General features: G+C 35.0%; 2 protein-coding genes across 17 annotated transcripts; one reads left to right on the forward strand and one right to left on the reverse strand.

The window, feature by feature from the left end:
* Positions 1-464: 464 nt before the first annotated feature.
* CCDC18 (coiled-coil domain containing 18) lies at positions 465-102,181 on the reverse strand. 15 transcript variants are annotated; one of them, XM_038541327.1, is made up of 30 exons: positions 102,024-102,179; positions 101,759-101,815; positions 99,874-100,009; positions 98,961-99,135; positions 96,265-96,423; positions 91,511-91,617; positions 90,266-90,394; positions 78,540-78,636; positions 76,596-76,717; positions 75,093-75,384; positions 72,083-72,201; positions 71,114-71,274; positions 66,483-66,703; positions 65,213-65,323; positions 63,997-64,128; positions 59,664-59,798; positions 59,417-59,494; positions 54,210-54,326; positions 51,729-51,896; positions 48,879-49,021; positions 43,417-43,580; positions 42,938-43,151; positions 38,064-38,163; positions 34,061-34,177; positions 32,773-32,916; positions 30,628-30,831; positions 27,615-27,752; positions 24,880-25,080; positions 15,124-15,591; positions 465-598 (listed from the first exon to the last, which is right to left on the reverse strand). In XM_038541327.1, the coding sequence occupies exons 3-30, from the start codon at positions 100,005-100,007 to the stop codon at positions 584-586; spliced, it is 4,365 nt and encodes a 1,454-aa protein (XP_038397255.1). In that variant the 5' UTR covers positions 100,008-100,009; positions 101,759-101,815; positions 102,024-102,179; the 3' UTR covers positions 465-583. The 15 variants fall into 15 exon arrangements, with proteins under 15 accessions (XP_038397255.1, XP_038397252.1, XP_038397249.1 ...); XM_038541324.1 differs by having other exon boundaries at positions 100,870-101,815; XM_038541321.1 differs by lacking the exon at positions 102,024-102,179 and adding an exon at positions 2,231-2,265 and having other exon boundaries at positions 101,759-101,997.
* A 300-nt stretch (positions 102,182-102,481) lies between these two features.
* On the forward strand, positions 102,482-119,282 carry TMED5 (transmembrane p24 trafficking protein 5). 2 transcript variants are annotated; one of them, XM_038541343.1, is made up of 6 exons: positions 102,514-102,837; positions 108,504-108,601; positions 113,161-113,344; positions 115,430-115,476; positions 116,179-116,186; positions 116,334-116,544. In XM_038541343.1, the coding sequence occupies exons 1-6, from the start codon at positions 102,649-102,651 to the stop codon at positions 116,393-116,395; spliced, it is 588 nt and encodes a 195-aa protein (XP_038397271.1). In that variant the 5' UTR covers positions 102,514-102,648; the 3' UTR covers positions 116,396-116,544. The 2 variants fall into 2 exon arrangements, with proteins under 2 accessions (XP_038397270.1, XP_038397271.1); XM_038541342.1 differs by lacking the exons at positions 115,430-115,476; positions 116,179-116,186 and having other exon boundaries at positions 102,482-102,837; positions 116,334-119,282.
* Positions 119,283-121,124: the final 1,842 nt, after the last annotated feature.

Below are 121,124 nucleotides of genomic sequence, written 5' to 3' on the forward strand. Positions count from 1 at the left end.
ATCTTAGATCCTAGGACAGAGCCCCAGCATCAGGCTTCCTGCTTGGTGGGGAGTTGGCTTCTCCTTCTCTTTGCCCCTTCCCCATCTCATGCTTTTTTTTCCTCTCATATAAATAAAATAAAATAGATTATGTAAATTTAATGAGCTAACAAATATAAAGTACCCAGAATAGTGACTGAAAAATGAATGGTAAACACTCAACAAATGCTAGCCATTATTAGTACAATTATGAACCTGTGGCAGAATGACTTCTAAATTCATATTACTTATTTTAAAAATAAAGTATTACTAGGAAAGTAAGCAAAAAATGTTAGTCTAATTGAAAATACAAGTTAGTAAATGTACTTATTATGCATTTTAAAAATGATTTTTATATAAAAAAGAAAGACAAGGTAGGTGGCAAGTTTTAAACCAAAAATGAACTTTCACAAAAAGAATAAGCTTTAGAAAACTTTTTAAAAATATACTGAAATAAAAATTTATTCAAAAGCAATAAAGTAACAGCTTCTATGAAGTATGAGCTACATGTAATAAACACAGTACCAAAAATCTCATTTTTCATCACATCAATATCTTCATTTAATTACAAATTTTCTCCCTGGAATAATGCAAAAAAAAAAAAAGATTAGCTTTTGAAATATCCTTGTATTAACTTAGCATTAATGTCTACTATAATAATCAGGAGCATAAATAAAGCAAGAATGGGAAATATTTACTCAATTAAGAAATATGAATCAGGGAAAGTCAATAATGGACCACATGGATTATAAAAAGCAAGTAATTCTGGTTGAGGGGCATTGGGAGGGAGTGCAAAGTTAAACTAAATTTATTTATAAAACAAAAACAGGGGGCAGCCTGGGTGGCTCATTGGTTTAACGCCACCTTTGGCCCAGGGTGTGATCCTGGGGACCTGGAATCAAGTCCCGCGTTGGGCTCCCTGCATGGAGTCTGCTTCTCCCTCTGCCTGTGTCTCTGCCTCTCTCTCTCTCTCTCTCTCTATCTCTCATGAATAAATAAATAAAATCTTTTTTTAAAAAAGGCAAAACAAAAACAGAAGACGTTAAGTAAGATATTTAGACACTGGTGTCACATTATGGTTTTGACTGAGGGCACATTAAGGAAGGGAGATGAAGGGCTACATGAAAAAAAGTGAAAAAGAAAAGGAAAAAAAGCAGGAAAGGGAAATAATGATAGAAATGTTTGCACAAAGAAACAGCACAACATAGAGAAGTAGAAAAATACAGGGAAAAGGCCCAGGAGTTGTTGTTGTTGTTGGTTTTTTTTGTTTGTTTGTTTTGTTTTTTTTTTAAAGAGAGAAAAGGAGAGCAAGGGGAGGGGCAGAGGGAGAAAGAGAATCTTAAGCAGGCTCTACACCCAGCACAGAGCCTGACTCTGGGCTTGATCTCATGACCCTGAGATCATGACCTGAGCTGAAATCAAAGAGCCACCCAGGACCCGAGGCCCAGGAGATACTAAAAATACAGGTCAAATACTCTTGTCGTATCCTGGTCTTTACTTATTAGGCCAGGGATTTGAAAATGTTACCATGTCCTTAGGTATTACCTTTAATCCTACTTCACCTTCTTTCCATCTCTGTTTTCCCTACAGCTGACTTTCTCAATTCTTATTTTTCATCTTATTGCATGGCATATGGACCACATTCGTAAAATGGTCCTACTACTTTTCCTTTTTGGAAATAAGATAGATATAAACAATACTTCTTATAACTTCGTATTAAACTGTGAATTAGCTAATTAATCAGTAATCACAGCACAGTATTCCACCATTCAAATCTCAAACAAGAGTTTTTAACTTGATGTCTGTGAACTCCTTGATAATGTGTCCAAAATTTTGTGCATATGCAATTTTTTGTGATTTCTGAAGCTTTTGTCCGTAGCTTTATTGTGAATGGAACTGGCAACATAGTTAACTTTTAGAAAAATCATTATTTGGGTTACAACAGTAAAAGAGCTAACACTTATTAAATACTTCTCACACAGTAATTTCTAGGTTTTTTTCTGCTGTATCAGTGGACTTTAAAATTGCACACTTTGGAGCAGGGCTGGATTAAGACCAACTAATGCCCTCAACACAGCCCAACAGTGATGCCCCCTAACCCATCCATTGCTTAAAATAAAGAGCTTCAGGGTTCTTTACACAAATCAGTACATGACATAAATGCCAATTGGTTAAGTGGAACTCACACCATAGTCAGAAAAAAATGTAATACCTTCATATCAAACTTAGCCCCGAGTCAGTCACTCACTATACCAAAGAAAAAAGATACATTAACAGTGCACATTAAATTGCAACATAGCAGATAAAGACAATTACAAAACAATTTCCTACACTTAAGTGTGGCAGTGAAAGAGTAAAGGGCATGATAGCCAGGGCCAAAAACTGTGGTGTTCCCCTTCTCTTGGTGCCCTGAACTCAAGCTTATTTTCCTCAAAGGTTAATCCAGGGCTGCTTTGGAGTCTTTGCATAAGCAGACATGTAAAGAGGTGAACAAGTAAGTAACTGGTTAAAGGTCAGACACAATCCACCTTTTTTTAAAATTTTTATTTATTTATGATAGTCACAGAGAGAGAGAGAGGCAGAGACACAGGCAGAGGGAGAAGCAGGCTCCATGCACCGGGAGCCCGACGTGGGATTTGATCCCGGGTCTCCAGGATCGCGCGCGCCCTGGGCCAAAGGCAGGCGCTAAACCGCTGTGCCACCCAGGAATCCCCACAATCCACCTTTAATCAGATAAATTCTCTTTATACCTGACTGACATATTTGGGTTTCTTTATAACATTATATTTAAATAATAGGTTCCTTGGCTTAAAAAAAAAGTTTAAAATTTCTACTTTTAAAACACCAAGGAACACCTGGGTGGTTCAGCAGTTGAACATCTGCCTTTGGCCCAGGGTGTGATCCTGGAGTCCCAGAACTGGGTCCCACCATCGGGCTCCCTGCATGGAGCCTGCTTCTCCCTCTGCCTGTGTCTCCACCTCTCTTTCTCTCTCTCTCTCTTTCTCTCCCTCTCTGTCTCTCATATAATAAATAAAAAAATCTTAAAAAACAAAACAAAACAATGGAATGTCATACTTTAGTGTGGGTGAAATGAGCTAAGGGCTGGAAATGGCCAATAGATCAAGGTTCTACAACCCAATTTAAAATATGTCAAGTTTTATATTTATTAATGCAATATACATGTAAATGACCATGAAGTTAGTCTGTCAAATCATAGCAAGTCAGAGTTTCTTTCAATGATAGTAGTCTTGCTCTGAATTTTCTCACCTTATGTTAAAACAAACACTCCCAAAAAAACACTGGGGGGAAACAAAGGAGTCCCTACAGAGGAAGTATTGAGATGTTTTCAGTTATCTCTCTCTTAAGAGTAAAGTTAAAATGCAAGTAATGATCATCCAAAAATTGAATAAAACCCACAGATGAGCATTTGTCAAGCATCAGTCCAGTATGGGTTCCAAAGGTGTACAGAACGGAGTTCTGAGCAACCCAAAGAACCAGCCGCTTTTGTCGAAGACAAAATTAAACCAAGACAGGTAATGCAATTGAGGCTCATGAGCTATGAAGCCCACGTGAGATTAACATTGAGTACTGACTGTGGTTAGTACATTTAAAACTCAGTAGAGCATTAAAACTAGATGTGAACAGAATTTAGCTTTGGCTGGAATTTCTAAAAAACTGGATTTAGAATTTTGCATATTTTAATTTCGCTCTGAGCTTCCATTACAACATAATAAGTATAATGACTTGAATTATTTAAATGCATCTGTTTATTCCAATAACCTACACAGTGAGAAATCATCCCACCAATCAGTTATGTAGTAACTTTTAAGTCCTAAACTCTTAATCTCTAATTGATTAAGCAGGTACAAGACCAAACTATGTAAACAGTGCTGAAGAAACTATAGACACAACTATGTAATCAGTATAACAAAAGTAGTTCAGAACATTCCGATCAACAGGAGTCCAGGGCTGGAAGTCTTCCCAGAGAATTCTACCCACACATTTAAGAAGAACGAATACCCATTCTTCTGAAGCAGTTTCAAAAATAGAAGTGGAAGGAAAACTTCCAAACTCTTTCTATGAGGCCAGCATTACCGTGATCCCAAAACCAGACTAAGATTCTACCAAAAAGGAAAATTACAGAGCAATATCCTCGATGAACATGGATGCCAAAGTATTCACCAAGATACTAGCCAACAGGATCCAACAGTACATTATTAGAAGGATTATTCACCACTACCAGGTGGAATTTATTCCTGGGCTGCAGGGGTGGTTCAACACCTGCAAATCAACGTGATACATCACATTAATAAAAGAAAGGACAAGAACCATATGATCCTCTCAATAGATGCAGAAAACGCATTTGACAAAATAAGCCTCCTTTCTTGATTAAAACTCTGAAGAGTATATGGAAAGAAGGAACACCTCAATATCATAAAAGCCATTATCAAAAACCCACAGCAAATATCCTTCTCAATGGGGAAAAATTGAGAGCTTTTCCCCTAAGGTCAGGAACATGATAGGGATGCTCACTCTTACCACTGTTGTTCAACATAGTGCTAGAAGTCTTAGCCTCAGCAATCAGACAACAAAAAGAAAAAAAAGGCATCTGAATTGGCAAAGAAGTCAAACTCACTCTTTGCAGATGACATGACACTCTTAGGTGGAAAATCTAAAGACTCCACCCAAAATTGCTAGAACTCATACAAGATTTCAGCAATGTGGCAGGATATAAAATCAATGCACAGAAATAAGTTGCATTTCTATATACTAACAATAAGATAGAAGAAGAGGAATTAAGGAAGCAATCCCATTTACAATAGCACCAAAAACCGTAAGATACCTAGGAATAAACCTAACCAAAGAGCCAAAGGGTTTATACTCTGAAAACAATAGAACATTCATGAAATAAATTGATAAAGACACAAAGAAATGGAAAAATGTTCCATGCTCATGGATTGGAAGAACAGACATATATATTTTTAATTTTATTTATTTATTCATAGAGACACAGAGAGAGGCAGAGACAAAGGCAGAGGGAGAAGCAGGCTCCATGCGGGGAACCCGACATGGGACTCGATCCTGGGTCTCCAGGATCACACCCCGGGCTGCAGGCGGCACTAAACCGCTGCGCCACCGGGGCTGCCCAGAACAGATACTGTTAAAATGTCTATGCTATCCAAAGCAATCTATACATTCAATGTAATCCATATCAAAATACCATCAACTTTTATCACAGAGCTGGAACAAATAATCCTAAATATTGTATGGAACCAGAATAGACCCCAAATAGCCAAAGGAATGTTGAAAAAGAAAACCAAAGCTGGGGGCAACACAATTCTGGACTTCAAACTATATTACAAAGCTGTAATCATCAAGACAGTATGGTACTGGCACAAAAACACATAGATCAATGGAACAGAATAGAGAACCGAGAACTCTACAGTCAACTAATCTTCAACAAAGCAGGAAAGAATATCCAATGGAAAAAGTCTCTTCAACAAATGGTTTTGGGATAGTTGGACAGCCACATGCAGAAGAATGAAACTGGACCATTTTCTTACACCATACCCAAAAAGAGACTCAAAATGGATTAAAGACCTAAATGTGATAAAGGAATCCATCAAAATCCTAGAGGAGAACACAGGCAGCAACCTCTGTGACCTCAGCCACAGCAACTTCTTACTAGACACATCTCCAAAGCCAAGGGAGACAAAGGCAAAAGTGAACTACTGGGACTTCATCAAGATAAAAAGCTTTTGTGCAGCAAAAGAAACAGCTGACAAAATCAAAAGACAGCTAAAAGACTGGGAGAAGACATTTGTAAACTTCTTATCAGATAGAGGGCTAGTATCCGAAATCTATAAAGAATTTATCAAACTCCACACCGAAAGAACAAATAATCCAATCAAGAAATGGGCAGAAGACATGAACAGACCTTTCTCCAAAGAAGACATACAAATGACCAACAGACGCATGAAAAAATGCTCAACATCACTTGGCATCAGGGAAATACAAATCAAAACCACAATAAGATTCTACCTCACACCAGTCAGAATGGCTAAAATTAACAGGTCAGGAAACAAAAGATGTTGGCGAGGATGCAGAGAAAGGGGAACCCTCATACACTATTGGTGGGAAGGCAAGCTGGTGCAGCCACTCTGAAAAACATATGGAGGTTCCTCAAAAAGTTGAAAATAGAGCTACCCTATGACCCAGCAATTGCACTACGAGGTATCTACCACAAAGATAGAAATATAGCGATCAGGACATCTGCACCCCAATGTTTATAACAATGTACATCAACAGATGATGGATAAGGAAGATGGGGTACACACACACAAACACACACTGGAATACTATTCAGCCATCAACAAAATGAAATCTTGTCATTTGCAAAGACATGGATGGAACTAGAGGGTATCATGCTAAGTATAAGAAGTCAGTCAGAGAGAGACAATTATATGATCTCACTCATGTGGAATTTAAGAAAGAACACAGAGGATCATAGGGGAAGGGAGGGAAAATTAAGACAAACCATAAGAGACTCTTAATCATAGGAAACACACTGATGGTTGCTGGAGGGAAGGGAGGTGGGGGGATGGGGTAACTAGGTGGTAGGCATTAAGGAGGGCACATGATGTAATGAGCAGGTGTTATAGAAGACTGATGAATCACTGACCTCTACCTCTGAAACTAATAATACACTATATGTTAATTGAACTTAAATTTTAAAAAAAGTAGTTAAGAACAAAGACTCATCTACATAATGAGGAGAATAATAGTACCCACTACAATAGAACTATTTGGTACTATTAAAGTAATAATACCAATCAATAAAAATTAAATGAGTCAATGTAAAGCATTTATTTTTATTTTTTAAAGATTTTACTCACTTGAGAGAGCACACAAGGAGAGGGAGAAGCAGACCCCCTGCAGAATGGGGAGCCCAATGCAGGCCTTGATCCCAGGACTCCAAGATCATGACCTGAGCTGAAGTCTGACACCAAACTGACTGAGCCACCTAGGCAGGTGTCCCTTATGCAAGCATTTAAAATAGTGCCTGGCATATAGTAAATGCAATATATTACCATGATTACAATCTGTCACTGTACTAATCAAGTTTATCCTATATAAAAATAAGTTCTATTTATCAGAAATACTGTTGCACATCTAAGATACTAGGGCCATTAGAATATTCTCAAAGAAAGCAGTACTTCCCCCTGAGGAACATTCTGAAAACTTGTGATAGTTCTTTTTGGTTGTCACTGTGATGGGGAGATCCTTTTGCTGGCATATAACCAAAAGGACAAAACATGCCAGATATATCTTTAGGGCCATTTTACCAAACAAAACATCCTACTAGACTTCCCTAGTCCATTTATATTTTCTCATTTTCCAAGATAACTATTTAATATACCTTTCCAGTCCTTAATCCTCTAGCACCTTACCCTGCCATAGCTCATAGTCTTACTAAGAAAACCTTCACTAAGAAAATAAAGGCAATCAATAAAAAATTGCTCCTTTCTCACCAAATCTACACCATGTGTTTCTGCACCCATATATTGTACTTTATCACTACAGTGGATTAACTCTTCTTTTATCCAAGGCCAAATCTACTCCTCTGCTGGATTTTATCTCCTTCAGCCTACCTTAAGAATTTTACTCTTACTCTGTGATTATCAGTTTTCCTTTCTATCAGATCATTCCCACCAATCAAATGTTGTTTTATCTCTTATGCTAAAAAAAAAAAAAAAGAAGTAAACAAAACCAAAAAACTCTCTTGACATTACATCTCCCTCATTTCTTTACATCAAAAGAGTTGCCTGTTTTTGGTGTTTTCATTTCTTCTCCTCCTATTCTCTGCTGATCACACTCTAACCAGGCTTTATTCTATTACCCTGAAGCCATTCTCATAAATGTCATCAACAGCTTGCATATTACCAAATACAAAAATTATTAATCCTCACTTTATTTAGCAACATTTGATCTCTTTTCTGAAACATGTGATATGTTTCCTTATTTCTTCCTCCTGTTTAAATCTCAGTTAGCTTTATTGGATCCTCAACTTCTTGAATGTTAAAAGTAATTTTTAAAAAAGATTTTATTTATTTATTCATGAGAGACACACACAGAGACAGAGACATAGGCAGAGAGAGAAGCAGGCTCCCTGCAGGGAGACCAATGTGAGACTTGATCCTGGGACTCCAGGATCACGACCTGAGCCAAAGGTAGATGCTCCACTGCTGAGCCACCCAGGCATCCTGCTAAAAGTAATTTAGCCTTACTAAATTAAGCTTAATTTGGGGGCAGCTTTTTTCTACTTCCACTAATTCCCTTGACTTAATCCAGCATTATGGTTTTAGCAATCATCTATATGCTGATACCTAAATTTGTAACTTCAGCCTCTTTAACTCAATCATTTGTTTGGCATCTTCATTTGGATATCTAACAGAAATCTCTAATATATCAAATGTTAATTTTTTGAACTTTCCATGCTTTCAAATCTGCTCATCTCATAGTATTCCCCAACTGAATAAAAGCTCAGTTACTCTTGCCAAAATCTTTGGAGTCTTCCTTGACTACTATTTCGCTCAAGACCTACATAAAACCTCCAGCTTCAAAATATATTCAGAAATGGAACTATTCTCAACACTTCCACATCTATCCTTTTGCCTACTCCAAATCATCTCTTGCCTAGGTTATTATACATAGCCTCCTAAATGGGTCTGCTCTTATTCCTTTATCATCCATTCTTTCTAAAACAGCCAGACTGATCCTTTAAACACATAAATCAGATAAGTGTCACTTCCCTAAGGAGAACCCTCCAATGGCTTCCCATCACACTTCAAATAAAATTGAAAGTTCTTGTAGGAGGTACAAGACTGCTAGAGTACCCCCACCCCCCACCATCATCTCTTATCTCCTACTATTTTCCCTCTTGTTTATACCAAACCAGCAAGACACCTGCTAGCTGGTTTTTGTACATGTCAGGCAGGCTACTACCACAGAACTTTAGTACTTGTTGTTCCCTTTCTTCCAATGCTCTTCCTTCAGATACTGAGATAGCTTACTTCCTTACTTCCTACAGGTCTCTGATCAAATGTCACCTTCTTGAGACACCTTCCCTGACTACCCTATTTAAACAGTACCCCCGTCACACTGCATGCTCTTATTTCCACCTAGCATTAGAGCATATGTCTATTTACTTGTTTACTGATGGTCTCCCCACTGAAATGTAAGCTCTATTTGGACAGGGTCTTAGTCATTTTTGTTTATTTCTATAACCCTAGTGCCTGGTGTATAGTAGATACTCAATTAATAATGAAATGGCTGAATAAATGATAAAAAATAAACACAATTATAGTTTTAAAGGCTAGATGAAAACTAATTCTATCAGGCATTATACATGATTGCCTTATACCATCTAACTTGCTTACTATACACTTGAGATTTCGTGTGTAAATTTTATTTTACCAATACAAATATTATTTTTTTAGTTTTCTGTGTATAAGCAGTAAATTAAGCTCTTTTTAATGTGGAGAAATAAAAAGGTCTAACAGTCTTTGTCTTGGATCCATGCTAAAAACGCTTGTTAAATTTTTTAGGCCACCAATGCTAGTTTGATGTGTTTGAAAATGAAACAAGCATTTGAGAAAAGCTGGATTTCCCTGAAGAGATTATTTCTATATGCAAATTATAGACTAAATGTTTATAAAAATGTTGAGGGGCACGTGGGTGGTCAGTGGGGCACTTGGTGGCTCAGCTGGTTAAGGGTCTGCCCTTTGGCTCAGGTCATGATCTTGGAGTCCTAGGATCAAGTTCTAAATAGGGCTCAGCAGGGAGTCTGCTGGTCCCTCTCCCTGTGCCCCTCCCCCCTGTTCGTGTGCACACACACTCTGTCTCTGTCTCTCTCCTCTCAAATAAATAAATCTTTTAAAAAATGTTTAGTGTCTGTAATGTATGTGTAATAGGGACAGAACTGCCAATTCAGTATGATACGCTCAAGGAATAATGGGAGTAGATAAATCATGTAAATGAGATACTCTGCTACTGTGGAAGTCTGTGAGCAAAGCAAAGGTCACCTTACTAGTTTTTTACTAGAACGGTTTCCAGGAAGTCTAGAAACAACTAATTTTGGAGATCCAAAAACATTTTCCAATGCAGCTAGCTCCTGAATAACATGGGTTGACTTTTGACTAACAGGTTTGAACTGCACAGGTCCCTTTTTTTTTTTTCTTTTTTTTTTAGATTTATTCATGAGAGACACAGAGAGACAGAGAGAGAGGCAGAGACACAGGCAGAGGGAGAAGCAGGCTCCATGCAGGGAGCCTGATGTGGGACTTGATCCCGAGGCCTCCAGTATCCGGCCCTGGGCTGAAGGCGGCACTAAACCGCTGAGCCACCAGGGCTGCCCCCAGGTCCACTTTTATGCTAATTTTTTCAATGTATTTGTTTTCTTGGAGAATTGCAACAATTAAAAAAAGTCACAGAAGAACCTCACAGCCTAGAAATATCAAAAAATTAAGAAAAGGTATGTCATACATACATAAAATACACATAAGTCTATTATAAAAAAGTTAAGATTCATCAAAATTTACACACATACAGACTGCATATGGCATCATCTGCAGTTGAAATATAAACAAATGTAAATATACAGTATTAAATAACTGCATAAAATTAAATGTAGTACTACTGTAATAATCTTGCAGGCACCACCTGTTGCTATTGTGGTAAGCTCAAGTGTTGTATTGCTTAGAACACTATATGATGTTAATCACCTCCATCTCTCCAGCAAATTACATACTGCAATAAAAAAGTGACTTCTTGCAGTTCTCACATGTTTTTTCTGGTGTTTAGTACAATACCATAAACTTTTTTTTTTTAAAGATTTTATTTATTCATGAGACCTACAGAAAGAGAGAGAGGCAGAGACACAGGCAGAGGGAGAAGCAGGCTCCCCCCTGGGAGCCTGATGTTGGACCCAATCCCAGGACCCCAGGATCACAACCTGAGCCAAAGGTAGACACTCGACCACTGAGCCACCCAGGTGTTCCCATAAACTTTTAAAAAATATCCAGGGACCCATACAAAGTGCTGCTAGTGATGTTGGAAGTACTCTCAAGAAGCAGAAAAGAGTCATGGCATTACAAGAAAAAATTGAATTGCTTGGTATGTATTGTAGACTGAGGTTTGCAGCTGTGCTTACCCACCATTTCAAGATAAGTGAATCCAGTATAAGGACCATCGTAAAAAAAGAAAAAGAAATTGGTGAAGCCATCACTGCAATTACGCTAGCAGATATGAAAACCTTGCACCTTTTATCTTGTGTTAAAAATGCAACTTTATGTGATTATAAGACCTGTTGTAAGAAAGGCATGCCTGGAGGCTTTAATACAATTCAAGGAAAAGCAAAGTCATTATATGACAACTTAGAGCAAAGGAAAGGTGAAGGATCTAAAGCTGTAGAATTTAAAGCCAACAAAGTATGGTTTGATAATTTTAGAAATAGGTTTGGCCAAAAAATGTCAAGGTAAAGCAAACCAGCTTCTGCTGACCAAGAAGCAGCTGACAGTTCCTGGATATCATCAAGAAAATTACTGAGGAGAAAGGATATCTGTCTGAATAGGTTTTTAATACAGTCAAAAATTTCCTGTTCTGGACAAAAATGCCTCAAAGGACATTTATTTTTATGACATGGACCCTTCTATGATATGGGCACGGAACCACAGGCAAATGGTAGAAGAAGGATTGGTAATGTATAAAAACATTTTTAAAGAAATGCAAAAGCAAAAAAAAAAAAAATCACAGAGAAACTCTAATGTATTTTCATAAAGTTACACCAAATGTGTCTGCTTCTCCTGCCTCTTCTTCCACCTCCTCTACCCCTTCAGCCTCTGCTACCCTTTAAGACAGCAAGACCAACCCCTCCTTTTTCTCAGCCTACTCAATGTGAAGACAAGGATGAAGATCTTTATAATTCTCTCCACTTAACAAATAATAACCATGCCATACTATTAATAAACTTATCTGTTGTGTGTTTTCATGTGAAAATCTAATAATGTAGAACAAGAACTGTATGAGACATTTCTGTGTCATCATCATCATCATATGCAAGACCTGTATGGAAGTGGACAGACTATCCTTACATAGATGTAAGGTGAATAATATTTAATATAAACTTAATAATGTGTTAGCTTTCAGAGGAGGGGCAAGATGGCGGAAGAGTAGGGTTCCCAAATCACCTGTCCCCACCAAATTACCTAGATAACCTTCAAATCATCCTGAAAATCTACAAATTCGGCCTGAGATTTAAAGAGAGAACAGCTGAAACGCTACAGTGAGAAGAGTTTGTGCTTCTATCAAGGTAGGAAGACGGGGGGGGGGGGGGGGGGGGGGGGGGAAGAAATAAAGAAACAAAAGGCATCCAAGGGGGAGGGGTCCCACGAGGAGCCGGGCTAAGGCCAGGGCGAGTGTCCCCAGGACAGGAGAGCCCCGTCCCGGAGAAGCAGGAGCTGCACCAACCTTCCCGGGCGGAAAGGCGCCCGCAGGGAGTTAGAGCAGGACCCCAGGAGGGCGGGGATGCCCTCAGGCTCCCTGGGACATTAACAGACACCTGCCCGTCCAGGAGAGTGCGCACCTGGGCTAAGGGCTGCAGCGCGCACACATTGACCCGGGAGCAGATTGGAGGGGCTCGGGTGGCGGCTCCGCGGAGGGGGCTGTGCGGCCGGGGAGCAGCTCGGTGGGGCTCCGGCGGTGGCTCCGCGGAGGGGGCTGTGCCACCGGGAGCGTGAATCCAACAGCGCAGGCTCGGGAGCACAGGGCGCCGGGACACAGCCCAAGATCCGGCCTCCCCCCAGGACAGGCAGAGGCCGGGAGGGCACAGGACAGCAAGGACACTCCTACCTGGGGCTGAGCAGATCAGCGGCCCCGCCCCGGAGCCTCCAGGCCCCTGCAGACGGAGAGCTCCGGAGTTACTGCGGGGGCTGAATCCAGGTTTCCAGAGCTGCCGCAGCCACTGGGGTTGTTCCTCCAGGGGCCTCACGGGGTAAACAACCCCCACTGAGCCCTGCACCAGGCAGGGGGCAGAGCAGCTCCCCCAAGTGCTAACACCTGAAAATCAGCACAACAGGCCCCTCCCCCAGAAGACCAGCTAGACGGACAAGTTCCAGGGGAAGTCAAGGGACTTAAAGTATACAGAATCAGAAGATACTCCCCCGTGTTTTTTTTTTTTTTTCTCTTTTTGATTTCTGATTGCTTCCCCCACGCTTTTTTCCCCCTTTTTCTTTTTCTTTTTCTTCTCTTTTTTCCTTTTTTCTTCCTTTTTTTCTTTTTTCTCTTTCTCTTTTCTTTCCTTCTTTCTCTCTCTTTTTCTCCTTTTCCCAATACAACTTGTTTTTGGCCACTCTGCACTAAGCAAAATGACTAGAAGGAAAACCTCACCTCAAAAGAAAGAATCAGAAACAGTCCTCTCTCCCACAGAGTTACAAAATCTGGATTACAATTCAATGTCAGAAAGCCAATTCAGAAGCACTATTATACAGCTACTGGTGGCTCTAGAAAAAAGCATAAAGGACTCAAGAGACTTCATGACTGCAGAATTTAGATCCATCCAATCAGGCAGAAATTAAAAATCAATTGAATGAGATGCAATCCAAACTAGAAGTCTTAACGAGGGTTAACGGGATGGAAGAACGAGTGAGTGACACAGAAGACAAGTTGATGGCAAAGAGGGAAACTGAGGAAAAAAGAGACAGACAATTAAAAGACCATGAAGACAGATTAAGGGAAATAAACGACAGCCTGAGGAAGAAAAACCTACGTTTAATTGGGGTTCCCGAGGGCGCCGAAAGGGCCAGAGGGCCAGAATATGTATTTGAACAAATCATAGTTGAAAACTTTCCTAATCTGGGAAGGGAAACAGGCATTCAGATCCAGGAAATAGAGAGATCCCCCCCTAAAATCAATAATGTGTTAGCTTTCTTACTGTTTTTATAACTTTGCTTTCAAAGAGTAACATTACCATAGAGTGTGCCCTTCTCTCTAGTCAATGAGGAAGGTGCATAGCAGCCCATCATTACAGATAAGTGGTTTTTAAAAAAAAGTAACACTTTTTTCAATACTGTTATGAATATGATTAGAATATTGTTTGCCATAAAAATTTTATGATTCATTATTTGTGTATAGGTTAGACTACCATAAAGCATTCATATTGCTACTGCTTCCTTATCAATACATATTATATCTGTAAATAAATACAAATTTTTCATATTATCTTTTCATTTTTGATATCTAATGTTAGTTACACATAACATCTACAGTGTTTTGTATAAGACAATATTGATGTAGGTACTGACAATCTTATAAACAGATGATACAAACTTATGATATCAATAAATAAAATACAGTACTGTAAATGTACTTTTTCTTATGATTTTTTTTCTAACTTTATTGTATGAATACAGTATATAATATATATAACATACAAAATGAATTAAATTGTTCAGGTTATTAGTAAGCTTCTAGTCAACAGGCTATTGCCAGTTAAGTTTTGGGAAAGTCAAAAGTTACACATGAATTTTCAGCTGCGCTGCAGGGCAGGATGAAAGAGTCAGTGGCCCTAAACCCTGCACTATTCAAGGAACAATGTTATTCTAGAGTTCAAAATACTTTTCTAATATGAAGCAGACTTAGTTCTTTAATCAAATATAAAGATTATATATTTAATCAAATGTATAGGCTATTTTAATCAAAGCTAAATTTTCAACCCTACTTACAATGGATTTTTTTTGAACTTCCAATATTTGTATATCACTCAATGGCATGCTTTATTTTTTTTAATATTTTATTTATTTATTAGAGACACACACAGAAAGAGAGAGAGAGAGATAGGCAGAGGGAGAAGCAGGCTCCATGCAGGGAGCCCGACATGGGACTAGACCCCGGGTCTCTAGAATCATGCCCTGGGTTGAAGGCGGGCGCTACACCGCTAAGCCATTGGGGCTGCCCGGCATGCTTCATTTAAATATATTTTTCTACAAATAACAAAATTATATTCATTGGAGACAAATTATTATAACTTTGAATATATGACATACATACCTGAGGTAAACCAGCACCTGTTTGCATAGAGGACTTTTTCAATAGTCTCACTTCTTTGTTTATGTATCTTAGCATTCCACTGAGAGTACTGAAGTCATTATTCTCAGAACTATCATCTTCTAGGTCATATGTGAGAGGTTTAAATGAGTCTGACTGGGTATAAGTCAGATCCTTCTGGCTTTCTTCTAATGTTGAAGGCTGTTCTAACTGCATTTTTTTTAAGTCCTGCAGTAATTCTTCGGAAAGATCTTCATCACTATGAGTCTTGAAATTAAGGTCACTGGCACTAATAGAGCGACGCAGTTTTCTACACTTGAAAAAGGCTGTGTGAGAATGTTTAGCAAATTTTGGATCTTGAATGTCAGGCATAATTTCTGTTGCAGATGCAAGCAGGGCTGGTAGAAACTTAATGTCTTCTGCCCTTTCACGTCCAGAAATTTTGGCTTGTAATCTGGTTAATTCTGATTCCTGTAGAAAAATATATAGGTGTTCAATACATTTTTGTTAAATGAATAAGTTACTTAAATGTCTTCTAAGAGTCCATCCATGATTTCTTAAGTCAACCTTCTGCCCAGAACACAAATTTCTTTTATAGCAGCAACCCAAGAGATATTTCAAAGCTCTGTTTAAACCCTTCATTTTGGGACAAATATGTTCACTTGAAATATGTTAAAACTATACTAAGGAATTCCCTGATAACTAGATTTTCCTTATACCAGTTTTTCTTTTTAAACTGCTAATGACAGTATCAGTTTCTATTTAAGGCTGAAATGTTACATCTAAAAATTTCTTTTCCTAAGTATAATGATACACTATATTTTGCTCACCTAAAATATATATACATATGAAAAACTTCTCCCTTCAGAATTCCTTATAGGAAATAAATCTATATTAACTACTCTGCTTCACATATTCTCATTATACAAAAGCTTCATTACACCAGAAATTTTTCAAAGAAAAGCCTTTTAGTAAGGACTGATTAAATATTAAGCTTTTCATTCTTATTATTTTTCCATGTCCTTCATTTGGGTCCTCTGACCCAACTTTGGAATCCTAAGAATGAGACTACATGTACTGAAAAATCATAAAGCCTAAAAAAATGAAGAGAAGACACAAATAATGTGTAGTAGTCTTCTGTTCAAATACATTTTTCCTTTTCTTATAGGTATTAGTGACTTTTAATCTGATAGTTTCTTTTTTTTAATTTTTTTTAATTTTTATTTATTTATGATAGTCACAGAGAGAGAGAGAAAGAGGCAGAGACACAGGGCAGAGGGAGAAGCAGGCTCCATGCACTGGGAGCCCGATGTGGGACTCGATCCCGGGTCTCCAGGATCGCGCCCTGGGCCAAAGGCAGGCACCAAACTGCTGCGCCACCCAGGGATCCCCCTGATAGTTTCTATTCTTTCTAAAAATACTATACTTACTAAAACTCATAATCACAGAATACATTACAAAATGAAAGTTTAACATGATTATTTCAGTTCTTTGATATCTGTTACTTCATCTGGTAAAAGTTATTTACAAGTGGCCAAAAACAAAACAAAACAAAACAAACCCCCCAAAAACCCCAAGTGGCCAGAGTGCCAATTTTTGTAGTAAATCTTGTATTTACATTCTTATAATCACAATTAATAAAGTAGCTATAGAATTGACACCCACAGCTTGGGTGCAGTTGATATTTTTTAACTCTAGCTACAGAGTTATTTAGCCATAATTGAGGATTGTGGTATCTCAGATAAGTAGGAATCCATGTAGCTTTCAGTTTAATATTTAGTTCTTATAATGAAATGTAGTATACCTTTAAACCTAATTCAACTTTTTCTTAAGACTCAAAGAAGATCACTGTTGTGGTCACTGTTACAGCATGCCATAATATAGTAAGGCTGTTAGCACTCTCAGAAAATGGTCTAAGCTTTGCCCTTGTTCCAGTTAACCTCATAATAGGGTATTTATGAGGGTACTAAGTGAGCTGGAAAGATCAGTTGCCTCCAACATTCTTCCTTCTCCCTCACTTCTGTTTCTGTTCTGTCATTTACTGCTGCTGTCAGTGGAACTGCTATTATTTATAGCTACTTCTAATTGTTATAGTTATGCCAGCTTCTGCTCGTCTATTAGCTTTTTTTTTATTCTGTCCTTTTTTTTAAAAAAAAATTATTTATTTATTCATGACAGAGAGAGAAAGAGAGAGAAAGATAGAGAGAAAAGCAGGCTCCATGCAGGGAGCCCAATGCAGGACTCGATCTCAGGACTCCAGGATCACACCCTGGGCCAAAGGCAGACGCTAAACTGCTGAGCCACCCAGGGATCCCCTATTCTGTCCTCCTTAACTCTTCTTCAGTCTAGACTTTAGAGCCAGTTAACAGTGACTTTGAGAGTTACAAAGTTTATTTAAAGAGTAATGGACAAAAGCTTCTTTAACTTAAGAAAAGAAATAGACCTCCAGATCCAGGAAGCACAGAGAATTCCAGATATGATGAATCCAGAGACCCAAACTGAAACACATTATAATTAAATTGTCAAAAATCAAAGACAATGAGAGAATCTGAAAAGCAGTAAGAGAAAAACTACTTCTTATATATAAGGAAACTCCTGTGAAACAGTCAAAAGAAAAATCATAGGCAAGAAGAGAGTGGCATGATATATTAAAAGTGGTGAAAGAAAAAAACCTGCCAACCAATAATACTCTTCCTGGCAAAGCTGTCCTTCAGAATTAAAAGTTAAAGCATTTTCCAAACAAGGAAAAGCTAAAGGAATTCATCTCTACTGGACTCACACTAAATTTTAAAGGGAATTCTTCAAGCTGAAAAAAAAAAAAATCTAAATAGTACCAGGAAAACACTAAAGTTTCAGTCTCATTGGTAAAAGTAAATATACAGTTAAATTCAGAACACTCTAATGTTCTGATGGTAGGTAACTCTAATATAAACAATTAAAAGACATAGAGAGGGGGGATCCCTGGGTGGTTCAGCGGTTTAGCACCTGCCTTCACCCCAGGGCATGGTCCTGGAGTCCCGGGATCCAGTCCCACGTCAGGCTCCCTGCGGGGAGCCTGCTTCTCCTTCTGCCTGTGTCTCTGCCTTTCTCTCTGTCTCTCTCTCTGTGTCTCTCACAAATAAATAAATAAAATCTTAAAAAAAAAAAAAAAGACATAGGGAGGAGTTCCTGGAAAGACCGAGTAGGAGGATCCTAAGCTCACTTCATCCCACGGATGCAACTAGATAACACACACATCAGGGTAACTAATCCAGAAAATGACCCAAAGACTAGCAGAACAGATTCTCTACTGCTAACTGTAGAGAAGAGGCCACAAAGAAGAGGGTAGGAAGGAAGGAGACTTGGTTGGGAGCCAAACTGACCAGTGGGACTGTCTGGAGGGAATGATACTGTGGGCATGGAGAGGAACACACTCTATGCCAGAACCCCAGGGGACCTGCCCTGGTATACCAGATGAATCCCTGTAACATTTGGCTTTGAAAACTTTAGGGGCTCAACTCTGTGAGTTCTTACCATCAGTGGAACTTTAAAAATCAGCAGGCTGGACTCTGGGAGAGGAGCTGGAAGGGTAGAGCCCCACCCTTAGAGAGACAGAGCAGCAAACAGTCCCATAAAGATATAGCATAGAAGCAGCAGTTTGAAAAACTGCCTGGGGTAAATGAGAGGGAGATCAGTTTACTAATCTCAGGGTGTGTGTATTGGAGGGGGCAGGAATCTTTGGAAGGCTCTAAGAACACAAGAGCTGCTGGAAGCCACTTCCCTCCCTTGCCCCCCAGCCTAGATAAATAAGACACTTGTGGGAACCAGTGCAGCTCAAACACTTTCCACCTAGTTTGCTAACAGTGTGCCCTATCCCTATGTCCTGCGGATTTGCCCTATGCAACCTAGCCTGGGCAAGTTTTCAAAAGTGGCTCCAAGTCCCCTCCCATAGACTAGCAAATACTGTGCATCCCACCCCTGTATTCTCCTGCAGACCTGCCCTTGACAGGAATCTATCTAAAGTGGTGGTACAAGTTAGCAGTGTGAAAGCAGCCCTGACAGGGGCCACCACCACTCCAAAGTGCCTCTTGCTCCAGGAAGAGGGGAAGATAACCACACATATCAGTACAACTGTGGCCCCAGAGGTGGGCTGGGGGCAGACATCTGGTCTGACTGCAGGCCTTGCCCACCAACAAAAGCTTCTTGGGGACAACACACGGAGGGTATCCTGCAGATCAGTGCTACTGTAGCTCTAGCAAATGCCTGGTCTGACCCAACCCAAGCCCGAGGCAGCCCCAGACTGGCCAACTAATAACACAGGGACCAAACCCTGTCCACAACAGGCAAAGACAGCCATTGCAGATGAATAGACTGAAGGCAAATGCAGCTCAGCCACAACCGTAGAACACACATAAAAGACACTTCTGGAGCATGAAATTCTGGTGAATAGGGAATAGTGCAGTGTGGGGTCAGATACAGGACCTCTTCTTCATAAGGCTGTGACTTTCAAGATCAGAAGACATAGCTGACTTTCCAAACACAGAAACAGACACAGAAGGACAAAATGAGGAGGCAGAGGAATCCATCTCAAATGAAAGAGGACAAAATCACAGCAAGAGAGCTAATGAAACAAAGATAATATGCCTGATGGAGAATTTAAACTAATAGTCATAAAGATCCTCACTGGACTTGAGAAAAGAGTGGAGGACCTCAGTGACACCCTCAATAGAGACAGAATACATTTAAAAAAATCTATCAGAGATGCAGAAATCCTCAACAAAATATTAGCAAACTTAATCCAACAATACATTAAAAAAGTTCATTCACCACCATCAAGTGAGATTTATTCTGGGGTTGCAAGGGTGGTTTGCTATTCATAAATCAATGTAATACATCATATCAACACTAGAAATGATAAGAACCACAAGATCATTTCAATAGGCAAAGAAAAAGCATTGACAAAGTACAACATCCATTCATCCACTCATGATAAAATCACTTAACAAAGTAGGTTTATTTTTTTCCCAAAGTAGTGTTTTTTAAATTTTTTAAATTTAAATTCAATTAGTCAACATATAGTTGTTTCAGATGTAGTGCTCTGAAACAACTAATATATCAGCTCATCATTAGTTTCAGATGTAGTGTTCAATAATACATCAGTTGTCAACAAAGGTTTAGAGGGAACATACCTCAACATAATAAAGGCCGTATGTCAAAAACTCATAGCTAACATCATACTCAATGGTGAAAAACTGAGATCTTTTCCCCTACAACCAGGAATATGACAAGGATGTCTACTCTCACCACTTTAATTCAACACAGTATTGGAAATCCTAGCCATAGTTATCAGACAAGGAAAAAAGGCAGCCAAATTAGTAAGAAGTAAAATTTTCACTATTTGCAGATGACATGATACTATGTATAGAAAACCCGAAAGACTCTACCAAAAAAACTACTGGAAAATAAATGAATTCAATAAGGTTGCAGAATATAAAAATCAATATTCAGAAACCCATCATATTTCTATATACTACTAATGAAGTAATAGAAAGAGAAAATTAAGAAAACAGATGAGTAAAACAGGTGATGGGGATTAAGGAGTACACTTGTTTTTATGAGCACAGGGTAATGTATGGAAATGTTGAATAATTCTATTGTACAACTGAAACCAATATAACATTGTATGCTAACTGTACTGAAATTCAAAATAAAATAAAATTGGGATGCCTGGGTGGCTCAGCGGTTGAGCATCCTTTGGCTTAGGGCATGATCCCACGGTCCCAGCATCAAGTCCCACATTGGGGGCTCCCTGCATGGAGCCTGCTTCTCCCTCTGCCTCTGTTTCTGCCTCTCTTTCTCTCTTTCTCATGAATAAATAAGTAAAATCTTTTTAAAAATTAAATAAAAAATTTTAAAAATTTAATAATAAAAGAGATAAATATATATTTCATGTGAATGGAAATCAAAAGGATACTGGAGTAGCTATACTTACATCAGAAAAAATTATCTTTAAGCCAAAACAGTAGGAAGAGACAAACAATATCATTATGTAATGATAAAAGGATCAATCTAATAAGTATATTATGTAAATATAATTTTATGGACATGCATTTTTATGGACCAAAAAAACATAGAAGCACCTAAATATATAAAGCAAATATTAACAGACCTGAAGGGAGAAAAATACAGAAATATAATAATGGGAGAGGACTTGAATATCCCATTTTCATCAAAGGATAAATCAAGGCAGAAAACTCAATAAGGAAAAACTAGACTTGAACTGCACATAAGATCAAATGGACTTAATAAGCATTTGTAGAACATTCCATACAGCACAAAGCCTGTATACATTCTTCTCAAGCATACAAGGAACATTCTGCAAAGTAAACCATGTGTTAGGCCACAAAACAAGTCTTAGTAAATTTTAGAAGACTGAAATATTAATATATTCCAAACACAATAGTATAAAACTAGAAATAAATTACAAGAAAATTGACAATTCACAATTATGTGGGGATTAAAAAATATGCTACCAAACAATAGGCTAAAGAAATTTTTAAAAAATTATCTTGAAATAAATGAGAATTGGAAATACAACATACCAAAAATTATGAGATACAGCAAAAACATTTTTAAAAGAGAAGTTCATAGTGCTAAACACCTACATTAGAAAATAAGATCGCAAATAAGCTAACTTCACACTTTTAGAAACTAGAAAAAAAAAAAAAATAAACTAAGCCCAAAGTTAGGTGAAGGGAAAATAACAGATCAGAGAGACTAAAAAGACAACAGGAAAGATCAATGAAACTGATAAAAAAGCTTTTAAAAAGATAAGCAAAATACAAATATTTAGCTAGATTTTCCAAGAAAAAAAAAAGGGCTTTAATAAATAAAATCAGAAATGAGAGACATTTCAACTGCTACCAAACAAATACAAAGAATCATTAGAGACTGATATGAAGACTTATATGCCAACAAATGGACAACCTGGAAGAAACTTGTAAGTTCTAAGAAACATAAAATTTACCAAGACAATCATGAAGAAATAGAGTATGTGAAAAAACTGATTAATAGTAAGGAAATTGGGTAAGTAATTAATTTTTCCAAACTTCCAAAGAAACAAAAGCCCAGGATCAGATGACATCCGCCATAAATTCTACCAAACATTTAAGGAAGAATATCAACCCTTCTCAAACTCTTCCAAAAAACAAACAAACAAACAAACAAAAAACAGAAAAGAAGGGAATCCTTCCAAACTCATTTTATAAGGCCAGTGTCATCCTGATATCAAACTAGACAGGGAAGCTATAAGAAAAGCAGAGACCAATATCCTTGATGAATATAGATACAAAATTCCTCATCAAAATAGCAGAAAATTTGAATTTAACAATGCAAGGATGGTTAGATTATCTGCAAAAAAAAAAATCAGTGTGATGCACTGCATTAACAAAATGAAGGATAAAAATCTTAAGATCATCTCAATAGATGCAGAAAAAACATTTGAAAAAATTCAACATCCGGTAAGACCAAGGACACTCTTTGCCACTTTTATTCAACATAATCCTGGAAATCCTACCCAGAGCAATTAGGAAAAAGAAAGATAAGGGGTACTTGGGTGGCTCAGTCAGTTAAGCATCTGACTCTTAATTTTGGCTCAGGTCATGATCTCAGGGTTGTGAGATCAAGCCTCATGTCAGGCTCTGTGCTGGGCAAGGAGCCTGCTTAGGATTCTTTCTCTCCCTTTCTTTCTGCCCTTTCCACTCCCTCTTAAAAAAAAAAAAGTATTCAAATTGGAAAGAAGCTGTCTCTGTTTGCAAATGACATGATATTATATATAGAAAACACTAAAAACTCCATAAAAAATGGTTAGAATAAATTAATTCAATAAAATTGTAGGGTACATATTAATATACTATCCAAAGCAATCTACAGATTCACTTTAATCCCCATTGGAATCCAAATTCCAATGGCATTTTTCAAAGAAATAGAACAATCCTAAAGTCTGTATGGAACCAGAAAAGACCCCATCTATCTATAGTAATTTTAAGAAAAAAGAAGAAAGCTGGAGGCATCACATTTCTTCATTTCATTCTATATTACAAAGCTATAGTAATAAAAAAAGAGTATGGTACTGACATAGAAATGGAAACACAGATCAACAGAACAGTCCAGGAAAGAGCTCATGCGTATATAGCAAGTTAATTTGTGACAAAGGAGCCAAGAATACACAATGGGAAAAGGATAGTATCAGTATAAATAGTGCTGGGAAAACTGATAGATGCAGAAAGGATGAAACTGTATCACTGTCTTATACTGAACACAAAAATCAACTCCTAATGGACGAAAGATTTAAATTTAAGTTCAGAAAGCATAAATCTCCTAGAAGAAAAAATAGGGGTTACGCTACTTGACATCAAGTCTGGCAATAGTTTTTTGGATTTGACACAAAAGCAAAGGTAATGAAAGCAAATATAAACAAATGGGACTTTATCCAACTAAAAAGCTTCTGCACAGCAGTGTAAACTATCAATAAAATGAAAAGGCAAAAAAAATAAAATAAAATAAATAAAATGAAAAGGCAACCTACAGAATAGGAGAAAATCTCTGCAAATCATATATTTGATAAGGGGTGAATATCTGAAATCTATAAAAAATTCATACAACTCAAAAGCCAAACAATCCAATTAAAAATCGGCAGAGGAACTGAACAGATACTTTTCCAAGACATACAGATGGGCAACATGCACGTGAAAAGGTGCTCAACATCACTCATTATCAGGGAAATGCAAATCAAAACCACAATAAGATATTACCTCACCTCTGTCAGAATGGCTAGTATTAAAACAACAGAAAACAAAAAAACCATCAAAACCCAGAGATAACAAGCGTTGATGTGGGTGTGGAGACAAGGGAATCCCTGTGCACTGTTTGTGGGAATGCAAATTAGGACAGCCACTGTGGAAAACAGTATGGAGATTCCACAAAAAATTAAAGTTAGAACTACAAATATGATCCTACTACACCAATTTTGTGTATATACACAAAGGGAAATAATACAGGATATCAAAAAGATAGATACACTCCTAAGTTCATTCACAGAACCCTTTAGTCAAGATAGGCAAACAACCAGTGTTCATCAAAAGATGAATGGATAAAGATATAGTGTGTACATAAACACAATGAAATATTATTCAGCCATGAGAAAGAAGGACATTTTGCCATTTGTAACAACATGGATGGACCTTGAGGGCATTATGCTAAATAAAACAAAATAGAGAAAGACAAATAGTTCACGGTTATCATTGATATGTGGAATCTTAAAAAAAAGAATCAAACTCAGGAACAGCAGGTAGGAAAGGGGTTGCTGGGTGGTGGGGGAAATAGTAAGAGGTTAGTATAAAACAGTACAACCTTTTAGCTAAAAGATGAATAAGGTCTGAGGATCTAAAGTACAACATGGTGACTATAGTTGGTAATACTGTATTGTACTTGTGAAATTTGTTAAGAAAATAGGACTTAAATGTTCTTACAAAAAAAAAAAGAAATCTAAAAAATGAGAAGTTTGTGTTTGAACATTTATAAATTATTTCTCCTGTGGTAATATGATATACATCATATTCATAATTCCCACATCCAATGTCTTCTTAATAAAATGTTTTTTTATTAAAACTGGTCAACATTTGGTCATATTTTCCTCTATAAACTACAAGGACAGGGAAAATAAGTCATAAATGTACTTTTTCACTGATGTGTCTTATGTACTTTTATATGTTTACTTACTTTAATAAGTAATGCTTCATTTGTAGCTTCAATTACTTCATTCCTGTCTTGGACTTGCTGATGCAAATTGCTTACGGTGTCCTGAGCTTCTTCTAATTCCAGTTTTGCCTTCTCTAACTGTTCATTTAGTTGCTGAACAGAAGTCTTTTGAGAATCAGCAGAAATCTTCCACTTTGCATGGTTCTCTTGATGTGAAATCATCTATACAGCCCCAAAATTGACAAAGAAAAAAAACTGAGTGGAGTTGGTTTCAAAAACATTCTAATACTTTTCACTTCCATTTATACTAAAGTAAGTTTTGTTTTTTTTTTTAAGATTTATTTATTCATGAGAGACACAGAAAGAGAGGCAGAGACACAGGCAGAGAGAGAAGCAGGCTCCCTGCAGGGAGCTGGATGCGGGACTCAATCCCAGGACTCTGGGATCACAATGTGAGCCAAAGGCAGACGCTCAACCACTGAGCCACCCAGATGCCTCTATACTAAAGTAAATTCTGTTTATAGGTATACACATCTGACGTCTCAACAAATAACCAATTAGAGGATAAAAAGGGAAGAAGAAACCAATAGTCTTAAATTTACCGAGTAACAGTTAACCAAAAATATAATGGGCTGTTTTTTGATCCTGATTTGAACCACTTAATTGTACAGATATTTTTGTGACATTTGGGAATATGTGAACAAATAATGGGTATTTGATAATATTAAGGAATTACTGTCAAATTTTAAGTGTGATAATAATGTGGTTATGTTTTTAAAAAATAGCCCTTATCTTTTAGAGATACTTATTGAACTGTTTACTGATAAAATAATGATGTCTGGGATTTGCTTCAAAATAGAATGAGGGCACCTGGGTGGCTCAGTTGGTTAAGTGTCTGCCTTTGGCTCAGGTCATGATCTCTGGGTCCTGGGATCAACTCCCACATCAAGCTCCCTGCTCAGCGGAGAGTCTGCTTCTCCCTCTGCCCCTCCCCCTGCTGTGTTCTCTCTTTATCTTTCTCAAATAAATAAAATCTTTAAAGAAACCCCACACAAAATAGAATGAGGTATGTGGGGGAAGGGAAGTGAGTGAGGTTAAAGATATGGTGATCATACTTCCCAGTTTGCTTAAGATGGATCAGGTTTTATGCCTGGTGTTCTGGTGTAGTTACAAACAGCCCTCCTTTTTCATTCTAAAAAGTATTCTCTTTTAAAAAGAAACAGTCAACATACTTATAGTGAAATCACATTAGTTGACAATTACTAAAGTTGAATAATATAGGAGGATTTATACCATTCTTTCAAAATTTTCCATAATGAAAACTTAAAAAAAATCTAATTCTTATTAAAAATATCAATGGTTTTGCAATTACTATTAAGTTATTTTTCTGACAATTCTGAAACCTGTAATTTTTAAAATGCTGTTAAAAATTATTGAACAAAAAAAAAAAAAAAAAAAAATTATTGAACATTTTCTTACTAACTCTGTTGCTTTAATGCCATATTCCTTCATTTTTATATTCAAACATATGCTTTAAAAATAAATTTTTGTCAAGCACCAAAGAGGATAAAAACATTACAAATTTTTATATCATACGTATATAAGACATTTGTAACAAATATTAAACAGCAGTAGTAAAACCTATTTTTACAATTCATTTCATGTACTACCTGCTTATGAATCATTTCAGAGGGCTTATAAAACTTAAAGTAAAAAATTGAGTCAGAACAGTCTACATAATAAAACTCCAAAGAATACTTGCTGATAAACAGTTGAGCTGGACTAGTTATTACTGATGGTCACTTGATTGAGTAGCTAATATTTATTAAATAATTATGTTGAATCCAATAGCATTCCACTTGTCTCTAAAGACCAAGGATTGAAATCGCTTAGCCTACTATTTGGATTCAGCTTGCGAATGTGTGTTATTTGGCAGACACAACATTTTCAAAGCTATCTGAATCTAAATGCATTTAAGCAAGACAAGATGGACTACAAGCCCTACCAATCCCTCACAAAAATAGTCCCAAACTCCTTTGAAAGGAGTTCAATATAAATGTATTTGTAATCCTTGAAACAGAAAAATGCTTTATTAGAACTCCATAAGTAATTGATTTAGGTTTAATACATACATTTTAGATATCTTTAAATGTAGTTTTTTAAAAAGACAAGAAATGCTATTCTAATTGCTAAAACTGCTCATTTCTATAAAGGCTCAGGAGATACTAGTAGATAAAAAGCACCAAGTTCTAATATTGCCTATCTAATTCACTATCAGAACAAATGTTGGAAATTGCAAAGCATTATAGATTCATGTCACATGAAACTGCTTATGCTGTTTACTGAGTATCTCCAGTTTTGTCAGGTGCTATTTTATAACTGATGATGGTGATGGATGATGATGATGAGCCAGCCTCTTGTCTAAGAACTTTAAACTCTATTCATTTAATCCTCAACACAGTTCTATGAGGTACATATGATTATTACACCCATTTTAGAGATGTTAATTGTTCAAGGTCACATAAGTGCTAAATGATAAGGTGAAATTTAGACTGCCTGCCTCAAGAATTTAAGCTCTTAACCCCACAGTATGTTATCTCACTGGATATGAAGTGAAAGTTATATTAAGCTACCAGAAATGAGGACCACAATGAGTTATTCTATAACGAACATTTAGAAGCTAGATTTATACTTTTGTCCAGATAGGTCAATCCTCTTTAGCAGGGAATACTAGAACAAATTACATCTTTCTTTACCTCCAGATGATAAGCTTCTTTGAGAGATTCTACTTCTGCTGACAATTTCTTGATTTCTGCTTGCATTCTTGCTTCTAAATGAGCTTCACGTACTTGAGAAGCCCCCAACTCTTCAGCTAAATGGTGTCCATGAGCTTCCTTAAAAATAACATATTAAGGAAAGGTTATTTATTTGGTTACCATAGCTAAACCAATCATGTGCATTTATGGAAGTACTTTAATCTTTTATAATACTATATAAGCACTCATACACAAAGTTAACTTATTAAATGATGTACTTTAAAATCTAGACATTGAAGAAACCATGAATGGGATTGTATTGTAATAGTATATTGTTTATAAAATAATGGAAGTTCACTAACCAATGCATTCTGTAAAACAAATGAATAACCAAAGCATGTTGAACTTTGGCAGGTAAGTCTACTCTAAGGTTTCCCTGTGCATTTTGTTCACCAGATGCACTGTTTGCTTATCAAGGGTCAGTTGTGGGGCATCTGGGTGGCTCAGTCAGTTAAGCATCGGCCTTTCACTTGGGTTGTGATCAGTGAGGAGTCAGCTTCTCCCTATGTCCCTTCCCCCCACTGGTGTGCTCTCTCTCAAATAAAAAAAGTATTTTTAAAAAGTCAGTTGTGTATTTACCCAAACCTATTTATACTAGTTGTGCTTGTGATTGTAAGTGTGCAATTCTAATATACATTATGTATGAACATTGAGGAAATACACATGCAAAAAAGAAAGTTTTTATATGAAAAGAAAGTTATATGCTTTGAAGCAGCTCAATGAATGAGTCATAAACATTTTTTACCCAATTAAAGCAGTGAAAATAGTTGTAAAATGCTGTGAGAAACCCCATGTAAAACAAAAGACGTTATATTCTGACTGATTTACAAATGTCTTTTTAATCCTCCTTTTACTTTAAAATGAAAATTGGAAACAGATGATGGAATAGGAGTATGGAATGCAAAAAGTGGGTGCAATTCTAATCAAAGGCCCTACCCATACACACAAAAAATAAGGTTTAGTCCTAAATTAAAAGATTTACATATGAACATATAACTCTGAGTTTTGAGTTGAAATATTTTATCTTAAACTGTCCTTCTAACAGATCAAAACTACAATGAAATATCATCTCAAAATGGCCAAAAACAACAACACAAACAACAGGTGTTGGCAAGGATGCAAAGAAAGGGGAACCTTCTTACACTGTCAGTTGGAATGCAAACTGATGCAGCTACTCTGGAAAACAGTATGGAGGTTCCTCAAAAAGGTCAAAATAGAACTACCTTAGTATCTAGCAATGCATTACTAGGCATTTATCTATCCAAAGGATACAAAAACACTGATTTGAAGGGATACGTGCACCCTGATATTTATAGCATCAACAATAGCTAAATTATGGAAAAAGCCCAAATATCCATCAATTGATGAATGGATAAAGAAGAGGTGGTATAGGGTCACCTGGGTGGCTCAGTGGTTGAGCGTCTGCCTTTGGCTCAGGTTGTGATCCCGGAGTCCTGGGATCAAGTCCTGCATCAGGGTCCCAAGAGGGAACCTGTTTCTCCCTCTGCATATGCCTCTGTCTCTCTCTCTCTCTCTGTTTCTCATGAATAAATAAATAGGATCGTTAAAAAAAAAAAAAAGAAGAAGAAGAGGTGGTACACACACACACACACACACACAATGGAATGTTACTCAACCATACAAAAAAGAATGAAATCTTGCCATTTGTAATGACATGGATAGAGCTAGAGAGAATTATGCTAAGTGAAGTAAATCAGAGAAAGACAAAATACCATATGATTTCACACATATGTGGAATTTAAGAAACAAAATAAACATTCAGGGATGAGGGAGAAGAGAGGCAAATCAAGAAACAGACTCTTAACTATAGAGAACAAACTGATGGTCACAAGGGGGGAGGTAGATAGGAGGAAGGGTTAAATAGGTGATGGAGATTAAGGAGGGCACTTGTGATGAGCACCGGATGTTGTATGTAAGTGCTGAATCACTAAATTCTACACCTGAAACTAGTTTGAATTTAAATAAAACTTGAAAAAAAATAAACTCACTTTAAATAAGTCCCTACTTGCACTCACTTTTTGATTAATTAAGCTTACCTTATCCACATAAAATCAATTGTATTATACTTAGATACTACTGATAAGGACAGAGATGAAAGTAGATAGCTTCTCAGGAGCTTTTCCTAGGAGACTTCCAAATGCCTAATATATTCTAATAAAAATTCCTTATATATTCCTTATTAGTCTAACTAATCAGAAATGTGAATAAAAAAAAAAAAAAGAAATGTGAATAAAAAGCATTAAGTTTACCAAAATTAAAAGTTACTTTAACACATTCTTATACTATATCAGTAACCATAATAAAAAGCAGAAATCCACAGGCACTTTCCTGAAACACCAATAAATACATTTTTCTCAAAGTCTAGGTAATTAACTTAACCATATCAATCCAAGCATTTTTTAAGCAGAGTTGTTAATCTTCTAACAAATACTGAGGGAAAATAATTTATATTATTGTTCTTGCAAAAGAGAAATAAAAGCAATTTCTCTTCCTAAGGGTTCTGGACTACAGGCTTCATAACAGCTATAACTTTAGATTATCAGTTTCACTTATAACAGTAGCTACAAATGTAAAAATTTTACTCAAAAAAGATTAACTTTTTTTCCCTCAAATGATAGGTTAAATTCATTTCAAAGTCTAAAAGTACTTTATAATGCAATTTACTAAAGACTAATTAGTTTGGCTAAAGCTCAGTTCTGCAGGATTTCTTAGTTGTATTACTAAGCTATGCTAAATATAACATTTTTCTTCTTAAAATTTCAATAAAATATCTGTAACATAAAGTTTACCACTTTAACCAGTTTTAAGTGTAAATTCAGTGGCATTACATAAATTTAGTGTAACACAGTTAATACAATCTACAATTTAAAAACGTAAATGCTAAAATTTTAAAGATTTTTAGTAAGGTAAAATTATTTAGAATAGGGATTACTTTTTCTTTAGAGAGTTGCCTTATTTCCTCCAGTTCACTAGAGAGCCTTTCTATTTCTCTCTGTGCTTGAACTTGTTGACAACGAGCTTCCATCAGTTCTGTATGAGAGTTCTGCATCTGCTCCCGAGTCAGCCTCAATTCTTGATCCATATCTATGGCTTCCTTGTACTGAGTTGCAATGTACTGTTCCTGTTCTTTCATAACCTGAGATACACAAAATATTTGTAGGTTTCAAAATTAAATAATATAGATAACTTATTTCTTATTCTGATTTCTCTTTTAATAAGTGATTTCCCCCATCCCAACTCGGTCTCTATAAAATTGAACATACAATGCATATCATCCACACTGTGAAACTGATACTTAGAAAATGCTTTTTTCCTTTTTAATGATAAGAAAATGTACTATAATAAATCTGGGACTAACTGATATATTTTGCATGACTAATATGCAAGTTGTATAATCCTTTATCATTGTGAATATAACATGGCAGAAAACATAATAATATAGAGAGAAAAAAGAAGCTAATATCTGATTATTCATTTTACAAATAGAGAATGTATTGGCATGAATACCTGAAACTAACCATTAATCCACATGTTTGTGTTAAGGTCATGACCTTATTCTCTGTAAAAGTAAAATTTGTCACTGGGACTGATACTCCTTCCTAAACACTTCCACATTACTAAGCTAAATCCCTAGTATTATCTTCTTAGAGGAAAAAAAATCAGTGAAAAGTAAGTTAGTTCTAAATTAGCTTAGTGAGGGAGATTAGAAGGTAGGTAATGACACTTGACTTTAGGGCTGATAAGAAGGAAAGAAATGAGTACAAATCATTAGGATCCTGATGTATGGAATGGAACCTTGGGTCTAACTGTATTACATATCAATATAAATTTCATGTAACTATTTTTAGCCAGCTTTTGTTAAGAAACATGAAATGATTGGGCCAATAATTATTTTGTTTTCCCTGGGGTCCAAACTTGTTCTCACAGATCCTGCTTAATTTGTGTATAGTATATAATTCAACAAATATTGGGACGCCTGGGTGGCTCAGTGGTTGAGAGTCTGCCTTTGGCTCAGGGTATGATCCCAGGTCCGGGGATCGAGTGCCACATTGGGCTCCCTGCGAGGAGCCTGCTTCTCCCTCTGCCTATATCTCTGCCTCTCTTTCTGTGTCTCTCATGAATAAATAAATAAAATCTTAAAAAAAAAAAGAATTTAACAAATATTTATTCATGCTTACTTACTATGTAATATGTGCTGTTTTAGGTACTGAGGACTTATAAGTGAAAAGAGACAAAAATGGCTAACCTTATGGATTCTACATTCTACTGGAGCAATCAGATAATCAAACAATAAAGAGCTTATATGAAGTTTTAAAGTTGAGTACAGTATTTAAAAACAAAAAGAAATTACATCTATGAGAGCTCTTAGAAGCAAATTCACTTTTTAAAAAGGCAAGTGGGGGCAGCCCGGGTGGCTCAGCAGTTTAGTGCTGCCTTCAGCCTGGGTTGTGATCCTGGAGACCCAGGATCGAGTCCCACATCAGGCTCCCTATGGGGAGCCTGCTTCTCCCTCTGCCTGTGTCTCTGCCTCTCTCTCTCATGCTCTGTGTCTCTCATGAATAAATAAATAAATAATATTAAAAAAAAATAAAAATAAAAAGGCAAGTCGGTAGAATGGGTTCACCAGTCAACACAGACAAACTGATGATACGAAGTCATCAAACTTCATGTACAATTGTCATCTGTTCATTTATTCTCTGGATGGAGTTCCTCAAGGACAAATGAGTATATCTTATCAATATCTGTATCTCCAGCTCTATCACACAGTACGTTCTCAATAAATATTTGTTGACCAAGTGAGCACATATTGTGCATTTACTATGTGAGAGATATCATGTCGATGCCTGCAGGCAATATAAAGAGAAGTACGATGATGCCCTTGCCTATGACTGGAACATCAGAGTAAAATACTTAAAAAGATCAAAGAAACTAATAATTATCTGACACAAATAATTAGCCTAAAAATATTTATGGCACAGTTTCTATATATTGAAACCAACTGGTTTAAAACATAAAGATTTATATCACTTTTTATATAATTTTACTTTGTTCCTTAGGCAGAAAATAATTTGCTTACACTTTCCATTTCTTTCATCTTTTGTTGTGTTCGTTCATTTTCCTTTCTCAGTTGGCTTATCTCCTGTTCATTTTGTAGTGTTACAAATTCTTTTTCTCGAAGCTGTTCTTTGGAATGTTGCAATTTTTCATTCAAACTTTCTATCTGAAATTTAAACAGAGCAATATTAATGTAGCTAAGGAAAAATTCTCTCTCTCTTTTTTTAAAGATTCTATTTATTCATTCATGAGAGACACAGACAGAGGGAGAAGCAGGCTCCATGCAGGGAGCCCAACGTGGGACTCGATCTTGGGTCTCCAGGATCACGCCCTGGGCCAAAGGTGGTGCTACACCGTTGAGCCACCAGGGCTGCCCGGAAAAATTCTTTAATCATAACTGCAGTCCAAGTAAGTCAAGTGTCAAATACATATATATCAAGTAGTAAAATATAAAAATGTGTTTTTAAGATCACCATAACTTAGACATTAACATCAGAATTCTTGTATACCTACAATATACCAAAAGAAATGAAAGTCTCAATCACATTTGTATAAGAAAGGAAAATTGGGGTCAAGAAAACAAATGTTACATGGCCTTACAAGTTGTTTTATAGGTAATATGTGCAAGAGGAGACAAATATAGTTAGTGAAAACAAAGTTCCCTTTCCATTGTGTTCTTTCCTTAGTGGCAACCACATTAGTTAAGAGAATTAGAAATCCTTCCAGAGATATTTTATACATATTCAAACATGTACACATGATGGTAAATAGGTAGACACACTGAGACAAGAAAAACTACATTTAAAATAACATTAAGAGGGTAATTACCAGGGGCTGAGGAGTGAGGAAAATGAGGAAATGTTGGTTAAGGTATGTAAGGTTTCAGTTGAAAAAGATAAGTAAATTCTGGAAATTCAATGTATGGCACATAACTATAGTTAGTAATAAATGTATGCTTGAAATTTGCTAAGAAAATAGATCTTAAGCATCCTCAGCAAAAATAAATAATTAAAATAACTGAGGTGGATATGTTAATTAGCTTGATTGTGATAATTATTTCAGTGTATATCAAAACATTGTACACCTCAAATATATGCAATTTCTGTCATTATAGGTCAATAAACCTGGGGAAAAAGTTAAGAGAAAAATGAATTTAAAGTAGCATGCACAAGGGGATTAAAATTATGTAGTATTTTTATTGTATGTATTTTATAAAAAAGCCACATTATGTGAATGTCATTTTAAAAATAACAAATTTTTAAATGTTGTTTTTAAAAACAATATAAAACATGTAATTTAAAATAATTTACCTGTTTGTTGCATTCTTTAAGTTCCAATTCTGATTTCTCCAGAGTACCCTCTAATTTAATTATTTTCTGTTCCATTTCTCCCCTGTGCTCACGAATAGTCATATCCAAATGTGTAACCTCAATACAAAAGTAACATTAAACTATTACTCAACTTTATTATAACATAAAAAATTGCATGCTTGGAATGTGTTTTAAAATTGTTTACAGTAGATAATACTGAAACATAAACTCACCTCAAATTATTTTAAAAAGTCAGAAAAATATTAATTGCTTATTAATACTAAATCTTAAGCCTTGTATTATAGAATCTTAAAGCTACAACTATGTTCATAAATGACAAATAAATGATTTCTCATTTTATGCTAGGTAAAAGCTGCTAAATACAATGTAGCATAGCAAAAATTGTGGAATGTAGCAAAAGCAGTGTTTGGAGGAAAATGTACAGCATTAAATGCATATATTAGAAAAGAAGAAAAGATCTGAAATCAATCATTTAAGCTTCCACTTTCGGAAGCTAGAAAAAGAAGATGAAATTAAATCTAAAGTAAACAAAAAAGAAAAAAATAAAACAGCACAAATCAGTTAAACTAAAATTAGGAAATAAAGAGAGAAAATCAACAAAACCCAAAAGCTGATTCTTGAAAAGATCAATAAAATCAATATGCCCCTACCTAGGCTAAGAAAAACGGAGTGGACATGAATTAGTAATCAGAAATGAAAGAGAAGATATTAATAAAACTCTCAAAGACATTAAAAGGATAAGGAATACTATAACAACTTTCTGATTACAAATTTAATAAAATTAGGTGAAATACACAAATTACTTGAAAGACAGAATCTGCCAAAACTCCCAAGAAAAGACAACCTAAATAAGCTTATATTTATTAAAGAAATTAATGATTTTAATTAATTAAATTCCCAAATAGATTTTAATTAATTCCCAAATAGAAAGCAGCAGGTCCAAATGGCTTCACTGAGAGAAATTATACCAATTCTCTACAATCCAATTCAGAAGACAAAAGCAGAGGAAATACTTTCTAATTCATTCTATGAGGCCAGTACTATCCTAATACCCAAACCAAAAACATTTCAACACCCATTCACGATAAAAACTCTCAGTAGATGAGGAATAGAGTGGAACTTCTCCAACTCTATAAAGAATATCTACAGAAAAACAACAGCTAGTTTCATACTTAATGGTGAGAAACTCAAAGCATTCCCACTAAGATCAGATACAAGGCAAGGATATTCTTTCTCACTATTGTTTTTCAACACTGTCCTAGCAGTCCTAGCTACTGCAGTAGGACAAGTAAAAGAAATAAAAGATATACGTATTAGGAAGGAATACAAAACTATGTTTACAGATGACATAATCATTTAGGGAGAAAATCCAAAAAATTTGCCAAAATAATTCCTAGAGCTAGTAAGTGATTATAGCAGGGTTGTAAGATACAAGGAATACACATAAGTCACTTTCCTGGGTACCAGCAATGAACAAGAATTTGAAATTAAAAACATAATATGACTTACATTAGCACTTCCCAAAACAAAATACTTAGTTATAACTCTAACCAAATATATATAAGATCTATAAAGAGAAACTATAAAACTCCAATGAAAGAAATTAAAGAAAACAAATAGAGTCCATGTTCATGGAAGACTCAGAAAGACTCAGTATCATCAAGATTCAAGATGTCAGTTCTTCCTAACTAAATCTATACATTCAAGGCAATTCCAATCAAAATTCCAGCAAGTTAATTTGTGGATATTGACAAACTGATTCTGAAGCTTACATGGAGAGTAAAACATCCAGAATATCCAACATGATACTAAAGAATTACAAAGTTGGAAAAGTGACATTATCTGACTTCAAGACACTAAACAGCTACAGTAAACAGACTGTGGTACTGGCAAAAAACAAAACAAAACAAAAAAAAACAAAACCCAAACCAAAACAGGTGAATAAATAATTGTACAGAATAGAATCTAGAAACTATGTTAACTAACCTTTGACAGAGGAACAAAGGCAATACAATGGAGAAATAAGTCTTTTCAACAAATGGTGCTAGAATAAGTGGACAACATGCAAAAAAATAAATCTAGACCACATCCTTTTGCAAAAATTAACTCAAAGTGGATCATAGACCTAGATATAGCTTGCAAAACTATAAAACTTCTAGAAGATAACAGAGGAATATCTTGGATGACCATGGGTGGACTCTTTAGATACAAAGTCAAAGGTACAATTCACGAAAGGAATACTTAATAAGCTGGACATCATTAAAATTAAAAACTTCTGCTCTGTAAAAGCTAGTGTCAAAAGACTATGAATAAAAGCCACAAACTGGAAGAAAATATTTGTAAAAAACACCTCTGAAAAAGCACTTGTATCCAAAATATACAAAGAACTCTTAAAATCCAACAATAAGAAAACAAACAACTCAATTAAAAAATGAGCCAAACACAGTAACACACCTCAACAAAGAAGATATGCAGATAGAAAAATAAGCAGAGGAAAATACCCCCTATGTCATATGTCATCTGAGAAGTGCAAATTAACAAGGAGATACCACTATACCCCTATTAGAACGGCCAAAATCCAAAACACTGACAACATCAAATGCTACCCAGAACGTGGAGCAACAGGAATTCAAATTCATTGCTGGTAAGAATGCAAAAATGGTACAAGCCACTTGGGAACACAATTTGGAAGTGTTTTTAAAAACTAAACATAATCTTACCATATGATCCAGCAACCTTGGCCCTTGGTAATTAAAAGGAGTTGAACACTTATATCTACACAAAAACCTGTACACAGATGTTGACAGCAGCTTTATTTATAATTGTCAAACTTAGAAGCAACCAAGATGTCCTTCAGTAGGTAAGTAAACTGTAGTACACCTAGACAATGGAATATTATTCAGTGCTAAAAGAAATAAGGTATCAAGCAATGAAAAGATGTAGAGAAAACTTAAATGAATATTACTGAGATAACTCAATATGAAAAGACTATGTACTATATGATTTCAACTATATGACATTCTGGAAAAGGGAAAATGAGACAATAAAAAAATCAGTGGTTATTAGGATTGGGGAAGAGGAAGAAGGATGACTAGGTGGAGCATTGTGGATTTTTAGGGCAGTGAAAATACCCTGGATGATACCATAATGATGGATACATGTCATTAAACATTTGTCCAAACTCAGAGAATGTATACACCAAGAGTGAACTGTAATGTAAATTATGGGGTTTGGGTGATTATGTTTGTGCTCATCAACTATTAACAAATGTACCACTCATGTGGGGAATGTTGATAATGGGGAAGGCTGAGTGTTTATGGCAACAAGGAGTATATGGGAAATCTCTGTACCTTCTGCTCTATGTCACTGTGAACCTAAAATTGGTCTAAGAAATAAAGACTTTAAAAAAGATGCTGCTAAATAATACCTTTTGAATATTTTTGTTCCTCCAACAAACACACTATTTAAAGGAGTTAGAGTAACTCTTCTAATCCCATTGTCTCCTGATGTGCAGTAATATAAGAGATCAAAAGGTTCAAACACTAAGCTAACCTTCATTCTCAAAAATCCACTTGCTATAAAAATAGCAAGATGAAGATATATTTCTAATTTTTAAAATATTAATGTGCGGGATCCCTGGGTGGCTCAGCGGTTAGTGCCTGCCTTTGGCCCAGGGCGTGATCCTGGAGTCCCGGGATCGAGTTCCGGGTCGGGCTCCCAGCATGGAGCCTGCTTCTCCCTCCTCCTGTGTCTCTGCCTCTCTCTCTGTGTGTCTATCATAAATAAATAAATAAATAAATAAATAAATAAATAAATAAATAAACAAACAAACAAACAAATCTTTAAAAAAATATATTAATGTGCACAGAAAAACATATATGCTTTAAAAATGTCCATTTTGCCAAAAAGTGGTGACCTCTGAAACCCTGTGTGACTGCACTGTAACAGAAAATTTCATTAAATTATAAGTAAGAAAACTAACTTGAGCTGCTCTTTGCTTTAGTTCCCAATTTCTCTCCTTAAGTGCCTGATCCATTTCAAGGAGTTCTTGCTTCTTATCTTCATTCTCCATTTTGCATTCTCTGTAATTCACCAAAAGAAAAAGAACAAAGCAAATAGTAGGAATATTACGTTTTTTAAAAATTAATCAATTGGGTTACCTTCCTTTAAGTGATAAGACATATCCAATTATTTCTGGTTGAAAGGGCTCAAATTAAAGAAATAATGTATAATGAAAATGATTGATATTAATACAGTTACTTTAATAGAGTATTCTCAAAAGGCAAAAGTTAACTCTAACACTACTACTATAGACAATTTAAGCTAAATGTTAAAGCACTCCCAAGGTATAAGGCTGAATTAGTGTAAGAGTTTTAAAAATATGTCCAAATTTTTCATTTACAGGTCAAGGAAGCATTTGAAAGTCTTTTCTGTATCATCGCTGTAAGTTTATTGCAAATGAATGAGGCATTTATTTCATGGTTGGTATCTCTGATATCCATAGCTCAGTAAATGACCACTGTGTTTCTCATGGGAATTTTACTCAAATGACACCTTACATATAGTGAAGTATTGGAGTCTAATACAGAAATTTTTAAAATAAATTCTAGCTCTCCTAAATCCTTTATTTATAATTTTATACTATAAAAATGCTTAATACTGACACAACTTTATGACTACTACCACGCAGATCAGAAAATGCAATAAAAGAATTTTAATTTGGAACTCTATGTTCTGATACGACAAAGGCTAAAAATGTTGTTGGGACACCTGGGTGGCTCAGCGGTTGAGCAGGGAATGATCCTAGAGTCCTGGGATTGAGTCCCATATCGGGCTCCTTGCATGGAGCCAGCTTCTCCTGTCTCTGCCTCTCTCTCTGCCTCTCTCTGTGTCTCTCATGAATAAGTAAATAAAATATTTAAAAAGATAAAAAATAAATAAAAATGTTGACCTTTAAAATCTTCATGTGGTTTTCCAGTCTTAAATATGAACAATACTGAACAAAGGTACTGGTTTTAAAAAGCAGATTCTGAAATTCTTTTATAAACTATTTACTATTCTCTTAAGAGTCTTAACAATTAGGGGCGCTTGGGTGGCTAAGTCAGTTGAGTGACCAACTCTTGATTTCAGCTCAGGTCATGATCTCTGGGTCATGGGATCAAGCCCCACATCAGGCTCTATAATCAGCGCAGAGTCTGTCTGTCCCTTTCCCTCTGCTCCTTCCCTCACTCATATGCTGCTCTTCTCTCTCTCTCTCTCTCTCAAATCAGTCAGTCAAATCTTTTTAAAAAGATAATTCTTTTTTTAAAAATCTTTTTTTAAAGATTCCTTTCTAAAAAACCTTTTTTAAAAAGATTCTTTTTTAAAAAATCTTTTTAAAAAAGCTTTTTAAAAAAAATTTTTTTTAAAGGTTCTTTTTCAAAAAATCTTTTAAAAAAAGATTTTCAGCACTTATAAAAAGATCTCAGCAGTTGGGACGCCTGGGTGGCTTAGTGGCTAAGTGTCTGTCTTTGGCTCAGGTCACAATCTTGGGGTCCTGGGATGGAGTCCCACATTGGTCTCCCCTCAGGGAGCCTGCTTCTCCCATTGCCTATGTCTCTGCCTCTCTGTGTCTCTCATGAATAAACAAAATCTTAAAAAAAAAAAAAGATCTCAGCGGTTATAAAATACAAGGCTACACTAACAAGTTATTATTAAATGAATTCTAAAGATAATCGTTGTATAAGTGAATAGCTGAGCTTCCAAAAATTTAGCCATTAGCTAGAATTTAAGATTTCATTTTTACTTCTTTCATCCATTCATTCACTTAACCATTTAGCAAATATTTACTGGATGCTTCCTATATATCAGGATTCTATGTACTTTGAATTTAATAGTCAACAAAACAGATGTCCTTCATCATATGGAGCATACATATGAATAGGTCCAGTAAAGAAGACAGACTATAAATAATAAACAAGAAAAATATAAAGTGCTATGTTAGAGCATTAAATACAGTGATGAGATAGTGCCTGGGTAGCTACTTGAGAGTAGGTGGTCAGAAAAGGGCCCTCTGAAGTAACATGAAGGGCAAGAAGTTGGCCATTGAACCATTATTTCAGGCCAAAGAAACAGCTACCGCAAAGTCAAAAGGTAGGAAAAATTTATCAAGTTTTAAGTACCAACAAAAAGGTCAGGAGAAAGGGGAACAGTATGAAATAAGGCCAGAGAAACAGGCAGGAATCCTATCATGTAGGGCTTTATATTCTATGCTAAGGAGCTTGGCTTTTTTTTTTTTTTTTTAATTGTGGTAACATACATACAAGATTTACCATTTTAACCATTTACCATTTTGATCACTTTAAAAGTGTATATACAATTCAGTTACATTAAGTAAATTCACAATGTTGTGTAACCATCACCACTATTTCCAGTACTTGTTCATCACTCCAAATGAAAATTTCATATCCATCTGCAATTATTTTCCATTGTCCCAGCCTGGTTCCCAGCAACCATTAAGATGCTTTCTATCTTTATGGATTTGCTAATTCTGAATATTTCGCATAAATGGAATTATACACACGTACCTGGTTTATTTTATTTAGCTTAATGTTTTCAAGGTTCATCTATGTTACAGCAGATGTTAGTACTTTATTCCTTTTCATGACTGAATAATATTCCCTGTATGCATATATCACATTGTATTTATCAACTACTGATAGATATTTGGGTTATTTCTGCTTAGTGACTATTGTTAATAGAGCTGCTATGATCATTTGTGCACAATTTTTTTTGAACATCTGTTTTTAACTCTTTTGGGTAAATAACTTATGAGTTACATGGTAATTCTATGTTTAACTTATTGAGGAACTGCCAAACACTTTTCCATAGTCAACTGTATCATTTTAGTTTCTCAACGTCAATGTATGAGGGTTACAATTTCTCTACATACTTGCTAACACTTGTCATTTTCAGTTTTGGGTTTTTTTATTTTTATCATGGTCATCCGAGTGGGTGTGAAGCAGTATCTTATTATAGTTTTGATTTACATTTCCCAAGGAGCTTGGATTTTATTCTGAATATTTTGGGAAGCAATTGGAAGGCTTAAGCAGGGATGAAAATATAATCTAATTTATGTTTTAAATAATAAACTTAAATCCATTTCTGTTTTAAATCATAAACTTAACTCCATAAACTGAAATGGACTGTGGAGAGGGTCAGGAATTTAACTGGAGAGACCGTTAGGGAAACCACAGCAACAGGCCAGGTAAGAGATGATGATGGCTTATGCTAAAGTGGTAAGAGAAAAGAGGTCAAGAAATCAACAGATTTCAGAATATGTTTGGAAACAGAGTTCACATGAATTCCTTAATGACTGGATGAAAAAAAAAAGAGAGAGGAAAAGAGATACAACAGATTTCTGGTTTGAGCAATTGCCTGATTCTGAGATGGATGAAGGGTAGAGTTATAAAGAAAAAAAAAAGAGTTCTGTTTTGGCCAAGTTTAAGATGCCTCTTAAAAATACCTGAGTGAGGAAAAAAAAAAAAAAAAACTTGAGTGAGGGATGCCTGGGTGGCTCAGCAGTTGAGCATCTGCCTTTGGCTCAGGATGTGATCCTGGGGTTCCAGGATCAAGTCCCACATAGGGCTCCCTTGAGGCACCCTGCTTCTCCTTCTGCCTAGGTCTCTGCCTCTCTCTCTCATGAATAAATAAATAAAATCTTAAAAAGAATACCTGAGTGAAGGTAACAAGTAAATCATTAGATATTTGAGTCTGCAGTTTGGGGAAGAGATCATTACTAGAGATGTGAGTGGAAGTCTGACACACAGTATGTATGTACGTATGTATGTATGTATGTATGTATTTTTAAAGATGTTATTTATTTATTTATTCATGAGAGACAGACAGAGAGAGAGAGAGAGAGAGAGAGGCAGAGACACAGGTAGAGGGAGAAGCAGGCTCCATGCAGTTAGCCCAACATGGGACTCAATCCCAGGACACCAGGATCATGTCCTGGACTGAAGGCGGCGCTAAACCGCTGAGCCACCTGGGCTGCCCCTGACACACGGTATTTAAAGCTATATGAAATTTACTATGAATGAGTTTGTGGGTAGAAAAGAGATGGAGGTCCTTCACTGAGTCATGGGATGATATCTAAGTTCCTGGATCTTCTTGCTGCTCTCTCTCCTGTCATCCCACATTTCACATTCTGGTTTGTAATTCTGCTTTCCTTCTCAGAATCTATTTCCTACATCTTAGTTCTGGTCTGGCTCTCTACCCGCACTGACCAAAGATGTGTGCTGGAACAGCATTTTATGTTATCACTGGTAATCTAAGTACCCAGATTTTAGAGTTGGTCAGACTTGTGTTTAACTCCCTTCTCTGGACCTTATTATCTAAGTTTGAGTATTTTACTTAATTTTCTCAAGTCCCAGTTTTCTCAAGTGTAAAAAGGCGCTGATATGTATACGATAGGTTTATTGTAAAGAAATGAGTAAGATCATATAGGGAGCCCCTGGCATAATCCTGGCACAAAATAAAGGCTTAATATAAAGAAAACATGTTATTATTAATATCATTTTGCTATTAACCACTGCTGTATACTGCCCTAATTATTCTTTACCACTATATAATATAGGAGAGGGTCAGAATAAAATGGTCTAAAGACCAAGGATAGAAATATTAGTCACAAGGAATGGCTGAACTACTTAGATGGAGTATAAAGACAGGCTGACTGGGATGAACAGTGAGCCAAAGGCAGTTGAGAAATTTAGACATCCAGAATTAAGCAAAAAACTTTACTATATGACCCAAGGAGTCAGAGTAATAAAGTGAAATATCTGTAATTGTGATATCATTTCTTATTATTTAACGCACCTAAGTTCAGCTGTAAGATCCTTTATAGTAGAGTATTTTTCCTCTAATGATAATTGAGCCTTCTGTAGTACATCTCTCAATTCCTGAAGTTGTCTTAAAGTACTTTTTAATTCTCCATGAGCATTCTGGAGTTCAGATTCTAATGCTTCCCGTTTCTGCAAAGCTTCTGTTAGTTCAGTTTCAGTGTGGTGCTGTAATTTTTCTAATTCCTTCACTGTTGAAAGCAAAGAATAATTTTAGTTTTAAAAACATTTTATTTAAACTCAATGTGCCAGAGAGAATAATTTTAGAACTATATAAAAACCATTTATTAAAAATTTGTAAATAATTATAATTAAGAATATCGAATTCTATTCATCTACAAGAGGCTATAAAATACATATTGTCCTTTCCAGTCCTACTAACCCAAATTCTCACTTTATTCTACTTTTTAAATATAAATAAACAGGCAGCTAAGCTCAGCTAACCTGTTAGCTTACCAGAATTTGTCTTCTTATCTAGTTCTGTCTTTGTCTGTTCTAAGATCATGTCTAACTGAGAGAGATGCATTACTTTATTTTCTCCATCTCGTTTTAGGTACATTATTTCTTTTTCCATTTTAGATAGGTCTTCTTTGTACTGATCCATCTCAAGTTTCACTTGTCTAATTAAAAACAAAAAATAAAACCATAAATGATAATTTGGAAACCTAAAGCCAATTGACTTTTAGTCTCTGACTAAAAAAATCTGCAAATTATATAAGGGCAAATACCAGCAAAACATCATCAGAATCTTGGGTCACCCTTAGGTCCTATTATTAAAAATGCTAAAAGATTCTAATTCTGCGCCAATTATGTACCACTAAATAGTACTGTACTACCTGGTAATATTTAACAAGGTTAGCCTTCTTTTCAATCTAACTACAGTTAGCTTGTATAAAGCTTTGTACACTGAGAACATCCATGGATAGTTGTCTGATTCATCTGGAATTTTTATTATCTGCCACACAGAAAATAAGGAAGCCAAGCAATCAAAATATTCACCATAATGACCATACTACTTATAGGAGAACCAAGTCAGTTCTTTGTATTCAGACCTTTATTATTTATGTTATCTTTTTTAGCTTTACAAGGAACTAGAGATTCCCAGACTAGTGCAACTTTCTTGCTTTGCAGATGAGGAAAGTGGAAGGTTCGTGAATTGTCTGGCATAAGACAAAGAAGTTAACAGTGAGAGAATCAGGTTTACTAACTTTCAGTCAGCCCTGAACTTATTCCAACATGGAAGATCCTTCATCTATAGATAAACTAACACAGTGAAAGTTTTAAGTTCATTTATTGGTAATTCCAAAGTGATATTCACTAAGTAAATAAGTGTTAATGTCATCCTCAATGGTCGGTAGAATTGATGCTTCCTGAATCAACATTTTTTGTCACTGTTGTTCTTTATGTCTTTGATATTTTCTAAATTGAGTTTGCAAGCAGGAACACTGCTTTTATAAATGCAACTTAGACAAATGTGAATTTGTTCAAGAGGTTTTTAATCTGATGCCATGAGAGAACTTGAGGAAAACTATAAAACTCCTGAAACAATATGCAAAATTATGTATACATATGTTCCATGTATTGATAATAATCCATAACTCTTTATCATGCACTCAAATATGTTCACAGTCTAAAAAGGTAAGAAGCTTATTTGATAAATGATAATTACCCTTTTACAGTTCTAAAATTCCACATAAGTGATTTTTAGCTTGACTAATTCATTTCTTACGTTACAGCAGATATAAAACATAATTAGAAAATAATACATGAAAGAGGTTGGCTTATAGTACCAAGAGACGAAAGCTTGTCAGCAAGGAAGTTGGAGGAAAATTATATTAAAAATATACAATAATTGGAAAAGGACAGTAATCTACAAACAGTAAAAAACAGTAAAAAACTCCAATATTTTGTTGAGGTGCTATTATATATCTCAGCATGGTATAATAATTGATGTATTTGTAATGAAAACCCTGAGACGACCAGAAAAATTAAAAATGACAAGAAAATATATATTTTAGAAAATTTCTACCAAAAAGGATATTTTTTTGTTGTAATACAGTTTCAGTACTCGATAAATTCCACACTTACTTATCAGCAATTACTCATTCTTTCTTGATGCTAGGTGAATGAGGCATTAGTATAATAAATATTTAAGGGTTTAAAAATTTTTAATTATTATATAAATAATCCAATACCAAAGATTTCCCCTTAACTTTCAAAATTTTACAACACGCTTTAAACTCGTCAGTTTTACCAGAAATATTTCACCTTCTTATTGCAGGGTTACAGAGCAATCAAGTCTGAGATTGGAAATAAAGCCAAAGGAAGGATCATGCAAACATACTAAACTTTTAGATGTGACAGCTGAGACTCTCTGGCCTCTTCCAATGTAAAAAAAAAAAAAAAAAAAGAAAAAAAAATTACAATGGTAATGGAGGCAGTCTGAGAAATCTAAAAAGTGCTATAGGAGCCTCAGCACTGAGAAGCCAGGATCAGGATCGTTTACATGAAGTGACATTTACATGTAGTACCAGAAGCACCTTGTAGTTGGTTGTTTTAAAGCATATCTAAACTATGCATTTCATAACCTAACTTCTTTGAATTTCACTCTCTTACTTTAAAAATAGGGAAAATAAATAAATAAATAAATAAATAAATAAATAAATAAATAAATAAATAAATAAACCCATATTGTAGGGCTGTTTTGAAGAATGAGTTAATGTGTCTACCTAGCACATTGCCTGGCACACAAAAAGGCATTCAATAAATTAGTCTCCTTTCTTTCTATCTGAAGATATTTTAATTCTAAAACAGATCCAAGGAGATATTTTAACTGTAATACCTTTTGAGAGAGGAAAAAAAAGAGTTTTATAAATTGTAGTTCCAGAAGTGAAAGAAGCAATAATGAGACCAGAGAAACTGAAGAGCAGAGAAAACCCTGCTTCCTGAAGAGAAGATATCATGGAACTAGAGTATTCCTTTCTTATGAAGTTTAACTGTTTTGCTGATAGGCTTATTAGCATTTGGGACACTTTTCCTATTATATGTGCCTATTAGCTATAATCAAGAAGAGGTTTTGTCTAGAAGCCAAAGGGTAAAGGTAAGAAGAGGAATAAGCAATTGCTTCAATTTTCTCATTGAAACAGAAAGCAAGGGATGCCTGGGTGGCTCAGTGGTTGAGCACCTGCCTTCGGCTCAGGGCATGATCCCGGAGTCCCAGGATCAAGTCCTGCATTGGGCTCCCTGCATGGAGCCTGTTTCTCCCTCTGCTCGTGTCTCTGCCTCTCTCTCTGTGTCTCTCATGAATAAATAAATAAAATATTAAAAACAAAAAACAAAAAACAGAAAGCAAGATCATCAGTGAGAGCAAAGATTGGGAAGGAGCTGTTGGGAGTTTTGAAAGAAAAGGGCTAAGTATAAGAGTCTTCTACAAGTCAGTAAGGTTGTGATTGCCAGGCAGCAGGTCCCTTAAAGGGGGTCCCTTAAGGTTGAAATTATGAATTTTTATATTTTTAAAAAGACTTTATTTGAGAGACAGATAACAAGAGAGTGAGCAGGGGCGAAAGGGAGAAGGAGCCTCCCTGCCCCAGGTCCTGGGATCATGACCAGAGCTGAAGGCAGATGTCTAACTGGCTGAGCCACCCAGGTACCCCTGAAATTACAAATTTAAAGCAAGACTGGTCAGCATGCTCATATTTTCCTCCAGCTTCTCTAGAGATACCAGCATGGAGTAGTGTGAGTTGGATTTTTAGTACTGTATAGAAAAAGTGAGAGAGAGGTAACAGAGTTGCAACTAGATGTAAATAATTGATTTTGATATTTGACTAGAATTTAAGCTCAGTAAAGAAATGAGAGGAGGACATCAAGGAATAAGACAGTGGTGGAACTGATGAATTAGAGATCTTGGTGAGATCAAAGAATTGTTGAATTTGGGGAATTAAAGGGTATCAGGTGGTAACAGAGATATAGATGCCTAATATTTAGATTACAGAAAAACTGAAGATGTTTTGAAATGACAAGGTCTAGAGCAAATCATGAGATATGATAGAACCCAAGAGGAAAGGAATTTTTTAAATAAGAAGCTAACATCTCAGAACAATCAGCTAACAGATATTGAAATCTTCAATAATAATGACAGGAGTGGTGTTGCAGGAAATAACAATACATCACGTGGCCTGTAGGTGTCACAACAGTGAAGGATGATATGGTCTGAAGACCAGAAGTTCAGAGTATGGTGTACTACTCCATATCTCAACCCTGTGGTACAAGAACCATGGGAAAGGGACGCCTGGGTGGCTCAGTGGTTGAGCGTCTGCCTTTGCCTCAGGGCATGATCCTGGGGTCTGGGATCGAGTGCCGCATAGGGCTCCTTGCAAGGAGCCTGCTTCTCCCTCTGCCTATGTTTCTGCCTCTCTCTCTCTGTATGAGAGAGAATGAATGAATGAATAAATGAACAAATGAACAAATAAAATCTTAAAAAAAAAGAACTGTGGGAAAAATTTTTTACTTTAGAGGGCTACAGGACAAGAAGCAAGGTTCTCAGGGAAGAGTAAGATTTCTGTTAAAGCAAGAAAAAAGAAGTAAAGAATATAGATAATGTCTCTCAGGATAGACTGTGAATTCCAGAGGACAAGTGGAAGTCTCTCAGAAGTTGGGATAAGCTGAGAGAAGGAAACAGTATATGTGGTGAGGTTTTGGGGAATTAGTATGAGAGATGACTGTTGACCTCGAAGTACACAGCTTCTTGTGGTGTCTGGCATAAGCAAGGATAACATTATTATGTAACTATTCAATTAGACACTGGTGGTGAGGCTGTTGTGTGGGTAGACATCAGTCAATGGAAGGAAGGAGGTCTGAAGAACTGTGCGTGATCTTAGTCTTAAACACAGGGCAATCCTCTTGACCCAGTTCTAGATGACAGTTGCCATCTAGAAAAGCAAGTTGCTACTCAATGCACAAAGCCCTGATCTTTACTCTTGTCAGTGGGAGAGAGGGAACCTGAGGACATGGGGTTTTAGTTCAATGCCTAAGTTAATTCTTGACTCCTGTTGGTAGCATTGTAGTTAATTATGAGTGTATAATTTCCTTTAGAGGTTTTATGTATTTATTTGAGAAAGAGGGACAGAGATAGTGACAGAGCACAAGCAGGGAGGAGAAGGAAAAGCAGGATCCCCACTGAGCAGAGAGCCCGATGCAGGGCTCAATCCCAAGACGGTGGGTCATGACCTGAGCCAAAGGAAGATGCTCAGCCAACTGAGCCACACACGTGGCCCCCCCTTTGAGTGTATTAATCATGTTAGCTCTTGCTGACAAAGCATTAGAGGTCTGGGGAAGCTGGGGAATGCTTTCACCTTATGGGTCCTTTCTTAACCAATTAACTAATGATTCCTGGTCTGGACTCAACCAAATTAAGTCAGAATCCTTGGAGGTGAGACCTAGGCATCAGTACTTTTTAAAGCTCCTCAGGTAATTTTAATGATCAGCCAAGATTCAAAATCACTGTTGTATTCTGTTAAGCTAATCTCCTCCATAAACAATTAGACACCATGAAAGTTTTCAATGAGTACATCTTTGCCTACAACTTTTAATAGTATTCACAATTTAATATAATAGTTGCTGGGTGCCTATGAAGTGTAGGGAACTATGCTAATTGTTGTGGGAGGATCCTAAAGTAAACTAGAAATTATTTTGGCCTTAAGGAACTTTTAATACAATAGGAGGATAAAGGATGTTAACTATAATACAAAAAAAGCATAAAGAAGGATATAAAGGTATAAACAAAATGCTGTAAAAACACAGGCTGTGAAAAAATTAAATCTTTAAACAAATGCTTCACTTAACATTATATGATATTGAAATTCAGGTAACTACTGATGTTGAAATAGGAAGAAAAAGAAAAACTAACATATTCATTTTACCTGGCAGTACCAGTAAGCTCAATAACTTTTTGCCTTTTCAAATCAGCTTCACGTGTGGCTGCTTCACATTTCTCCTCCATTTTTCTCAACTTTTCAGCTGAACTTTCCCTTTGTTTTTGAAGCTCTTGTTCCAGTTTTGATACCTTATAAAACAATTTTCATTAAGTATTTTAAGTTCAGTCACAGTATAACATTCTTTGGAATAAAAATATTTATATAAATTTTAGCCTATCATTCAGTTTCCAGATTCCAGTTTCCAGTATTATAAAACTCAAAGTACAGAGTAGGAAGTAAATGTTTTGGAAATAAAAAGGCAAAACTTAACTTTGTATAAGATATTTCATTCATATACATATTTAGAAGTAGCCACATCATAACACTAAGATAAGATTTACAAGAATTGAACAAAATAATGATTAATGTGCCCCTTTTCATTATCCAAATCCATTTGAAATGTTTTCTTCTCTGGTCAAACTATGTTGCTTTCCTTCTTCACAAATTCATTCATTCATGAAGACTTCTAAATTCCCAACTGCTCTCAAACATTACCACTTGTATTTGCTCCTATTATTTCGTCTGTTCTCCTACAGTGAAACACGTATTTTTTTCCTACCATATAAGTCAAATTGCTCCTGACTATCACTGCTCTCTCTTCTTGGCTTCTTTATATTAGCATTTAAAATGTTCAAGACATTCCCATTATGAAAAACTATCCTCCATACCTCTACCTCTCTCCAACTACCACCACCCTTTCTTTCCTCCTCTTCAAAGCCCAATTTCCCAGTTTCCTATTCTTGTTGTATCATCTTCTCACTTCTCATTCACTCCCCAAACCAAAGCAATTTAGCCATTCTACAAAACTGAGCAGTGTCACTAATGACCTCCATGTTGCTAATTCCAGTGGACATTTCTCAGCCCTCATTTTACTTGATCTTGATTTCAGCAGCCCATGGCACCAATTATCATTCCTTATTTCATGAAATACTTACTTTGGCTTCTATGTACCATATCTCATAGAGATCTGTTCAAGTTAATCTTCTCACCTCTTATTCTGTATTTTCTCCCTAGTTAAACTCAGACACTCCATGTTTTCAATGAACATCTACATGACTGTGCTCTTCAAGTTAATTCTGGCTAATGGCCTTAATATCCTCTCTGCTCTTCTAAAACCTCTCACTAAAGAACTGAATATAGATTATAAGTTATTAATTCTACACTTCTAATTCAAGTTCCAAGAATAAAATTAAAATAGAACCCAGGTAAAAACTAAAGAGAACCATCTGCGTTTTATTAAATAGCACACTCATAAAGCAGAAAGAATCTAAAAATGAGTAATAATCTGAAAGGATCTAACATGTAATCTATGCATACTGGGAAATAAATGAAAGGCAGAAAGAGAATTCTGTATACACTGGAATATTTACTCCAAATACTAGAGAAATTTTGAGATAGAAACTTCTTGGGCAGCTCAGGTGGCTCGGCGGTTTAGCGCTGCCTTCAGCCCAGGACCTGATCCTGGAGACCCGGGATCAAGTCCCACATCAGGCTCCCTCATGGAGCCTGCTTCTCCTTCTGCCTGTGTCTCTGCCTCTTTCTCTCTCTCTCTCTGTGTCTCTTGTGAATAAATAAAATTTAAAAAATAAACAAAAACTTCTTTAGACCCTCGAAGAAATTAAAGAACATACAAAAATCTCTTTTAAAGATCACAAAGAAAAAAAAATTACCAAATGAGTATACAAATGAATTGGTAGATTTATGGGGGAAAAAAAGAGACGAAAGCCATAATATCATTACTGAAATGAAAACAACTTCAGAAGGAACAAGAATTTTAATCAATTCTGAAAACCAGAGTCAACAACAAGGGACTTAGGAAGTGGGAATCAAGCGCAGAAGAGATGAAGAAATGCTTTTGGATGAAGCTGAACAGTAGGCATAGCAAACAATAGGTCTAGACTTTAACAAAGGGATGGAAAGCCACAGAACAGCTGTCTCTTAAAAAAAGAAAACAGGGAATACCTGCTTCATATTTCTGAATGCATTGAGAGATTCTTTAGTTCCACTGGAGAGGCTGAAGATGAATTTAGAATATATAAATAAAAAGTCATCCAAATTACAAAAAGGTAAGGTGTTGTGAGATTATAGGGAATGTTTTTTAATTTATACATTTTTATAAAGTTTGAAAAAGAAAAAACAAAACCAAAAATATGAAATAGCTGTCCAAAGAATTCAGATGAACTGGTAATGAATGAAAGAGAAAAGATTCAACTCTAGTATAAAATTCCTAAGATTCTTTCATTGTAGTTATCATTTAGTTTTAGAAATAGTTTCCTCGGCAGCCCTGGTGGCTCAGCGGTTTAGCGCCAGCCTTCGGCCTAGGGTCTGATCCTGGAGACCTGGGATCGAGTCCCATGTCCGGCTCCCTGCATGGAGCCTGCTTCTCCTTCTGCCTGTGTCTCTGCCCCTCTCTCTCTCTCTTTTTCTGTGTCTCTCATGAATAAATAAATTAAATATTAAAAAAAAAGAAATAGTTTCCTTTGGAATTTTTCTTGTAGTACACTGCTTTAGCATTTCTTTGGGGTTATCACACATCCTGATCCAAAAACATGATTGAATGAAGAAGTCTAAATTATAACTAAGTTCCATAGATGATAAAAATGTGCCCATAGCATTAGAGATGTAGGTTAGAATACACAAAAATAGAATTTTACCTATTTTTCAATGTTAAAATAGAATATTTCTTAGACTAGGAAATCTTTTCAGGTAAACAGCAATTAATAACAAAATATTTATTACTGATTTTTAAAATTTCTATTTCATACAAGTGAAACTATTTTGACCAATAATATATACCTGTTTTTCAAGTTTAGTTTGAATGTCTTCTAGCTCTCCGTTTCTAATTGTTTCTTGTTGTAACATTTGCTGCTGTTGCTGAAGAGTATGCTGTAGAATAACATTCTGCTCAGCAGTCTCTTGAAGACTGTGATTTTTTATCTTTAGTTCTTTCTGTAAGCAGTATACCTAACAAATATATAAATTTCTCATTAAAATGACATGTCAAATAAAAAGCCGTAAAATGTCAAAGTAGTCTTCCTTCTTACCTTCACGTGTCATGTGGGATAATTGTATTTATGGCTATAGTTTGTTACATGGAAGGGCAGGTTCATTTTTCTGATGGGAGGATACATTAGAAGGGTCTGTTTATACGACTGACTCTTGGATGGTGTCTGGGAATGTGGCTTCTGAAACATTCCCTAAGTGATGAGATTGTTTTGGCTTATGGCACTGAATCACACTTTCCTTCTGGGAGTTTCTAATTTTGATACTTGTCCTAGGTGACTAGCCCCCAGTAAAAATCCTGAACTTTGAGTCATAAACAAACTTCTCTGGGCAGAAACACTGCACACACATTGCCACATTTCACTGCTAGAGAAAGAAGCATGTTTTATGTGACTCCTCTCAGAGAAGGGACAGAACCCAGGAAGCCATGGATTTCTCCACGCTACATATAATGAAACTTTCTCCTTACTGATAATAAACTACAGGCATATAAGCACTGCATAAATGTTAGGTGCTATTTATTATATTATTGTTGTAATAATTGTTGTAATTGTTGTAAAACTATTGCTGTTGTTTATAAAATGGTATCTCAGTAAATCATGCAAATATTCACGATCCAAAAAACACATAAAGGAGGGGCACCTGGCTGGCTCAGTGGTTGAATGTCTGCTTTTGGTTCAGGTCATGACCCCAGGGTCTTGGGATCAAGTCCCACATTGGGCTCCCTGCAGGGAACCTGCTTCTCCCTCTGCCTATGTCTCTGCCTTTCTCTCTGTATCGCTCATGAATAAATAAAACCTTAAAAACAAAAACAAAACACATAAAGGAATGACAATATCAACTAAGAAACTGTATTCATTCACTCCACATATTTAAGGCTTGAATATGCTGGTCCTCAAAATTGCTTTAAAAGATACCTTTAAAATTATCTGGAAGTATTTACTAGGAAGGAGAAAAATTCCCTTTGTCCTAATAATCCAAATCCAATAAATCTGCCAAAAGAAATTATGTTAAAATCAAATTAATAATGCAGCATAATTTAATATTTATTTTTTAATATTCTTTACCTGCTCCCAAAAGAGGAAAAGTTTAATAAATGATGATATATCAATCTGATTTAAAATGATGCAACCACTTAAAATCATAATTTAAAAGACAGGAGCAAATACAATATTTACAAAATGAAATTAAGGGGGAAACCCCCCCAGAATTACATTTCACTAACATAATTATGAAAAACAGGCAGGCACATAGACTACTGAAAGCTTAAGTATTAGAAAGTGGATTGTAGGTAAATCTTTAAAAAATTTCTTATTGTTGCTTACATAACAATTTTTAACATGAAGGAAAATAAAAGCCTTTCTTTTAAAGCAAAAAAATCTTTCCAATAAGTATTCCAGAAGAAAGAATTTTTAAACTGCTAGAAAATAGTAGAAGAGAACTCTGACTTGGTCCTTTCTTCTAATTATCCAGTATCTCAATAATTCATCTCAATAGAGAAAGTTGAATTTCTAAATCTAATTCTCAATCCTTTAGACAACCAGAAAAAGCAAAAACAAAATGAAAAAACTTGAGGCATTTTATACTTCTAAATCTAAAACAATATTCTAAGTGTTAATCATTTTATATTACTCTCTATATTAATCATTTTATATTAGAATTACTCTAAATAATTTCATCTTCTGATTCCCTCGAAATAGATAAAAGAATCAGAATTTAAGGTGTCATATTTTGTGTTGCACTGAATTAATGTTTGTTATAAACAAAGAATATGGGACACCTAGGTGGCTCAGCAGTTGAGCGTCTGCCTTTGGCTCAGGGCATAATCCCACAGTCCTGGGATTGAGTCCCACATCGGCCTCTGTGCATGGAGCCTGCTTCTCCCTCTGCCTGTGTCTGCCTCTCTCTGTTTCTTTCATGAATAAATAAATAAAACCTTAAAAAAAAACAAAGAATATAAAATTAGAATTTATATTTTAATGTAAAGATTTTATATATTTATCTGAGAGACAGATTACAAGTGGGAGGGAGGGGCAGAGGGAGAAGCAGACTCTCCTCTGAGCAGGGAGCCACTATGGGGTTCTATCCCAGGACCCGGGGATCATGACCTGAGCCAAAGGCAGACATTAACTGACTGAGTCACCCACATGCCCCTTAATGAAAATTTTTTTTTTATCAGCTACATTAAGATGTACTTTTAAAGAATATTAAAAAAAAAAAAACTCAAAAAGAAATCATGTGAAAAATATGCTATTTACAAAAGTGCTAATTTACCTCTTCAGATTTCTTCTTTAGCTGCTTTTCAAACTTTTCCTTATTTCCTTCTAATTGATTCAAATGCAAGGCAAGTTCTTCCTTACAAATTTCCAGTGCTGAATCTAGTTGTCTGACCTAAGCAGGAAAAAAGTAAAAAAAGAAAAATCAATTCATAGTAATGAGTGCTTATTATATATTCAATATTTTACAGGTTTATGTTACCTAAATGCTTCAAACAGTGAATACTCAGCCCAACTTAGGGTACAAAATGGTATTATAGAAAAGATTTATTTAGAAAACAAATTTTTCATTGCAAATTAGGAGATCGGAGATTGAGGTCCTGAAGAATAAACAGAACATGAACAAGTGAAGAAGGGCATTCTGGGGAGAGGGAGTAAGTCCAGAGACAAGACAATGTGAAAAGGAATGGTGTGAAGTTGGCAATTTAGGGTATGAAGAGTATCAGTTTATAGGAGATGGGTATTTGGGAGATTAGATTGGAAAGACATACTGGGGCCAACTGTCAAGAACCTGTAGACCAAATGCCCTAAAACACTAACCTAAAATGGTAAGCAATATATAAGCCTATTCCTTAAGTTCCCTTGATCAAGGAAAAAAGCACTGGTGTACTATGCTAATAATTCTATGGAGTGAATATTCTAAATATGATGAAGTCACTAAGAAAATGAAAATGTTTCTGTAAGCTGGAAAAAAAACTTAGGAGGCTGCATTTGTTTTGAATCAATGAAAACATTTTCAGAAAGGCAGCACCGTAACTTGGTTCAATAGCTGCAAATGCTTTACACTGTAACCTTAATAATATAGAGCAAATGAGCAAAGAGCAACCCAAATTCAGTAACTTTTTTTTCCACAAAAATTAGTTCAAGGGCCAAAATTTGCACATGTGATCCATATCCCACATGTCAATAAGATGCCTGTCTTGCTCCTTTCTTACTATAATTTTGAGCTTTTCGGGAGTGTTTTTCCCCCCTTAAAGCAAGCATTCTTATAAGTCATCTTGAAGGTGTAAAAGAAATCTCAAGATGAGAAAAAGAGAAAAATGCTCCCTCTTGCAGATACTATTTATTCTATATCATAAAATTATTCTTGCAACTCATTTCTAAATAGACAATCTTGAAAGACAATTTTTGAAGACAGTCCCTCTAGTCTGTGAGTATAACCATTAACAGCTAAAGAGTTGGTAATTTTGAATTATTATCCTTGCTAATAAATTATTGCCCTAGTATAATAATTTTTAAATTAATGTTTGTTTTATGAAAGGTATAAATACTTAAGAGTTTTCTTTCTTTTTTCTGAGGTTTTTGTTGTTTTGAGTTTTCTTTCTGAAGCGTGAGAATGAGCACTGGCACTTGTATCATCCCCGCACACAGAGAAGAAATAAAATCTGGGGACTGTCAGAATACCACACCTGATAATTAATAATATAAAGACTAATTCAGGCAATATTTATCACTAGTTATTAAAATTACTGGTTATAGGTTGTTGAGGAGTGGGGCATTCACATGGCCTGAAAGAATCACTGCACATTTATTAATTATAAAGGAAAAAAATGTGCCCTTCACATGGTGAGATCTGGCAGCAATCAGCTTAAATAAAGTGCCAATATTGGCAATGCCAGTAATGGGGTGGTTTGACATGTGCTTCCTGATGGGAAGCAGAAGAACACAGTATAACTCATGGGATGTTCTAGTTGACCCAGACTTTTCAGAAGATTCAAGAAGAATAGGAGAATAGAGAGTGAGCTTAGGGAAACCTAAAGTGCCAAAATCAACATGTAAGTATAATTGAATCCTAGGCTGGAAAAAGAACAAGAAAAATCTAAAGTAGTGTTTTTAAAGGTTTTAATGAGCATACAAGTCAGCTGGGCACCCTACTGAAATACAGATTGTGAATCAGTTAGAAGGACAAGGAATAGGATGATATAAAACAGGAGACATGGGCTCAAAATATAATGAGACACTCACTCTCAGGGTCATGCCAAGTGCCAACATTACACTTATATGACCCTGAGAGTAAGCATCTCCCTAAATTTTGCATCAGAAGTAATTCACTTCCTTCACCTTAGTCCCAATTCTGGTAGACCTGGGTTACAACCGAAATTCCACAAGTCAAACAAGTTCCTAAGTGATGTTGATGTTGCTAGTCCACAGATCATGCTTTGAGTAACAAGGCTACAGAATGACTTTAAATAATTGGAAAAATTTCAGTACGGACTGTGTGTTGATTGATGTCACTGAATTAATTTTTACTTTCTCAGGTATGTAGAGTGGTATGGTCACATAGGAAAAAGTTTCTGTCCCCAGGAGATGCAAGTTTAAATACTGAAGGTATAGGGGCAGCCTGGTGGCTCAGCGATTTAGCGCTGCCTTCAGCCCAGGGCCTGATCCTGGAGTCCTGGGATCGAGTCCCACATCAGGCTCCCTGCATGGAGCCTGCTTCTGCTTCTGCCTGTGTCTCTGCCTCTCTCTCTCTATCCCTCTCTCTGTGTCTCAAATAAATAAATAATTAATCTTTAAAACCAAAAAATAAAAGTCCCTTTAAAAAAATATTGAAGGTGTAAAGGGTTATGACATCTGCAACCCTCTCTCAGGTGGTCTGGCAAAAAGGAAATGTGTCTGTATGAGACTGGGTAGAAGCCTGCAAAGTGGGTATGTGCATACATGTGTATAGGGAGATATGAAATGAATGTAGCTACAGTTTAACAGTAAATCTAGTAAAGGGTACACAAATGTTCTCTATACTTTCTATTTTTTTGTAGGTTTGGAATTTTTCAAAATAAAATTTAAGTAAAATTAATAAATCAATTTAAAAAATAGTAAAAACCATTTACTACTCTGTTGAATTTATTATTTGAACAAGGGGTTTGAGAGTCTGTCTATATCTCATATGGATAAGCATCATTCACCTCATACCATTATAAATATACATGTATACATATGGACATGAATGAATAGAAATGAAAACAAAGACATTGCTTTGTTGAACCAAAGAATTTCCTCAGAAGTATAGTATGGGGGTAACCAGGTGTGAGCTCTACCTACCTACCTTCAACAAAAGCAGCTAGGTTCTTTTTAAATTTTTTTCCACTTACAACTTTCTTTGGGAAAAGAAAAAAAATCCAGAGTGGAACATAAAAACAAAACAAAAGAAAATAAGTAAACAAAACTCTAAATCTAATAAGCAACTTTCTCAATATTCTATTTAACAACATGTAACATAACTGCTTTAATTTATTAGTTTCTTGTTCTTGTTCAGAATTTTCCCATCAATCTTCTACTTCTCATTAATCATACTTTCATAAGTGATACAACTTTAAATTGATTCTTAGAAATCTCTTGCAGATAGAAAATTAATAATTTTTGTGACTTCATTAGCTTTATTTGTACTTCCTTTGTTAATGGTTGGATTGACGCATTTTTCAAGAATTTGTCGATTGTGGGACGCCTGGGTGGCTCAGCGGTTGAGCATCTGCCTGTGGCTCGGGGCGTGATCCTGGAGTCCCAGGATGGAATCCTACTTCAGGCTTCCTGCATGGAGCCTGCTTCTCCCCCTGCCTATGTCTCTGCCTCTCTCATGAATAAATAAATAAAATCTTAAAAAAAAAAAAAAAGAATTTGTCGATTGTAAGAATATATTGATTTTTTTAAAGACTTTATTCATGAAAGACACGGGGGTTGGGGGGGGGGGGCAGAGACACAGGCAGAGGGAGAAGCAGGCTCCATGCAGAGAGCCCAATGTGGGACTCGATCCCAAGTCTCCAGGATCATGCCCTGGGCTGAAGGCAGCGCTAAATCGCTGAGCCACCAGGCTGCCCTTTGGTTATTTTTTAAGAATTCATTACTTTTAATGCAAAGAACAAACAGAGGTACGTAGAGGGACATAGCCAAAAGTCAACAAGGGAAAGTGGTAATCACATAATCAAGAAGAAACTAGATTTGTAACTTCAATTTTGTTGCTATAAATATCCAGTATGTTAAGTTTAATATAGCTTGAGTCATAGGAATGTTGCTTCTATATTTCTTCCTCATTTTGGTATTTGCCCCAGTATTAGAGCTATTAAGGGAATAAAATCCAATAACATAATTTATTCTTACTGATATTAATATCTGGTTATTAATATATAAAAATAAACTACTAGATGGGTTATATAATTTAATAAAAAACAGGAGTTAAATAGCAACATTGATTTTATTTAATGAAATTATTTTATGCCTATAACTTTTATGATTTTTTCATGTTAATGATCTTAGAGACTATTTTTACATGAGGAAATGAATTGACATGGCGTTAAATGTTAAGTTTTGGAGAGTACTATACAAAGTTATGGATAAAGATATAATTGTATTTACACAGGCATATTTGGTAACAAAATGGATTAAATACAGAGTACTAGGCAAAAATAACACTGAATTTTAAAAATATTCTTTATATTCAATCCATATATCACAGAATAAAGATAACAGCAACTTTGGACTTGTTTTTAACACTAAAAATACAAGGAAGAAATATCAAATATAAATACTTATTAAACTCTCAGTAACTGAGTATGTGCTGAGCATTACATGTATCTCATTTCATCTATTATTCCTACTGACCCTTCTCTAGAGTATTATAATCTGTATTTTATAGATGAAAAGTTGAAATTCAGAGAGCTTAAATAACCTAGCCACTGTTAAAGTCAACTAATAAGCACCGTGAAGTCAGAACGGAAACCCAAGGCAACTTAGCTCCAAAACCCATTTTTTAAACCACGAAGACAGAGTAATTACAAAACTGTATTTTACCTGGAAATTTTGATTTCATCCCCTAATTAATCTTATAGCAGAACTGGTAAAAAGAAGCAAAACTCGACTGCTTATATATTCCTCTCCCTTCACTTCCTCTGTTAATTCTTTACTGATAAGTAGCTATGCTTAAAAACACATTTTTTGTTAAAAAAGAAACCTTTCTTAAGGCAAAAAACAAAAAAAAAAAAAACAAAAAATAGGGTAAACAATCAACAAGCCAGATTACCAAAAATCAAATAATTAAGATCATAATTCACATTGAAGAAAATATATTTACAGAAACTAAATTCACTCACTCAGGTAAAATCTTTACCTGCAAATTGTTATCTAAATAATTTTTACAATTTATAGAGAAAAGTATAAAAGCTACAGAATGTCCCTATTAAGAAAAAAGTTTTTAAAAATTAGCGTACTAGCCTTGATTGTTTCTTCAGATACTTGGTTCTGTAATGTTCTCAAAGCTTCATCTTTTTTCATGTTTTCCTTTTCCATCTCCTAAAAACACACAGATTGGTAGCAAAAATATGAGTATATGTATAAATATTCTAATTTTAGCATTACTAATGGGCTGCTAAACAATTGATTTAATTAGAATTGAAGGTAGGTTACAGAAACATAAATGATTAGTCAGCTTTAAACAGCACTTTTACAAAGGTGATTTTACCCCTTTGCTTTCTGTCAAGAGTCGGTCTAGTGATTCAAGATGATGCTGTTTACATATTATATCTTGCTGCAAAATGGACATAGTCTTTTCTTGTTCTTTAAACTGTTGGTCTTTCTTCTCTAGTTGAGATTCAAGCTAAACATATAAACACAATTTATTAACTTTCATATAATTTTTTTAAAATCATGAAACATTTTAAATAGAAGATAAAAACACATGATCCAACTACAGTTGACTCTTGAACAATGCAGAGTTTAGGGGGGGCTGACCCTTTTGCAGTTGAAAATCTGTGTACAACTTTTGACTACACAAAAATTTAACTCCTGAGAGCCTACTCTTGACCAAAGCCTTACCAATAACAGAAACACATACTGATTGTGTGTGTTGATTAACACATATTTTGTATGTTACATGTATCATATTCTTATAATATGCTAGATGAAAAGATGTTATTAATAAAATCATAAGGAAAATACATTTATAGTACTGCTGCAAAAAATCCACAAATAAGTGGATCCATGCAGTTCAAACTCAAGTTGTTCAAGAGGCAACTGTATATGCTGTCTACAAGAGACTCACCTGAGATCCAAAGACACAAACATGTTGAAAGTGAAAGAACAGAAAAAGATATTCCATGCAAATAGTAACCAAAAGAGAGCAGGGATACCTACACAAATATCAGATAAAACACTTTAAATCAAAAAAGGTGGTAAAGACAAGGAGGACATTATTTACTAAAAAATTCTAAATAATAGTGAGATATAATAATTATAAAATTTATTCATGTAATGACAATCAAAATATACAAGGCAAAAACTGACAGAATTAAAGGGAAAAATAGTTTTACAAAAATAGTTGGAAACATCAGTACCCCACTTATAATAATGGACAGAAGACCAGACAGAAAATAAGGAAACAGATGACTTAACATAATAAACCAACTAGATCTAATAGACATATACAGAATACTCTACTCAACAGAATACACATTCTTCTCAAGTGTAAAGGGGACATTTTGCAGGATAGACCATGTTAGGCCACAAATGGAAGACTCAACACATTTAAAAGGACACATACCATTCAAAGTACCTTCTCTAACTACAACCAGATGAAATTAGAAATGATGAATGAAAGGAAAATTTTAAATTTTTTTAAGATTTTATTTATTTTTTTGACCGAGAGTGAGTGAGCGTACAAGTAGGCAGAGCAGCAGGCAGAGGGAAAGGGAGCAGCAGGCTCCCCGCTGATCAGAGAGCCTGGTGCAAGGCTCGATCTCAGGCCCTGAGATCATGACCTGAGCGGAAGGCAGATACTTAACTGACTGAGGCATCCAGGTGCCCCATGAAAGGAAAATTAAAAAATTCACAAGATTGTGGCATTAATTAAACAACAGATTTTTAAACAACCAATGAATCAAAGAAGAATTCACAAGGGAAATCAGAAGATAATTAGGAGACAAATGAAAACAAAAACACAACTTACAAAAACTTAAAAAGGACACAACCAAAGTGGTGCTAAAGGGTAAATTTACAGCTATAAATGCTTACATTAAAAAACAAAAAAGATCTCATCAATAATTTAACTTCAAAATATAAGGAACTAGAAAAAGAACAAACCAAACCCAAAGCTAGTTGAGGGAACAAAATAATAAAGATTAAAGATCAACAAAATGGAGAACAGAAAATAAAGAATATCAATGAAACAAAAAATTGGCTCTTAGAAAAAAATAAGTAAAATTGACAAATATTTAGCTGAGTAGATTAAAAAACACAGAACTCAAATTACCAAAATCAGAAATGAAAGTAGGGATTATACAAAAGAGAGTACTGTGAATAATTGTATGCCCAGAAATTGAATAACCTAGATGAAATGGACAAATTCCTAGAAATATAAAACCTACAAAGACTGTATGATGAAGAAATAGATCATCTGAATGACCTATGGCTGGTAAGATTTTAAATCAGGAATCAAAAATCTCTCAACAAAGAAAAGCACTGAACCTGACAGCTTTGCTAGTGAATTCTACCAAACATTTAAAGAATACCAATCGTTAGGGATGCCTGTATGGCTCAGTCAGTTGAGCGTCTGACTTGTGATTTCTGCTCAGGTCATGATCTCATGAGTCATGGGATCAAGTCCGGCATTGGGCTCTGTGCTCAGGAAGGAGTCTGCTTGAGAGTCTCTACTTCTGCCACTCCCCCCATCCTTGTCCTCTCTCTCAAATAGTAAAATATAAAAAAAAACAACAAAAATCTTTCTCAAGCTTTTCCAAAATAAGTTAAGGAAGAGAGATCACTTCTTAACTAATTCTGAGACCAGTTTTAACCTGACACCAAAACCAGACAAAGACACTAATGGAAAACTATAGATCAATACCCCTTATGAACATTAATGCCAAATGAATATAATATTGATAATTCAAACTTAGCAGCGTGGTAAAAGGATTGTACACTATGATCAAGTAGGATTTGTTCCTGGAATGCAAGGGTGGTTCAATATGTAAAAATCAATCAATGATTACATTGCCAATATCAACAGAATGAAAGAAAAAAAAAAAACATGATCATCTCAATTGAAGAAAACCTGACAAAATTCAACACCTTTTCATGATTAAAACACTCAACAAACTAGGAATAAAAGAAAATTACCTTAACATAATAAAAGCCATATATGGAAAACCCACAGCTAACATCCTACTCAAAATGGTGGAAGACTGAAAGCTTTTCCTCTAAGATCAAGCACAAAACAAGGATGCCTCCTCTCACTTCTATTCAGTACTAGAAGTTCTAGCCAGAGCAATCAGTGCCCATCAACAGATAAATGGATAAGCAAAACGTGCAATATACAGACAACAGAATATCACTCATTCTTATAAAGGAAGTAAATACTGCAATATTTCATAATATGGATGAACTTCAAGGACATTATGCTAACTGAATTAAGCCAGTCACAAAAAGGCAAATACTATATGATTCCACTTACCTGAGGTACTTAAGGTAGTCAAAATCATAGAGACAGAAATAAGTAGAATGATGGTAGCTACGGGATGGGGGGAGGGGATAATAGGAGGTATTGTTTAACAGGTACAGAGTTTCAGTTCTGACATATATTCCACAGGTCCCTAGGCTCTGTTCTTTTTGCCAAATCTTTTTTCTCTCTGTTGCTCAGATTGAGTAATGTTATTGCTCTATATTTCAAGCTCATATTTTTTTCTCTTATTCTATAAGAGTTCCATTCTATATTAAATCCACCCAAATAATCTGTTTTTTACTTAGTCTTATGTTTTTGGTCTCACACGTTCTTCATTACCTTGTTTTTACTCTTTTAAACAAAAAACACTTCTACTCTCAATCCTCAAGCAATTAATATCTCTAGTGGAAAAGAGTAAAAAATCACTCTTACTTTAATAATGTCAAAAATAATTATTAAACTGAAAGGGCAAGAGTAAAAAAAAAAAAAGAAGAAGAAGAAATGGCAAGAGTATTATTTAAGAAAGCATTGTAAAATGATCCAGAAGTAATGGGATGCTAATTATAGTACTGGCTACTTTTCTATGTCTTTGTTTCCTTCTTATCTAAAAAAGAAAGTGAGCTAGTTATGTTTAAGGTTCTTTTCAGCTTTCATATTCTAAATATACATTGTATCTACTTGGAGAAACACAGTATCTTTTTTTGCCATATACTTAACTCTTTATTTTGTTTCAAGTTTTTATTTAAATTCTAGTTAGTTATAGTGTAATATTGGTTTCAGGAATAGAATTTAGTGACTCCTCACTTACATATAACATCCAGTGCTTATCACAACAAGTGTTCTCCTTAATAGCCATCACCTATTTAGCCTAGCCCCCACCTACAACCCTCTATTAACCCTCAATTTGTTCTCTATAGTTAATAGTCTCTTATGATTTGCCTCCCTCTTTCTCCCCTTCCTTATGTTCATCTATTTTGTTTCTTACATTCCACATATGAGTGAAATCATATGGTATTTGTTTTTCTCTGACTTATTTCTCTTAGCATAATATACTCTACCAGCTATTTGCAACAGCCACTCTGGGAAATAGTATAGAGGTTCCTCAAAAAGTTAAAAATAGTACTACCCTATGACCCAGGAATTGCACTAATAATTTATTTACCCAAAGGATACAAAAATACTGATTTAAATGGGCAAATACACCTCGATATTTATAGCAGTACTTAACAAAAGTCAAATTATGTAAAGGGCCCAAATGTCCATCAACTGATGGATACACACACACACACACACACACACACACACACACACACACACAATGGAGTATTATTCAGCCACAGAAAAGAAAAACATAGTATCTTACTCTTTCAATCTGCTTTTCCATTTCTTTATGCTGTTCAAGATGAATTTTCTTGGCCTTTTCAAAAGCTAAACAAATTTTCTCATGTTCTGTATTGATATTAGTTTCTAGACTTCTTATCTTTTCATTCTTTTCCTAGAAATACAAAAACACTTTAATGTCTCTGCCTCTCCCTCTTTGTGTCTCTCATGAATAAATAAAATAAAATAAAATAAAATAAAATATAAAATAATAAAATAAAATATAAAATAAAATAAATAAAATAAAATAAAATAAAATAAATAAAATAATAAAATAAAATAATATAAATAAAATAAAATAAAATAAAATAAAATAAAATAAAATAAAATAAAATAAAATAAAATAAAATGGACATCTGGTTGGCTCAGCGCTTGAGTGCCTGCCTTCAGCTAAGGGCATGATCCTGGAGTCCCAGGATCGAGTCCCACATCGGGCTCCCTGCATGGAGCCTGCTTCTCCCTCTGCTTGTGTCTCTGCCTCTCCCTCTCTGTGTCTCTCATGAATAAATAAACAAAATATTAAAAAAAAAACACACTTTAAAAGAATATAATTAAGAACTAGTTTTACATAAAAGAATATAAGTAAATCATTAAATTTGTCATATTCTATTTTTTGAAGACTCACAGTAGTGTATAAAACTTCAAAAATATTTAAACATTTATTGAAAAGATAAAATGATTATTTTTAAAAACTGTATCAAAATGAAAAAAAAAATTAACTATTTTAGTAAGTGGCTGGGGTGCCTGAGTGGCTCAGTGAGTTAAGTGTCTGCCTTAGGCTCAGGTCATGATCTCAGGATCCTGGGATTGAGCCCGTACTGGGCTCCCTGCTCAGCAGAGAGTCCATTCTCCCTTTCCTTCTGCCCCTCACCTTGCCAGTATTCTTTCTCTCTCTGAAATAAATAAAGAAAACCTTAAAAAAAAAGATTTACTATTTTAAAATACTGACAAGCATATCAAAGAAATATACTATTTCCTTCAATTCTACTAGAATAAAAACAAGAAATTACAGGTAACAACTTGCCATATAAGCCTATAAACTTAAAAATGCAGAAACAAGAAAATGAATCCTCAGAAAAGTTTAGTAGAATTTATATTTTTCTATTTGGTATAATGTATGACAATGATTATAAAACATGCTGTCACAAATCAAGTGCCTTAAAGTCACAGTGAATTTGTAGCCAAACAGTAATTTTTACCATAAGCTCCTGTTCTAGTTCTGCATTTTTTGCAGCAATAGAGGAATAAGCAACAATTTTTTCTTCCAGCTGTTTTTCGAGAGTTAAAAGTTGAGAACATTTCTTTGTCATCTGAAAACACATTGTAATAAATAATCAGTTTTTAAAAATAAATGACAATTTAGAAGAAAAATAGTGAGTGAAGACTGGGTATATGACAGATTGTTCTAGCTATGTAATACATAAATAGTTTAATTCTGACCCCATGTCCAAAAAGGACTTCATCCTAACTCATTTCTTAACAGTAGCTGTTAAAGACTGACATTAGTATAATAAAATGTTAACAATAGCTATTTCTGGTGGTAGAATTATTAATAATTGATTTTGTTCTTTGTCCTTTCTGTATTTTCAACAAAACTGTGCTAATTTTGTATTTAAAAAGTTATTAATCTCAGTACTAGATTATTTTTAAGTAAGCTATTGCCTATAATTTAGATTTAGACTAAATCTCTTTTTCTAGTACTTACATAATGTAAGTAATCCCACAGATCTTTTCCTCAGTCTAGGCTACAGATTTTACAAAGAGAAATCAGACATTTTAAAAGTACTCCCATAGATGGCATCAGCCTCAGTTTAAAGTGTGAGTATAACATATACAGAAGTGGTCCTGGTCTATAATTACCTGAAAAGGTGTCCTTGTTCTGTTCTCAATAGAAATGAGAATCAGATATTCACAAAACACACATTATGCAATTTTCAAAATGTAATCCAAGCATATCAAATTTATATGCAGTTGTTCACAAATTCAGATTCCTGAACATGACTCCATACCTACTGAATCAGAATCACTAGAACAGTACCCAGAAATCCACATTATTTAATAGGCTTCCCAGCTGGTCCTGCTGTTAGCTAACATTCAAAATCCTCTATTATCACTCCTTTTTTTTTTCCCAATGACATAATCCAAATTCTTTACTTGTAAATGTTTGTTTTTGTAAATGTGTTTTAGCCATATTAACTTATACTTAGAAGAAATAATAGACCACAATACATCACAAGTTCTATCATATATGAGACCTGTTAGCCACTAGAGAGTAATTTCTTACTTTTAACATAGATTATAACCCAAAGGTTTCCAAATATAATTTTAAGAGGATTTATAAATGATGTGGTACCATTAATTTTTTTTAATGTATAAATCTGGACTTAACACATACAACTTTTACAAAACTCTATAATATCTTTTTTTGTCTCCAAAGTTAGTACATATGAACAGCTCATTCAAGCTTACTTCACTTTCCAGTTTGCTAGAGCTTGAAGCTTTCTCTAGCAGCTCCTCTTGTATCAGCTGAAACTGACTAGTTCTGTGAGCCATATTAACCTTCAAATCAGAATTCTCAGCTTCTATTTGCATCAACTTAGTACGTAGTTCTTCTATTCCAGAAGCAAGTCTTTGCCTTTCTTTTTCATATTGCTTGCTCATAGTATGTTGACGGTCTTTTATTCTTTCTGCTAACAAACATAAAAGGAAAATTATTCTGTATAAAAACTTAAAGAATAAAAACCTATTCAATGTTGAAAGATTTAATCATAAACAAATAATTTCTCATCTGAAGAATTCTAAAAGAAATGGAGAATGAGACATACATTAAGGAAAATATAATGAAGGAGCATGGTAAAGAAGGTATTTCTATTACTAAGTACATCACAAAGAAGGAATAAATTGCTCAAAGTCACTCACTTTTCTGGACTATTCCTTCATACCAGAAAAAGCCTTTCTCTACCTATAAAAGTTCCCATTTATTGGATAGAAAATGTAAAACAAAGCATTATTTAAAAGAAAGTTGTCCTGTTTCCTTAAACTGAAGTTAACCATAAAATTTCTCTAGATAACCTGGCATCAAGAATATTTTGATGAAGTGTATATAGCTGCAAGTTCACAAGCCGAAGGCAAGGGAATCCTTTCTAAACAAAGGTAGTTGTTCAAATACATCCTTTTTTCACTACAAACATATAAATCTACTCCCACCTAAAAGTGATTGAGCTTTCAGGAGTGCTTTAAAGAGGCATAATGTATACATAGGTACAGAAATTAGTAGAGATGCACCATGCCTTCAAGGGTTGCATAAGTGCTATTTCCTATCAATTTTCCATATCCCTAATATTTCACTTACTAGACTATCATTAGCTCTATACTCTTTGATGTAAGATAATTTATGACATATTCATCAACACCTCTACTAACTAGCATTCATTTTGCTAATAATCTCATTACTCATCCCTATTCTCTCTAATTACTTAGATATCTAATTCTCTCTGCTGTCATTTTTCCTGCCACCAGCCAATCATATTTGAAGACAGACCATGATAAGTTGAAGATACATATGTTAACCTCTAGGGCAACCATTAAGAAAATAAAGAGGTATAGTTAACTAATCAACAGTAGAGACAAAAAAATGGAATATTAAAATATAATTGATCCAATAGAAAGCAGGAAAGATGAATAAAGGCCATTAGAATAAACAGCAAATGGGATGCCTGGGTGGCTCAGCGGTTGAGTGCCTGTCTTCGGCCTAGGGTGTAATACTGGAGTTCCAGGATCGAGTCCCACATCAGGCTCCCTACATGGAACCTGCTTCTCCCTCTGCCTCTGTCTCTGCCTTTCTCTCTCTCTCTCTCTCTCTCAAATAAATAAAATCTTTAAGAAAAAATAAATAGCAAACAAATATCAAGATGATAGTTTCTCTCTCCCTCTGCCCCTCTCCCTCCATGCTCTCTCTCTCTCAAAAAACAAATCTTTTTAAAAAATAATAAATAGGGATGCCTGGGTGGCTCAGTGGTTGAGCATCTGACTTTCGCTCAGGGTATGATCCCAGGGTCCGGGATCGAGTCCCACATTGGGCTCCCTGCAGGGAGCCTACTTCTCCCTCTGCCTGTGTCTCAGTCTGTGTCTCTAATGAATAAATAAATAAATCTTTAAAAAATAATAATAATAAATAAAAATGTACTTTACTGAAGTAATATTTACTTATAGTAAGACACACCCATTTAAAATATAAAATTTGATATTTTGTCAAATGTTTCCCTTGTAATCATCACCACAACCAAGACATTTAATATTTCCATCAAAAGACATACAAATGGGGGGGATCCCTGAATGGCTCAGCGGCTTGGAGCCTGCCTTCGGCCCAGGGCGTTACCCTGGAAACCCGGGATCAAGTCCCACGTCAGTCTCCCTGCAAGGAGCCTGCTTCTCCCTCTGCCTGTGTCTCTGCCTCTCTCTCTGTGTGTCTCTCATGAATAAATAAAATCTTAAAAAAAAAAGACATACAAATGGCAATAGACACATGAGAAAATGTTCAGCATCATTAATCATCAGGGAAATGCAAATCAAAACCTCAGTAAGATATCACTTCACGCCTGTCATAATAGCTAAAATCAAAAACACAATGAACAACAAACAAGTGTTGTTGAGGATGTAGAGAAAAAGCAATACTCACACACTGTTTGTGGGAATGCAAACTGGTGCAGGCCCTTAGAAAACAGGATAAGTTCCAAAAAAAATTAAAAGCAGAATTACCATATGATCCAGTAATTCCATTACTGAGTATATATCCAAAGAAAATAAAAACACTAATTCAAAAAGATATACACATCCCTATAGTTACCGCACAATTATTTATAACAGCCAAGATATAGAAGCAACCCAAATATCCATCAATAAATGAATGGATAAAGATGATGGGGTGTGTGTTTGTGTGTATATGTGGAAAATGGAATATTACTCAGCCATAAAAAAGAATGAGATCTTGCCATTTACAACATGAATGGCCCACGAGAATACCATGCTAAGTGAAATAAGTAGGAGAAAGACAAATACTGCATGATTTCACTCATCTGTGGAATTTAGGAAACAAATGAACAAAGAAAACAAAGACAAAAAAACTATTCTTAAATATGAAGAACAAATTGGTGGTTGCCAAAGGGTGGGGGAAAGAGTTAAATAGGTAAAAGGGATTAAGAGTACACTTCTCATGATGAACACTGAGTAATGTATAGAAACGTTGAATTACTATATTGTACACCTGAAGCCAACGTAACACATTATGTTAATTATACTTCAATTAAAAAAAAAAATCACAACATTGTTTCCTTCAGGATTCCTTATACTCCTCAGTTTTCTTTGGGTTTAATTCTGTCTTTAATTATTCTTATGGTGAAATGTTAGATTATAGATTTTAAACACTTTTTTCTTTTCTAAAATGTAAGTATTTAAAGGTATAAACTCATCTTTAGGCAATGTTGTAGTTGCATCCCACCAATTTTTATATGTTATATTTTCATTTTATTCATTTCAAAATATCATGATATCTCCTGTGTTTATTTCCAAGTATTTAGAATTTTCCAGGTATCTTTTTGTTACCAATAGTGGACATCAATTCATGAAGGAACCTGAGTTCAGTTTTTAAAAATGTTTTAAGACTTACTTTATTGGCCAGCAAATGAACTATCTTGATGAATATTTTAAATGCACTTGAGAAAATTGTGTATTCTGGTGATTATTGGGTTGAGTGACTGTCAATCGTATTAAACTTGTTTATAGTACTTAAGTCTTCTTTCCCCCCTAATGATTTTCTGTGTACTTGTTTTTTTTTTTTAAGATTTTATTTTTTATGAGAGACAGAGACAGAGAGAGACAGAGAGAGAGAGAGAGAGAGAGAGAGAGAGAAAAGAAAGAAAGAAAGAAAGAAAGAAAGAAAGAAAGAAAGAAAGAAAGAAAGAAAGAAAGAAAGAAAGAAAGAGAAAGAGAGAGGCAGAGACACAGGCAGAGGGAGAAGCAGACTCCATGCAAGGAGCCTGATGTGGGTCTCGATCCCGGGACTCCAGGATCATACCTGGGCTGAAGGCAGGCGCCAAACCGCTGAGCCACCCAGGGATCCCCCTGTGTACTTGTTCTAACAGCAACTGAGAAAGTAGTCTTGAAATCTTCAATATATATGTGGGTTTGTTAATTTATCCTTCTAGTTCTGTCAGTCTCAACTCTGCTTTGTTTGAAATTAGTATAGTTATTCCAGCTAATTTTTTTACATATAATTGACATATATATAATGTTGTATTAGATTCAGGTATATCACATGATGATATACGTATATATTTTGAAATGATTACCACAATAAGTCTACTTAACATCCATCATCACATATAGTTACAAAGTTTGGGGAGACAGGAGAGCTTTTAAAATTTACTCTCGCAACAATTTTCAAATATACAATATGGTATTATTAAGTATAGTCACCATTCTATACATTGTATGTCCAGGTCTTGTTTATCTTATAACTTAAAGTTTGTACCTTTTGACGACATTTACCCATTTTTCCCACCCCTAATGCTTCCCTCCGGCAAACACCAATTTGTTCTGAGTTTGTTTTGTTGTTTGTTATTTTGCTTTGACATTTTATACATAAGTGAGATCATCCAGTATTTGTCTCTTTGCCTAGCTTCTCATTTAACCTAATGTCCTCAAGGTTCATCCATGTTGTCACAAGTGGTAGGGTATCTTTTTTATGGCTGAATAATATTTCATTGTATATATATACCACATTTTCTCTATCCATTCATCTGTTGATGGATGTTTAGGTTGTATCCATATCTTGGCTATTGTAAACAATGCTGCAATGAACACAGAGTGCAGATATCTTTTCAAGACAGTGATTTCAGATGTCAGGTAAATTCTCATCTCAGTAAAGTACATTTTTTAAAAATAATGCAAAGTTCAACAATTTTGAAATTTTTGTTGTCTTACCAACCCACAACTAGTACTACCAGATTATCAATAATAGAAACTAAACTTCCGGTAATCCATTTCTCTAAAAAACTATCATAAAAGACTTAGAATTAAAGAATTCAATTTAATACACTCACCTAATTGATTACCTCCTAGTTTTACTGGTTCTGTCTCTAAACTATTTAATTTGCCACTTTCTTGTTTGTCATTATAACCAATAAGACTCTGAGATAATTGATTTGCAGCCAAGTTTGCCTGAAGCTTTTGAATTTCTGCCTCCTTTATTGCCAGCTTAATCCTGGAACAAAATAAAATACACCAAAATTAGAAATATCCTATATAAATATCTCATACCATTTTTACCTTTCAAGTTAGCAAAAATTTTAGAACTCTGATATTTATTAACTACTGGGCAAGATGTGGAAATTCTTAATACCATTAAGTGGAATGTAAACTAGTTCACCTACTTTAAAAACTTGATAGTACATAGTAAAACTAAAAATGTACACATACCATTACCCAGCAATTTCACTTTTAGGAATATATACTGGAGAAACTCTGGCATATTATAAAAGGAAACATGTAAAGGTATATATTTTGCAGCACTGTTTCTAATAGAAGAAAACCAGAAACAAGGTAACTATCAATAAATAGTGATACCGTTATAGGATAGACTAACCATACTAATCCACCCATTGATCAGTCACTCTTAACTACCTACCTCAAATGTATGAACTTAAAAAATAATGCTGAGTGAAAAAGCAAAATTACAAACAATATAAGCACATAGTGTATTTTGCATATGTGGATATAAACATATACAAAATGGACTGAAGAATATATACCCAATTCAGGATGGTGTATACTTAGAAGGAGAATTCTCTAGATAGTGGGAAGGGAAACCTCATAATGTCTTTAGTTCTTACTTAAACACATTTGGAAAAACTATCACACAATGTTAAGAATCAATTCTTAGTTGTGGAAACACAGATATTTGTTATATTTGTAGAACTTTTTGTATATTTTTCATCTTCTCAAATATTTTAATTACCAATTTAAAAAAACAACATTGTATTTGCTACAACTTAAGCATCTGAAAACCATACCTCAATTCTGAAATCACCATTTTATTTGCCTCACAGCAGCCAATATCTTCCTTGTTTGACAAACTACTCATCTGGTGTTTAGAAAGAGATGATTTATAACCAAACATTTCTCTTTTTAACTGAAAATTTAAAAACAAACATATATAAACTTACAACATCTATGATGCAATTGTTTTATTATTCAGAACACCAATTGAAAACTTTTGTGAATTAATAGAAACAACATAATGTCCATCAATAGGAGAAATGTATAAATACATTATAAAATGTTAACAGGAAAACCACAAGAGTTCAAATAAGCCTGCATTATATAAATCAGTTGGAGACATCATATAACATAGCATTAAGTGAAAACAACAGAGGCACATGTAGTATTTTCCAAAATAGATTAGCTATATATGTTTTTCTATAGCATTCATATGTGGCAATATTTAAAATATGGATAAGAAGGATATACATGAGTTTTGGAATAATGCCTACCTCGGAGAAGAGGTGGGAAGGATTGGCATCTAACACAGTACATAAAGAGGCTTTATTTATCTGTAAAATTTTATTCTAAAAAATCTGAAGTGAATATCCCAATATGTTACTCAGATTTAGCAAATGGTATGCTGCATTGGTCTCTGCTTTTCTGTATGTTTGAACAATAGAGAATTTTTAAAATTAGTTGTGAAAAGGGGCAAGATAAGCACTTAATGACTACAACCGAACCAGGCTTTCTAGAAATGAAAAAAATTCACATTTCCAAACCATGTTATTATTAGCACTGCATAAAACATCAAATCAGGGCAGCCTGGGTGGCTCAGTGGTTTAGTGCCTGCCTTCGGCCCGGGGCATGATCCTGGAGACCCGGGATCGAGTCCCATGACAGGCTCCCTGCATGGAGCCTGCTTCTCCCTCTGCCTCTGTCTCTGCCTCTCTCTCTCTCTCTCTCTCTGTGTGTGTGTGTCTTTCTTGAATGGATGAATAAAGCTTTAAAAAAAAAAATCGAAACAAGCATATATTACCACACCAATTTCAGAATCACATACAAAGTAATTCTTGATGTTGAGTCAAATGAGAATATCAATTTTATTTTATTTTTTTTTTGAGAATATCAATTTTAAATGAATGTTATCTGCATCTAATTACTATCAAATTTCAAAAGCAGTACATTAAAAACCTAAACAAATAATTAGAATCCTTGAACAGTAGATATAGCAGAGGGCTGGGAACCAAGAATCATACATTCTAGTTTTAATTCTATTAGCTAATTTAAAAACTACGTACTTCCTTGGTGTATGTTTCTTCATAAATAAAATGACGGCATTGAATCAGATGAGTTCTCAGGTCCCCGTAGCTTGTTAATTCCATTACAGTTTAAAATTCTTTAAGAGTCTACCACCCATCCAAATGTATTTGAAACCAGCCATGACACATTTATATATGTTTTTATATATATATATGTTCTCTTGATCTCACTTTTATTTTATACCTATCAATAATGGATTTCTTTTAATAAATGCTTCAATAATGATTTCTGACCCAGTTATATTTACCTTCTTCCTAATCTCATTCATACATATGGTCATATATATAACTGAAAGAAAAATGGTGGTCAGCACTATCATAAAGACATTTTAATGTTCTGTGCATTCTAATAAGTATATGAAAAGCTGCTCAACATTATTAGTCATTAGAAAAATGTAAATTAAAACCACAATGTGATACTACTTCATACCCATTAAGGTTGCTATAATCTAAGAGATAGATAATAAAAAATGTTGGCTAGGTTGAGGAAAAAACAGGAACTCTCACACATTCCTGGTGAGAACATAAAATGATACAGCCAGGGATGCTTGGGTGGCTCAGCAGTTGAGTGTCTGCCTTTGGCTCAGGTAGTAATCCTGGAGTCCTGGAATGGAGTCCCACATTGGGCTCCCTGCATAGAGCCTGTTTCTCCCTCTGCCTATGTCTCTGCCTCTCTCTGTGTCTCTCATGAATAAATAAATAAAATCTTTTTAAAAAATGGTACAGCCACTTTGGAAAACAATTTAGCATAACTTTATCATATGATCCAGAAATTCCACTACTAGGTATCTAACTCAAGAGAAATGAAAGTACATCCACACAAAAAGTTGTACACAAATGTTCATAGCAGCATTGTTGTCAATAGTCCAAAAGTGGAAGGAATCCAAATGTCCATCTATTGGTGAAAAGATAAATAAAATGTAGTATATCCATACAATGGAATAATATTCAACAGTAAAAGGAAATGAGTACTGATATATATCACAACGAATGATCTCCCAAAATATTTAGAATGCAAAAGACTTTATACTATAGTTTTATTTATATAAAATGCTCAGGGGGATCCCTGGGTGGTGCAGCGGTTTGGCGCCTGCCTTTGGCCCAGGGCGCGATCCTGGAGACCCGGGATCGAATCCCACATCGGGCTCCTGGTGCATGGAGCCTGCTTCTCCCTCGGCCTGTGTCTCTGCCTCTCTCTCTCTCTCTCTCTGTGACTATCATAAATAAATAAAAATTGAAAAAAATATATTAAAAAAAATGCTCAGAAAAGACAAATCTCTAGAGGCAGAAAAGTAGATTGATGGTTCCCTAGGGGTGGGTGTGCATACAGGGACTAATTATAAATAGGTACAAGGGATCTTTTGGGGATGATAAAAATGTTTGAAAGCTAGATTGTGGAATTATTCCAAAACCTGTAAGTTTACTAAATATAACTGAAGAGTACAATTAAAATGAGTGAATTCTGTATTATGTCAATGTTACTCAAAGCTATTTTTAAAAAATCCTGAGTCGTTCTTATACAAGGCACCACAAGTCTAAGAAAGAGTGGAAGAGTGGAAAGGTTAAATGCAGAAAAAGAAAAGAGAGTACAAAAGAAATTCATGATTGAAAGTAGAGATATGTAAAAATAAATCAATCAATAAAAGCTAATAAAGCAACCATAAGATGATGACTTCTTATAAAGCATTTCAGTAAAATTTTCTTTTTCACCCATACTTACTGGCAATTGGGACATAACTTTTTCCAAACTTCTCAGTTCCACCCTTGAACTTTCTATTTCTTGCTGACACAAATCCAGTCGCTCATTCTGTGCTGCAACACGGAGTTTTAATTCTCGGTTTTCATTCATTAGAGAAAATTTTTCTCTAAGTACTTCTTTCTTGTCTTCTAACTCATTCTCTAACTTCAGAATACTTTGTCTAGATTCAGTTAGTTGTGCCATAACTTCTGAATTTTTCACTGCCATGATCCTTAATTTTTCCTTACCATTGTTATTTTCTTCTTTTAACTGCCTATGAAGAAAAAAAAGCACAATAATGAAAATAAAATATACATTCATTTTCAGTAGTCACATTTAGTTAATATCACTTTTAAAACATTTTAAAGCCTTATTCTGGAATAATAATACCTGCTCACATGTACTGAGTGCCTACTTTCTGCACACCAGGTGCTCACAACTTTATGTGGGTAGCAGCACTATTATCACTCTCTGTTTATAGATAAGAAAATCAAGGTATAGAAAGGTTATAGAAACTTTGCCAGTGTCTCACAGTAAGTAGGAGGGCAGGATAACTCCATTATATTCAAAGTACTTCTGCTCCCTTTTCAAAAGTATAAGACAGGAGATATAACTCAAAATCCTAATTCAACATATCACAACATCAAGAAAGTTTTAGATTACATAAGGAAAAGTCATGAACTATTAGCCATAACTCCAAAAAACAGTAATTAACCATGAACAGATTACTAGGCAGTATTATTTTCAAATACACACACACACACACACACACACACACACACACACACACACACACACGCGCCTATAAAAAAAATGTCAAGGGAAGCCCAGGTGGCTCAGCGGTTTAGCACCACCTTCAGCCCAGGGCGTGATCCTGGGGACCCAGGATAGAGTCCCACGTCAGGCTCCCTGCATGGAGCCTGCTTCTTCCTCTGCCTGTGTCTCTGCTTCTCTCTCTCTCTCTCTCTCTCTGTGTATCTCATGAATAAATAAATAAAATCTTTTTTTAAAAAAAACATGTCAAACATTAGAACAATCCAATCTTTAGAACTGTTGGTGAACGGATAAATAAAATGTGGTACATCCATACAGCAGAATAATATTTAACAAAAATGAAGTACTGATATACATCGCAGTACATTCAGTTTCCTTTATCAGACTGTTAATATCTCTGAAATGAGAAGGCTGGACTAGGTGATTCTTCATGATTTGAAGAACACATACTTTACTTACCAGTTAACGTTGTCACACTATAGGGATATGATGTGTGTGTATTTAGAAGTATATTAATATTAACATGTTTTATTCATTAAAAATCTTAATGTTGTACCTAGAAAAGAATTTCAGTCATGAAACCTATCTTTCTATGTAATTTAAGGCCATAATTACAATAAATACATTATACAAAATAATCTGTTTTAAAATGTTTCAGTTCTTTTTTCCATTTCCAGACAAAAATCCTTTTTCCACAACAGGATACTGTACCTTAATTTCTCTTTCAGAATTTCAAGGTCACTTTTATATAGACCACACTTTTCCTGTAGCCTTTTATTTTCTTTTTCACAGCTAATTAGATTTTTCTCTAATATTTCTTCTTCAACTTGCACCTAAAACAATAATTTGTTTTAAGTGGACATACTACTGTGGTCATAAATTTTAGGTGTTTCAAACTAAAAAGTAGTGATTTCAGAAATAAGCAGGAAAGTAGAGTAAGTACTTCACAAGTAGTGAAAGAAGCTAAGTAAACTTCCTGGGCAGTAACAAAGGACAGGGAGGGGAACTCGACCACCTGTTCAGAGATGGTTAAGAGCCTGTAACAGAAGGGCAATGGTACTATCATCTGAAAGCGAATGTTCTGGCCTCACAGGAGCAAGGCAAGCAACTCATGTAAGGATGCTGCATCATGTTACTAAAGGCTAACTATACTGCAATATTTTTGAAGTAATTTTTGAAATTTTAGCCACTGAATAACCCACTGAAATAACAGTCCAAGTCTAAGACAGGTAAAAGTCAAGCACGCAGGTTGGAGTGGTGGGAGTGAAGGGCTCAGAAGATCTGCCCCACTTCCTCTGTTACATCTATGTAACTATAGGGCTCTGCTGAGCATGGTTTGAAACTGATAATCTTAAGTGAAAAAAAATCATCTTACCTTTTCTTCTCTTTCCTGTATAAAATCCTCACTCTCCTGAGGACATCTCCCCCACACACACTGAGCATTCTACCTCCCGCTAAGGATTACCTTATTAAAAATCCCTTTTGTGGTATTTCATTCCCACAGGGACCTTCTCCAAGGCTTTCAAAACAGTGATTTAATTTACACTTAAGACCAGTACCAAATGGGATCCCGATTTAAAATTTTTTTTATTGAAATATAGTTAACATACAATGTTAAATTAGTTTCAGGTGTATAACACAGTAACCCAACAACTCTATGCATTATGCTACACTCACCACAAGTGTAGCTACCATCTGACACCATATAACAGTATTACAATACCATTGACTGTATTTCCCATGCTGCATCTTTCATTCCTGTGACTTATTCATTCCATAACTGGAAGTCTGTATCTCCTACTCCCTTTTACCTATTTTGCCCTCCCCCTCACTCGCTTACTCTATGAACCATCAGTTTGTTTTCTTGATTTACAAGTCTGATTCTCCTTTTTGTTTGTCTGGGTTTTAGATTCCACATATAAGTAAAATCATATGGTATTTGTCTTATTATATTTTTAATAATATTTCTTTTACCCTTCTACCTTTCTTTGAACAGAATCATTAACTTCCTCTCTTTCAATTATTATCTCAAGACAGAAAGAAGTCTCTTGTGTCAGTATCCATTGACCAGACCTTTCTTCTGAGCTCAACATCTGAATATTCAGCATGTGGCCTTCCTCCAAACAGGTTTTATTATCCATCTGGTATTACTTGAGAATATTAAATGAATGTAAAAAAGCTACTATACTACTATGCAGAATCTGTTCAAGGAATCTTCCCTCTGAGAGGCAAAAGACAGACCCTCTCAGAGTGGTAGGTCCAGGGAGACCATCTGAAGGCTATACAGTCTACCCTGCCTTCATTTTCATTGAGGTGATGGGAATAAATTTTCTGATTCTATGTCTACAGCTCCAACCTCTGCTCAATCACCTCATCCTTCTCCGCATTATTTTTTCCTTTCTCTATATGTTGTTCTTCCCCTTGTCTCCTTTCTTTTTCCACTTTGGATAAAAAGGTTTCTGCTTATTGTAAGAAGATTATAAACACCAGCCTTCACCAATATTTATAAATTTTTTATTCCAACTATTTTATTATGAGGTCATGAAAATTATTCTCTGTTTTACTTATAAACAAATGTATTCTATTTATGTCTATTTTTAGATTTAGAATATAGACAGTAACATAAAACACTGAATTGGCATATCTCCTTCTTACCTTTTCCAGTTTTTCAGCCACTTTTTCTTTATAATGTTGGAAAGCTTTACTCAGCTCTTCGGCATTATATAGTGCTTCATTCCTTTGTCGTTCAGCTCTAAAATTTAAAAAGAGATAATTAATAAAAGTAAAGAATGCTCTGCATTTTAGTCAAATTCCAAAGTAATCTATATTTTAAGGAAAAATGGATATAAGAAGTACTAAAAAAGAGCAGTACTAAAAAGGCTTAAACTACAAAATGAAGCCCAGAGACTACAAAAATTTCTTCACTATTATCAGTATGAAAAATGAAATATAAAACACTTAATAAGCTTTGAAATATATATACATTTTTATGTGTTGGCAATTTTTTTCTCTATCTGGAAAAGACAGATTAAGAGAAGTGGCCTAAGCTGTATAAATTTTCAAAGATCAGTTATTACAGAATCAGTCCACTGTCTAATATATTAAAAATACACAGTAAATCCTGTAACCTTTGCAAAGGGCAAGTAAATTCTCAAAAACATATTTCAGAAGATATATCTAAAAGATACAAAAATCTGAACAACAAAATCCAACCACTACTAAGCACTTAGTTTTTTATTTTTAAAAAGATTTTTTATTTATTTACTCCTGAGAGACCCAGAGAGAGGCAGAGACACAGGCAGAGGGAGGAGAAGCAGGCTCCATGCAAGGAGCCTGATGCGGAACTCAATCCCAGGAATCCCGGGATCACACCCTCACCCAAAGGCAAATGCTCAACCGCTGAGCCACCCAGGCCTCCCAGCGCTGTCTTAGTTGACCCTGACCTTTCCTCATACTTTTCACATTGAATTGATACTGGGCTGAACTGTGGTTAATATCATACCCACACTGAAAAGTTTTTCTATTATTTAAACCTCTTCTCATCATATTCTTTCTAGTGTAAGGAAAGTTAGTGAACCTCCTCTTGTCAAGGTTGAATTCCTCTCTACTCTAGATCTCCAGTCTTCCCTTTCAGGGACATAAGCTACCTTCCATACTTCCAGCCTTCTCTCTACTGACTTTTAGATTCAGTGGAAGTATCTCTTACTTTCTAAATCTATGTGGTTAAGTTTGGATAGCAACTGATGACAGCAGAAGTGAAGTGTCTATTTGATTCCTAAGTTTCAGATAAATGGGAACAATGAGGCATTTATCTGAAAATCTAAGAGAATATATTCCATTACTTAGTCTGAGTAGCTAGAATTAAGAAAGCATAGGATACCTGTATTTCGCACTGAAATGAACAAAACCCTCCATTTGCTTTCTTCTCTCATCCTTCCTTTCAAGCCAAACTTATCTACCTTTACTTTTATCTTTTCTTCACCACCAATTTAAAAAAAAAGTTAAGACATATTTCAACCACAGAGAAAAGTATAAATACATCTATGTACTCCCAACCCAGCTTCAAAGAATCTTCTCTATTTTTGCCTTACGTGGCATTTTTCTATTTTAAGCAAAGAAAATGTTATAGACATTACAGAGTTGACATCTCCGTGTGTCCCTTCCAAATCCCATTCCCTTGATTAGGATTACAGAGTAAACTTAGTTTTTTGGGTTCTTTTTTTTTTTTTTACAATACATTTTGTATATTCCCATGTTAACCTAAACCCACAAATAATACATCACAGTTCATTTATTCCAAGAGGCACATTGTTTTCAAATTTTTAACATCTCTATAATTGGTATGTATTTTATAATTAATGGTACATAATAGTTTCACGGTGATATTTTTTCTTGATGACTACCTAAATAATGGTGCACCTTAAAATCTGTGTAATCTTACATTAAATAGATCATAGTTTCTTCCATGTTTTTATACTTTATGTGATCACACTATATATGTTTATAGCATTGCACTATATATAACCTTCTGCAGATTGCTTTTACTCAGTATTGTTCAAGAACTATGATCATCTTTATGACTATAAATCATTTTTTAAAACCTAGGGCATGCTATTCTATTAAATGAAAATACTGTAATTTATTCCTTTTTCATTTGATAGACATTAGGGTTGTTTCCACTTATACCAACACAATGCAATGAGCATCCCAGTGTACAGCTTCTCAGCAATATGTGGAAGAGTTTAAGATAATTAGGAGCTGAACTGCTTGATATTTTCCGAAGTATTTCAAAGTTGAAAGTACTATGTAGGAGCACTTCAACTTTATTAAATCTTTTTTTTTAATCTTTTAAAAAATTAGTACAGCATTTGTATCAATTTATACTCCCAACCAAAAATGTGTATGAGTTTCTCTTGTACTACACTTTTACCCATGCTTAGAGAAGCAGTATATAATAATAATAACCTACGTAAGCCTCTCAACAATCTATAATGAAAGTAAGTGCCAAAAGCAAGACACTCACAGCTTATGTAACTTGTCCAAGACCTCACAGGTTACAGTGAATATAACCTATTTCCAAAATCTCTTTACTTAACCATTTTGCACTACTACTTCTGGTATGCTATTCAATCCAGTGGGCCCTAGAGCTATTGGGTTTATTTTTATTTATTTATTTTTTTGAGCTATTGGGTTTAAATTCTAACTCTACCACTGTTTGTTCTCAATCTCTAATTGAGCTTCCTCATTTTTAAAATGAGGATGTTATCAATCTCATGTGGATATTTAAGGAGCAAATGAGTCAAACACTAAAAGCACTTAGAAAAGTGTTTACACATAATGAATGCTGAGTAGGTTATTACAATCATCACCAAATTAAAAACTTTTGCCAATATAATAGTGTTAAGTGACTATACTCTTACAACCTCATTGTAGTTTTAATCTGCATTTTTGATCAAGTGTAGTTGAGCAATCTTCCAAGCTCCATTTGCCATTTGGATTTCTTGTCCTTTACCTGTTCAGATTCTTTGTCTTTATTACTAGATTTTCCCCCTCTCTTTTCTTCCTGATTTTTGAGAGGTCTTATAAATTCTGGATACGAATCTTTGTGAATTAAATTATTTGCAAATACTTCCCCAAGTATCTGTCTTGTCTTTTTCATTTTTTAAATGATGTGTTTTATAGAACAGGAAGTTGTTATTTTAATGCATTTTAAATTTAGCCATCTTTTCCTATAGTATTTATGCTTTCTGGATCTCATTTATTTAAATTCAATTAAGTAACATATATCTGGATCTCATTTTAAAACATTCTGCCTCCTTTCATGAGACATCATGGAAACCATTCCTCTGTATTTTCTCTAAAAGTTTTGCGTTTCACAATTGGGTCTTAAACCCATCTGGAATAGTTTTTTGTATACAAGTAGGAGGTAGGGGAGGGACAGTAAAGTATCCCCCAAACTGAGAAAGTACTTTGAGACCAGAAAACAAAGCACACCACTCCGTATAGGTCACACACAGTTTTATTCAAGGTAACTTAATGGAGGGTGGGGGAGTATGGAGATATCAATTAGTAAAAATCCATGTAGAACCATGGCTATTCTCCACAAAGTCCAGACATTAATCTATAGATTTTATAAAGCAAGAGGACACATGGGGGGTGCGGGGGGAGAAGACACTGTGGTGAGATTGAAGGGTTTGCATGCATCTAACTGACAGCGAACCTTTAATTAGATCTTGTGGCACTTACTGTGCATCCAAAAGGGGAAAGACAATGTTATTTCTAATAGATTCCTGAGAGGCCAAAGCAAGCCTCCCCCTATCCCTACACCTTGATAAGCATTTCTAAGGTATGTATGTATATTTTTCTCCAAGGGTCCTGGAACACGTAGCCGGAGAGGTAATCCAGTGAACATGAACAAGACAGAGGGCCAAAAATAGAGTCAGTTTTGTCAGCACTCCTAAAGCAGGGATCTAACTTAATTTTTGTATATTAATAATCAATTCTCCCAGGAACATTATTTGACTTTTTTGTTTTTTAAATTTCAAATTGGTACCCTTTAATGCAGATTCACTGATTTTTGATATCTTACAATTGGTTTTTTCTCTTGAGATTTTTTTGTACTGAACTACATTCTATTGAAATTAGAATTCACTCTTAAATAGCATGTATCCTAAGAAAACAGACACTGCCTCATATAACCACAACTATCAAATTCAAGAAATCTAAAATTGTTACAATACTATTATCTAACATATAATTCTTATGTAAGTTTTATCAGTTATTCCAATAATGTTCTTTATAGATCTTTTTTTTTTTTCCTTCTGATCCAGGATCACATACTGCTTTTAGTTATATCTTTAGTTCATTTAATCTGGAATATCTCAGCTTTCTGTAAGTCAGGACAACTTTCTTTCTTTCTTTTTTTTTTTTTTTACAACAATACCTTGAATTTATTGAACATTTATTATGTCCCACAGAAAGTTTTACCTGCTTTATATACCTAATCAAATGGTTACAACTCAGTAAATCAAGGATTATCCTTATTTTGTAACTAGCACCCAGAAAGATTAAACAGTATGCTTAAGGTATGTCCTCACAAATACTAAGTAGTAAACATGATGTATGAATCTAAGAAGAAGGTGGGGTCTTGCTCTGAACGATCTGGGTACACAGACTACTGATACAAAATTAAATGTCAAATAAGGCGCACAAAAAAATGTGCTTTTAGAATCATGCCATGCAAAATAATATTCTCTTATATAGGGAAATATGAGCATTCTCTGTTTAGTATGTAGAAAAACATTTCATATATATATGTATTTTTGTGTGCATGTGTGTATACACACACACACACACACACACACACACAGGTTACTCAAAGGTCTATTCTGGCACTGGTATTGAAAAGTCACACAGATGAGATCTTCAAATGCCAGAAGCTGATGGTCAATTCTATGTTTACTTGATTCAATGATTCTTCCTTCTTTTACTTCCTAATGTGATGATATATAAAGTTAAACGACCTATGACCAATGCTAACATAATGTGCAGCAGCTACTTAAGCTATTTGGAAGTAAATTATCACTACAACATGTTTTTCTCATCCTGCTTCCCTCTTTTTCTCAACTATCTACTATTTCTTAAGCCTTTGTGCTTCACCATGAGAGAAACACGTCAAACTAGGGTTTTCTTCTGTTCTCTAGATTGTTAATGTGTACCAAGTGAGAAATTCAGTAAATCAGTGAATGCATGCTGCTAAATATCTGCTTAACCTTGCCGGTTTCCTCATCAGGAGATTTAGGGTACTCATTCCTGGGAGCACACTACATAAATGACATTGTACCCTTCTCACTATACCACAGATGAAACACACACAATGTCAGTCTGTCCAACATCTTAACTTTTTGATTCTTCTATTCTTTCCCCTGATTTGCAATGTCACCTGTTAACATATCAAGTTTCCATTGTCTGTGTGTTTGGTAAAAAGGGTCTGTTCTATACAACTGATTTTTTTGTTTGTTTATTCCTATACCAACATCACATTAACTTAATTTCATATAACTTCAGAAGTCCTGGTATCTTCAGGCATGTTCTCCACTTTGATCTACAACTTCAAAACTGCCTCACTTATTCTTGGACCTTGGTTCTTCCATATGATTTTTGGGTCAGTTTAATACATTTTACCAAAAATCTGTTGGGATATTGATTGGAATTGTATTGACTATATCAATTATTTTGGGAAAAACTGATACTTTATTAGGTTTCCTTTTGGAAAAATAGTATATACTTCATTTTATTATATGTGCTGTTGAAGCAAGCACTGGTATATACTTTGCAAGTTAGATCTTATTTTAAGACTTTCAATAAAATTTTATAATTTTCTCCATTAAATTAAACAACATTTCCTTTTATTCTCATGTTTTGACATCTGGGGCCTTACAGATCCTAGGAAGACTGACCCTCCCAGGGTTAGCCAATTCTTAGAGACAGTAAACTACTCACCTGGAAGTGTACCTTTCATAAGCAATCTAATCAAGAGCCTGCTCCTCACTCCTCTCTTTGGCTCTTACACTCAGGGCCAATAATGCCCTGTCCTAATTGCCTCAGGACCAGGTACTAGACAACTCAGGACAGCCTTACACTCCAGCCCACTGAGATTATTCATACTACCCAATCCTAAACCTGTTTCTTCCTTAACTGTTCCTTCCTGCAGAAACCACAATAACATCTCTTGCTCACGTTTTTTTTTTTTTTTTTTTTCCCATCTCTCTGTCTCCTGACCGACCCTGATGCTTCCCTGCATGGCCCCCTGCATGGCCTGTCATGTCTCCTGTTTATCTAGAGATTTGTGAGTATAACTTCCTTCTTCATGACAGTCATTTCCATGTCTGTGTGTTTAACTATACCCAATTAATACAAATCCTGAGCACATTTTAAAACATTAAGATTGTGGGCAGCCTGGGTGGCTCAGCGGTCTAGCGCTGCCTTCAGCTCAGGGCCTGATCCTGGAGACCCAGGATGGGAGTTCCACGTCAGGCCCCCTGCATGGAGCCTGCTTCTCCCTCTGCCTGTGTCTCTGCCATTCTATCTCTCTCTCTGTGTCTCTCATGAATGAATAAAGAAATAAAATCTCTTTTAAAAAAATAAAACATTAAGATTGTACATATTTTCTGTAGATATTTTATTTAACTTAGTTTTTAATTTTTTACTGAGTAAAATGTAGAAGTGAATGAACTTCTGTATATGTATACATCCACATAACTACTATCCAGATCAAATACAGAATATTTCAAGAACTGAAAAGGCTCCCTGGTGTACCCACTCAGTCAATATTCTTTACCCAAAAAGGTAAGCACTTTTTTGGACTTTTAACATCATCAATTTTGCCTATTATTGATTTCTTATGGAAATGTACTATACTCTTTTACATCTGGCTTTTCTGCTTAACATTATATCTGTGATATCCATTCATGTTAATAGCTATAGTTGCTCTTTTTCACTGATACATATATTACTTAATTTATAACACAATTGATGGATTTTATTTTTGATTAACATTTAGCAATTATGAATGAAGCCACTTTGAACATTCTTGCACCTATCTTTTGATAGACACATGCACTCATTTTTGTTGCCATGAATGCTGGATCTCAGGGTGACTTACATTACTGTTAGCATAATGGCGAAATTTCCAAAGTGTTTCTACCAACTTACTCTCCTACTAGAAATATATGAGAATTCCAGGGGCTCCACAACTTTGCCAAAACTCGATATTGTGAATCATTTTCATTTTAGCCACTGTAGGCCATAATGGGCCTATTTCCTTTTGTCATCCCCATTGTTTTGTTTGGTTTCTTTCTTGTAGGCAGAACTTTAACTATTGATTCAATATCTCTAATGGCTATATATCTATTCAGGTTTTCAATTTATTCTTAAGTTCTGTTAAATTATTTTTGTTGAAAAATCATTTATTCAGTCTAAGTTTTCATATTTACCATCCTAAAATGGCTCATAGTATTTGGCCTTATTTCTTAAATCATAGCTAAATCTGTAATTTGAAGTCCCTTTTCAATCCCAATATTCCTTTTCTGCCTTGTCTCCTTGATTAATCTAATATGATACCCATTAGTTTGGTCATTATGAAAAAAAAAAACAGATTTAGGTTTTAGTGATTCTGCTTTCTTGTTTTCTATTCAACCATTTCATCCTTTATTATTTCAATATTCCTAATTTCTATTTTTCTTTTGATGCTCTTTCTTCTACTGTCCTTCTCTTGACTACATAAATTAGATGTTTGAGCTCATTTTTTCCACTCATACATTAATTTTACATTTTAATATCACTCTGTTCTAAAAGTTTTCTAATCTTTATCCTAATTTCTTCAATGGTCGATAAGTAGCAAGAAGGCTGGCTTTAAATTGCTGAATATACATGATTTGGGGGGATTACATTCTAACCTAATTGTACTAGAGTCTGAGAAGGTAATATGTACAACATCAATCGTTTGGTGTTTATTGAAACTCATACTTTCTGGCACAGGGATGTAAAAGATTACAAATGTTCTAGAAGTGCTTAAAAGAATATGAATTTTCAAATTGTTGGGTACAGGATTCCATATATACATACATTAGACCAAGATTATCAATTGTCATTCAACTCTTCAACTTCTTGCTTTCTTGTTACTAGTCTAACAATTCCTAGTAAATGTGTAAAAATGTTCCCTGTATTACAGACTTGTTCATTTCCATTGAAATTTTACAACTTTAGAATCTTTAGGGCTCTTGCTTAAGTATTACTTAAACAATATACAAAGTTTTTGTTTTTGTTTTTAAAGAGGGAAAGAGAGACATGGGGAGCGGGAAGGAGGAGAGAGAGAAGGAGAATATTAAGCACGCTCCATGCCCAGAACAGGGCTCAATCTCACAACCATGAATGAGATCATGACCTGAGCCGAAATCAAGAGTCAGGTGCTTAACCAACTGAGCCACCCAGGCACCCCTATAAGAGTCCTTTTTAACTCTAGTAATGCTTGTTGGACTTAAATCTATTCTGTGTGATACTAAGATAGCTATATCTACTTTATTTTAGTGACTATTTGCCTGAAATATTTCTTTCAAATCCTTTGCTTTCAATTTTTGTGTCCTCATATTTTTGGCATGTCTCATAACCAGCATAAAGATAAACAATCTCTTCCTTGACTCTAGCTTTCTAATCTATTATGATTATGATTAATCTGCACCCCCAAAAAACGTCCTTGCAAAAGTTTCAATTTCAGAATGCCAATAGCCATTCTACTTCCTTAAAAAGCTCCAAATACTTAGATGTCACATCTCTACCTAAAAACCTCAATTGCCTATTTATGCTCTCCAGATTAAAATATAAGTCCTTTGGCATTACAAAAAAGGCATTTATAGTCTAGATCAAGCCTGTATTTCTTGCCTCACTTCCTACTACATCTATCCATTTATAAGTACACAAAATTACATATTCTTCAGCAGTGATGCTCTTTTATACTTCTATGCCTTTGCACATGTCCAGAATGTGTCCACCCACATTTATTCACTTTGTGAAAACAAAGTCAATACCCTACCATAAAAATTATCCTAAGTTTTACAGAGACAACTAGTTACTCTTCCGCACTTTTTCTTAGCTATATTATGAAGCTAGTCTTTGTGTATTACCATCTCACTATTTCAAATAACCATGTACAACACATTTATCTAAATAAATAGGGCAGCCCAGGTGGCTCAGCGGTTTAGTGTTGTCTTCATTCCAGGGCCTGATCCTGGAGACCTGGGATGAAGTCCTACATCAGGCTCCCCACATGGAGCCTGCTTCTTCCTCTGTGTCTCTCCCTCTATCTCTCTCTCTGTGTTTCTCATGAATAAATAAATAAAATCTTTTTTAAAAATTTAAATAAATAAAAATTTATCTGAATAAGTCTTAATTTCAGAATATTTAACCCCACAGTTTAAACTTAAAATAGCCACATTAAGAAGCATCTCACATTTCTTTTTTCATTAAATCCTTATATAGAAATATCATCTTGATTTAACAGATGAACAAACTGAGGCTGAAGGTTAAATAATCTGCCTAATAATTATATTATTTATAATTATTTTTAATTATATATTACTTATAATTATATTATAAATAAAACAGAGCCACTGAGAAATAAATCTAGTTGACTCCAAAGCCTAAATATTTCCATAAAGTAATAGTATCTTCCAAACATATACTGAAATTTGAACTAGACTAACCAAATGTTGCTGAGAAAATATTCTTCCAAATTCATTTTAATAAAAAATGACTTATGGATTTTTAGCAGTTTTTAAAACTTAAATGTGCATGCAAACAAATATTTAACCTATATATGACAACTTTCCAAAAAAATATTTTCTTAAAAAAAACTTTCTTCATAACCTTATTTCATCATAGTATGGTTTTTGAATATAAAAAACTTTTTTGCATTCCCACCAACAGTGTTAAGAGGGTTCCCCTTTCTCTCTACCCTTGTCAACTGATGCAGCCACTCTGGAAAACAGGATGGTGCTACCATAAAAAGTTAAAAATAGAGTTTACTTTAAAAAAAATTAAAAATGGAACTATCTTATGACCCAGTAATTGCACTACAAGGTATTTATCCAAAGGATACAAAAATATTGATTTGAAGGTATCCATGCACCCCAATGGTTAGCAGCATTATCAACAATAGTCAAATTATGAAAAAAAAAAAAAAAACAACTATCCATCAGTTAGTAAATGGATAAAGAAGATGTGGTATGTATATACAATGGAATATTATTCATTCATCAAAAAGAATAAAATCTTGCCACTTGCAATGATGCAGATGGAGCTAAAGTATATTATTCTAAGTGAAATAAGTCAGAGAAAGACAAACACTGTATGATTTCACTCATACGTGGAATTTAAGAAACAAAACAGATGAACACGGGGGAGGAAAAAAGAGGCAAACCACAGACTCTTAACTATTGATAACAAACAGGGTTGGTGGAGGGGAGGTGAGTGAGGGTGGGTTAAATAGGTGATGGGTATTAAAGAGGACATTTAATTGTTTTTTTGTTTTTTTTTAAGATTTTATTTATTTATTCATGAGAGACAGGGAGAGAGAGAGAGGCAGAGACACAGGCAGAGGAGGAGAAGCAGGCTCCATGCAGGGAGCCCGATGTGGGACTCGATCCCGGGACTCCAGGATTACACCCTGAGCTGAAGGCAGGTGCTCAACCGCTGAGCCACCCAGGTGTCCCGAGGACACTTAATTGTGATGAGCACTAGGGGTTTGTGTAAGTGATAAAGCACTAAACTCATCACACTTGAAGCTAGTATTCCCAAACTGTTTACTAACTGGAATTTTTAAAAAATCTTGAAAAAAAGTTTTTTTTTAAGATAAAAATGCAGATTATTATTTTACCCTGTGTAAAAGCTGCTATATTTATATTATGATACTAGAAAATATTACTACACAAAAAAATTTTAAATATTAACATTCAGAGTTAATGGTCAAGGCTACCTACAAACCTTTATCTTAAAACATGCTTTTGCATTACTTATGTATTTCTAAAGGAAGACCCAAGTATACTTCCTCATGAATTTTATGTAGGTATACAACTTAACTTCAGAAATAAGCAAATATTACATTGATAATCATTATCAGGCTTCTAATCCCAATCCAGAATGCCAATAACATGAAATTTTTAATGAAAAATAAAAAAATTAATAGACAAAAAGAACATTAAAATTATTCTACTGCTAGATTTCTGAAATTTTTTTCATTTTAAAAATCAGCTCTGGGATCCCTGGGTGGCGCAGCGGTTTGCCGCCTGCCTTTGGCCCAGGGCGCGATCCTGGAGACCCGGGATCGAATCCCACGTCGGGCTCCCGGTGCATGGAGCCTGCTTCTCCCTCTGCCTGTGTCTCTGCCTCTCTCTCTCTCTCTGTGTGACTATCATAAATTAAAAAAAAAAAAAAAAAAAAAAAGAAAGAAAAAAAATCAGCTCTAATTTTTTTAAAGATTTTATTTAAAAAAAAAGATTTTATTTATTTATTCATGAGAGACACAGAAAGAGAGGCAGACACAGGCAGAGGGAGGAGAAGCAGGCTCCATGCAAGGAGCCTGATGTAGGACTCAATCCTAGGACTCCAGGATCACACCCTGAGCCGAAAGCAGATGCTTGACCGCTGAGCTACCCAGGCATCCCTTTTGTTTTTTTGTTTTTTTTAAGATTTTATTTATTTGTTCATGAGAGACATAAAGAGAGGCAGAGACACAGGCAGAAGAAAGAGAAAAATCAGCTATAATTTTAAATAGGTAATATATTCTTTTTCCCTCTACAAAAACAATTTGCTTTAAAAAGGCATACCTCTTTCCTTGTTTACTTTGTTCAAGTAAGTCCACCTTTAACTTTATACATTCATCTTGAGACTTTTGCAAACTTTGTTCCTTTTCAATCACCATTTTCTGGCTCTGCTCTAATTTATCTTCTGCCTCTCTATAAAATAAAGATTATATATATATATATATAAAGATTTATTCATTTGAGAGAGTGTGTGCACATATGTGCGTGCCAGGGGAGGGAGAGAACCATCACACAGAATCCCTGCAGAGCCTGATGAGGTGGGGAATGGGGGGAGGCTGTTCACCTCACAACCCATGAGATCATGACCTGAGCAGAAACCAAGAGTCGGACACTCAACCGACTGAGCCACCCAGACACCCCAATAAACGATATTTTTTAAAGGCTATTCAAGAGATTATTCCAGGTATACAGGAATAGCTCGACATTAGAAATTGTTATCACTTTAAATCACTGAGATAAGAGAAACCAATATTTAATAGAGATAGACAAAATTCATCGCTTGTCTACTAAGAGTCTTTAGAAGGAATGAAATGATGTATATATCTGAAATAACAGCTTATATTCTGTTTCATAGTCACGTATTGGCAGCATAACCATACAGTTCAGAAACTAGGTAAGAATGACTGTTATCAGCACTATAACTAATGATTTCTCTGACAGTTACATAAAGAAAAATTAAAAAATAGTAATTATAAATTTTGAAAAGGAAAGACGGTATTTTCTTTTTTGCTGATAATATCATTAGCTGCCTGGAAAATCAAAGAGAACCAAAATGAAAAATTATTAGAATAAAAGAGTATGACAAATAGTCTAATTACAAAGTAATTATATATTACATAAAAAGCAACAGCCTTCTTAAATACCATCAATGAACAAATTCACAACAACCAAAAATATAAAATACCTAGGAATAAAATTATAAAGTACCTGCTTCCTTTTTATCTTATTTTTTGAACTCCCAACTTAAGCACCAGTATATACTACTATGTAGGAAAACCAATGAAAAAATTCATATTCAATAAAAGCATGTAAATAAGCATCTCAGCTGAGCTTTAGTTTTTTTAGTCCCCTTAAACTGCATGCATCCTGGAGCCAAGAGGAGGTATAATGGATTGTGGAACAGGTTCCATTAGTTCTAAGACAGTCTATAGGATGCTACAAATTGGGGTGGGGAACAAGATTTCACAAGATATATAAAAAAGCAAAAGTAGGAAATAAAAATTTTAAAGCCATAAAAAGTATACTCACCTCAAAACTTTATCTTGTGCTGAAACTTCTGCTTCCAAATTTATAATCTGTTCTTCTAAGATTGGCACACTGGCTGCCTGTTGTTGAACAGATTCAAGCATAGAAACCTAAAACAAAACCGATAACTCTAAGAGTAATTCTTTTCAGAAGACATTCATCTACTTGGTCCTTTGTTTTTTTCCCTGTTCTGATGAGAGTGTCAATATAACTTCCCAATCACTGGTCAAATGTGAAGCTCACCCTATCTATTCCTTTGATCAACATTTACATGGGTGTGTCATCATCACAAACCAGTGTCAGCATGTAAGTTCCTGCCATTATCCTCAACTTAATATTCAAGACAATCGATTAGCTATTTTGGGGGGGGGGGGGCGGATAAAAGAAAGGAAGATCATCCAGGAAGATAAATTCTGACCGCTGAATCCAGGAAGATAAATTTCACATAAATCAGAAAATTAAATATACAAAGGATTAAATCATTTTTAAAAGTGAATAAAATATACCAATTGAATCTTTTTACAATTTAAAACCTAATTTTAGAATACATGCTTACTAGAGAAAACCTAGAAAATACAGAAAAGCATAGGGCCAGGAAAGAAAACCTGGACTATAGCTCAAAATCTCTGTTGGAGGGAGGTTTGGGTGGCTCAGCAGTTGGGTGTCTGCCTTTGGCCCAGGGAGAGGTCCTAGAGACCCGGGATTGAGTCCCACATCAGGCTCCCTGCATGGAGCCTGCTTCTCCCTCAGCCTGTATCTCTGCCTCTCTCTCTCTCTGTCTCTGATGAATGAATAAATAAAAAAAAATCTTTAAATTAAAAAAAAAATCTCTGTTAGTAAGTCAACCCTTTTTCTCATTCCCCAAATACCAACAGTCAAATTATGGCCTACTATGAAGAAAGAAAATTTATTACCTAGAAAAACTGAACAGGAAAGGTTTAGGACTCTGGGACACAACGTAGAATCATGAGCAGGGATGAGGTAGTTATAAACAAATTAAATATAAAACAGTCAGTTTCCAACTACTTACTTCATCTCATTTAGAGTTATCCCACAGGTGGGAAGTCAAAGGATTCTTTGCTGGAAAAATTCAACAGCTTCAAAGAAAAAGACCTCAGAAATGATATTGGATTAAAAAGGCAGAGTATCTCCCTACAAAAGAGCCATCTCCCCAGGCATCACCAACATATGAAACTCACTGGACAACGAACTTTACCTTCATACACAGAGCTCCCAAACAGCATGTAAGTGCCTTTCTCTTAAATATAAATAGCTAAAACACTAACATCTGAAAAAAAGCTTCTAACATAAAAATCAGAGGCAAAAACAAAGAGGCAACTGGCAGCAAGCAAAGCAAATGTGCACAAACATATCATTAAATCTTCAGAAAGCTATGTGAGGATAACACATCAGGATATTATTTAATACAAAAAAAAGAACCAGAGAATGTGAAAAAGCTCTGGAAGATGAAAAAATATGACAGCTAAAATAAGATTCAACAGAGGTGTAGATGACAGTGTTGAGGAAATCTAAAAAGTATCGTGGGAAGACAAGGAGATGGAAAACATGAGGAAAAAAAATACCTTAAAAGATTAAAAGGTTAAAAGAGTTAGAAGGACCAATTAAGGCGATCCAATATTCACCTAATAGGAAAAACAGAAGAAAACAGAGGGAAAATTTATAAAACAAAACAAAACAAAAAACAGAGGGAAGAAAACTATCCAAGAAATTGCATAAGAAAAATTTCCAGGACCAAAGAACACAGGATTAAAGCCTGAAAGGGTCTTCATTTATCTACAACATTGAATAAAAGTCTATTCAAAGCCATATCATTCTGAAATTTTAAAACACCAAGAAAAGAGGAAAGATCCTTAAAACTATCATGAAAGGAAAAACAAATGGAAAAAACAAATTCTACTAAGACAACTGATTCACAATGGCAACAGACACTTTTTTTCAGAGAAGCAGCAGAAGACAAAGTAATGTCCTAGAAATTCTGAGGTAAAGTAATTTTCAACCTAGAATCAAATGTAAGGGAGAAATTAGGACATTTCAGACATGCAATGGGGTTACTAGAAAATATGTTCCAATTAAAGAAAGACTAAAGTAAGAAAGAATAAGACACAGGATCCAGAAAACAGTAGATCCAACCCAAAACATCAAGGCAAGTCCCAGAAGAGCAGTTGGACAACAGGCCTTGGAGGGCAATAAGTTCGGAAAGAGCAGGATGCCTGCTTTGTAAGTGTAACTGCTGACATTGAAAAAGATAAATTATTATTATATTGGTTGGTACAATGAGGAATTTCAGCACAAAATTTTCAGTAGTAGTAAATACACAACATTAAAAGCTGAGACCTGCCCTAGAAAAAGGAGTCTCCCTAAAAAATATTCTGTTAGGCAATGTAGAAAATGCTGAAGTGGGAAGCAAAATATAAACAACTATCCTACTACTTGGAATAAATAACCACTGGTGTAGCTATATATTAAAGGAAAGGAAGAAAATGCTATTATCAGTTCTGTGATTATTAGTAAAATTCTCTTAATATCTTTTTGTTTTTAAATAAACTACTATGACTTAAGGAAAGACTCTATAATTATGGTAGAAAAATTAAAAATTGATAAACAGAAAAGGTGAACAAACTATAAAGAAATATACATGGCAAACAAATATACCAAAAAGGTAAACCTTATGAGAAAGAAAACCAATATATTTTTCCCTCAAAAAAATTAAATATAGAAATTTAAAAAAAAAAACCTCAGTAGAATACTACATGCAGAGTACAGTAAATCCTGGGGAAAAAAAGTTTTCCCTGTGATTTGGTCATTGTAAAATTCCATCCTATTTAAAAAATACAAAAGAAAAATAAAGATCTCCCATAATCCTACTACTTAAAACAACACATCTATAAAAGTAAATAGTGAAAGCTTCATTGCACGACATTCCAATCCCTCAAAGTTATCAACAGTAATGTGGAGCACAGTCTTTATGTTCTTATATACATCATAGATATCTATACATATACACACAAACATATAAACACATTTACTCTTTTAATAAAAAGCATAACTGGGATCACTGCCTGCGGGTGTGGTTCTATAATGATTCTCTACCATTAAATATGTTAGTAACATTTTTTTAAGATTTTATTTATTTATTCATGAGAGACACAGAGAAAGAGAGAGAGAGGCAGAGGGAGAAGCAGGCTTCCCACTAGGAGCCTGATGTGGGACTTGATCCCGGATCCCATGATCACGCCCTGAGCCAAAGGCAGACACTCAACTACTGAGCCACCCAGGTGTCCCATTAGTAACAGTTTTTTGAGTGCTATATGCAGACACTGGTGCCTTTTCATATATTATTATCATTTAATCTTCATAATGTTTCATAAAAGTCAAATAACTATATCATAGAACTCATATATTTACCTCAAAAAAAAAGTTTTGTACAATTCATTATATGGATATATCATAATTTTCCATCCCTCTATTACTGGACATTTTTGTTTCTAATTTTTTGTATAATATCAATCATACAGCAAAAAATTGGAAACCACTAGGGATGGCTGACTGGCTCAGTCTGAAGAGCATGCAACTCTTCATCTTGGAGTTATGAGTTCAAGCTCCGTACTAGGTGTAGAGATTACTTTAAAAGAATAAAATAAAAATAGAAAGCCATGTAAAGAGGGGAGTTATTAATTAAATTATGGTATAAGTACATAAGGAAACAATGGTACCATTAAAAAATGATCATTGGAAAAGCCAAGTAATGGGCAGCCCGGGTGGCTCAGCAGTTTAGCACCACCTTCAGCCTGGGATGTGGTCCTGGAGACCTGGGATCAAGTCCTGCATCAGGATCCGTGCATGGAGCCTGCTTCTCCCTCTGCCTGTGTCTCTGCCTCTCTCTCTGTCTCTCTCATGAATAAATAAATATTAAAAAAAGAAAAGAAAAACCAAGGGATCCCTGGGTGGCGCAGCGGTTTGGCGCCTGCCTTTGGCCCAGGGCGCGATCCTGGAGATCCGGGATCGAATCCCACGTCGGGCTCCCGGTGCATGGAGCCTGCTTCTCCCTCTGCCTGTGTCTCTGCCTCTCTCTCTCACTGTGTGCCTATCATGAATAAATAAAAATTAAAAAAAAAAAAAAAAAAAAAAAGAAAAACCAAGTAAACATATCAGAAAATGCTTAGACAAAGTAAAAAATACAGGAAAAAAGAAAACTATTCCAATAGTCTGGATTCAATATGTAATAAACCAATAAATTAGTTTCTCTTTCGTGGAAACTGGGTGATCTTTCTCCCTTTCCTTTTTTCTATGTTTAAAGTTTTCAACAATGAGAATGTACTACTTTAAAAAGGAATATAAATAAGGTACATTTTTGGGGCACCTGGGAGGCTTAGTCAGTTGAGCATTTGCCTTCTACTCAGGTTATGATCAGGGTCCTGGGACTGAGCCCCGAGTCAGGCTCCCTGCTCTGTGGTGAGTCTGCTTCTCCCTCACCTCATTGCTTGTGCTCATTCTCTCTCAAATAAATAAAATCTTTAAAAAAAAAAAAAAAAAAGAATAAACACTATACAAGTTCTTCTAAATCATTTTCAGATACTAAACTCATGTAAAATTGATTCCATAACATGTTGATCCCATATCATAATAAATATTATAAACAACACATTAAGGCAATACATGGAATATTTTTCCAATTATAAATGTAAAATGATTCCAATTACTTTCTATTAGCATAGTCACCACTTGAAGAAACATACTTTTGCTCTTGACTGTGTTAATTCAAAATGGACAGATTCCATTTTAGTCATTAAAGAATGATTCTGTGAGACCAAACAAGCATTCTGTTGTCTGAGTTTGTTAAGTTTCTCTCGAAGACTTCTGATCTCCTGATCCATGGGGGTAGATGAAAAAGACATCTGAAAAATGAAAAAAAGAGTAAGCTATTTTGGAATATTTCATTAAGCATTATATGTAATTAATGAAAAAATGATGAACAATTATTAGTAAAATGACTAATAGCTGAGAAAATGAGTTATTTAGTGGGTATTGGTGAGGAACGTGTGGGACAATCAACACTCTCCTCCACTGCTGGCGGATGAGTACATAAATAGTACAGCTTCAGAAACAATGCACTCTGGGAAAGTTCTGGTATTATCCAGTAAAGTTGAACATGCTAAGACTCAACAATATTACTCTTGGGTATAAATCTAAAACTTTTGCACCTGAAAATATAAAAATATTCACAACTATTTTGTCCGTAAAAGACAATAAATGGAAAGAATCCAAATGACCATCAACAACAAAATGGATAACGGATAAATTTATTATACTTCTGAATATATATTTTATAATAAATCACTTTAGTTTTCTTGAGGGTTGAGGTTTTAAGACATGATTTTTTTAAAAAAATATGCAATTCAAAAGTCAAAACTACATAAAAGAAAAAGTACACATAGAAGCCTCAGTCTCAAAAAAAAAAAAAAAAAGTCTCCTCATTCTCATTTTTAGTAGGTAAGTAACCAAAATAAGTTTGTTTTTTTTTTTAAGATTTTGAGAGAGAGACAGTAAGCACAAGTTGGGGGAGGGGCAGAGGAAGAGGAGAAGGAGAAGCAGACTCCCTGCAGAGTATGGAACCCAACTGGAGTTTTGACCCCAGGACCTAGAGATCATGACCTGCACTGAAGTCAGACACTTAACTGAGCCACCCAGGCACCCTTTTAAGTTTCTTATTTATAAATTTTTATAGATACCAATCATACAGCAAAAAAATAGGAACTGCCTATACAAAAGAGTTAAATTATGGTCTTATTCAAAACTAGTCTTTCATGGTTTCCACCTTCATTTGCAAGCAATAAAAATTAACCACCCCCACACTGACTTATGCAAAAACTAGGGTACTATATATGTCATTTTGTACCTTGCATTTTTCCTTAAATATACCTTGTCAATCTCTCTACAATCAATATAGTTAGAAACTCCTATTCTTTCATCCCCCCACCTCAGCTGCAATTTCCATTGCATGTTTATTCAACCAATCTCTTATACTAGGCACTTGAAGTATTTCTAATCTATTATGGCAACAAAAGCCTCATTTTGTACTTATGCAGGCATACTTGTCACGTATTTTTCTAGAAATGCGATTTCCATGTCAAGGGTAAACGCATTTGTGATTTGGGGAAACATTATCAAATGCACCTCCATAGAGGTTGTATCATTTTGCATTGCTACCAGCAATGTTAATGAGAATGCCTATCTCCTCTTAATTTCACCAGCAAAACACAGTATCAAATGTCTGATAGATATAAACTGGTACCTAAGAATACTTTGTGAATTTCTCTTAATATGAATGAGCGTGAACACCTTTTTATTTGTTTGAAGATCATTTTAATTTCTTTTTTCACATGTGTTTTGTCCATTTTTCTATTAGGTTGTTGATCTTTTCTTTCTAGAAGCTCGACCCATATTAAAGAGATTAGCTCTTTATCTTTAATAGGCATTACCAATATTTTCCCCTCCAATTTGTCATTAGTCTTTTGATTTTGCTTATGGTAAAACACAATGATTTCAGTTAAAGCATATATGTAACAAAAATGATCAGCAATTTGAGTTAGGATAGAGGTCAAAATACCCAGAATTTGGAATTTGAATTCATTTTCTATATTGCAGGTTCACATAGCTTCATTAAGGAGCTTCCTCACAAAAAGAAAACCTCCCAATTGTTAGTTTTCTGAAGTGTGAAGAGCACATTTTTATGAAAAATGTAATGATGTGCATATGCAACCATATGCATGTATACCTGGCAGTGAGCTGATAGAGAATAGGAAGAAAAAAGTAGAAAGGGAAATTGAAGGGTTGAGTAAGGAAAAGAAGTAATCACCAGGACGTAGATAATAGGACTGAATAGGAAAGACAGAGGGAGAGAGTTCCAGACCAGTAAAGATGTCTTAGATAATCTACAAAATTTAGGGATAATGAAAAGAGAACAGAGCCATGCTATCATATGACACCTGATCCAGGCTAAAAAAAAAAAAAAAAAAAAAAAAATATATATATATATATATATATATATAGTGTGTGTGTGTATTTACTATATATTTTAACCACTTAATAAAGTATATTTATTTTTACTATAGACTTTAGCCACTTAGTAAATAATTGATTATCTACTATGTAGAGTGCCAAAAATCAGAGGTTACAATTTACTTAAGAAAACAAAACATTTAATTGCAAAAAGGCAATAAATATAGAAGTTTAAAAATAATATACATTAAAGCAACTTCTTTCTTGTTAGGACACAAGAACCATAATATTTAAATTCAAGAGTCTTGAGCATAATGGTAAAAGACTATGGAAAACATAAATAGGGCATTTAGAGAAAAAAACTCAAAGTATTTTAAGTAGACAGATCTACAACTAAAGCTACTTTTAAGTAGACAGGTCTAAAAACAATAACCTTATCTCTTGGCTTTTTTTGAAAATCAGTACTGCCAGTGGACATTTTACAAACTCTTTTATAAGGTGAGTGATTCAAAAGTCCAAGCGGGTTAGGCTGAGAAAGATCTTCCAGAATGAATTTTTCAGACCTTGAGAGATTAGAGGCATAATCAGAATTTTCACTTGGACTAACACTAGAGAAAAAAGAAAAATACATTTTAGTTCCTAATTTAGGTATTCACTTCAAATTTCTATACATTAAATAAGAAAACAGAAAGAAAAGCACCTGAAGTTCTGCTAGAAATCACATTCAGTTATGAACTTAAGGCAATGTTTCAAGTAAATTTCTTAATAAATTTTAATGAGTTTTATTTTTATTTTTTTTGCTAATGAGTTTTTTTTTTTTTAGAATTTGTTTATTTATTCATGATAGACATGGCGGGGGGGGGGGGGGGGCGGGGGGTGGCAGAGACACAGGCAGAGGGAGAAGCAGACTCCATGCTGGGAGTCTGATGCGGGACCCGATCCCGGGACTCCAGGATCACGCCCTGGGCCAAAGGCAGGGGCTAAACCGCTGAGCCACCCAGGGATCCCCGGTAATGAGTTTTAAGCTAACAATCTGCATAGTCCAGAAACTGTATGCTAGGATTACTTAAGATTCAAAAAAAAAATCATAATAATAAATGATTAATTAAGCCCAGGACAGATATTTTATTCTCTGAGTCCTAATATAGTAAAGGTGTTTACTTCATGTATAAATACTTCTCTAATATTTCTATTTTTTCCTAAACCAAGAATTACATTAAAAATCACAGAACATTATTTCCTAGTCTAAATACATATTAGAAATACAATATATAATAATTTAATACATTTTACATTCATAAATTAAAGTCATATTCTGAAGTTCATATGTGATTTTACTTTCTTACCTGGATAACTCTTCCCCTAAACTCTGCAAACTCCATTCTGTTATCTTCAGTTCATGTCTTAAGGAAGCAACATTTGCAAGCAAACTTTCTTCTTCATTGTCTTTATTACAGTAGTCTGATGAACTAGATTCCATTTCTTTAAAAAAAAGAAGTGAATTTCTTGCCAGAAAGAGTCTGTGGTATCAGTCAAAACATTCTCACACCAGTAGAATTTAACTCATTAATTTTCTATTTATCACAAATGTTGTGCAATCTTTCACAGTAATTTTAAACAAAATAAAACCCCAGAAACAATGAATTTCTCTGCAGTATAAAGCCATGGAAATGGAAAGTTTCCCTTTTCTAAGCACATTTAATCTTTCTATCAATACTGTGCATTAAGTGTTTTATTCTATGTTAAAGATGAAGAAACTAAGAATAAGGCAAATTAATTTGCTCAAGGTCACATAAACTCTAAATGTTGGAAACAAGATTTGAACCTAAGTCATCAGGATCCAAAGACCTTTTAATTATGTCACACTGCAATTTCTAACTTATTATAGATTAATTCAAGATGAGCTGCTTGAACTTACATAAGTTACAAGCTCTAGAAATCTGATAAAATTGGTATCATTATAGTCTCTTGTATTTTCTTAATGGCAATTTACTACCAAATAAAGGTTATCTCCTTCTCCCATTCACAAGTTATAAAATTTTAAAAACACATTCACTTCACAACCATAGAGATCAAAATGGCATATGACAAGTTAATGCATAGAAATACGTGAAGAAAAGTTTTTCTTTCTTCAAGTATCTCTAGATTGTGAAATTCTCTACTAACCTTTGCACATAGAAGTCATGATAAAGGGCCACATTATTAATAATAAAAACATATAATCATTATGTATTAAAATACATATTAATGTGATATAATAAAAATTAAGGCTTTAAAATCTCTACTGCTCCTGCATAGATCTTTATGCATCTTAAAATTATCCTCTTTCAGATCGTATTTACCTTTGTCATTGTAGCATCTCTCTTTCATCACCCTTCTAGAATTCTGACCACATCTCAAGCTCCAAAAGGTTAGGAGTCTCAATGTACTATGTTCTGGGCTGGAAAGCACTTCCAGAAGCTCAATATGTTCAGTGAATAAATGATTGCTTAATTGCCCTTTCTTCCCCTCATCCAGCTAAAATAGCATGGTAAATTTATTCTCCACTCAAAATTCCTCAGGTGTAAGGAGGAAGATTAAAAGCCCTCACTTTATTGTAAGAAACTGTGGCAGGAAATTAAATGAGACGCTATGTAATCGCAGAGAAAATGTTTTTGTTTTTTTCCCCTTTCGTTTGCACAAATTTGCTTCTGCTTTAGTGAGAAGACCGCCCCGTACAAAACTCAGTGGATCAGGTCCCCATTCTGCTTTATCTTTTCAACATCTCTAGCTTCCTACAGAATGGTGAAGGAAAAAAGGGTACAATTTGGATAAATTCTAAAACGTCACTCGATACTACGTTTCAACGAAGTCACGTTTCACGTACAGCATCTTGTGTATTTTTTATGTTAACAGTTCCCTACCACTTCTTAAGTAGCAATGAATACATGCGCTTTTAGATTTTTTCCCCCCTACTGGACCATTTATCGTCAAATGAAGATTTTTCTTCCCTTCAACTTAGAGTAGTTACAAAAGTCTATCTCCAGTGCCTGTACATATGTGGAAAAGTACATCACGCTACCTACATGCCCTGACGAGATCATCCTCTGGCCTTACTGACGCGCTGGTAGCTTGACGCGCACGTACACCCGTCGACACCGAAAAACAGGTGTCGTTTATAAACCTTGTATGTAATAGGACGGGCTGTGGTGGGAAAAGATGCCTCATCTTGGAAGGAGGCCGTAGACTTACGTTGTAGTGTCCTGTTACCAACAAATCTCAATTTGACAGGACTGATCCTACGTTCACCTGGAAGGACAGGAAAATATGACATCCACCTCTCGGGTTTCTCAAGTGAAACACAACCCTGCGGAGCAGCGCGCGCAGCCAAGGGTGAAGCCCGTACGAAGGGCGTCCGAACGTGCCGGGAGGGAAAAGGAAAACTCCCCCAGGTAGGCCCGTTTTCACCTTCCCAGGAGCAGTCACCGCCCGCGTCGTAGCCGGGAAGCCGACCCACCTGACACAAGCGCACGCCGCGCTGTAGTCCGCGTTCGGAAGCCTCGGACCCTCTCCCGAGCTCGGGGCGTGGAAGCATCGGACGCTCCGAGGACGCGGGGAACCAGCGAACCCCGGCCGCGCGGCGTTCGAACGGCCGCGGGAGCCGTTGGAGACGCGCCTCCCCGGCCGCGGCCCCGCCCCCCCGCGCGCAGGTTCTGCGTGAGGCGACGCCAGAGGCGTGGGGCCTGTCGGGGATCGTGGTCTGCGAGCGCGTCCAGGCCCGCTCGCCCGGAACTACATTTCCCATAATTACCTCTCAGACGTGCGTTGGTGTGAGGGAAGCCCTGGGAACCGGCCTCCCGCGGGTGAGGCGGGGCGCGCGCACGCGGGGCCTGAGGGGGCCGAGACCGAGGAGGGTGCGGAAAAGGACTGCTGGCCCCGCCCCTCGGTCCCTACCCTGCGGAGGCCGGCGTTTCCCGCTCGGAGGGATTCCGTGCCGCCGTCGCGGCCGCCGCGCGGGGTTTCTTCAGGCTCCAGGTTTCCCTGCCAACCACGAGGAGTCGAGCGGGGGGAGGAAAAGCGGCGCCTGGGTGAACCCCCCACACCTCCCGCGTCGCTTCCAGCCCGAGATCGCCCCGGAAGGGATGGGCGACAACACCTGGCTGCCCTGCCCGGTGCTCCTCCTGGCCGGTCTGCTCCCAGCGCTGCTGCCGGGGACCGCCAGCTTCACGCCCTCCTTGGACAGCGACTTCACGTTCACCCTTCCGGCCGGCCAGAAGGAGTGCTTCTACCAGCCCATGCCCCCGAAGGCCTCGCTGGAGATCGAGTACCAAGTAAGTGCGGACGGCGAGCCGGCCTCCTTTCTTTATCCCAGCTACCCTGGGTCTCCGCCTCTCACCCGCTTGGAAACTTCTTGGGGACCGCCCGGGGGGTGGAGAGGCGACGGCCGCCCGGGTAGCCGGCGGCTCCGCGCAGGCGCGCGAGGCTCGGCCCGCCTGGGCCCGGGGACCGACAAGTTAGGCGGGACCTGGAACGGACTACCCGCCCTCTCCCCTCTCCTCCGGTCGGAAAGAGGCCAGCGCTGGCGATCTCGGTGCTTTTTCCCCTTTGTTCCACAATTCGCGCATCGCCTTGCTGACCAGCACATGTCCCAGTACTGGGAATTTCGCAATACAGGACTGGTAAACACGTTCTCCTTCATCATTGGAGGAGATGATGACACTTGTTTTGTTACCCCTATCACGCTCGCCCAATTCCGGTGTTATAAATCTTCACGGTCATTGCTTCGCTTAAGGATCTCTGAATTGTGAACTTGTGACCAAATTCCATTTTGGAATATTTTTAAAGGAGCTCTTGAAGGTATTTGATGTATACCAATACATTGCCTTCTCAGTTATCGATTTGGTTTTCAATCAAAGCAATATTTAATTGTATATTAAAACTTTATAACCTTTCATTCATCCTTGTAAGCATTTCTCCCATATCATTGTTTGAGTATCTTCACAATATTATGTAGGGATGTGCCCTAATTTTATGTAGTCATTGTGGTAGAGGGTAGAAATTTCTAAGAAGAAATCTTGTTAGTTCCACACAGCTAATTCTGAGGTTTCTGGGTAGTACTGGAAAAAAAAGAAAAGAAAAGAAAAAAAAAAAGATTCGTTGGTGTGGTTCACCTTTTAATTTTTTCACAAATTAATTTATAATCAGATGGTAATTTTTTTAAGTTGATGTAAAGGATTTTTTCAACATTTACTGTCGCGTATAGAGCAAAGTAAAAAAGTTGTGTAGAATTTTCATCGCAAGGAACTTTAGAATTATATTTAAGGTAAGCAATAGAGAGGGCAGTATCTAAAGTGACAGTGAGCAAAACTGAGGCTAGAACGCAACATTTCTTGATCTCCAATGTAGTTCAAAAGTTGTTACCATGCACCAGTAATGGGGTTGGGGAGTACGGATAAGATGACCAGCTAGGACAGGGACAAAAAAAAGTCCCTGTTTTCAAGGGTCTTATTATTTAAGGGATACTGGCCAATAGCTAATTTCAATAAAGTATGGTTAAGTGCTGTTAGAGGAGAGCCACTTCTCTGGTGTTTCAGAACAGGATTCCTGGAGAAAATAAATTTGAATCTGGAAAGATGCTTAAGTGAGACAAGAATGCAAGGAAGGAGGGGCATTTCAGGAAAAGGAAAAAAAAAGAATAGTTCTAAAAATCCAAGTGTGTTTTGTTGGTGGGCAGTATGTGGACACAAGTGCTGAATTTTTATTAGACCTGAAAACGGATGAAGCCTAGGGTGAGAGTAGAAGTAAAAGGGATTGGAAAGGTCAGGAGGCTGGATCGGGGATCATGAATCTTAAACCTTTGTGTGCCATACTGAGTGGCTGCTTTGCCCTTGTTCTGTACAAGGGCCACTGAAGATATAAGCAGCATGGAACAGTCAGAAATGTCTTTCAGGTAGATCACTGAATACAGTGTGGAAAATGGATTTAAGGAGGGCAAAATTAGAGGCAAGGAAACCCAACTGGGAGTTAGTGAAATAATCCAGGTAAGAAAACTATTTTATTTGAAAATTCCTTAGTACTTACCCAGGTATTAAGGAGGAAATGTATATTAACTACTGATCTCTTAAATGATTATGATATGAGACCTCTAGAGATAAAATGCTTAGGTTGAAATCCTGTCACTACCTATGTGATTGAACAAGTTACTTAATCTCTCACTTGTAAAATAGAGATAATAGTAATTACCTCATAGAGTTGACTTGAAAAAAATGACACTAGTAAATATGTAGTGAATGTTAGTTTTTCTACATTTACACTTCTAGAATTAATATAGCTTGCCTGGTTTGGCTTTATATTCTGCATCTTTAGTCAATCTTTTTTTTAATTATTTTATTTTTATTTTTAATTTTTAAAATTTATTTATGATAGTCACACAGAGAGAGAGAGAGGCAAAGACATAGGCAGAGGGAGAAGCAGGCTCCATGCACCGGGAGCCCGACGCGGGATTCGATCCCGGGTCTCCAGAATCGCGCCCTGGACCAAAGGCAGGCGTCAAACCCCTGCGCCACTCAGGGATCCCTCAATCTTTTTTTTTTTTTTTTTAAGATTTTATTTATTTATTCATGAGAGAGACAGAGACAGAGACACAGGCAGAGGGAGAAGCAGGCTCCATGCAGGGAGCCCGACATGGGACCCAGATCTCCAGGATCACATCACACCCTGGGCCAAAAGCAGCGCTAAACCGCTGAGCCACCCAGGCCACCCATCTTTAGTCCATCTTAAAGGGAGTGTTCCCCCCCACAAAGCATTCCTTCTAAACGACTTAATTGTTTTGATTGAGGAGAGAAGTAAAATGATTTAATGTCTGGTCCTAGATAATATTGAGGGGTTTGTAAGGTAAGAGATAATCCTCAACATTTTGTTTGCATTTTTCAACTCCATGATTAATTTTCCAGTAACAACAAGCTTACTGCTTTTTGTCATTTTTTAAATGTCAGGGAACAGACACTCCAGACACTGCCCTTGGATTACTGTGACATATTGAAAATTTTTAACCGTTTCTTACTTTTCAGGTTTAAGAGGACACTTTTATTAAAATAATTGACCTGCCTCACATTTCATTAAGTTTTTGAAAACTTTAAGTGTCAATCAGCATATCTTATGAGTAAACTAGATCATTCAATTAACTTTTTAAAATCATTGTTGAGTGCTTAATTTGTGGGAGCACTATGCTAAGTGTTATGGATATAATGGTGAGTAAAAATACAGTCCTTGTTCTCATACAGTCTAGTATGGTGGAAGACAGTGATCAAATTGTTACACAAATAAATGTAACATTGTAACTCTAATAAGTGCTATGAAGGTAGGCATATACAACTATGAGAAGATTTAACAGGAGGACTTAATTTTCATCTTCTTGAGAGAAGACATTCCAGAAGTAGAGTTCAGATCTATATAAAAATCAGTCTTATTAGGCATAAGGGGGTGATTAGAACAAGGTGATTGGTAAAAAGAATACCATGTGCCAAGGCACTGAGGAAGAAGACAGAAGAAACCCTTTGAGGAACTGAAAGACTGTTACAACAATAGTACAGAACCTGAGAGTGGCTGGCACTTGTCATCCTCAGGGAAATCATCAGGAAGTTTAGTTTCTGATTATGGTGTTTTTTTAAATAAATATTTTCTATTTTAAAATTGTTTTGTATATTCTTAAGTTATCTTCTGTGTTCATCCCAGAACACAGATAAATGATAAAAATAACATTTTTAACAACTTCTTTATACATGACAGCCACTACCAATTATATCTTTTAATTTCTGTTTTCCTGAAACATTTGTTTGGTTTTGTTAGATCTCTTATTTTCTGATTTAATGGGTATCTTTTTTTCGGGTTTTTAGAGGATAATTTTGAGTAATTCTATTAAAATGCTTTGAGTCCTTGGACATCTGAAAATGGCTTTACTTTTTGCTTTTACTTTGGTAAATACAATTTTTTATTTTACTTGAGATCATTGAAGACATGACTCCATTATGGTTTTTTGCATCTAGTGTTTTAAGAATTCTGACTCCAATCCCAATTATTTATTTATTTTTTATTTTTTTTTTTTTTTAAGATTTATTCATGAGAGACAGAGAGAGAACAAAGACAGGCTGAGGGAGAAGCAGGCTCCATGCAGGAAGCCCGATGTGGGACTCGATCCCAGGACCCCGGGATCACGACCTGAGCCAAAGGCAGATGCTCAACCACTGAGCCACCCAGGCATCCCATTCAATCCCAATTCTTATTTTATAGTTCTCTATTATCATTGGAAGTTTCTAGGTTGTTCTTTTTAAATCCTTTGGGAAAGTCAGTAGGATTTTTATCTTTATTCATTTATCCTGCTTCACATCTATTAGCCCATTCCAGTCTAAAGACTTTTTTTCTCTTTTGAAACAAGAATTTTTGTCCCTTATTTGATGATTTCCTATCTTTGTTTCTCTTGGTTCTCTTTGAAATGCTTGTTAGCTATTTGAAATGTTTAGCTTTGTCCTTCACAAAGGGTCTTACCGCTGTTCTCATACTTTTCATGTACTTTTTCAACTTGTTCTGAGAATTCCCTGGTTCCTTCTAGTTCGCTGATTTTTAGTCTCTACCCATATTCATTTTGCTGTCATTACATTTATTAAGGCTTTATCTTGGCAACACATTTTTTATGTTTTTAACTTATTTTTCATATCAGCAACCTCATTTTTTATGAATTATACATTTTTGAATTTCTCTGAGGATGTACAAGGAAACATTTTTCAGTCTGTTTATATTAACTATTTTTTCAGAATTTGATCCTCTCAATAAAACCAATAGCATGAAAAAGAGGGTATTGATTTCAACAAATGTACTTCTCTAGTCTGTTTCAGTGAGGATTTTGAGATTGATAGCTATTGGTAGCCAGATACATCCTTTGCTCAGCCATTGGTGCCTAGAATATCTTCCAGAAATTCCTCACTCTTCATGCCTGTTAACAGTCTTCCTAGATTTCCAGTGTTGTTATGGATTATTTGTATCATTATGTATTTTCTTCTTTTTATTGGGATTTGAAGAGAATTATGTATATTTACCTAGCTATTTGAAACTACTTCTGTTGATAAGTAGAGCACAGCAATAGGTAATTTTTTATATCATTCCATTAAAACCACCAAGAAAAATAAAATGGAGTGTTAAATAAGAAAAAGAGTAGTTATCAGAGGAAAATTGCTGAGTTCAAATTTTGAGTGCCATTCATCGACTGTATTACCTTGAGAAAAGTATTTCTCTGTCTTCATTTTTTTGTTTTTTTCTGTTTGTTCTGTTGATTTTTCTGTTTATTTTACTGAGAACAGTAATAAGACCTACCTCTTAGAGTTGTTGTGAGGAAATTAACCCACACAAAGCACTTTAAACAATGTGTGGGACATAATGTAATTGTTAGCTATCATCATTATTTTGGGATTGTAAAGGAACAGATTGTGTTCCCTGGCCAGTAAGCAAATAGTCTACTTGGAATATTCAGTTGATATGGCTGAGTAATAGGTGAATGCACTGAAGAAGTCAACTGGAGTCAAATCATGGAAGTTGTGAGTTCCAGGTTAAGAACTAGCTAATTATTTTACTGAAGAGGAAACAAACTCAGAAAAGTTACATAGCATGCTCTAAATTGCCTAAGTAAAAAGGTCTACTATTTGAACTCCCATCTGTGTTTCTTCCACCCTACAGGACTTCTCAGTGAAGGCACCATTTTAGGAAGATTATTTCAAAAATATTTATAAGGCCTAAATTTAGGTGATAGCAACAAGAATTGAATTGGATTGGATGATCCAATTCATGAAATGGAATGGAATTGGATGATCTTTTTGCTCCTTTCTAGCTCTTACATGCATCTTTACCTCTCTAGGTTTGGAAAAAAAATCTTTTCATCATATGATCTACTTTATATATTTTTTAGTTTCAGAATTTGTAATGTGTTCTCTTTTGTGCTTTTCTATAGGTTTTAGATGGAGCAGGATTAGATATTGACTTCCATCTTGCCTCTCCAGAGGGAAGAACCTTAGTTTTTGAACAAAGAAAATCAGATGGAGTTCACACGTAAGTGATCTTTAAGTTGAGTTCCTGGGGGGGCGGGGGGGGGGATGGGTCATACCAAGGGGTTATCTGCAAGGTAGGGAAATTTAGCACACTTGATGCAAACATCAGTATTAAATGATTCCATATGAACATTTTAAACAGTCCTCAATAGTAGTCTATCATAATCTAAAGTGTTTTCCATTAATTTTTTTCTCTTTTTTTTAGGCATTTTGTATTGATACTAAATTTTTTCTTTGCTTTGGTTAAATAAGATGAGTATGCCCTAGATGTTGCATTCAGTCTATTGTGACATTTAAACCTGTCTGACTAGCACAACCTTTCCATTTTAAGGTATATATACCTGTTCCAGGTATGTATCCTATAGTTTCTTGAGCTGCTGGCTATCTCATCTTTGCTATTTACTTTCTTAAAAAAAACAAGCACAGTACATCTTTGTGCATATGTGTGGTGTGTGTATGTAAAAGTTTTTTTTTTTTTTCAAATCAGACCTCATTCTTTTTAGATTATTAGAAGATGTGATAGTAAAAGATCTGACCATAGGAAACCAGAAAGAAAATAACTTGTTATAAGTTTAGAGTTTGACAACAGCTCTCTTAATCTCATTTCTCTTTTTTCATATCTCAGTGGTGTGTTTCCCTGTTCATTCTATTATTTTACTATAGCACTTTGTTTACTCATGTTATTGCATTAAAACTCAACTGTGAGTTTACAGGAAGAAGACAAACAAATACGGTCTAATATTTGCCATAAACTAGGCTTTGCATTTTATATGCTTCTAAATTAATCATTCCAGCCCACTGTGAGAGATTCTTTGATTCGCCAATTCCCATTTTACAGACAAAGAGGCTCAGAGAAGTTAAATAAGTCTGCAGGGATACACATTAAGAGGAGGAAGCAGGATGGATCAGAATTCTTGCTTTTTACCATACAATGCTTAGAACATCTCTGGCACATAGCACTATGTAAGTACTAGTTATTATAGTTACTGGTTTTTGTTAACCAGCATACTTGGCATGTAATTGATAGTAAATGCTAAATAAATGTATGAATGAATGAGAGGAAAAATAATACTCTTTTCAAAGTGTTTTATTTTTATTTTTTATTTAACTTAAAACTTTTTGTTTTTTAATTTTTAATGGCTCTTTTAAGTTTTTATTTAAAAATTTTTAAATTTCTTATTCATTTTTTTATTAAAGTGCTTTTTAAAATGGCATTTTACCTGTGCAGAACTCAGAAAAAATATTTGTATAAACTATTAATAAAATAGAGAAACAGTAATTTAAAAAGTTAGTTTATATACTTGGAGCTATATTTCTTCTTTGATAGTTACATGAACAGAAACTAAAAATGTAGCTTTTCTTCAAATTTCAGAATATTGAAAATCTGTAGAATTTCTGTCATTTTTTTTCTCCAATTTTCTCCTTTCCTTTAGAGATAATTTAAGATTAACTGTTAAGGAGAAAATATCTTATTGCTTTCTTGCATGGAATTACCTCTCATTAAACCAGTGGGAGAAAAAAAATGAGTTTATAAGAGTTCACATTTATTGAATTCTTTTGATGTGCCAGGCTACTGTTCTAAGCACTTTGTATTTATTAAATTTTTTTATTATTCACCACAGCCCTATGAGGTACATGGTATTATCATTTTATCAATAAAGAAATTGAGGCATAGAGCACTAAAATAAGTTAACAAAAGTTACACAGCTAGCAAACAGCAAAGCCAGGATTTAAAATCAGGCTGTCCAGTTCACTCTTAATCACTGCACCAAATTTACAAGTCTACTTTCTAAAAAATCAGATTTAAACAAAATTTTATCTTGAACTATATTAACTTTTTAAAGGCAACTAAAATATCTGTTATTTCGGTGTTATGGCACCGAAGTAGTTTTTTTTCTTAAATCCTTAAAACAAATAGTGTCCTTCCAGAAGGCAGGGTTAGTAAAAATGTCTCCAAACAACTGTAAACAGCTTAAGTGATACCTTTGGCTGGCACTTCCAGAAATGAGAAGTCTGTTTGTGTGTGTGTGTTTCTATACAACTGAATTAGTATCACCATAACTCACACCATAACTTACCCTTTCTGGACTATTTCTTTTCTTTTTGTTTAAGATTTTATTTATTCATTTGAGAGAGTGTGTGTGTGTGTGCACTAGTAGAGGGGAGAGGCCGAGGGAGAGGGAGAAGCAGACTCGCCATGGAGCAGAGAGCTCTACTTTGGGCTCAGTCCCAGGACCTGGAGATCATGACCTGAGCTGAAGGCAGAAGTTTAACCGTCTGCGCCACCCAGATGCCCCCTCTCTGGACTACTTATGCTCTTTATTCTACTTGAAAGGAAAATTAACTCTGTGCCATTTTTATTTGGATAGTATTTTATATCATTTGTACTAATAAAGTTCCTTTCTACTAAAAGCAGTCAACATATATTTAGAAAGAGATTAGTATAGAAATGACTATGTTAATAAAACATCTTTTTTCATACACATGCTGAAGCTCATACACGAGTCAGTGCTTTTCAAACTTTTCATTTTTTACTTTTGTCCTCATGCAACCTTTCCAGACTTTTCTGCCTTAGCATCACCCCATGAAATTTTAAAACCAGTTTTTGTACCGTATGTGTATCTGTACTTCACGTATAAAAAGAATAGATACAAAGCTTCCCCTTTTAATCCAATGCAGGGTTAAGAATGGCTAAATAAAGTTGAGTTAAATAAAATTAAGACTAAACAAGGGATCCCTGGGTGGCGCAGCGGTTTAGCGCCTGTCTTTGGCCCAGGGCGCGATCCTGGAGACCTGGGATCGAATCCCACGTCGGGCTCCCGGTGCATGGAGCCTGCTTCTCCCTCTGCCTGTGTCTCTGCCTCTCTCTCTCTCTCTCTCTCTCTGTGACTATCATAAATAAATTAAAAAAAAAAAATTAAGACTAAACAAAATTAAGGGGCACCTGGGTGGCTCAAAGCATCTGCTTTTGGCTCAAGTTATGATCCCGGGGTCCTGGGATGGAGCCCCACGTCTGCCACTGGCTCAGCGAAGAATCTGCTTCTCCCTCTCCTCTCTCTCTCAGCTTCTACCCCTGCTCATGTTCTCTCTCTCTGTATCTGTCTAAAATGAATCAATAAAATCTTAAAAAAAAAAAAAAGAAAATTAAGAGTTAAATTTAAAAGTGATTAACATTGAACTTTATATAATAATAGTTATAACATTTTTTTTCCTTTTAAAATTGTTCCACATTGTATTCGCCAGTATATTCTTCATGCTTCTTCCAAAGGTTAAATACATCTGCAAGACAAAGGTTGGTCATGACTGAGGAGATTGCAAGGAATGCAGACAGGCTCTGAGCAGTATTATAGAAAAGAAAGATCAATTAACATGAGAGTCAGAAAACCAAGCTTCATCTATGCCTATGACAGACTGTGTGATCATAGGCAAGTATTTTAATTTATGTGAACCTTATACTTACCTCGAAAAGGTCAATTATACCTACTTCCAAATATGATGGTAAGGATTAAAGGAACTAGAATATATGAAAGCAGTGTGTAAATTATGAAGGGGTATATAAGTCTTGGCTATTTTTTATTTATAGGATATTAAGATCCAATTAAATTGCTGAGCATTTCTTTCTTATTCTTTAAGTTGGAAATAAGGGTAAAAAAGAAGCAAAGATTGGCTTAAAAAGATCACATGTTGTAGTCACAAGGCTATAGAAAATAATATAAGCCACCTCGGTTTAAGCAGTCCAGTGTATTGGAGATAAAACTTCAAAATCATTTAGAGCAACCTTTTATGAACAGTCACAACAAAAACTAAAACCTGATTAGAACCTTTTTTGTAGTCAGCAGTAAATGCCATTAACCTATGCAGTACTTTGCTTGTTAAAGTTGCCACAAATAAATTAGGAAACCACTTTGCCAAATTAACTGTGCCCAGGCCAATTATCTTGAATGTGAAACTAATGAGACCAAGATATAAGTTTAACTTAGATGTGAATGGCATTTATTCAGTAAAAGTAATGCCAGGAGAGTAAAGCTCTATTTGTTTTAGCAACTGATCCCTAACCTTTGTAAACTATGTTATGAAGATGTTCTTAATCAGTAGGAGGCCTGGAAGAAAGCATTTAGAACAATCTATCACTGCTTTAAAAAAAAAAAAAGTCATTTTAGAGAGTAAACTTAAAGGGATGTTTGTGGTCATATTTGCCTATGAATTGAACTCATGATAAATTAGTGTTAATAATGTATAAATATTAAAGGTCATTGTGAGGTATCATGTACCTATGTTTTTTTAATGTTTTTAATCCTATCCTTTTCCAAAGATTAGGTCAAGATCTTTTGCCATAATTTCCTGAGTAAATGCCAAGCACATCTAAGTTGCAACTACTTATCTATTTATATATATATTTCCAGGTTGCCTCTTTCCCAAGAAATAATCTTTCAATACTAAGGAAGTCTTTATATCAGCAAAATGTTCAGTCACTAAAAACCATGTTATTTCTTCTCTTACAGTTTTTCCTTTGATCCCAAAGAGAAGTACAGATAAAGACATACACTTTTTTTAATGCAGGGTAGAGACTGAAGATGGTGACTACATGTTCTGCTTTGATAATACATTCAGCACCATTTCTGAGAAGGTGATTTTCTTTGAATTAATCCTGGATAATATGGGAGAACAGGAGCAAGAGCAAGAGGACTGGAAGAAATATATTACTGGCACAGACATGTTGGACATGAAACTGGAAGACATTCTGGTCAGTATGGTCTTTTAATAAATAAAAATTATCCAGAGATATGACTGTGTGACAGGCACTGAAATAAGCATTTTCTCTGCATTATCTCATGTAATCTTTACTTAACTCTGTGAGGATTATTTATTTCCATTTTTCCAATGACAGTTTTGGCTTGGGGAGATTAATGTAATAATCTATAGCATGCTTGCACATAGAAAAAAAGTGAGCAGTTAACACTTAAGATGATGTATAGGCATTTTTCCCACAGCATAGTTTTTATAACATGAAATTGGATATTACATGACTAATTTGGGAACACTGTTTACTCAGACCAGACCTAGCAGTTATCAGAAACTATGACTACATTCAGGAGTAAAAACTTTTAGAATATGGCTTGTTTGAATTGCTTTATACTTTATCATTAACGTGCATAATGAAATGTGCATGTGTAAGAACTTATTTGCTTATAATAATACTGGTGAGTGGGGAAAAGGTCATTACCCTTCAGCCACAGGTAGATGTAATCAAATGATAGAATTTACTGAGTGGTATTTGTAAATAGCATTTATAGCTGTATTATAGAAATTCCTGCAGAAGAAATAATATGGTCATTGCAAATTAAAATTGTAATCTCTAATACTCTTATAACCTGAACTTTTCTAAAATAACGTATTTTGATCACTTGAGGTTTATTCAGTGTCTAGGGATGCTCAGTGGTTGAGTGTCTGCCTTTGGCTCAGAGCATGATCCCGTGGTCCCGGAATGGAGTCCTGCATCGGGCTCCCTCCATGGAGCCTGCTTCTCCCTCTGCTTCTCTCTCTCTGTCTCTCACATGAATAAATAAATAAAATCTTAAAAAATAAAAAATAAAAAAATTAAATAAACAGTGTATAGCACAATAAATGTTAGTTTTCTTACCTTTTCCACTGGTATTACTATACAAAACTGAAAGGATTAAGTTTGATTAGTATGAATTTTTACATGACAGTTTTTAATCTCACCATAATTTCCAATGTATATATCTTGTAAATTTCAGTCATATTAACTTATTCTTCCGTTTTAAATTTATTTTGCCAGCAAAACACTAGTACTTATAAATTCTCAAGAGATTTAATTCATTTACATGGTTAAAAAAATTAGCCAGATTTAAATATGGCTTGAATATTTGGAGTCCTTTTTAAAGAAAATGTTTTTCAAGAGCTTTATTTCCTTCTTTTATTTTACTTATTTATTCATGAAACACATAGGCAAAGGGAGAAGCAGGTCCCTGTGGGGAGCCCAATGCGGGACTTGATCCCAGGACTCCGGGATCACAACCTAAGCCAAAGGCAGCTCAAACGCTAAGCCACTCAGGTATCCCTGAAGAGCTTCATTTCCCCAAAATTTTGTATCATAACAGCAAACTTTTATAAATAATTTTGTATTTGACTGTCATTGCTGTAATATTGAAAAGAACTATGCATGATCTTTTTATTTGGGAACCTGAATTCCTTATTTTTCTAGAAAATATTTGCATTTACTAGGTTACAGTTGCTTTACAAATAAGTCCAAATAACAAATATTACACTTTGTAGTTTTGTAGGTTTAGCAGGACAGTCTGAAATTTTGAGTATAGTTTTTGCTTAAATAAGGATTTTAAGTAAGAAAATCCAGGAAAATCTGTTTCTAGTATTTTCTTGTTTTTGCCATAAATACAGTTGACCCCAGAACAATGTGTGATTGAACTATGCAGGTCTACTTATACACAGATTTTTTTCAGTAAATGTAGTACAGTTCTGTAGATGTATTTTCTCTTCCTTATGATTTTCTTAGTAACATTCTCATTTCTCTAGCTTACTTTATTATAGGAATACAATATATAATACATATAACACAAAATGTGTGTTGGTTGTTTATGAAAGGCTTCTGGTCAACAGTAAACTATTAGTAAAGTTTTTCAGGAATCAACGGTTTTACATGGATTTTTAACCATGCAGGGCATTAGCACCTCTAACCCCCGCGTTGTTCAAGGGTCAACTGTACTTTGACATTATTTTAAGTCTCAACTTAATTTTAACTTATATTCTTATAGCCTTTTTATAGTTTTCAAATCACTTCTCTCTCCAGGACCTTACTATAAAAATAGATTTCTCAGAAGATGTACAAGTTAGAGTGTTTTATAAATATAATCTTTGAACATTTTCATATTAAAAATAGATTATACTTTTGGATATATAATATGCATATCAGAAATTGGAATATTTTCTAATTTCACTATTATTTTCTGACATAAAAAAGTTAGCTGTTTTGTTATACACTAAATTGGACAAGAGTGATAATATTCAAAGAAAATAAACACAATGCATTATATATAAAGATAAATACCTAGAAGCTGTTATCAGGGTTTATCTGGTTTTTTTTTGTTTTTTTTTTTTTTTTTGGTTTATCTGGTTTTTTAAAACTTTTTATTTTTATTTTTATTTTTTTAAGATTTTATTTATTTATTCATGAGAGACACAGAGAAAGGCAGAGACACAGGCAGAGGGAGAAGCAGGCTCCATTGAGGGAGCTCGATGCGGGACTCAATCCCGGGACTCCAGGATCACACCCTGGGCCAGAGACAGGCGCTAAACCGCTGAGCCACCCAGGGATCCCCTTTTTAAAACTTTTTAAAGTCTTTTTCTTATGGTTGTGAGGGCTAAGAAAGATAATATATATATAAAATTCCTGACAGTATGCCACTGAAATATATTTTCACATTATTTTCAATTTACATTAGCTTTGCTCCTGTTAAAGTTAACTATTTGCAACTGTCAAGTAACTATTTGTAAACAATTTAAATATATCAGGAGAACTATTACATAAACCTACAGAAGATTTTTAGGTAATCCAAGTAGTTCTTGTCCCTTAATTAAAATTGTGTTTGAATATAAAACTAATATGAATGTCCGGGTACTGTGAGTCACATGTTTAAATTAACTTAAAATTACTGAGCATTCTTTTATAGTAAAATTATTTTATTTATCTCCAGGAATCCATCAACAGTATCAAGGCCAGACTAAGCAAAAGTGGCCATATCCAGACTCTGCTTAGAGCATTTGAAGCCCGTGATCGAAACATACAAGAAAGCAACTTTGATAGAGTCAACTTCTGGTCTATGGTTAACTTAGTGGTAATGGTGGTGGTGTCAGCCATTCAAGTTTATATGCTAAAGAGTCTATTTGAAGATAAGAGGAAAAGTAGAACTTAAAACTTTAAAGTACTTAACATTGAAAAAAAAAAGAGAGAGAGACAGAAAAATGCAATACACTGTTATAATCAAGACCAATAGTCTTTTCTAAAAATGTTTTCAGGCATTACCACAGTGTGAAACAAGTATAATTTTAAGGTGAAAGGAGTCTTCGCTTTCGTCTGTGCAAGTAATCTTATTGCTTCAGTTGTACTTAAGTGTATAACAGAAATATTTTGCAGAACATAGGTATAATTGAATGAAACCATATTAATCAGCATTTTCATAAGTTTGAAAAAATTTTCCAGCTGTCATAGGTGATTTAAATAAATGAACTTTGGTCCTAAATGCAACACCAATAATGTTTTTAAAAGATTCTCTTACCTAGAAGTTTCTTTGTAAAGGTGGCAATTATAAATTTATTGTATAATTTTTCAATATATTAAGTTCCAAATCCTCTGGAAATTACTTAATCATGGATTGGATATATCTTCAGAAGACAAAAACTCAACTTTTCTTTTCTTTTTACATATGTATCTCTCCTGTTATGTAAATAGAAGCATAGCTGTGAAAAACAGATTTGTGAGATTTCTATAACCAAATATATTTCAATTTAAAATATTAGCAAAAAGTATTGTGTACTTAGCTTAGATTCCCCAAAGGCCAACATTTTGATAATTCTTAAAAATGCTTAATTGTTACTATAATTCAACAGATTTTCTCTTTGAAATTAAATAGCTAAAGGTTGTTCAGGTTCCATAAGGACACATTTTGTCTAGTCCTTAAGTAAGACGTAGAATTTTGAAATTAAATGTGAGGGAAAATAATTTTATTTTTATATTACTATCAGCAGTGTTATGTTAGTTTTAACATCATTACTGACTTGGATGATACATTACCAGCAGTTGTGAAGAAAATATTGCTTAAAAATCTGGGCTTTACATAAATAAGTATCTCCTTTTCTGAGTTCTCAAAATCAACAAGAACAAAAAACTAACAAAAGCAATAAAAAAGAATTAAGGTAAACCTGAGAATATCTGATCAAAATTAAGTTTACTTAATAAACTCTAAGTATCTGGAATCTGATTGATTCATAATAATGACCCAATCCTAATATCATGAGACTAAATTCTAGATAATTGAAGAAACTGTACTTGGCTAGGATTTTATTTTTTATAGTTTTATTCTGTTTTGAATTGTCTTTTATTAAGTATTCAGGTACATTTTATAAAACAAACTCTACTGTAAGGTTTAGCACTGGGTACATACTTTACAATTGTTATTATAACTGATTAAATGACCTTTCTAATCACTTTATTTATTGACATTCAAGTAAGTATTGAAAACCCACAGAATCCCAAATATAAAGTCAATATGTGAATAAACCTGTGTAAAGTCTGTGCCATCCTTGCTTATTGCAGTCTGTGGAGTATTATTCAAATACTAGTAATTTAGCTACATCAGGAATTAAATAAAATTTTAGGTTATACACATTTGTAATATTGTTTAAGACAAATATGATTTAGAAACAATTTAAAAATTTGAGCATAGTACATTAGTACTGCTGGAATTCTTAATAAGCAATGATATTGAGAGAATGGTTTCATTTATTAATTTACAGTCAGAGTGGCACAAAAAGAGATTTCCCTCCTCCTTATGCCCTTGGGAAAACAAAGGTTAGATATCCCTACTCTGAAGCTCTTTAAAACTGACCTGAATGCCATATATAACTGATTACCTTAACTGGCCAAGAAAATGTTTAATTAAGTGTCCAGGAGTGCCTATAATATATGCATTCATTATAAGGACCAATAATCGCCTATGAAGAGACCTTCCCCCACCTCCTCCTGTTAAACTAATCATGAGAAGCAAACTTACCATACTAGAATAAAACAGTACAAATATAAACTACTGCATCTTTTCTAAAAAACTGTGATTAAGAATTCTACCTCTGGCTGGTTACTGTACTGTACTGATTCCTTACCAATGAATTCATTACTTTATCTACAGATGATTTATGCCACTGATTTTAAACTTGTGATTCAGTAATGTCTTACCTTATAATGGCCTTATATGGAAAACAAAGAATTTAGGAATATTGAGGACAATTTTATTTTTCTAGGAACAAAATGAAGAGTGGGAATGCGAAGAATGTTACTTGTATTAAGCAAAAAAAGCATAATTAGTGAGCAAAGAACTAAATTCTTTAATATTTCTAAAGATATTAATCTGCTTCATGGCTTTTTAAATGCCAGTATTCAATTTTGAAAGTAAAATTATGCTAAAATTAATCTACTTACCACTTAATGGCTGATTTTGTCTTTGGTTTTTAGTTACATAAACTCTTAAAATACAGTATTTAAAGCCTAGGATTTTACTAATTTGCATTTGGGTTGTTAATGATGTCTATTCTTTGATGTGAATGTTAAGGTAAAGAAGGTAAATAACGGTTGAAAACAGCATGGAAATAAATTACAAACTGAAATGTAATTTTATGTTACGTATGTTTATCCTTCGTAAGCATTGCTATTATGTCTTAAAATTAACAAAAATCGAATACATAGAATTGTAAGCATCCCCAAATAATTCTTTATCTTAAATTTCTTTAAAAAATGACTCAGCATGTAATAACTTTTCATTTTAAATATCACATCAGTGTTGCTCAAATTGCTTTAGAGTTCTGAATGGCCATATTAAATGAGCAATGAATACTGTTCTGAATATATATAATAAAAATCACAATCAAAGAAAGTCTTGTTAATCTACCAGTCATTGTAAATGCTGTCTAATCTTTAAAACCTTCATTGATCTTATCTTAGCCATGTGTGCTTTTGCTTCCGTTTGAAAACCCATAGTTCTCTGCGCTTATTGTCTATCATTTTACCTTGCATTGGAGTTCTCTTTACATGTGTTCTTATTCATCTGTTGTCCAAACATGCATTTTAACTATACAGTGGTTCAAAATGTAGAGGGGAAAAAAAATGAGGCAAAGATTACTTCTGAAAATTGGAATGCTCAATAAGCCCCTAAAGAGCTTGTTCCACTCCTCTAACCCCACCCCAGAAATTGTTTAGTCTGTAACATGGCTCTAGAATCTTAATTTTTAACCAATGCAACTTGGGATTCTGGTGTTATCTTGGGTGATACTGGAAAATCAAATTCCTTTGAGCCCATTTATCTGTAGAAATATTTTAGATAGTATCTTAACACTTGGTTAAAATCACATATGAGAGAGTCCTGTGCTTGGTGGAGGTTGTTACTGGTCAGTTCCTTCATACCATCCAGACAAGACACTCTCCTCCCACAAGCTGTTAGAATTCCTTACGCACCTTTCTGCTTCTGCATTCCCATCACTTTCAGGTGTCTGGGTTTCTGGAATGTTTGTGTCATCAGAAGCTAGAGCTATGTTACATGTAATGTCTGTCTGGGAAAAAGGTACACCATAAAGAATCCAGACCTAACATGATATTACATGAAAGAGAGCACGTTGAGGTGGGACTCTGGATCCCTGTATCTGAAAGAAAAAGGCGAGAAAATGCCAAGCAGGGAAAAATTTGGAGGTCTTCAATGTCCATGAGTCAACAGCAAAATGATAAAAGAGAATCTGTTATCCAACATGAACTCCCTTCTATATAAAGAAACTACTCCTGAATCCTGGAAGTTGTCAAGTGCAATAATTATCAGATATCAAAGAGTTTATTTCTATATTGGATATCAAGTGGGAGGAGGGACTAATAAACCTAACCTTTCTACCCTTACTTCAATTCTAAAAAAACTAGTAATACTATTTGTAGGAGAAAGCTTTAAGGCCACAGTTAAAAAGACACAGTTAAGAGTTCCATTTTGCTGAATTCTTGCCTGTTATTCAAAACCAAATTGGAAACAAAAAACCACAAAACCATTGACAATCACTCCAAAGAAAATGACACACTTAGATATAACTCTAACAAAACATGTCCAAGATCTGTATGCTGAAAATTAGAAAAAGTTGGTAAGATTAAAGACCCAAATAAGTGGAGAAATGTACCATGTGCCATGGATTGGAAGGTCAATTCTTTCTAAATCTATAAACTTAACATAATTCCAATCAAAATCCAGCAAGGTTTCTTTTTAAGATTTATTTTAAAGAGAGAAAGTGCTGGGGCAGAGAGAGAGGAAGATAATCTCAAGCAGACTCTCCACTGAGCACAGAGGCCCCTGTAGTGCTCGATCTCACAACTCTGAGATTTTGCCCTGAGTCAAAATCAAGAGTCAGACGCTTAACTGACTCATCTACCCAGGCAACCCAGCAAGATTTTTTTTGCAGACAGAGACAAGCTTACTCTAAAATGTATATGGAAAGGCAAAAGACTAAGAACAGGACAAAAGGATGGACAATTTTTAAAAAGAATAAAGTCTACAGTAATCAACACTATGTGATACTGGTAGAGGGACAGATATATAATGGAACAGGGATTCCAGAAATACACCAAAGAAGACCATATGGTTTTTGACAAAGGTGCAAAAGCAATACAGAAAAGACAGTATTTTAAATAGTCTATAGCAATTGGAATAAACAGGTAAAAACATGAACTTAAATTAAGAAAACTGCAA

Source organism: Canis lupus, chromosome 6 (assembly GCF_011100685.1).
Source record: "Canis lupus familiaris isolate Mischka breed German Shepherd chromosome 6, alternate assembly UU_Cfam_GSD_1.0, whole genome shotgun sequence".
Lineage (NCBI taxonomy): Eukaryota > Metazoa > Chordata > Mammalia > Carnivora > Canidae > Canis > Canis lupus.

Bases quoted from the DNA above. Each gene is read 5' to 3' on its own strand.
- CCDC18 (XM_038541318.1), bottom strand. From the start codon at position 101,840: ATGTCATATTTTCCTGTCCTTCCAGGTGAACGTAGGATCAGTCCTGTC. The intron at 78,637-90,265 runs GTATGCCTTTTT...TTTAAATTTTAG, and splicing joins CAAAGTAAACAAGGAAAGAG to AGCTGAACGACAAAGGAATG. The intron at 71,275-72,082 runs GTATGGTTTTCA...ATTTTGTTCCAG, and splicing joins ATGGTGATTTCAGAATTGAG to GATTAAGCTGGCAATAAAGG.
- TMED5 (XM_038541342.1), top strand. From the start codon at position 102,649: ATGGGCGACAACACCTGGCTGCCCTGCCCGGTGCTCCTCCTGGCCGGT. The intron at 102,838-108,503 runs GTAAGTGCGGAC...GCTTTTCTATAG, and splicing joins CGCTGGAGATCGAGTACCAA to GTTTTAGATGGAGCAGGATT. The intron at 113,345-116,333 runs GTCAGTATGGTC...ATTTATCTCCAG, and splicing joins TGAAACTGGAAGACATTCTG to GAATCCATCAACAGTATCAA.